This window comes from Pararge aegeria, chromosome 27 (genome assembly GCF_905163445.1).
Source record: "Pararge aegeria chromosome 27, ilParAegt1.1, whole genome shotgun sequence".
NCBI classification, from domain to species: Eukaryota; Metazoa; Arthropoda; class Insecta; order Lepidoptera; family Nymphalidae; genus Pararge; species Pararge aegeria.
This window is the reverse complement of record NC_053206.1, coordinates 6,028,487-6,131,249: the sequence shown is the minus strand read 5'-3', so window position 1 is coordinate 6,131,249 and position 102,763 is coordinate 6,028,487. Positions and strand designations below refer to the sequence as shown.

Here is a 102,763-nt window from a genome sequence, read left to right as displayed (position 1 = left end):
AGCGTTATGAGAACGGGCCGCAATCAAATAAATTCAAATTCAAAATTCATTTATTTCAAGTAGGCCTAATATAAGCACTTTGAAACGTCAAGTCTGTCTGTGTGTGACTCTACCACCGGTTCGGAAGACAGATTCTACCGAGAAGAAGCCGGCAAGAAACTCAGCAGTTGCTCTTTTCCAATATCAACAATTAACATTTTAAATTTTAAAATTCATTTTTCTATCTTGTGAGAGATGAAAGCGGAGCCGGATGCTTCCAAGCCTCGCTGTAATAAATGTGTTTTAACACATTCATTAAAACTTATGCATTGGTAGGTCCAAAATTACCTTAGGAATCATATTATAAAAGCATATACTCAATCCCACAAATGACTTCTGCACCTTTCGCAGACAATATGCAGATGTCACTAATTTATGACCATTTCTTGTAAGTCGACTGTTTATATACACTTTTTGTTTATAAAGACTAATATGTTGTCTTACAAATACTATATTGTTATAAATATATTGCGAGGCTACCGTAAGGCTACTTATTTCTTTAAATTTTTCACGGAGGGTTTTACGTGATTTAAGTTTATATATTCACCGTACAGCTCTTGTGAATAATTATAGCTCTCAAATATGAATTATAGTCTGAAATAGTTTTTTTTCCCGGGATTAAAAGTAGTCCATGTTACTCTCCGTCCTTTCAACTAACTCTATGCCAAAACTAAGGTCGATTGGTCACTTATGACGGCCGACTCGCGCAGTGGGCAGCGGCCCTGCTTTCTGAGTCTAAGACCGTGGGTTCGATTCCCACTACGGAAAATGTTTGTGTCATGAGCATGAATGTTTTTCAGTGTCTGGGTGTTTATATGTATGAATACTCTAAGTATTTGTGTATATATAATTCATAAAAATATTCATCAGTCATCTTAGTACTCATAACACAAACTACGCTTACTTTGGGGCTAGATTTCGATGTTTGTATATTTATTTATTTAAAAACGACAGGGTGCTATAAGTTTGATGTTTCTGTGAGTGTCTTGTCTGTTGCTACGTATTTCCCGAACGGATGAACCGATTTTGATTTGCATTTTTTGTTTGATAAACTTTCTTTGTCCAAGTAGCCTTCACCTATAGATCGATAATACTTCCCGTCTCTCTATCTGTGGAAAAATGAAAACATATAGGATAGAAAAGGCGTTACTTTGCGGAAATCCATGATATATTATGAAAATTAAGCTTAATTTGCTATAGTCCGCGAAGAGCAGGAGAATCTGTATGGTTTGTAACGACTTAACAATTATTCATTGTAAAGACAACATCTCCTGAGGATGCTCCGGTTTCGGAGCGAAGCGTGCGTAGAGGGTACATTGCCGAAGATATGTTTGGTGTGGAGTATAAGGATTGAAGAAATTATAAATTACACCACACAGATTTAAATTTTGGTTGATAAATTAAAATTTGAAGTGTTAATTATTATGATATTGGATATGACACAAGAGCAAGTAAATAAATAATAATAAATGTACTACGACAATACACACATCGCCATCTAGCCCCAAAGTAAGCGTAGCTTGTGTTATGGGTACTAAAATGACTGACGAATATTTTTATAAATAAATACTTAGAATCATCATCTCATCACACAAACATTTCCCAGTTGTGGGAATCGAACCCACGGCCTTGGGCTCAGAAAGCAGGGTGCCTGCAAACTGCGCCAATCGGCCGTCGTAGTAGGAAGTAGCATGCCGAATCGTATGTTTATACCTATGTATTATATCTGAGTACCAACATATAACAGTCTTAAAAAAAAGCGTAGGTAACCCTATGCATTTTTAATACTATGTAACGTTGCAGTAAAAGTTACGATAATAGATTATATCATAAAAGAAATAACTGTGTCAATATACTCGAGTCTTTAGTAGGCTAATAAAAAGATTGTTTTCTGACGTAAAATTATATTATTTTCTGCTTTCTTAGTCTAGTGGTTCGGTTTAGTCGATAAGGAATGATGAAGCTCCAGTTCCAGGTTCGATAGGCAACGAAGCTAGCATGAGTCAGTATATATAGTCAGTACATATAGTCAGTACATATAGTCAGTACATATAGTCAGTACATATAGTCAGTACATATATGAAAATTTAATTTATGTCCATAAAAATATATCAAAATTTAAAAAGAAAATGCACTGTAACAATATAAATATTGGAAGCAAAAATAAACTCGCCGTGCAGTTTACTAGGCTACACAAAATTGCAAATTCATTCTAGGGCAATTGTATATTATTTTATAACAAATTATCAAATGAAATCTTTGAGATGTCTCTCAATAAGTTCAAAGTTTATATAAAACGTAAGCTTACAGAAAAATCCTATTATAATATTAAGGATTATTTAAACGATAAAAAAGCTTGGGTGTGAATTGCTCTAGCTTCATAGCTTAGTATAAATTTACTGGAAGATGGTGATAACAAAAAAATAAATTTACCCGGCTAAGTTTGTTGTGGGCTCTTCTTAGACCAGGGCGCGTTTGGAACCCTCGTAGCTTTAGATTTAAGTTGGCGAACGAAGTTATCACCATCCCGTTACAATTATGTAAACAAATATGTATGAACGCTTCATAAGTGCCTGTGATAGGCCTACATGAATAAAGAAATTTTGAATTTTGAATTTTTGAGTAGACGTCAATATTGATATCTCCTGCCAAGGGATCAAATTTTTGTGTCCAGCGGTCAAAGCACGGGATAAATACCACTGATCGTTCTATTCTATTGAACATAAATCTCTAGATATACAAGATTGGCAAGTGATAAAGACACCGGTAGGTATCTTTAATAATTAAATAGTTCAAACAAACTAAAAAAAACACGCTTGGTATAAAAAACTAAACTAATTTCTTTCTTTTAGTTCATTCATAATAGCGATTTTTTTTAGTTTTTCTTGCTCTATTATTTTTATTAGAGCAAAATTAATCGGTAACCCATCCACCATTAAAGAGATAAAATATTTTTTTTTTATTCAGTGTGCCCGTCTCTGATATGCAAGTTCTAATTATTATTTAAAACAAGCCATTAAAAAGTAATAGCTAACGCCCTCTACCATCTAGTAGCTTAATGTTTTCTGTGGAATTTGTTAGGTACGCGAACGCCCTAGGTTTTTTACATTTGAGTCTAGATGGCGCTGTAGTAATTAGTAAAAAATCTTACTTTTTATAGTGAAAATTGGAATAATCTTTTCAGATTAGTGTATTGTCATCGGTCCTCGATATGTCTACAAAGTTTGAAAGAAATCTGACCGTTTAAAGTGGGTCAAAATCGCGCCCAAAGAAGTCGGTTACAAACAAACATACAAGTGAAGCTAATATAAAGCGTGTAAAAATTGTTTTCTGACGTAAACTTGTGTTATTTTCTGCTTTCTTGGTCTAGTGGTTCGGTTTAGTCGATAAGGAATGATGAAGCTCCAGTTCCAGGTTCGATAGGCAACAAAGCTAGCATGAGTAGGAGTCAATAATTAAATCCCCTGACAGCTTGGTCCAGCGGCCAACGCACGGGAACATGGAATAGGATATTTTTTTTAATATTTAACATCATCAGACGAGACGGACATTTTTCATGTCAAAATTGGGACGTTTAGAAAATTTATTATGACAAAATAAGTACTATAGCTTTAAAGTTTTTGTTTTTCATTTTTGTTTTAATTACATTATTATTATTTGTTTTCTTTTTTCGTATAATAATTTCTTGCTAGGTACTTATTCCTAAGCAATTGTGGTTAATGTTATCGTGTTATATGTATAACCAAGTTGTGGGAACTTCATTGGTCTATGTGATACAAAAATACGGCATTACTTTTATGTATAATAATACTGTTTGTTTCCCCTGAAAAGCTAATAAATAAATAAAAATCATCATCATCCTTCTCCTGGCGCTTTCCCTATTTGGGGTCGGCCCTCTAGATACTTGTCCGCCATTTATTACGGTCTTGTGTCATTTCTGGTGTTAGGCCCAGAGTTTTCATGTCATTGAAAACGGTTCTAGGCCAGGTGGTAAGTGGGCGACCTCTACCTCTTTTGCCTTCATCTATAGCCATTACTGGCTGTGTCATTTTTTTAATATTTAACAAAAGATTTAAAAATACATGTTAGATTAGTGCTTTTATTGTGTAAATGATCTTTTGCATCCTCATTAAAATCGGTTTCCCTGCTATACGCTGTCTTACTTATGTTTTTGAAATAAATAAAATTATTTAATTTAAAAAATGGATGCCTCCTAAATGGGTGTACATACGTTACATTATATAACTAGCGGACCCGCGCGATTTCGCCCGCGAATGAGTCAACTTCAAAAAGTAGTCTTATGTTGTCGCGGACTGTTTTATAGAACTTTAAAGAAACAATTCCGATATACTACGCATTGGAATCTGTCAAAAAGGATATTTTTTGCAGTTTCTGCAGCCTTAATTGATATAATATAATACATAACAATACCAATCCAAAAAAAAAAACAAAATCGAAACAGCATTTTCTGAGATGAGCGCGTTCAACCAAACAAGTCAAGTCAAGTCAAATATTTCTTTATTCAAATAGGCACATAGATGGCACTTTTGATGCGTTATTATATACAAAATGTGTACTGTGTAATAGCAGTGAGTAGTGATGGCGATAACTACAATCGTAAACTTAAAACTAAATCTACGAGGGTTCCAATCGCGCCCTGGTCTAAGAAGAAGCCCACAACAAACTTAGCCGGGTGTTCTTTTTGTTATCACCATCTCACATTGTCATTGTCATAAGAAGCAACCTGGTTAGAGCAATTGTTTACACCCAAGCTTTTTTATCGTTTACGTAATCCTTTATACTATAATAGGACCTAAGCTTTCGCTTAATACAAACTTTGAACTTCTTTAGTGACATCCCCAAGATATCAACCGGTAATTTGTTGTAAAATTGTATACAATTTCCTTTAAATGAATTGCTTATTTTGTGTAACTGCAAGTTTATTTTTACTTCTAACGTTCAAATTATTGCAGTCACAAATTCTAAAGCTTGATAGTATTTCAACTATGCCTATCTAAAATAAATACGTCAATCTAAAACGGCTTTTCCGGGATAAAAAGAAGCCTATGAGCTATTCCAGGATGGTACGCATGCATTCGATCGTTGTCCCATATGCCTTGCGACGTGCTGTTATCTGTGAAGTGTTATGTCCTTTATCTCCAAGAATATTTATCAGACCTTCATTAAAATTAGACAATACATGTTTGGTAGTACATATATACTTTCAAATAAAAAAAAAAATATTAAAATCGATTTAAATTTAATTAAACGATTTTAATTTTATTTAGGTATGAAGTAAAATTTATTAAAATTTTCATCACATTTCCCGGAGGAAACTTACTGTTTATCGGGACAAAAGTATCCTATATGTCGACCCGGAATATCAGCTACAACTGTGCCAAATTTTATTTAAATCCGTTCAGTAGTTTTCACGTGATGCCCGGACAGACAGCTAGACAAAAATTTAATAAAAATCTGTTTTTGATTACACTTCAAGAGTGCCTTTGACTCGCTAAATGAACTAAAAAGTAAACTATGATGCAGTCTAACAGGAAGCAGGTTAACCTATGGAGCATGGCAGTTATATTTAACCCATATCCTTTATCAGTTTCTACGCTGCATCGTACCAGAACGCTAAATCGCTTAGCGGCACATCTTTGTCGGTAACTAGCCTCGGAGCATCCCACCAGACCAGACCAGAGAAAATTCGGAAATAAAAAATCCCAAATAGGGGAGATTTCCCCCGGGAATCAAAACCGGGACCTCAAACTTAAAACTGCGCACAAATAAAAAAAAAAGTGGCCGCCATCTTGAAGTTTTTGGATATTGAGCCGATAGCTTTCAAAATCGATATCTAGGCATCCGTTTCGATACCAATAAAGAATCTATTTTCTAAATTCAAAAAGTTGACGTCATCTTGAAGTCTTTGGATATTGAGCTGATAGCTTTCAAAATTGAAATCGTTGGTGTCTAAGCGAACGCCCAGATATTGATTTTGCGATCGATTTCGAGCACATTGGACACCAAAGCACAAACACCCCTCATGAGCGGAAGATAAAAATTATATCCCCCGATTAAACCGCTTGACAAAGGATATAATTAACGTGTAACGGAACATGGAATAGGAAAATTTTTCCCCCGTTTATTAATACATATTATTATTTGGATAGTATTTCCACTTGTGCGCCAGTGCTCTGAGAGTTCATAAAGCTGTGAGAGAACGTAACTTTTTTATCCTTTCCCTGGGGAGATAATTGTCTCCTGCCCATGCTAGCAGTGCAGGAGACAAAAATTATATCCCTGAAAATTCCCTAACAAGACGCGTCCACCTCCCGAAGCACGTTTTATGATTACTCATCTTTCACTTGTATATTGCCACCTGTCAAAAATGCTCAGAGATTTGATAAGGATGTGGAAGAAGATAAAATGTTATCCTTTCCCCCGAGAAAACAATCCTTATTTTTAATAGTTAACCCCGAAGTTAATACAATAATATGTAAAATAATCGCTTCAACATAGCACTTTAAAAATCCTTATAGGCATAAAAATCACGTCTGTTGAACCAAAGTTAATCAAGACAGGACAGGACAGTGACAGAGAAAAGCTGGCAGTCAGTAACTACACAATTAATAGACCGTATAAAAATAAAGTTGAACTTTGCCCACTAAATATAAATTCTTCATATTTTTTTTAATGGCTGTACGCGCGATTACCCATGTCTGGAAAAGTAACCTAATCTTTAAAAATAATGTGAAAGTTTTGACATTGACACCTGCAAAATTTCCCGAAATCGTAAACACACGCGTAAAAATGAGTACCGAAACGCCTACAATTGAAAAAACTTCTTGCATATTCTGTAATATCGTCAACAAATTGGAAAATACAGAAATTCTTTACGAGGACGATGATATCTGTGTTTTCCGGGACATAAAACCTGCCAGTGATTATCACATATTGACAATACCAAAGCGGCATATAGATGATGCAAAATGCTTAATCTCGAGCGATAAAGCCTTAGGTATGGTATAGGCCTTTATACAAATATTCTTTACTAGGTCTGCATGTATTGTAATATCGACTTAGGCACCAGGAGATATATTTCCGCCGTCAGATTCTTTTTGAGTCTAAAGTGTATCTTTATTTTCGGAAGTTTGGTAGCTCATAGACTCCTGAATGGATCCAACAGCACCGGATGGAGGCGAGCGCGAAATCTAAAAGCTGTACACGTACTTTCTGAGGAAGCAAAGTATAATGTTGTTTAAGAAATGTTTCTTAACATTGGATAAAATTTATAACTTGTTATAACAGTGTGATAATAAGTTGATATTTAAACAGATGATGTATTTCTGTTGTTGTAACAAAATCCAAAAAAAACAGAATAAGATAAAATTCAAAAATTCAAAATTCATTTATTTCAAGTAGGCCTAATATAAGCACTTTTGAAACATCAAGTCTGTATGTGTGTGTAGCGACTCTACCACCGGTTCGGTAGGCAGATTCTACCGAGAAGAAGCTGGCAAGAAACTCAGCAGTTGCTCTTTTCCAATATCAACAATTTACATTTTACATTTTAAAATTCATTTTTCTATCTTGTGAGAGATGAAAGCGGAGCCGGATGCTTCCAAGCAACCTTGTCATTAAATATTTATTGGGCCTCCAGACAACAGACATGATTTTTTTTGCTGTGTTTATGGTACGGAAACCATTGTGCATGAGCCCAACTCGGATGTGGTCTAAATCATTCAAAATTATAAGCTTTTCCATATATTTTATTTTGATCTTTTCAGTTGAGAAAATGCTTGCTACTGCCAAAGAGCTGTTGACCAAAAACAATTTATCCATAGAGGATGCGAGATTTGGCTACCATTGGCCACCTTTCAGGAGTGTGAGGCACTTGCACCTTCACACAATAGCTCCAGAATCAAAAATGGGCACCATTGCAAAAATGATATTTATGAAAAACTCCTATTGGTTTGCTTCGGTAAGTAGTTTGGACATCTTTTCATACTATTTTATGCTTGCGAATATTATAAATGCAAAAATGTCACCATTGGTTTATCCTTCCTCGACACCCTAACTTAGCCACCAAGAAACTTGATTTTTGGCAGAGCTAGTTTGAAGGAAAGAGACATAGACAACATTTTTTTCGCAGGAAAACTTATTACATTTATAAAAGGGTATAAAGTATATCTATAATATTATACTGACTAATTATACAATTTATCTTGGCACCAGATAGTTCAAATCCTAGCACACGCGTAACTTTTCTAAGTTATGTCCATTTTAAGTAATTGAAATATCACTTCCATGGTTCGACGACCGATTGGCGCAGTGGGCAGCGACACTGATTTCTGACTTCAAGCCAGTGGGTTTGATTTCCACAACTGGAAAATGTTTGTGTGTCTGGATGTTTATCTGTATTTTATAAGTATTTATGTATATTATTCAAAAAATTATTCATCAGTCATCTTAGTACCCATAACACAAGCTACGCTTACTTTGAGGCTAGATGGCGGTGTGTGTATTGTCGAAGAATATTTATTTATTTAAATAATTATTCAAATCGATTATAATTTGTCGGAGTTATGGTGTAAAATCGTCAAACACTTTCATCCCCTCTTCAAAGGAACTGAGCTTAATGTTGGGATGAAGAGTATCCTGTATTACTTCTAACACTTTCAAGAATATGTGTACAAAGTTTCATGAGGATCGGTTTATTAGTTTTTTCGTGAAAGCGTAACAAACAAACTTACATTGACATTTATAATATTAGTAGGGTTGTACTTAATCGAAGTGCTGGCCGTTTGTATTTTCACGGCGCTATCAATGATATAGTCCATTCGCTCTGGCCTCTGCGTCGATTCCTGCACAATTGGAACCTCCCGGTTTGTTCAGGGATGATGGCAAGAGACCAGACGGTATGACTATAGAACCGTGGTGGATGGGGCGTGCGCTGGTGTGGGATGGGACCTGCGTTGATACGTTGGCAGCTTCTCACTTGCCGAGTACGTCCCAAAAAGCGGCAGCATCTGCCGAATCTGCTCAAATGCTTAAACGTCTTAATACTCCGTTATTTGTAATGACTACGTTATTGCGGCGCTTGAGTATGAGACTGGGCCCATGGTCTTCGGACACGAAAAATTTCATTAACATTGTGTCCCAAAAATTGGTCCTTACGTCTGGTGACCCAAGAGCTGGCGCTTATTTAGCCCAACGGCTAAGTCTAGCAATTCAAAGGGGCATTTTGGGTACTATGCCCATAAGTGAACAGTTAGACAGCTTCTATTTATTGTAAATATTAATTTTAGTTTGTAATTTTTTTTTTTTTTTTGATATACTACGACAATACACACATCGCCACCTAGCCCCAAAGTAAGCGTAGCTTGTGTTATGGGTACTAAGATAGCTGTTGAATATTTTTATGAATATAATACATAAATACTTATAATATACATATAAACACCCAGACACTGAAAAACATTCATGCTCATCACACGAACATTTTCCAGTTGTGGGAATCGAACCCACGGCCTTGGACTCAGAAAGCAGGGTCGCTGCAAACTGCGCCAATCGGCCGTCAATTATTATTTCCCTAGTAAATAAATAAATAAATACTCTTTAAAAAAAAAACTTACATTAAATATTAATATGCAATATGTATTACAACTAATCAAAATATTAATAAATTAACAGTTTTATTTTTTATTTCAGCCCGCGTATGTTGTGTCAAGACTGTAATCAAGATGTTAAAGAAATACAAACAAGAGCATCACATGGAATAGTTTAAAATTACACAAAGACTTAGATTAACCATTTCTTTATTACAATGGTAGGGTAGGTAAATAAAATGAGAACTTAAAGGAAATCAATATAGACCTTGTGTACAAATTTAGTAATTCATATAAAGGTTTACTTTATTTTTATGTACAAGACATTATAACCTAGTTACCCCTAAATATTGGATAGAAGCAGTTGTTACTTTGCGGATATTCATAATATATTATAAAAAATTAAGCTTTAAATTGCTATACTCCGAGAACAGCGGCAGAATCTGTATGGTATAATTTATAATTACTTCAATCTGCATACACCACACCAGAAAGATCCTCGGCAATGTGCAATAAGGCCACGTTTACATGCCTAAGTGAATAATTGTTAAGTCTTAACAATTATTTATTGTAAAGTCAACATCTCCTGAGGATGCTCCAGTTTCGGAGCGAACATTGCTGAGGATCTGTTTGGTGTGGAGTATACGGATTGAAGTAATTATAAATTACACCACACAGATTCTGCTGCTGTTCGCGGAGTATAGCAAATTAAGCTTTATTTTCATAATCTAGTTACCCCTAGAAAAAACTTTATTTATGCATGTAAAGGTGGCCTTATTGCATGCAAGGAATCTGTTACTGTGGATTGTAAAATGAAGCCCTTTTATCAGAGTTATATAATAAATAAATAATAAACTTTATTTAGGCCAAAAATATTTTGTACGCAGAGTTCTAGATTAAGTATATAAAAAAAAAAAACATTGCGTTTATGATTTATAAAGAAACAATTATATGTATTTTTTGGTGTTTATATGTATTTTCTAAGTATTTATGTATATATAATTCATAAAAATATTCATCAGTCATCTTAGTACCCATAACACAAGCTACGCTTACTTTGGGGCTAGGTGGCGATGTGTGTATTGTCGTAGTATATTTATTTATTTATTTATTTTACAATACTTCTTAAAACATAAGATTTGGTTGCTGGTGCCTTCATCAGATTTCACAGTTTTATAAGTACCAGCGACCTTTAAACCAAACATAATACCTGCTTACATAATAAATGAGGTTAGTAATTATAAATATATAGGAATGTACAAAATGTTTGTAAGACAGTTATATAACAAAGGCAAAGATAAATTTAACAAATCCTCTCCTAAGCTATGCTCAAAATAATTGTATCTTAGTAAAGATTTGCAACTTGTATATGGACTTTATTAAATTATTGGTCTTTTATAAATTTAAAATGCTTATAAAAATAGATGACGCTATAAGACTGATGTGAAAGGCATATACTAATTTCGGCATCGACGGTAGGAGAGCCGTAGCTTAATTGGAGAAAGCGCTCAGGCCGCGATTGCCAGAGAGCCGCAGGTTCAAATCCTGTCGGTTCCAAAAATTTTTATATGCATTTTAAATTTATAAAATTGATAATTCCTCCAAGTGTAGGTAAATACATTAAAAATTATAAAAAAAAACTATTTTTGTCTTTTTTTAAATCTATTTACTTATGGGATAGTTAAAGCTGTGTCACATTGTACTATGGTATTTTTATTAATATAATTACTTCCATTCCTATTATTGATGTAAATTTTTTTTTTTTTTTAGCTTATTTTCGCATTAATTGGGTTTTGGGATTTTATTGGTAGCTTCCTGGCCATCTTACATCGATGGCTAGACGTATTGCAAATAAGGCTTGTAATATTGTATTCAAAAATAGAGCTCAATTTTTTTCAACAGCAAACCGTCATATAAACTATATAATTTTTAATTTTGTTTTATAATATAAATGCAGTTAATTTATAAACTTTTACGATGTTATCGAGCGTTTACCTTCGTTTTCCGTAACCGACCAATAAAGTTGATACCAAAAGAAGGTGTATTTAAATATACAAATTAACCCTTTGTAAAATTTTTGCTTTGTCGGACACGCTAAATCGGCTGTAAAGATTAATTCATTTAATAATATGTTATAATAAATTGACGGCCGAGTGGCGTAGTGGTCAGCGACCCTGCTTTCTGAGTCCAAGGTCGGGGGTTCGATTCCCACAACTGGAAAATGATTGTGTGATGAACATGAATGTTTTGTGTCAGTGTCTGGGTGTTTATCTGTATATTATAAGTATTTATGTGTATTGTATTCATAAAAAAATATTCATCAGCTATCTTAGTACCCATAACACAAGCTACGCTTACTTTGCGGCAGAATGGCGATGTGTGTATTGTCGTAGTATATTTATTTATATTTAATAAATGATACAAACCACTATAATATTCGGCGGTATTAAAAAAATATTGTTTTGATTAAATTTTTATAATTGACTTTTATATCAAACAAATAAATCTCGCCAATATAATATATATATCGACACATCGATATTTTGTTCCGTAGGCGTAAAACATGCCGTGGATTGCAGTGGCTGGCAATTCTAATTTTAGTAACTAGACACTTTGCCTGTCATTGTTGCAGTACGAATGTCCCGTGGACAAGCCAAGCTTTATAGCCAAAGGTGGACAAAATAAATTATTATCAAGCCACAGCCACTAGACATTAGAGAAGAGTTGATGGATAAAATATTTTTTCCGTCCCCCTCTGATAAAAAATAACCGATTTCCCTGCTCTATTAATATTATTTCAACGTACAAGTGTTAATATTTACGTAAGAAATAAATTAATGTCTATTTAATTGTATTTTATTTGAATTTGGTCATTACAATTTGAATATTACGAAAATAATACAACTTAATATATAAGTCTGGCAATTCGAAGGGGGCAATCGCGCCAGCATTTTGGGTACCATGCCCATAAGTGAACAGTTAGACAGCTTATGCTTATTGTAAATATTAATTTTAGTTCGTAATTATTATTACTTATATCATGAAAGTAACGAAAAAGAATGTCATTATAATATAATTAACTAGCTGTTGCCCGTGGCTTCGTCTGCGTTTGATTTTTTTTTTTGATGTGACAGTCAAAATAACTTTATTTAACGCCTACTGTCAGTGCTTCTACACCTGCCAGCTCTGGACAAATTTTTTCAAAAAGTCATTTTCTGCCATAAGAGTGCTATACAACGATGCTTTCCGAATACTCATGGGCCTACCGCGGTATTGCAGCGCTTCAACAATGTTCGCCGAGTCGGGAGTGCCTGACTTTTATTGTATTGTTAGAGCTCGTGTAGCATCCTTTTGGGAAAGAATTAGGAACTCTAACAATGGAATACTTAGGGTCGTCTGTGAGGGGATGCCGAGTCCTATTTCAGACTATTGGCTGTCTGTTCATCGGGACTGGAACAAAAAGTAAAATAAGAAGCTATGACATCTGAAATAAGTTTATTTACTATTTCAGTTAGATGTAAGTTTTAATGTATACATTGAATTATAGATTTCTTTGTATATAAAAGCTGATATATGGGTTTATATGCCGTTAAATAAAAACTTTATTATTATTATTATTATTATTAAATTTCGTTGTAGTTCTAAAAAAAAATGAAGTATTCAGTATCGCTAACCCGTTTAAATAAGGGGTTTGCTGCAGTCCGCTGAGGAGTTCCGTCCTCTATCTCCAACTACAGTTTGGGCAAAATTTAACACATATACCTCTATAGTACAAAAATAATTATTTAAATCGGTTTTAATTGGTCGGAGTTATGGTGTAAAATCATCAAACACTCATCCCCTAAAAGTATCCTATATTACTTCTAACACTTCCAAGAATATGTATACAAAGTTTCATGATGATCGGTTAAGTAGTTTTTGCGTGAAAGCGTACCTAACAAACAAACTTACATTGACATTTATAATATTAGTAGTATGGAGGGTAGAGGTAAGGAGGATCATCTGTGTATATGAAAAAGTGTCCGTCAAAATGTATTAAATTAGGATGGCGCCACATTTGCATCAAGGTAACTCTTAAAAGAAGCGCCAAATATTGTTAGAGTAGGCTTGAAATATAAACAAGGAAGTAAGGTTATATTTACCACAATATTTTGTACAACGTAAGTTGTTGAAATTCTCAATAATTAACTACTTTAGTCGATAATGACATTAAATTTTTTAACTCGGCATACTTCAATTCATCTACGATTGCTACATTCATACCATACCCTGTGCATCCACCAGCGCCATTGTGGAGGATTTTTGAACTGTTATTTAGCGCATACAACTGGACACTTTTTCAACTTTTCTCCCATATAAGAGGACTCTCCTTACCTCTACCCTCCATAATTAGTAGGGATAAATTTAATCAACGGTATTTAATTAAATTAATATCGGAAAAGAAAATCGGTAAAAAAAACCTGAGGTGTATTGGTATTTTCGTGTTTTTGCATCTAGGTGAAAAGGTGAATCCTCGTAAAACACGGACCCCTTCTATTAAAGTGTGGTCAAGAATTAAGAACGTACAGAACCCTCATTCCTCTATTAATGTTTGCAGTGCATTGCTTCCAGAAACTGAAAACGCCTCGCGCACATAGCACTTCTAAACACTTTTTTTTAATTATGTATTTATAGTACAGTATTTATATGTTTGTATATATGTATGGAATATATATTATATTTTTGTACATATCTTTAATATGTACTATGTTTATTTTATGTTAATTTAGTTTAAAATCCTATTATTTCACTAATGTTTGTCGTACTACCTACTAATCTCGTATAAAGTCAAAGTCAAAATCAAAAATATCTTTATTCAAGTAGGCCCATAGGTGGCACTTTTGATGCGTACATAAGAATTACACGGTATTGAGATGATGGCGATAACCACATTCGTAAACATAAAACTAAAGCTACGATGGTTCCAACATTACATTCCAACATATAGCATTTTCTTGTATGCCTTTGGTTGCCTGGAAGAGATCGCTATTAAGCGATAATAGCGCGATAGCGCCGCCAAATTGTACGTTCTACATTATTGTGCTGTTGTATTTGTATCTCTGTAATTTTTCTCTGTGGTGTACAATTAAAGTGTATTCATTCATTCATTTACTTCACACCTGCTTAATGTTGCTAGCTCACAAACTTTCCCATTTTCCCTATTTATGGTAAACGTTTTGATCATTAGAGGTGAAATTGCTAAATCGAGTGAAGTGACTTACCGCCTGTTCGAGCAACGTTACTAAAGTAGTTGTTTTTGATGCTTCAATATTAGTCGTGTATACGGTTTCTGTGTTGTGGTCAATTGACTAAAGGAAAGTCTTCGAGTGATATTGCGATGACATTCCACCAGCTGATATTATAAATAGAAGCCTGAAGCCGTTTTAATCTTGTAGAATTAAATTGAATATCTAGCAGTTAAAATAATAGATGATAAAGGCACTACCGTTTAACATGTGATCTAGCGAAAAATAACATAATTCTATTCATTTTGGTTTATTAGCTATTTTTGAGGCATATTATAATTTTTAGCCACGCAATAAAGGTAGGTAGATTTTTAAATTTCTTTATTGAAATGGATTATGACACGCTCGGCACGTTTATGATATTTTAAAATAACTTCTAATCCTGTTTGGCTATTCAAAGGGGCAGTGCTGCAAAGGAAGGTTGCGTTTTTCGGTCACCTACAGAGAGGATCCCTGTTTCCAAGGTTGATCCTTAAAGGGAAAATTACCGGGAAAAGAGCACCGGACATACCTATTCAGTATTGAAGAAGATGGCACATCATCGTTCGATTTTCCACCGGCTGACCTCCGAACTCCAATATGAAGATGGCACCTAATGATGAAATGATCCTTTTACGATGTTTCTTGCAAATCAATTTTATACTTATTATAATTATAGAATATCTATCTCTGTTATATTAAAGTGATTCAAGACAAATCAATCCGGTTTATACAGGTATACATAACTTCCATGGTTTTTTTTCTCGTATCTATACCACAGAATAAGTAAAGACTCATCTTATTCTCATTGGTTTGAAGTCTAGAACCCGGTCCCGTACACCCGTTTAAAAAATGTCATGATGACAGTTGATAAGTTTTGAAGAAGGTTTGTTTAGTGTTGTTATCGTAAAACTTTCGAAATAAGATAAAAAAATAGATTAAAAGTCTAATTAGCACGCTTTAATCTTACGCATAACTCTAGCACAAGTTAGTCTTCAAGACAGAACATAGATTAAGTGTTAAAATATGGCAAAAATTGCCGAAATACGTATGTTGTTTGAAGCGAAAATAAAAGATAGTTTATCAGAAAAACCTGGGTGTTTCGATACACGGGATTTGGAAAGGGCTAAAAGTGATAAATATTTGTACAGAGTTCTAGAACACTGTCAGAATAACGTGCAACTTGCCGTCGATATGTTATACGATATAATGGTATGGAGGAAAGATATAGGGGCCAACGATATCTCACATGAAACCGTAAATATGGACTATTTGAAAGAAGGCGTCTTTTTCCCACACGGTAGAGACATCGACAGCTGCCTGTTGTTCATTATGAAAGCTAAGCTTTATGTTAAAAGTCAGAAAAACGTTGAAGAAGTAAAAAAAGTTATCATATACTGGCTGGAGAGAATCGAACGAGAGGAGGACGGTAAAAAGATCACTTTATTCTTCGACATGGAAAGCTGTGGCCTCAACAATATGGACATAGAGGTCATAATGTATATGGTAACGTTGCTAAAGAGTTATTATCCTAACATGATTAATTATGTGATTGTATATCAGTTACCGTGGATGTTGAGTGCAGGTTTTAAGATTGTGAAAGGTTTGTTACCAGCTGCAGCTGTTGAGAGACTACGCATGATTAGTAGAGACAAGCTAAAGGACTTGGTCGCTCCTGAACAGGCTTTAGTGTGCTGGGGGGGTAAAGATAGTTACGTTTTTCAGTTTTCACCAGAAAATAGGGTGAATATAGACAAAACTCCCAAGCATGTAAGCTTTGCTGAAGACTGCCAGTCAAGAGAAATGTTACTTTTATCCCCCAGCAAATCGTTAGTATTTAGGAACTTTAACGAAAGAATTGCCACACAATTATCTATCACTAACATGGAGGAAAGCTGTATTGCATTCAAAATAAGAACGACTGCACCCGAAAAGTATGTTGTGCGCCCAAGCACTGGTACATTAACCAGTAAAGCATCGCAAACTATAAATATCACAGTAAACTCAGGCTTCCCATTGACGTTTGTGGAGAAAGACAGATTTTTAGTTGTTTCTATTAAAATTCCAAGTACTAACATATCACAGAAAGATTTGGGTGACCTATGGAAGGCTACAAGCATGAAAGCAGATGAGTATAGGCTGAAATGCTCAACAGGTGATGTGGGAAAGAGTTCAACGAAATTTGAAAAAGTTAACGATACAAACTCTGTTGAGTTCAAACTCAGAGACATACAAGAGAGTCACAATAAATTGGTTAAAAATTTAGATACAGTCAAATTGTATCAAATTTTTACATTATTTCTGAGTTTTGTAGGTGTTATTTTTGGGTATTACGCTTATAAGAATATTAAAAATGGATATTGTCAACAATAGATCAATAAAGGAGACTAGGCAAAAGTCCCAACCCCGGCACAAAAATCACAAAAATTTGTACATTTGATGTGCATTAAATGTAACAAATAAAAAGGTTGCTGTGATAATTATTTCAGGCTTGAATACAGGGTGTATTATTTATCTATTTTACTTGTATGTGATATAAATACATTTATTTTTTATACACATAAAATGTATAAAAATCTGAGATAGGTTGGTTACTTTGGCTCAAGGCCTGAAATAATTTTTATTGTAATCTGCCCAGGCTCTTTTGAATATATTATATTTTTTAAACTATTGCATATTATACAGGAGCTTTTTACAGCACAGTGTAGGCATTAGGTAGGAATAAATTGTTGAATCTGTAAAACAAAAAAATTGATAACATCGACGAAACATACATAAACGCGTCATGAGTCATTATAACACGACCACTAACACATTATGCATGCAAACCAAGGTGGGAAAGCGTTGTTTTTTGATGGTATATTTATGCGTTATCTGTTATTTAGTCTAGACAGGTTATTGGAATTTATTGAGGTTTTGGTGTTTTCATATTTGTGGGAGTGAACAGCATTTATGACGTCACAAAATGCAATATTGCAAAATATCCACTATTATTTACACAACCCACAGTCCCAAAGTATTGGATAACTTACTCTATAGAGTTGGGATTGAGTTGGTTTGGGGTGGGTGACGTCGCGATAAGCCCTATGTTAAAATATATTGTTAAATAATAAAGAATCTAGCTTGCACAATAACTGGCATAATTTTGAATAGAACAACGATAATACAAGATTAAAGGTAAGTAGTTACTAAAGGGTCACTGGTGAAGACATTTTTATCGCTCTACTATTTTTACTTTAGTACAGTATGCACCTGCTGAGATGCTTTTTAACATTTAAGTTTAGTTTCAATATTTTTTTATATTTTGTTTTCTTTTAATGTTGTTAAACCTACTATACGTTTCATGCGCCGTAATGTTTTAAAAAATGGTTTAAAAATAATACTAACGAACGAATTGCATCAACGACTATCGCAATATGGAGCTACCGCTGACTTAGCGTAACTGACATAGCACATACCTCTTTTACGTTTCCAATTTTTTAATAAGTTCTCTCAGATAAACGAGCTATTGAATTGAAATTAAACGTATGTTAAATTTAAATTGAATTTTTTTGCATACTTTCATAAAAAATCTATTTAACTGCAAATTTATACGCATGAGCGAAACTAAGCCTAATTTTCAATATTTTTTTCCACCGCCATATTTTATCAACTAGTTCCAGGTTCTTGCTTAGTTGATGATGTTACAATGAGTGGTAACTTTTTGTATGCTTCAAACATGAATATCATGTTCAAGGAAAAGGTTTTCATATTCATATATTTTCCGTCACCTAACGATTGTTTTTTTTTATTTGTTCCACTGGAAAAAAAAGGTTACTTTTAAAAGGGTTTCGAACCCTGGTATATTGATTATGTTAAACTTCAATTTAATAATCAAATACTTAAATATAATAGCATATTTGTCTGCCAAACAGTTAAATTAAAGAAATTTAAAAACGATTTTAGTTGGTTAGGATAAGACGGCGGCAATGGCTCTATAAGATCAAAAACCTTTTGAATGCAAACCATTCATGCATTTGGATGTTAGCCGTAGAAGGAAAACATAAAGCACTAGTCCAGTAAGAATAACTTTGCGCACGCTAAACACACATGGAAAAGTCTACTTTATTAAAATATGTATTAAAACAACGATAAAATCCCGTATTTACGTACTTTTACTTAGTAGGCACAAGAAATAAGCTTAGACGCGAGAGAGGAGTCGTATTTCCGTCAATTTATTCGACCTTGGTATAAATGGTACTTATTTACCATTTTTTTACATGAGTTTGAAGAAATAACATGTAAGATAGTGTTCAACAGACAACGTGTGACTAATAATGCAAATCTTATTATTTTCTAATTGCGTAACTAGTAATCTTATTTCCTATTATTTATGGTAAATAATCAACATACACTTACCTATAATATAAACTAAAAGAGAAGTAAGTGGTTACCTACATCATGGAAGTATATTTTTGTTACTAATAAAAATCTTTTACTAAAAGCCTTTATTTTTTTGATCTACTGCACTTCATACATTTATTTATCTACTCAATATGAGTATATTTAAGTATTTATGGTAAAGGTATGTTTTAGTATATTTATTTTTTATATTTATCAATAGTATTTTTTTTTCGTGTAGTCTGGTTTATGTATTAGTATGTAGATATTCGTATGTATATACTAAATAGCCCACCTATTTGTTTTCTTTTTAGTTTTCCTAATCCTAAACCTGGCAGAGATCGCTACTTAGTAATAAAGGCCGCCTTTTGTATCCTGCTTCATTCTTCATGTGTTTGTTCTTTTTTTTGAGTGGTGTACAAATAAAGAGTATAAATAAATAAAATACAAGTATCGTTACATTTATTTCTCTCTTAAAGAGAAAATAACTTTCCATTTAGTATAACACGCCTTTAAAATGCTCGGCGAGACCCCTGTATTCAGTTGTTTATCTGATATTGGCTAACCAGTGAGCATATCCATATAAATAATTGTGATGAGTAACACAACTGGCGCTGCAACTTGCGTTAGGTATTATGAAGATCTCTGGGGTAAAGTTATTAAATACCTCAGAGTTAGGAGCTAATAAAGTAATATATGTGGCTTTTCGAACACCCTGTGCACGCGATTGGCACTGTGCAACATATTAAAACTAACAGTTTACTTATAATTTGGGATAATAAAAAAAGAATCACTACCTTGTTACACTAGAACAATTACTAGTACAATATAAACTAAAAGGTATGTATGAACACATTATCCACCTTTCCGTAGCACATATTATGCCACGTACCGTAATGCAAAGAGGATAGAAATATTGTAGGTTTCAATTAGTATAATTTACTCTTGATTTATGCAAACGTTTCTTGCACTGGATCAATGGCAATAATAATTAATAATACAGGACAGTGCACTGGACGGATTTTTCTGGTTTTATGGTAATGTTTGTGTACTCTCTGTGTGTTGTTATTGAACTGTCAATGTCACAAAAAAATTATCTGATAGTTTTTGTTGGTCTGATCTATCTACCCTAAAATATCTCTAAATTAATATTTCCGCTTTGCGCTTTGATTATTCATGTGAATTCAAAGGTCCACCGTTAATTCGTAGTGTGAATTGTGAGAGACATTACAAAGATGACTACGTCCGACCTACGTGCGTTGTTCCAGGCAAAACTGAAAGAAAACCCAAACAACGGTTTCCACACTTTGGACTTGGACCGGCTAAAAGATGAGAAATATTTACAACGAGTGATGAGACATTGCGATAATGATCCTAAACAGGGCGCGGAAATGCTGTGGGACATATTTAGTTGGCGGAAATCTGTTTCCGCGAACGATATTAACGAAAATAACTTAAGAATGGATTACGTGCATGAAGGGGGTCTCTTTCCTCACGGAAGAGATGTTGATGGGTGCTTACTCCTGATTGTAAAGTCGAAGAAGCACGTGAAAGGTGCAAAAGACTTTGAGGAGCTGAAAAAAGTAATCATATACTGGTTCGATCGGATAGAGCGCGAGGAAAATGGCGACAAAATAACGTTGTTTTTCGATTTAGACGGCTGCGGTCTTAATAATTTCGACATGGAACTAATTAAGTACGTGATATCGCTGTTCAAAAGTTACTATCCCAGTTTCTTGAACTACATTATCATTTATCAAATGCCTTGGGTACTATCTGCAGCTTTCAAAATTGTTAAGGGTTTATTGCCCGCACGGGCGATTGAGAAAATGAAATTCGTTACCAAGGAATCGTTAATCGATTTTGTTACACCGGACCAAGCACTGACATGTTGGGGTGGTAAGGATAACTATGAATTCGAATTTGTCTCCGAAGGCAAAGGTAATACGCCAAAAAAAGTTACCTTCGCAGAACAAGGCGATCATTCACCGGGTGAAATGTTGAGCTTGAACCCTAATAATTTAATAATTTTTAAGAATGAGAACGAAGAAGTGACTGGACAGTTTACTATTACGAATATGGATGACAGTGTTGTCTCGTTTAAGATCAGAACAACATCTCCAGAGAAATTCCGTGTACGACCAAGCTCTGGTGTACTAACTAAAGGTGCCAATCAGACAATACTTATCGTTGTCCAGCCAGGTTTTCAACTGCGCAATGTAATGAAAGACATGTTTTTGGTTATGTCTGTCCAAATACCTAAGACAGATTTAACACAAAAGGAGCTAGCCGATATATGGGCAAACTCATCGGGCAGCAAAGTTGATGAATACAGGCTAAAGTGCCAATTCCCAGTCAAAGATTTACCGAAAAATGGTAATTTGGAAAATAATAATCAAGAAAATACCGAATCTATCACAAATGCTCTTAATGACCTGCAGATGAACTATGAAATTTTAAACAGACGAGTTAAAAGGCTTAACATATTCCAATACATAACCTTGCTGGTAACTTTCATTATGGTGTTACTAGGATTTCTCCTTTACCAGAACACCATGGAAAACGATGAATACTGCCGACGTATCTAGCCTAAAAATCTAGTGGATTATTTATCCACACAGAATTTTATAAAATTATGTTCTAACTTATTTCCTATAAACAAACAGTATGTAGAATAAGTAGATACTGAAACCAGAAGCTCTGGGATACAGATGTATGTTTTCACTGCCAGAGGGAAAACACTGTAGTGTATCATCTGCCACTGCCCTGCACAAATGCTTCCATCTAGGAAAAAGAAACCCTGAAGAACGTATTTTAACAAAAACACGTTGTAGATTATAAAAAGTGGCTTTCAAAATTTTGCAGTAGTTGACGTGACTGTTACTTCTTGTCATAGTTGCAAGATGATGTTAGAATGAAAAATGTTGCAGATTGATGTTTTTATCGGAAAGATTCATTTGTCTTAGTAGTAAGAGGTTTAAGATTGACCACAAGTTTATGCATTCAACAAGTTAATGTTTTTTAATTGACTTCAAAGATGGGTGAGTATCTAAATTTAGACCTAAATAAAGTTTTTATTCATAGTTTAATATTGCCTATTGTTTAACGCTATTGCATTTTTTAAATGCACGATGAAATTAAGTATCAGCAATGAAGTATAAGAAGTTGAAAATCTCACATAGTTTTGTTTCCTAAACAACTTTCCAATACTTAGTGTCCAGAAATGGTGTTAAATTGATGGAATATCTTAAGTTGAGTAAGGACATAGCTGATTATAAGTTGTTAATAATCTTAAGCCATAAACTATCTTAATCATAGTTTTTATTCTGACTTTGCATCAGTTTGTTCTGCAACAAAGGCTTCCTACACTGACCTTGCTTTTGTGCTGTTCTGTGCAAATTTGGTCTTCTTCTTCCTTAACGTCATCTTCCGACCTTTTCCTTTATATTGCTTTCATTCATATCCTTGGATATCACTCTGTGACATCTCTTGTTCATTTTCCATTTCTGTCCCTCAAAATAACAATAGGACTAACAAATGTTTGTCTTTCCGACAAATTAACATCAGTAAAAAACAAAAACCAGATACCTACCTTCTTTCGCCCAGATTTTCTATTGGACTTTTTAGGCTATGGGTGAAACAGGATATTATTGACCAAAGAAAATAAATTAATTTCTGATTAAATTAAGGAGTATACAATTTCTGTTAATTCAACTACCGTTTTTGAAGTCAGTTAAAATATGTTGCTTGTGTCATGTTAAATAAACATGTTACCAATTTTAGGATTAATTGATTATTTATATTGTACAGAAGTTTGATTTCTCTTAGATTTTATTATCACCCTGTTATTTTCCAGTCTTTTTTTTATATAGTTTTCAGATTTTTTGTACCATTGCATGTGTCATAACATATTTAAAGTTTATTATTTATTGTGTGCTTAGATCAAAAAGTTTTTTCTTATATGCTCTCGACTACAAAAATATTTCTATAGTTGTGACAGTTGAATAGTTTTATTCCCAATTTGGCGATAATGCTAAAAACTGCTTAAGAAGCACGTAAGAAGTTTTTACTTCTTTTGGCGTCTTATGACAAATCAGATGAGACTGAATTTTAATGCAAGAAATGCAGGTAAATTTAACAATTATTTGCGCTTTAATCTAAACAATACATGACATAAACTTATCAAGTACTAAGAATAACAACTGGGACTGGGTTTTTTTCTACCTATTTATTTCATTGCGTGAAAATTAACTCTTTTGTTTACAAAGAGTGCCATCTAGTGACAGTCAACTCAAAGAGAAGTTAGCATTTGTGTAAATGAAATTATATAAAGAAATTAATCGAATAGATAGAATTTCTCACACTTTGCACTCAGATGAGCTACATTGTTTGCTATATTCAGATAAACAATCCCTCAAGAATCCACATTAATTTCCTATTCAAAAATACAAGCCATGTCAATCTCATTGAAGTATTCTATGGTAATAGTTAGAAGAACTAATGCAGTGGAGTTAAATGTAGTGTAGGTATACTCTCTGGACGCAATGCTCTCCTCATTAGAGACTAACAGCATCTAGTTTTACATATGGAAAAAATCAGTCTCATTTAATTTCTCAACGCAACTATAACATTAATATAGGTATTATAAAATTCATGCATTCCTACAAAGTACTTTGTTTGTTAGGGAGCTCCTTTTATATAATTTATTACTAATTATTCCGAGTTTTGCATTTTTTTATCTGCGTAACTACATTCTAACTAGAATTATTAATAAAAAGTTGTATTTGTGTAGTACTAAAAATATGAATCATAAAAAAGTATCAGAAATATGTTTCAATCAATCGATTTTTACTTCGAATTTATTTAAAAAACATTCTTTGTGCACAAACGTTAATTTACTTTTTATGTAATAGTATTGTAAAAAGTATCAAGCTTAAGTGCAGTTTTTAAATTTTTTGTTTGAAAATAGAAGATATTATTGACGGATTTTTATAAGACAACTGTTAAAACGCCTTTTAATGCTCTGAAAATAGCTCTCAATTTGGCCATTATAAAGATGGCATATGATCAGCCTTTACCAAGTTAATTTATATAATGGTTACTTGTTTTGTGGTTTTGGTTTGATTCTATTTGAAGAAGTATATTTAGTAATATATTTAGTAATAAAAAAAATAAAAAAAAGATTTCAAACGGGATTGAATATTTTAGTATTAGGTTTTGGTGACTTACCTTATGACTACTGTCTGCAATTTTTTTTCTAATGTAACTGCCACACATACAGCCTCTTTTGATTAACAGCTGTCATTACTGGTGGTCACTTGGTGATCGTATATTCAAAATACTAAAATTTAACGTACAAAATTAGCTATGAAATATTTTTAATAATTTCATATTAACAAGAACCTTCCGAACCGGTGGTAGAGTCACTACAACTAGACTGACTTGATGTTTCAAAAGTACTTTTAAACTGGGCCTACTCGAATTTTGAATTTTTGTTTTATTTTAGATATTATCTGTTAAAATCGAAATAGAATTTCAGGGTAGGTTTTTTCTAGAAAGCCTAAATCTTGACTTCAATAAACGAAAATCAATAGTTTATTCACAGTAGTCAGTGATGACATTTCAGTTTTTGAGTGAAGCACTGTTTTTTCTTCACTTATTCGGTGCCAACAAAAGGGAAGTGGGAAATATTGGGTCAGCCAAAATATTCAAAGCCCTTTGAAAATCAAACCGGCAGGGTATATTTATTTTAAAATTATTGTTTTCTTGTGATTTCGGATTTTCATTTCGTTATGAGGGTATTACTAAATTATTTATATAAATTATGTTTAACTGTATGTAAATGTAAGATCCCCCAGGATTATATGCTCGATAATATTGTAAGCTACAGTACGACAGCTGTAAGAATGCATTCCGGACGTGTCAGTTGTTTCAGTATCTATAGTATAAAAATTAATAGCTTAAATGTGTTGCGCAAATCTCGAGAATCGATTTTGCTCATTCTTTTTTTAGAATATTCCATGAAGATGGTCCCTAAGGAAAGAAAAATTTAAACAATTGCCTGAAAAATTCTGAAAACAACACTTCTTTAGTCTTTACTCCCATTCAAGCGATTTGTAATAATACTTTAAAACAAATTTAAACTTTAATACTAAGTTAAAAGAGCAACAATAAGTATCTTTGTAATTGACAGAAATTAATTGAATAAAAAAAGCGATTCCACACCTTTTTGTTTTCTCGTAAATCCTATAAATACTCAATAGTCGTATTGACAAGGGCTTGTCGAGTAAATATGAAACGAATACGCAATAATGCTATTGAGTTAGGAATAAATTTAATAATAGTAATATGACAATCAGAAATGTGGAGATTCGTAGAAGAACCAGAGTTACCGACATAGCTCAACGAGTCGCGTAGCTGAAGTGGCAATGGGCCGGGCACATGGAGAAAGGATGGACGTTGGGGTGCCAAGGTGCTGTAATTGCAGCCCCGAACTGGTAAGCGCAGCTTTGGTCGACCCCCAACGAGTTGGACAGACGACATTAGGCGCGTCGCAGGTAGCCGCTGGATCCAAGCGGCACAGAGCCGTGGAATTTAGAACTCCCCACAAAAGACCTATGTCCAGCTGTGGTTGATATGATGATCATTCGAAGGTTTTTAGTAAATAAACGAAAAAGAAACAGCCAATTTGACAACGCGGAACGCGTTCTTACAGCCGACCGTTACTTCAAGCTAATTAATTACAAAAGCACATATGCAGAGCTTGGAAATCGGTAAAAAATAATTAAACATATATCAGTCATCTATCTATGTATAGTATGGGCACCTAAATGGTTAAAGTTCATTTATAATGTTTAATTAACCTAATTTAACCGTTTGTTATATATTAATTAATTAAAATTAGTACGGCGTGTATTATAACAGACGTAACGTACATCATTAAAAAACTTAAATGGAAGTGGGTTGGTCATTTAATGAGAAGGAAAAAAGAAAATCGGGCTAAAGATATAACAGAGTGGTATCCTAGAGACGGTAAGAGAAGAAGGGGAAGACAATTCCGAAGGTGGGAAGATGACTTGAGAGCGACAGCAGGACCTCTGTGGACAAGAAAAACCCATGATCGCGAAGCATGGAAAAACCTGGGGGAGGCCTATGCAAAGCAAAACAATCAAGCGTAACCGGTGTCTCAATAAGTAAATAATCAGTAAGATAAGATTGTTAAAAATAAAAATAAAATAAAATTAGTACGGACAAATCCACTTACACGTATTGACAATTACATTGTTATTCTCATTATACTAATGAACTACCCGAACAATATGTATTTATTTAAAATTAGGGTACTAATAAAAATGGTAACAGCAATAAAATAAAACAAACAAAACATTATTAAAATTTTAATAATAAGTTTATGCTGCGGCTGTCGCTTTTTAAACGAAACCTGTAAATTAAGCTAAATAACCGGTAACCTTAAACCGTGTAACCGGTTTAGGGTTTATGTTAACCGATTTTAAACAAGTCGCAGTAGAAACCGGTTAAATCAGGTTAATTGAACGTAATCATAGGTAAAACAAAGAACATAATTTTACCGGTTCAGAGCTCTGCGTATAGGCTACTCATCGTTCATTCGGGAAAAGTTAGTTCTAGTCGTTAGAGTCTTGATGTAATAATAGAATTAATAATTTATTTACTCGTAAGTACTTGTGTTTATTTATTTCGTGACCTCATCTCCTGCCCTCTATAGCAATTTTTCTGATTACTTCTGACTTTTACCTATTCGAGAAGTTAACTACGGTTTGTATTGAATCGAGCGCCATCTAGTGAAAATACTGTTGTAACTACACTCCATTTTTTTTCTAACTTAATAAAAAATAAATACTAAGACAATACACACATCGCCATCTAGCCCCATAGTAAGCGGAGCTTGTGTTATGGGTACTAAGTTGGCTGATGAGTATTTTTATGAATATAATACATATAAATACTTATAATATACAGATAAACACCCAGGCAATGAAAAACATTCATGTTCATCACACAAACATCTCAAACACTTTCAATATTTTCATTAAGTAGGTACTGTATAGTGTAGTTTGTTACATTTCTAAAAAATGTGATAAAATAAAAAACTAATATAAAAACTAAAGATAAATAGGTTTTAATAATATGAGTATTTCATGATTTGAAAATAAACTACTAAACCGTAATAAATAATAGAGGTCAGTGGTATAATAAAAAAACATGGATTATCAACAAGAATATATTATCTATAACTTTTCAAATACCACAGACGAAACGACGCTGCCAACTTTCCCGCCGAATTTGAACTGCGGTGTTGGTATCACACATTTCAACTTCATTTTCTCCGAGAAATGCCTCAAAAGCTCATCGTCGGTCCAGTTGCACGATGTTATAACGAATAGACCTAAAAAAAACATAATTTTCTATATGCTAAAAAGAAATACGTGCTAACACAACAAGAAAATTATTTATAAACTTTACGCGTAGACGATATAATGGGTAGACATTATTTTGACGTGGTATGCTAGCCTAGGTGGTAACTTCGGTAAATTATGATGCCTTGGTATCTGTTTGGTATTGGATAGAAGCGGGCGTTACTTTGCGAAACTCTATAATATACTATGAAAATTAAGCTTAATTTGCTATACTCCGAGAACAGCAGGGGAATCTGTATGGTGTAATTTATAATTACTTCAATCCCTATACTCCACACCAAACAGCTCTTCGGCAATGTACCCTCTATGCACTTTTCGCTCCGGAACCGGAGCATCCTCAGAAGATGTTGACTTTACAATGAATTATTGTAAAGATCAACATCTTATCATAATAACGATGCAGTCTAAGATGGTTTTCAGACTGTTAGGGATATGGCAGTTATATTAAACCTATATCCCTAATCGCGGAGTCGTACCGGAACGCTAAGTCGCTTGGCAGAACGTCTTCGTCGGTTGTTGGAAAAGAGCAACTGCTGAGTTTCTTGCCGGCTTCTTCTCGGTAGAATCTGCCTTCCGAACCGGTGGTAGAACCACTACAAACAGACAGACTTGACGTTTCAAAAGTGCTTATATTAGGTCTACTTGAAATAAATGAATTTTGAATTGAATTTGAATTGAATTGTTGGGTGGTAAAGCTGTCCAGATTCACTAACTTTGGAAAGGTTACCAAGCTCATCTAAAATTAAAAATTACAAAAAAAAAAACCCTGACCCTTAATAGTTTTTATTGAACTAGTCATTAGTCAAGCCCTTGCATTATATAAAAAAATATATATATATATATATATATACTGCGACAATACCCACATCGCCATCTAGCCCCAAAGTAAGCGTAGCTTGTGTTATGGGTACTAAGATGACTGATGAATATTTTTATGAATAACATACATAAATAATTAAAATATGCATATGAACACTCTGACATTAAAAAAACATTCATGCTCATCACATAAACATTTTCCAGTTATGGGAATCGAACCCACGGCCTTGGACTCAGACAGCAGGGTCGCTGCCCACTGCGCCACTCGGCCGTCATGGGAATTAGGGAAGTACTAACGCCATTTTCATTTCTGCCACTAAATAGCACTGCTCTGATCCGTGGAGGGTTTGGTTGCCTGTGTAATTATATCAACACAAGGTCTAACACCTATGTCTGATGGACTAATCATCGACAATATTTCTAATATCACAAAAGAAGATATGCAGAAAATTATCAATAATATTGACTTAAGATTTTAAACTAAGATTTTCGTGGTCAATCAACATTTCTTAAATATAGTTAAACGAGTACATACCACGATAATATTTTGGATTTGTTGATATTTCGTCCGAGTCGTGACAACGATCCATGCAACTGGGTCGAAATATGGACATGATATACATATAAGATTGGTATGTGTGAACAGGACTTGCCTTTGTAGTGTTTTTTGTTTATGTTAATTATAAGAAAATTATATAATACAATGTATAATAATAATAGGAGAATGAATATTTTTATGAATAACATACATAAATAATTAAAATATGCATATGAACACTCTGACACTAAAAAAACATTCATGCTCATCACATAAACATTTTCCAGTTATGGGAATCGAACCCACGGCCTTGGACTCAGACAGCAGGGTCGCTGCCCACTGCGCTAATCAGCCGTCAATTATAATATTAGTAGGATTTAATGTTTTGTCTGTCCTTACTTTATGTCTTAACTAAGCAACCAATTCTCCTGATTTTTGGCATCAAGTTAATTGAAAGGACGGAGAGTAACATGGGCTACTTTTTATTCCACAAGAAAAAACCGTTCCTAAAGGATTTGTAAATCATTAATAAAAGACAAAACAACGAACAGCTTGTACTGAGTAATTTCTCTCACCATTGTCTGTTAACATGTCAACGATTTGATTGATATATATCTGTCTATTATCCTTGGAGTTTTCTGGGTTGAGGCTGACTGCATCATAGGTGCCTTTATCATGAGCGAGACCAAATTTGCCACCTAGCTCTTCAACATTGTCTTTGGTTATATCGAATACCTGCAACAATATGTACATATACTGCAATAATATGGAGCGAGCACAGAGGTCAGTAATCAAAGTTAGTTCTTTTCTACCTTATAGATTTCTCACTACTACCTTATTTAAAGAAAGTAAAGTTCTCACAGTAAGACAGTTATTTATACAAAAGGTTATTTTAAAGCAGCATAAGAAAATAGACCCTAATATTCTACGAAAATAAGATAAATTGTGCTACGCATAGGATTGTGATATTCCTATGCGTAGCACAAATTTTTTGTTTTCCGGGGTAGTTTTTTGTACAATAAATGCAATAAGGTTCTTTCCATTGGCTCACTATCTTCCCATATTATATAATTAGATTATGATAAGACTGAAAATTTACTTTTTATACAAAAATAAAATACCTACCGTACACATACACATACATACACACATTCACATACTCACAAAACTACTATTATTAGATAGTCTAGATATTAATTATTATGTACTTTGAAATTTTGTGATTATAGGCACAAAGTCTGTCTTATTGCAACTGTTAACTGGGGAGAGCACTGATAACTATCAAACGAGTTTATACTCAGTTTAGTTATCAGGGCCTCTAGCTTATTTTAAAGTTAAGCTTTGGTTAACTTTTTTTTTTACCTGTATACATTGTTATTTAGAAAAATAAATGATTATTATTATTATTATACATTGTATTATATAATTTTCTTATAATTAACATAAACAAAAAACTCTACAAAGGCAAGTCCTGTTCACACATACCAATCTTATATGTATATCATGTCCATATTTCGACCCAGTTGCATGGATCGTTGTCACGACTCGGTCGAAATATCAACAAATCCAAAATATTATCGTGGTATGTACTCGTTTAACTATATTTAAGAAATGTTGATTGACCACGAAAATCTTAGTTTAAAATCTTAAGTCAATATTATTGATAATTTTCTGCATATCTTCTTTTGTGATATTAGAAATATTGTCGATGATTAGTCCATCAGACATAGGTGTTAGACCTTGTGTTGATATAATTACACAGGCAACCAAACCCTCCACGGATCAGAGCAGTGCTATTTAGTGGCAGAAATGAAAATGGCGTTAGTACTTCCCTAATTCCCATGACGGCCGAGTGGCGCAGTGGGCAGCGACCCTGCTTTCTGAGTCCAAGGTCTTGGGTTCGATTCCCACAACTGGAAAATGTGTGATGAACATGAATGTTTTTCAGTGTCTGGGTGTTTATCTGTATATTATAAGTTTTTATCTGTATTATATTCATAAAAAATATTCATCAGCTATCTTAGTACCCATAACACAAGCTACGCTTACTTTGGGGCTAGGTGGCGATGTGTGTAATGTCGTAGGATATTTATTTATAATTCCCAGTTGTGCTCCATCTCAAAAAGCTGTAATACTCCAAAAACCTTTTTTTTTTTAGGATATTATTTATCCCAGGGAAACTAACAAAAGTTCGCCGGTGCACTTATTTAGAGCAAAAGTCGCATAAAGGTCTCTGACTACATGTCAGAGGATAACTGAGTGCAAAACAAAAAAAAACGGTTCGTCTGAGGTTTTGAAAGAACAAAAAAAATATATAGTTTTTATATCCAGTATGAAATTGTTACCTGATATTTCAACTCAGGGAATTCACGCTTGGTCACTTTTTCAGCTAAAGTTATAGCTTCTGTGCAGTAATCAACTCCGAGTAAATTTGTGAAGCCCTCCTTAGCCAGTTCTGATAAGGTATAACCATTGCCGCAACCTAGGAATAAAAAAAACATAGATATATAAACCTCATCTTAGTACCCTCACTGATTGCAGTAACATTTTAATATATTATTTAAAGCTGCAAAGCAGATTCTGGACCCGCTTCTAGTACCAATCTTAACCAGGGTTTACTTGTATAATAGTATACTATAATACTGGGTTTACACCTGTAAGTTTTACTTACGGAAGTCACTTACAATTAATTTACAAACGTAAACAACTTTGTAACCTAGTTATAGTGACTTGATTAACTGACGTTAGTAAAGCTTACAGGTGTAATCCCATGCTTATACTATATACTATAATTGAATCAATTGAATTTCTTAATGACTAGGAAGCAGTCAGCTCCACTCTCATCTCGCTCAAGATAGAATCTCATCTAGCTTAAGTTAAATGTTGGTGTTTGAAAAGACACTACCAAGATTCTTGCTGGCTTCTATTGGTGGAATCTAACTTCTGACATCAGTTTAGATTCACTACAAACAAACAAACTGGACATAACATAACTGCAAGCTCTAGGGTTCACTAGTAGATTTATTAGCCCTTTTTGACAATTCTTTAATTATTATTTCGATTAGCCTAGTTATTACCTGTCCTGTGCACCTAACAATCTATACTTTTAATAAAGCTGTAACAGTTAAAATTCTGTTAAAGTTCACCAAAAATTTACTGAATATACAACTTTCAAAAATGAATGTTCGGACCTCGGTCCCGAGCACGATCACCCGCTCGGCGGAAGATCTTCCTATTGTTACAGTCGAGCGTATCACCATAGCTCTTATAGGTTATAACCACCCTCAAAAGCTAACGGTTTAAATGTGTTTCAAGGTTTATATTTTGGTTTACTTTATATTATTTAATTTTAAGTTGACATTGTTATTTAATTTCACAGATTTGATACCTTTATTTTCTGACATTTTGTATAGAATGGAAAAATAATATTATAATTAAGGTGTTATTATAATTTGCATGCCATAGAATTGCAGACTTTAGCTCGGAACTTGTTATGTTTTATTATAAGATCAAATTTGCTAACCTACATCACGCAAATAAGATTTGAATTAAATACCTACTGAAGCCGAGACTCTCTCTATAACTTGGCCCAATCTACTACTCCACTTTAGTCGCATTTTCACTTTTCATTTGTAGTGTAACGACACCATTAGTATATTCCTACCTAAGTCAATGATTGCAGTGTTCTTATCAATGCCGCAGCCACATATCCAGTCGATGACTCGAATAGCGCTTTCTTCACCGAACCAGACATCACCTGGGTCACCATTGTGTTCAAAATTACTTATTTCTTTTGCATAAGCTTCCATCCAGTATTTATGGGTGCCTAATTCCGATGGGTCAAGCTCCGAATCTTCCATAATGAATCTGAAAAGATATTTATCTAACCTTTGATGATTTACATAGTGTGATAAAAGAATATCACTAATGCGCTTAAACAATTGTAAAGTTCATTAACAGTTCTGAAGATATAATCGACTTAATTGGGTGTACATAGAACCACTGTAAAATACACAAAATGCTTGAAGAAAAAGAATAAGAAGTAAAGTGTATTCTATTGTTTGAAAATAATAGCTACCACAGTCTTCAAAAATTACTACTAGTGATCACAGACTATTGATATACTACAAAGTACAAATTTGACGTCGAAGTCATTTAATTGCCAACCTTAAAAACTCATTTAAGCGTTCAATACACAGGATATCTCAGTTTTTTTTTTTAATAATGAGGTTTTTTTCTATATTCTGTGGTTTGGTTACTTTCAGTAATATTGTTTTATGGTAACACAGTTATTTACGGTATTCGCAAAATCGCATGTCAAAAAAATCGCAATAAAAATTAAAAATTCATTTTGTCACCGCATCGCATTAGCAAAGTGTGTACTTACTTTGCGTAAAAATATTGAGTCAATCAACTATTTAAATAAATTAAAATCATGTGATTGCCCTGTGTTTTAGCAGTAACATTGTTCAAAAATTTTATTAGCTGCATTATAAAGACTTTTAAATATTCATTATAAGTGAATTAATTATAAAAGAACTGGTAATCAATACGTATTGCTCAGAGTGATAAATTTGTGTTTTTATTTATATTATGGGCCAGTTTTAAGGCGTGTGGTGCAAACGGGTTAATTAATATTCAAACGGTGTTGTCTTTACGTAATTAACTTGTTTGCTGTATATTTTATGTGTTGAAAACGGTATCTGGGATTTTATAGGTGAGTTTACAGTATTAGGTATCCTAGTTTAGATTTTACTTTTATTATAATCTTGCTGGTAACCAAGACTTCGTTTGCGGTCACGGACGAAGTTGTTAGGACATAAACGGCTACCTCGGCAACTTGGTAATATTAAAAGTTTGTTTATACGCGATTGCATTGAGTATATTTGTATCCATGTCATACAGTCACTTAAAATAGGCTAACCCGGTTTTTATTAAATATAAAATAACTATCAAACTTATAAACTAATATAAGATGTTGGCCTTTTCACTACAATCACGTTTGATTTGTTGTGATTCCATATTGTCACATCAGTACTCTGAGAGGAAGCTAATAAGACCTGAAGCATCTACTTTTAATACTTAAATTAAAAATAAAATTATTATTCATAAACGTTAAACAGAAGAAAAAAAATTGCAGATTACTTGTACGCAGAAGTTTAACCAACAAAAAATCTAACAATTTCTTTAATGAGCATTTGTAACAATTTTTAATCAGGAGTGGTGAAGCCATTATATATGAGCATGTATCGTTTGGCACATAGATAGCTTTTATACTTGAGCCTTCTCTATAGGATATTTTTTATCAATTTGAGAAAACCCAAAGTAACATGTTCTATGATTTATCATACAACATGTTACTTTGAGTTTAATACCTGAAAAGAAATTATAAATTACACCATACAGATTCTCCTGCTTTTCGCGGACTATAGCAAATTAAGCTTAATTTTCATAATATACAGACAAACATGCCTGTCAGACTAGAAAAGCAGAAGCAATTTTCTTTTCCATTTTACGTGTAAGCAGCAGCAATGTAATGGTGGCAGAAATGAGCATGGCAATAGTACTTTCCCGGACAAGCTCGGTCACAAAAACCTCTACTACTAAACGATGATATAATTAACAATTCTTTAATATAGTTCAACGGATTGAACGGAACGGTTGCATCGATCGTGGCAACGATCCATGCAACTGGGTCGAAATATCGTAAAATCCGATAATATTATTGTGGTATGTTGTACCTACACGTTGAACCATATTTAAGAAATGTTGATTAACCATGAAAATCTTAGTTCAAAATCTTCGATGATATTTAATTGTTTTAAATGCACGTAACTCTTGAAAAGTCGGATATGCATATTGCGGATCATACGCAGTACCTTTTGAAAGGCTATTCAAGTCTTAACCATTTTTTTTTTAATATAACAATGCACACATCGCCATCTAGCCCCAAAGTAAGTGTAGCTTGTATTATTAGTTTTTATGATTAATATACATAAATATTTAGAAAACACCCAGACACTGAAAATCATTCATGACCCTTCACACAAACATTTTCCAGTAGTGGGATTCGAACCCACGGCCTTGTACTCCGAAATCAGGGTCACTGCAAACTCGCCAATCGGCCGTCAAGGCATTAGGCATTTAAACAGCGTAGCACTGCATATTGTACACTTGTTTATGAGTTATTTTATTACTTGTTAATCATAATTCTCACTTACCTACGTGTAGCCTGACAATAGATTAGATTACCTTATTACGTTTAAAAGCAATTGAGGAACCCTAAGTATAATCTCTTAAGTCTGTTTGTTTGTTTATTCTTAAGACAAGCGTGCGAAACGCACGTTCAACACTATCTCTGAACAAATGGATCTATTAAGTTCTTCACTGGGAGAGTTCATAAAGGCAACTATGTAGGTATTTATTAGTTTCCTGTGTTCTTTTAGCCTTGGTTTTTTTTTTATATCTAGGTTATTAGGTTCCTTCCTTTCGACATTGGGATCGAAGACATTTCTAGGTCGGTAAACAAATATGCTACATGAATGAATGAATGAATATACTTTTATGAATAATATACATAAATACTTATAATATACAGATACCACCCAGCCCACTGCGCGAGTGATAAGTGACCAATCGACCTTAGTTTTGGCATAGAGTTTGTTGGAAGGACGGAGAGTAGCATGGACTACTTTTTATCCCGGGACAACAAACTATTCAAGACTGCAATTTAAATTTGATTGCGGCCCGTTCTCATAATGCTACCTCGATAACATTACAACCGATTAAGCACACTTGTATCAAAATGTACTATAAGAAGTTTTAGGGAAAAAATAGTTTACGTTTCCTTTGAATCTATTGTAAAGCTGTTTCTGGAGTTAAATGACCGCTATCGTCGGCAGTCTGAATATCGAATGCGGTATTATAATTTTCATATATCTAATAATTAATATCAACAACACCGCAATACAACGTTCCGATGATAAGCTTTGGAGGGAATTTTCGATAATCAACGTACCTATATAAATAGTGATTATTAAGTATTCTTTGGTTGGCGCTTGTCGGGTTTTGGTGAGTGACAGAGACGCCATTAGACGTTGAAGCGAGATAGCAATACTGAGCCATACAAAACAGATATGCTAAAATACATAAATACTTATAATATATACAGATAAACTCCCAGCTAGTATTATTAATAGTAATTTATATATTTCAAGTAGGCCAAATATAAGCACTTTTGAAACGTCAAGTCTATCTGTTTGTAGTGACTCTACCACCGGTTCGGAAGGCAGATTCTACCGACAAGCCGGCAAGAAACTCAGCAGTTGCTCAATAAATGCATTTATGGTCATCACAGTAACATTTTCCAGTTGTGGGAGTTCGATTCCCACAGCCAGTAACTCAGAAAGCGGGGTCACTGCTCACTGCGCCATCGGCCGTCAACATTACACTCCTAGGGATGTAATATATATAATACTAGCTGTTGCCCGCGACTTCGTCTGCGTTTGTTTTTGTATTTTTAAAGCATTCAGTATCGCTAAGCCTTAAATTAGTATAGTAGTATTATATATATATATAACATCTGACTGTCAATTAATTATAGAAAAATAATTTGCAATAAAATAAAATTGCGACTATAATTAAAAATCTAAACTATCCTATCTCTTAAGTTGGAACAGACTGCTCACGGTGTGCCAATATAATTTAAAATCGGTTAAGTAGTTTAGGAGTCCATCGCGGACAAACATCGTGACAAGAGATTTATATATATTAAGATGATTTGAACGAGGGTGTGAATAAAGGGCAGCATTACAACCGCGTCAAGAATTTGCCGGGGCGAAATCCGTTATATGACTCCACTTATATTTACTCAGCTATGAAGTATGAACCCTTAGCACAACATTTGCGCGCTCGCAATCGAGGATTCCCTTTCGCATATCGATCTCCATACCGTGAAGTAAGATGTCTATCTCAACTCGACGTAATAAATACAAACCGGCATAATACTGAAAGTAGTGTACAATGACTGAAATAAATTAAAGTAATTAAGCACGCAATAACAAACAACAATAACAGTGATTTTAAAAGGAACTTCAACAATACGTCATCCGCAGACTACTGATGTCCTACCGCAGGGCAAAGGACTCTTCTCTTATAGAAGATACAGTTTCGGAGCACAGACCCACCACGCTGCTCCAATGCGTAAAATAACCAAGACCGAAGACTTAACGTGCTCCCCGAGGCACGCATGTTGACACCGCCGATTTCTTAACTCCTGGCTGGTACTGAAAATTCATAAAAAGAAAAACAGAATATGTGTCTAATCTATTTGCCCGACCCAAAACAATGCATATTTAAAATTATAAAAATAAAGCTTAGTTTGCTATAGTCCGCGAAAAGCAGGAGAATCTGTGTGTGTGTGTGTGTAATTTATAATTTCTTCTAACCTTATACTCCACACAATTATTCATTGTAAAGTCAACATCTCCTGAGGATGCTCCGGTTTCAGAGCGAAACGTGCGTATAGGGTACATTGCCGAAGATCTGTTTAGTGTGGAGTATAAGGATTGAAGAAATTATAAATTACACAATACAGATTCTCCTGCTTTTCGCGGAGCAAATTAAGATTAATTTTCATAATATATCAAGGATTTCCGCAAAGTTACGCCTGCTTCTATCCAATACGTATTTCAAAAATCCATTTTACTCAGTTCAGGAATTTCGATACTCGAAAACGACTCCGCGATCGTGAGCGGCAAAATCTTGTGCTTGGGATACCGTAACCGGAGAAAACTACGACTTTCCGTTATAAGTATTTCCTCTCATTCAAGGCACTTATTCCCTTTCATTTCACTAAACCTAGGAATAGCGATTTTGGTGATTCCTAGAGTAAAAGAATGTTTCACTAACTCTTATGTGATGATTAACGACGTTAGGCAATCTAAAGTTACGAAACCGATTCAGCGGATCGTAATGTTTGGGGGAATCGTAAACATATGATAAACGACTAAGACACCGGCAGGGTGATTACGTATCTCGCGACAGGCTTATGTTTATTTATTGTATGGAAAAGTGACGTTTGACAGCAGTGATTGCAAGATTTACGCCTGTCGCAAACCTGTCGCGAGATACGTAATCACCCTGCGGGAGGTATCTTTGCATCGTTCGAGTCCATGTAGGACTGCGGTGCATCGATAATGCAGTCGTATTTATATCAAAATACCCACCAACTCAATGTCATGAATGTAAATATCTGGCAAATGTAAAAAGAAATATTAAAATCGGTGAAAATTTAACGGATATATTAAGTAAAATTGATAAAAAGTTTTATCCCATTTTCCGAAGAAAACTTATTATTTATCGGGATAAAAAGTATTCTATATGTTGACCCGGGATACCAGCTACCACTATACCAAACTTTGTTTAAATCCGTTCAGTAGTTTTCACTTGATGCCCGGACAGACAGACAGACAGACGAAAATTAAATAAAAATCTGTTTTGGTCTCTGTATCGATTATAAAGCATCCCCCGGTCAAAATATTCAAAATATATTAAATGTACAGAAATCTTTCAGTTACAGTTTTATTATAAGTATAGATATTGATGTACGCAACACACCACGCTCTAACTCGTTTTAATAAATGTGTTTCAACACATTGTTTAATTGAAGATAGTATATGGAATATAGGGATATAAAGATAAAAGCAGATAGCGTGTTATTGGATTTTACGATCAAAAATCAATCATCACTTTAAAAAACGAATGCCCGTTTTCATTAAGGACGCACAAAGCAATGCCTTAGTAAGTACCGCCTACTCAAAGAAGATTCCTAGGCATACATTTACCTTTCACCACTCGACTTGTCTGTGGCTCTTGCCACTAGATGTGGAATTTTGTGTTTGAATATTTTTTTTTCTTAAATCATTATTTTTTTGGGGACTTTGGTGTGATATAGATATAGACGACTTTTTATCCAGATAAACAATAAGTTTCCTCCGGGAAACGGAATGAAATTTTTTATCAATTTTATAGAGTAAGATCCCAGGGCCACCAGACGTCACGTATTTTCTGACGCAGGAAATGTGGTCGCGCTCCTACCCACGGAGGCATTAAAATTGAGTTTAAGAGATGATTGGTCCCTTGGATCGGTCTGCATTTTTGTAAAAGTTTTTAAAATAGTTGTCTGATACACATATATAAAAATGGGAGCATCAGGACCATTTTTGAAATTCAAGGCAAAATTACGTGACTGGTTGGTTGATAAATGCTATTACTCGGTAAAGGAGTTCTTGGATAATAAAATATATTTATTGGTTTAGTTATTTTTTACTTGACATTCCATGTTTATTGTTCCATACAGTAAAATTAATGAAATTTTATTATATGCAGCCGATTATTTTGATTTTATTTATTTTGATGTTTTATTAATTATTACACAAATGAATTTGTTTAAATTAAGATTTGCATGTCATATATTATGACTAAACATGTATACCTACAATGTTTTATGCAAATAAAAGGATTTGATTTTGATTTGATTTGAATTTACGTGAAGTTACGTCATTATTTTGGTAGCTTTAAAGTGTCTGAAATGTATAGTACTCGTAACCAGTGGCGAGCATAGAGGGTATGCACAGGGTATGCAAATGATATAAATTGAAGAAAATCTCCAGTACGAGTTATACTTAAGGGTAGGTTTTTTATAACTCGTAATGGAGTTACTGCGAGTTATATGAAAATGTTAGGGTATGCTGCCCTTTTGTGCATGTATGTAGTGCGCGCCACTGATGATGATACCTAAATATCTATTAATTTATCTGTTAGATAGCTATAAATTAAACCTTTTATCTTAACATTGCGAAACCGGCGCTTTAAGTGGAATTAAGACGGGACCTTCGCAGTTTATAATACGATTATCAAAACCATATCTCAATATCCTGATTACGGAGTCAAAATGAGTGTATATGCTTTTATAATATGATTCCTAAGGTAATTTTGGACCTACCAATGCATAAGTTTAAAGAATATTTTAAAACACATTTATTACAGCGAGGTTACTGTACAATTGATGAATTTCTTAATGACAAGGTTGCTTGGAAGCATCCGGCTCCGCTTTCATCTCTCACAAGATAGAAAAATGAATGTTAAAATGTAAAATGTAAATTGTTGATGTTGGAAAAGAGCAACTGCTGAGTTTCTTGCCCGCTTTTTCTCGGTAGAATCTGCCTTCCGAACCGGTAGAGTTGACACACAGACAGACTTGACGTTTCAAAAGTGCTTATATTAGGCCTACATCAAATAAATGAATTTTGAATTTTTGAATTTAATATGATTCCCAGGGTAATTTAGGACCTGCCAATTTTTTTTTTTATTATTTAACTCTTTATTAGTATACCACTACACAGTTAGGAAAATAAAGGACGAATAGAAAACAAATGTGCTAAAACACATTTAATAAATCGTGGTTACTATACGATTTATATTGAATTTCTTAACGACAACGCTAGATAGAAAATTTATTATAGTAGTATATATATTTTTTCATTTTAAACTGTAAAATTATGTTGAAAAAGAGCAATCTGCTGAGTTTCTTTTCAAGAAGCCGGCTCTTGAAAATAAACTCGGTTCGTTGTAATTTGCCTTCCGAAGGCAATTGGTTTCTAATGTTTCGTATGAGAGTCAAAAATACACGCTGCCGGTTTTTTAGCTTGCCGACCTTTTCATAACTAAGATATAACTATAGTAATTTTTTAGGAGACTCGAATTCATTCAAAAATATTGATTAAAATAAAACTAAATAAAATCTAAAACGTCCTCGAAACCACCGCAGCAAGGCACAGTTCCTAAGAGGCTGACAGCATTGCCCCTTTGGATGGCCAAACTAATTCGTTGGCCAAGGTAACTGCCCGCTCTAGGATCGCCGGTAGACTCGATAACCCTATTCAATAATTCTTTGAAAAGGGCCTCTTGCCTCCGGACCCCACGGTCCCAAAGTCTCTACTCCAAAAGGCACAAAAATGAAGCTGCTATCCAGGTTTTCATATTTACGCCTCTTGGCCTGCTCGGCACTGGTAGCAGCCGCACCCACCATTGACGAGGTGGCCTGGATGTGTGATGCAGCTACGGTATCAACACAAGTTGCATCCCACAGAAGTGACCTTCCAAGCCTCCAAGGTATGAGCGTCATACCATAAGGTCTCTTGCCATCGCTCCGCGCCAAACCAATAGGTTCTAATACAGCTGGTACGTGAGCGGTAGCAAGAGATCGTCGGATGATGTCGTTGATGGTGCTTTGGCGAGAGAAGCGACCAGCGCTTCTTGAACAGGAGAGTCCATGGTGACCGTAGGTGTCAACGCTGTCACCGCAGTGGCATCGATGAGGCTGAATTATAGAGGCGCCAAGCCTAAGACCAATCACCACTGACAGAGTGGTGTGGTCTAACATAGTGCCCAGGTTAGCTGAAGAGAGAGCATGTAGCCAGTAGCCGGACTCCTTAGCAGAGAGAGCGAGAAGACGAGCACGGTGTCTTTTAGATGGCATTTGGTCTAAAAGTGTATCAAAGGTTTTTTTGCAAATAATATCGTCCCACTGTCTCTGTAAAAGAAACCGGCAAAATACTGGGACTAAGAGCAGACCAACTATTTCTCACCTCTGCCAAGTATGACACTTCTATGGAACCCAATGAATTGGATATAATTTTTTGAAAAAGTTGTCACTCGATTTTTATGATATAAACCGTTTCTTTTTAATGCTTCGTATGCGCCTCGATATAACACGCTGCCGGTTTTTTAAAAAGTCGTCAATATATCTTTTCATCACTAAGGTAAACGATAGTAATTTTGTAACATATATAATATACTTTATAAGATCTTACTCGTTGTAACTTCATTTTCATTACATAAACCGTTTCATTTTAACGTTTCGTATGCGCCTCAAAACGCTGCCGGTTTTTTAATAAATCGTCAAAGATCTTTTCATCTCTAAGGTAAACTATAGTAATTTTGTAAGATATTTTATAAGATCTTACTCGTTGTCACTTGATGTTTATTGCATAAACGTTTATTTTTAATGCCTCAAAATAACACGCTGCCGGTTTTTTTAACAAGTCTTCAAAGACCTCTTCATCATAGGTATAGTAATTTTGCCATACCTTACGACATCTCAAGTTGGGATGCCCGTAACTTTCACTTTTAAGGTTTTATCAAATAGTTACGTAAGAGTTACGGGGATCAGTTGCACCGTTGGTTTGTTTCCGATTGGCGCAGTGGGCAGCGACCCCGCTTTCCGAGTCCATGGCCTGTGGTTTCGATTCGCACAACTGATAAATGTTTGTGGGATAAACATGAATATAAATATACGACATTACACACATCGCCATCTAGCCCCAAAGAGAGCGTAGCTTGTGTTATGGTTACTAAGTTGGCTGATGAATATATTTATGAAAATTTATATAAATACTTATAAAACACAGATAAACACCCAGACACTTAAAAACATTCATGTTCATCACACAAACATTTTCCAGTTGTGGGAATCGAACCCACGGCGTTAGACTCAGAAAGCGGGGTCGCTGCCCACTGCGCTAATCGGCTGTCGAAATAATATTTCGCATGTTAATCAATGCGCATGCTGATTTAAAACCTAATCCTAAATATATTGTAGTAAATATAAATTTATATCGGTATTTTTGTAGTTATTATGTAAATGTAGAATGTATGTAGGTTTATTTAATTTTTTGTAACATACTTTATGCACCATCCTCTTTCCATCTTTTTATCGGCTTCGCACGCTCGGTTTGCCTTCAAAAGATCTTTCTCAGTGATAAGGCAGCATTTGCACCCTAGCACTAAGTACTATTACTGTTTCCTGGCTTGCTACCTTAACCTATGATTCAACAGAAAAACTTTTCTTGTGTCTAGCATAATATTATAGAAATTGCAACTTTATCAATAACTAGCGGACCCGCGCGACTTCGTCCGCGAATGAGCCGACTTAAGAAAATATTCGTATGTTGTCGCGGACTGTTTTATAGAACTTTAAAGAAACAACAATTCCGACAATTCCGATATACTTACGCATCGCACGCATCAGAATCTCTCAAAAAGGATATTTTTTGCAGTTTTTGCCCGAGATTACAATATAAATGAATCCTAGCTAGAACGATTTATCGCCCCCCTGTATACTGAATTTCATGAAAATCGTTGGAGCCGATTCCGAGATTCCAATCTTAATATATATAAATCTCCTGTCACGATGTTTGTCCGCGATGGACTCTTAAACTACTTAACCGATTTCAAATTAAATTGGTACACCGTGAGCAGTCTGGTCCAACTTAAGAGATAGGATAGCTTACCTTTAATTATAGTCGCAATTTTTTTTTATTGCTAATTATTTGTCTATAATTAGTTGAGTCACCTGTTATATATATATATACTAGCTGTTGCCCGCGACTTCGTCTGCGTTTGATTTTGTTTTTAAAGTATTCAGTATCGCTAAGCCTTAAATGAGTATAGTAGTATATATATATATATATATATATAACATGTGACTGTCAATTAATTAAAGACAAATAATTTGCAATAAAATAAAATTGCGACTATAATTAAAGATCTAAGCTATCCTATCTCTTAAGTTGGACCAGACTGCTCACGGTGTGCCAATTTAATTTAAAATCGGTTCAGTAGTTTAGGAGTCCATCGCGGACAAACATCGTGACAGGAGATTTATATATATTAAGATATACTACTATACTCATTGAAGGCTTAGCGATACAGAATACTTTAAAAACAAAATCAAACGCAGACGAAGTCGCGGGCAACAGCTAGTTATATTATCAAAATTAAGCTTAATTTGCTATACTCCGCGAAAAGCAGGAGAATCTGTGTGGTGTAATTTATAATTTCTTCAATCCTTATACCCCACACCACACCCCCACTTTACAATGAATAATTGTTAAGTAACTTAACAATTATTCATTGTAAAGTCAACATCTCCTGATGATGCTCCGGTTTCGGAGCGAAACGTGCGTAGAGGGTATATTGCCGAAGATCTGTTTGGTGTGGGGTATAAGGATTGAAGAAATTATAAATTACACCACACAGATTCTCCTGCTTTTCGCGGAGTATAGCAAATTAAGCTTAATTTTGATAATATATCATGGATTTCCGCAAAGTAACGCCTGCTTCTATCCAATAGCTAGTTATATATATACAAGAATTGCTCGTTTAAAGATATAATATTTGCGTGTATTGTACGAATTGTTTAATCGACTGTAATTCGAGTGACAACAGAAATTCAAGCTGATAAATTGTAAATAGGCACCCACGGAACAGGAATACCTGGTGGGTACCATCGGTAACATGGAATCTGTAAATGTTGTTTTTGATAGTAAATATATTTTCATTTTTTTTTTCGTTGTATTGTGTTGCAATAAAGTTTTTCTATTCCATTACATGTCTGCGCTGCCACTGAGTTCACGTTAGGTACAATTTGCGATAATTTTTAAATGGCATGTAAATTGGATTTCAATTTGATTTTAACCACCGATTACTCTACTCGGTACATGGCTAAGTTAATGATTGTTTCGAGGTTACATTCATGATTTACATTTTCCTGCCGATTTGTCGACTCTGATAATTCGAAAAAAAATGTGTGAGCCGTCTCGAGACGCATGGCAGATGTGAAACATTCAAAATTCATTTATTTCATGTAGGCGTAATATAAGTACTTTTGAAACGTCAAGTCTGTCTGTGTGTAGTGAAAGTACCACCGGTTCGGAAAGCAGATTCTACCGAGAAGAAGCCGGCAAGAAACTCAGCAGTTATCAACAATTTACATTTTACTTTTTAAAATTCATTTTTCTATCTTGTGAGAGATGAAAGCGGAGCCGGATGCTTCCAAGCAACCTTGTCATTAAGAAATTCATCAATTGTATAATAACCTTGCTGTAATAAATGTGTTTTAACACATTCTTTAAACTTATGCATTGGTAGGTCCAAAATTACCTTAGGAATCATATTATAAAAGCGTATACTCAATCCTACAAATGACTTCTGCATCTTTCGCAGACGATATGCAGATGTCACTAATTTATGACCATTTCTTGTAAGTCGACTGTTTATATCCACTTTTTGTTTATAAAGACTAATATGTTGTCTTACAAATACTATATTGTTATAAATATATTGTGAGGCTACCGTAAGTATACCTATTTCTTTAAATTTTTCACGGAGGGATTGAAAGTTATATGCGTAAAATAACAGATTACCACAGAAATACACTAGCCCGCTGCCAACTTAGACTGCATCATCACTTACCAGGTTAGATTGCGGTCAAAGGCTAACTTGTATAATATGTTATTAATATTTAATAAAAAAATAAAAATAAAAAGTTTCATAATTTACAACTTTCTGCCGATTTATCGACTATATTCTTCGATCGAGTCAAAGTCAACTCAAATATTTCTTTATTCAAATAGGCACATAGATGGCACTTTTGATGCGTTGATTATTATATACAAAATGTGTACATAGCAGTGAGTAGTGATGGCGTTAACTACAATCGTAAACTTAAAACTAAAGTTACGAGGGTTCCAAACGCGCCCTGCTCTAAGAAGAAGCCCACAACAAACTTAGACGGGTGTTCTTTTTGTTATCACCATCTCACATTGTCATTAGAAAATATCTCTTTTATAATAATACATTTTTAAGATCAAAAATAAACGACCTCCCTGGTGGTGCGGTGAGCGGTTTCAAAGAGTGACGTTACTTCGCGTAGTAGTAAAAAATAGAGTGTCCATGTAAAATATTGATTATTCAATATTTCACAAACTATAGAATTATAAAAAAAAGTTGAAGAACAAAAGTTGTTAGTTTCTATATAAACCGATTCAGGCCGAGAGCTTTCTGGCATTTTTGCTTCGACCCTGTATAATTTTTAGGTAAGACAGTGCTTTTGCGCTTTTACGACCTGTATTCAATGTCATAAGAAGAAAAGGCTATTCTTAAAGAAAACAAAGATAAGCTGAGGTCGTCCGAACAAAAAATAATGCTACATTGTATGTTGAACTGTAAAGAATCGATATAAAAAGTGACACGTGCCAAGAAAATGTCTCCATCATCTTATTTCGACGACCTCCGATTGGATGAGCTCTGTGGTTTTAAAGTGGGAGTTCCCCGGAAACGATCTCCGGCAGGGGTCGTCACATCATATCAACCCATTATTTATAATAATAAATTTTGTTACTTTGGGTTTCATTATTGCAATTCAAAGTCAAAGTCAAAGGTATCTTTATTCAAGTAGGCCAATATAACAATATATGTAGCGTGGCACTTTTGATGCGTACATTAGGTACATGAGAAGTACACGTCAGTGAGATGATGGCGATAACTATATTTATCATTTAAAACTAAAGCTACGTGGGTTCCTGGTCTAAGTAGTTTTTTTTTGTTATCACCATCTCACATTGTCATTTGAAATTACTAGAAAGGCATCCTGGTTACAGAAATAATTCACACCCAAGCTTTTTTATCGCTTACGTAGTCCTTTATACTATAATAGGACTTTTCTATAAGCTTAAGTTTAATGCAAACTTTGAACTTTTAAGAGACATCCCCAAGATGTCAATATGTAGTTTATTGTAGAATTGTATGCAATTTCCTTTAAAGGAATTATGAATTTTATGTTACCTAGTACAGTGCAACCTCGATATAACAAATCGGAGGGGAACAAGAAAATATTCGTACTGAGGTTTGTTGGGTATGTTGAGGTTAGATTGGTCTAAAATTCGTAAAATAATATAAAGAGGTAAAAGAATAAAAATTAATAAAAAGAATAATTCTGAGCCATTTTAACTTAAATCTTTAACAATAGTGACGAGCAGAGGTGTTTACATTACTCTCCATCAAAACAACAGTGATTACTGTACAAACAAAAGCGTGTCGAAACATGTCGAGACATGAACCACATTATAAGATTAAGAGTAATATTATTGGTGGAAACTTTATATAAAGGTTTTGGGTTGGCAAAATTCGTTAATTAGAGGTATGAATACTTTTTCTTGATAGTTGAAAATTCGTTATAAAGAGGTTGTACGCAAAGAATGTTCGCAATGTAAAGGTATATTTTATATTGACTCTTATGGACAATTCAAGGGGATTACGAAGAATTTGTGAAATCGAGTAAGTCGTTATATTGAGGTACGTTATATTAAGGTTGCACTGTATATTGCACTGTAAGTTTATTCTTACTTCTAATATTCAAATTATTTCAGTCACATTTTGACGTGACAACGTCTTATAAATTGGTTTGCCGGGTGACACTTCAAGAAACTGCGTTACGCTCCGCTCACGTTATGCGCTCACAATGAGAGCGAGTGAGAGGCACGCGCCCGCCTAAGAGCGAGAGAGACAGACATAAAAAGTGAAAGGCACGCGTCCCTTTGTAGTAAACGCTGTTTCATTGTACGCAAATGTATTGCAAGTTATTGTATGTATATTTGTATATAAATACGTATGTATGTGTAAAGGTAAAAATAAAATTTTGTTAATATGAAATTCAGTGCGAGATTCTTTGTATAAATTAATGTTTTAAATATAATTCTTTTTATAAATAAATGTTTTAAATTGTTACTATTATTTCATCCTTCTTCCTACTATACGAATGAATATTCACATTAAAATTATTTTACCACTCAAAGTCGTTGTCACGTAAAACTTTCGCCCGTATACCGACTTTACAGGCAACCAATTTTTTTTTTTTCGTAAAGGTGACTGCCGGAACACGGTTTCGTTTGGTCTCTTTTAAATTGGTATCAAAAGTTAAGTTTTTATTTTTAAAAAACAACCTCTAGAATCCCAATCCTCTTCGACGGTTAAAAAATCTCTCGGTGAACAGTACCATCAAAAGGTAGGTACACAATCGCATTTGTCAAAAATAACCTTAATTCACGAACTTCATTTGCATGTAACTTTGAAATCCGGCGAACTAGAGTTTTAATGTTTTTGGTAATGTATTGTAATTATTAAACCCTTCCAAATGAGATAAATTCCAAGAAGGCACCTTATAAGTACTATGTGAAACCAAATCCCATACTACATCAGCATTCTCCTTTAGAAATGTTTTTATGAACATACATTATTTTTAAATTTAAAAATAAAAACTTAAGGATCTCCTCAATTTTTTTGAAAATAAATTATAGCCTATATTAATTCGTGATTGTTTAGCTTTCTTTTGGCGAAGAAATGGTCTAAATCGGTCTAGAAAATTCGGCACCTATTCGGTACAAACAAACAAACACACACAAATTCTTTAGCCTTTATAATATTAAGTATAAACAAGCATATAAATTAAATGATGTGAAACTCGTTTCGCCGCAGCCTTTTGCATATAATCTTCAGTAATGTACACCTATATCTTTATGACGCAATTTGCCACGGTTTAGAAAACACGCAGTAATTTAAATATCAATCAATATAATATATACACTTAAATCACGCGTATCCGTGAAATCTTTTAAGAAATAGGTTTAATAATAATCGCTTCACAATACCTACACCTATTTATAACAATATAGTATTTGCAAGAAAAAAATTGCTCTTTATAAACGGTGACGGCCGATTGGCGCAGTGGGCAGCGACCCTGCTTTCTGAGTCCAAAGCCATGGATTCGATTCCCACAACTAGACAAGGTTTGTGTGATGGACATGTATGTTTTTCAGTGTCTGGGTGTTTATCTATATGCTAAAATTATTCATCAGTTATCTTAGTAACCACTACGCTTACTTTGGGACTAGTTGGCGATGTGTGTATTGTCGCAGTATATTTATTTTATTTCTTTATAAACGAAACTCATAATAAACAATCGACACACGAACTGGACATAAATTATTGATATCTGCAGATCGTATGCGTAAGGTACAGAAATAATTTGTGACATTGAGTATATGCTTTTATAATAGGATTTAAAAGCATATACTTTTATAGTTTAAAGAATATGTTTGAACACATTTTTTACAGCGAACTACTATTCATTTAAAGATTTTAAACTAAGATTTTCGTGGTTAATCAACATTTTTTAAGCATAGATCAACGGGTACATACCACGAGTCCCGTCTTGACCACGATCCATGCAACTGGGTCGAAATATCGACAAATTCAAAATATTATCGGAATATTAAATTACATAATATTTAATATTATATTATATAATATCTCTCATTTAAAATTGGAAGGTTTGAAATTAGCAACTGCTGAGTTTCTTGCCGGCTTCTTCTCTGTAGAAACAAACTTCGGTACCGATGGTAGTCACCACAAACAGACTGACGTGACCTTTCAAAAGTTCTTATACGAGTAAAGTAATCTTGAAATAAATTAATTTTGAACAGAGTGGTGACATAATGATGTCATGATTTTTTTAATTATATCGAGCCATTACAACCGACTTAGTTTAATCGCACAAATTCCATATGCTAAGTTAAGTTCAATATTTTCAACATAAATTAAGGCATATATTAAAGAACGGGGACTAAAAGTGGCCACATACTGTACGTTTGCTGTACTGTGATGGTACTACGACTAGGCTATTGAAATTCCATCGAATTGTTCGCTGATGTAACATGTATGTTTGTATGTCACTAAATACCATATGATAGCGGTTCCGAATGTCGTATCTACAGGGTGCCCTATCTGAGTTTTTCTACATACGAGTGCCTACGCGGTGATGCTAAGCACCTGAAATAAGAACGTCCGTAGTACTTCCCCGGATAATCTCTGGTACGAGAGGCTTCACTTTTTTCTATTCTACCCCAAGCGCCTTACGCAATGAGCTGCCAAATATATAATAAATTTGAAAAAAAAATGAAAAAAAAACTACCCTTGAAAACCTTTAAAAGGAAACTGTTTCTATGGTTGTGTGACAGATCATTTTATACCATCGCAGAATTCCTTAGCTGCTATGGGTATATATAATTGATAAAAAATAAGATTATTATTAATATAAATTAATGTTTAAATTTTGCATGTTGATGTATTAATTATTATTTTCATTTAATTTCATTTCAAGCAGTGGCGTGCATAGAGGGTATGCACAGGGTATGGAGATTATATAAAATGAAAAAAATCTCCAGTACGTGTTATAAATACTTGAGGGTAGGCTTTTTATAACTCTTTCAATTCCTATCCTTAAGTATTTATAACTCGTACTGGAGATTTTCTTAATTTTATATTAAAAAAAATTCAAAATTCAAAATTCATTTATTTCAAGTAGGCCTAATACAAGCACTTTTAAAACGTCAAGTCTGTCCGTGTGTAGTGACTCTACCACTGGTTCGGAAGGCAGATTCTACCGAGAAGAAGCCGGCAAGAAACTCAGCAGTTGCTCTTTTCCAACATCAAAAATTTACATTTTACATTTTAACATTCATTTTTCTATCTTGTGAGAGATGAAAGCGGAGGCGGATGCTTCCAAGCAACCTTGTCATTAAGAAACTCATCAATTGTATAATAACCTCGCTGTAATAAATGTGTTTTAACACATTCTTTAAACTTATGCATTGGTAGGTCCAAAATTTACTTAGGAATCATATTATAAAAGCGTATACTCAATCCCACAAATATATCATCTGCATACCCTGTGAAATCCATGAGATAGATAAAATAAAAGGCTATTAAAGGTTTATTACTGCGATAAAAGCTATACCATTATGAGTACCAATTAAAGCTGATATTTCAATTGTAAAAAAAAAAAAAAAAAATACCCTCTATGTACGCCACTGGCCACAAGTTAGCCCTTGATTGCAATCTCGCCTGGTGGCATTTGCGTGCACAGGAATTTGGACCAGGCTTAAAATAGCAAAATCCTCCTCCGTCGCCAGTTTTATGAAAATTTTACGGTATGCAGTGCTTTTGTGCATGTATGAAGTGCACGCAACTGCCTGGTGGTAAGTGATGATACAAAGTCTAAGATGGTAGCTTGTGTATGGCAGTAATGATTAGCCCCATACTGCTAATCGGTTTTTACGGTACGTCTTTATCAGTAGGGCGTAACTAGCCACTGCCGTAGTCTCCCTTCAGGCTAGTCCAGAGAAAATTTAAAAAATGTGTCCCAAATTGCGATGCGGTGATAGCACAGTGGATAGGACTTCACATTCGGGGGCCGAGTTCGAATCCCATCACGCAACTCTCCCTTTTTAAAGTTATAGAATAGAATAGAAAAACTTTATTGCAACACAATACAATCTATTGCTATTAAAAATATCACTAAAAGTGATATTTTTAAGGGCAACCTGAGCGTACGAGTTAAGTTCGCTTTGAGTAATTAAAAATTCATTGACTTGCTTCAACGATGAAGGAAACCTGCATTCATGCCATTCTGTTCTCGAAGTTGTGTGGAGTCCACGAATCCGCACTGGGCTAGCGTGGTGGACTGCGGCCTTAACATCCTCCTCGTTGTGTTCCTGAGGAAGATGAGCTATAGGCATATGGTTTATCCCTGGTCGGGTAAGTAAGGGTAATAAAGGAGCTAGATGCCATGACAAATCCTTCGCATTTATGAGTAAGACGCAAATTTTAGGGTAGGCAAAGCTTTTGAGCATGTATGATGTGCACGCCACTGGCTATAGGATAAATCTGAAGTCCTAACTAGTACTACCTACTAAATATATCAAATATTTAGTAGGTGGTAGGTACCTATAGTTGGTTTATTGGAAAGCGGCACACAAAACATTAACGAGATGTTAATATGATTGGCCTTGCCACATAAAAGCATGAAGGTTACACTATGGAAAATAATAAAACAGGGATGGCCAACCTTTCATCACCAAAGTGTCGTTTTGTTTTAAAAAAATACCTTTCAATTATTATTATTTTATTTTTCTTTAATAAAATAAAAATAAATTAAAGGTATTTTGTTCAAATAAACGACTCTTTGCTATTAAAAATTCATTTATTTCAAGTAGGCCACTTATAAGCACTTTTGAAACGTCAAGTCTGTCTGTGTGCTCTACCTCCGGTTCGGAAGGCAGATTCTACCGAGAAGAAGCCGGCAAGAAACTCAGCAGTTGCTCTTTTCCAATATCAACAATTTACATTTTACATTTTAAAATTTTTCTATGTTGTGAGAGATGAAAGCGGAGCCGGGTGCTACCAAGCAACTTTGTCATTAAGAAATTAAAATTGAAAAATTCCCCTCCAATACGTGTGATATGAAATAATTTGGGTATGCAGTGCTTTTGTGCATGTATGAAGTGCACGCCACTGAGGGTGGTTGACAACGGCGTTAACCTCGTGGGCCGGTAATAGGTTGATACTATGGTGACTACTATTAGATTCGATACTCTCTACATATATATATATATATATATATATATATATATATATATATATACTAGCTGTCCCGGCGAACTTCGTACCGCAGATCTTTTTTTGATGAATTTATTTTAATACTTTTTATCCTTTTCCGGTCTAAGAGGAATCAAAAAATCAAATATCATAAAAATTGGTCCAGCCGTTCTCGAATTATAAATTGTGTAACACAACTTTCTTTTATATATATATATAGATGTGTAATTATAAATGTAATACATATCTTTAAATTAAAATATTAAAAAAAAAAGTGTGTGTCAGCTCCGACGCACGACTGGAGTTTACTCCTTAAGTACGATTGTCGAAACATACACAAAAAGAGTTTATTTAACTGAATAAAGATTAATACCATATGAAAGGGTAAATTAAAAATCCTGTGCAATTTATTCACAAACGGCGGAAGTGTAACTTCTTAAAAGTAGCCTACGAGAGATAAGTTAATTAAACGAAAGCGACGTTGCATGTTTGCGCATCACGGTTGCCGGGCATGCAACGTCGCAAAGCGAAAACGTAACTAGGTCATTCATTAGTACAAATATTTTACTCCTCACATTTTTCTCATACCGGGCGCCTTATATATAAAAATCGATTCTTAAGGAGTAAACTCCAAAAGAAATATCTACACTCATAAAAGAATGGCAGTTTTGCAATATACACAATCACCCTGCTGGCCATAGGTCTTTTGTAGGGAGTTCCAAAACTCACGGTACCGGCCCGCTTGTGCAGCGGCTCCCAGCGACCCGCTTGATGTCGTCTGTCCACCTCATTAGGGGCCGACATACACTTAGTTTACCGTTGCGGGGTCGCAATTCCCGCACCTAAAGACCCCGTCGTCCATCTGTTCTTCGTGGAACACACATAAAAATCATTTATTTATACCATTAATTATGTTATGCAGTTTTATATTTTGTAAGCACTGTAATAACTCATTATCAAAATTAAGCTTAATTTGCTATACTCCGCGAAAAGCAGGAGAATCTCTGTGGTGTAATTTCTAATTTCTTCAATCCTTATACTATACAATATATACAATGAACATTGTAAAGTCAACATCTGAGGATGCTCCGGTTTCGGAGCGAAACGTGCGTAGAGGGTATATTGCCGAAGATCTGTTTGGTGTGGAGTATAAGGATTGAAGAAATTATAAATTACACCACACAGATTCTCCTGCTTTTCGCGGAGTATAGCAAATTAAGCTTAATTTTGATAATATATCATGGATTTCCGCAAAGTAACGCCTGCTTCTATCCAATATGTAATAACCCAATTAATATCGTGACAGGAATTTTCATTCGCGAGCCAAAGGTTGACTATCCCTGGAATTGAATATTTCACATCATAATACGCATGTTATGTTACCTATTTGCGCAGCTGCAGTGTCTAATATCAACAAGAATTGGAAGTATGTGAATAATTAAAACACGAGTGTGTCACTTTTTGTTTGAATTATTCAAACACTCCCTAACATAATAATACCTCTATGCATAAATGACTTAATTCCATTATTTGATGCTGAGATTGCAGTCAAGGGCTTACTTGTAGTGGAATAAATAAAAAAGGACAAAACAAAGCAACGAAAACACTTTCACGCACATTATGGCGAACTCTGTGGCATGCAGTTTTCCTCATTCCTCTACCCATTCCGCTAACACGCTCCGACATACTTTTTCGCACTATAGTCAAAGTCAAATATTTCTTTATTCAAATAGGCACATAGATGGCACTTTTGATGCTTTGATTATTATATGCAAAATGTGTACATAGCAGTGAGTAGTGATGGCGTTTACTTAATACCATTATTTGACGACCTCTTTGGCGCAGAGGTGGGCGTTGAGGTTTTAAACGAGAAGTCCCGGATCCCGGATTTATAATTTTTTTTAATTTCGCGGATACACGCTGGAAGAGGTGCTACAATTGACAACTGTATTAACCGTATTCTGATCTGCCATCACCACAATTACTAATAATTATTTTTTTTTTATTAACGACCGACAGACAGGCGGTCCGACGTCAGCCCCTTTGGGACCTTCTGTAGGTACCTTAATAATTAAATTAATGTCAGTTACCGAATTTTTCATTCGCGTGCCGAAGGTCGACTATCACCGGAATTGAATAATTAAAATCGTCCAACGTACGTAGTAGGTATTGGCACAGCTGCTTTGTTTAGTAAAAACAACAAGTGAAATATTTAGTTTTATTTAAAAAAAAAAAAATGTGAATAAGAAATATTTGGTAGCTGTTGGCCGCGTTCTTCGTCGGCGTTTATTACGGTTTTTCCTCTCCCATTTTCCTCATTCCTCTACCCAAGTTTCACGCTATAGTCAAAGTCAACTATTTCTTTATTCAAATAGGCATATAGATGGCACTTTTGATGCGTTGATTATTATATACAAAATGTGTACATAGCAGTGAGTAGTGATGGCGTTAACTACAATCGTAAACTTAAAACTAAAGCTACGAGGGTTCCAAACGCGCCCTGGTCTAAGAAGAAGCCCACAACACACTTAGCCGGGTGTTCTTTTTGTTATCACCATCGCACATTGTCATTAGTAAATATTTAAGAAGCAACCTGGTTGGAGCAATTGTTTACACCCAAGCTTTTTTATCGTTTACGTTATCCTTTTTACTATAATAGGACTTTTCTATAAGCTTTCGCTTAATACAAACTTTGAACTTTTTTACTGACATCCCCAAGATAACAACAGGTAATTTATTGTGGAATTGTATACAATTTCCTTTAAATGAATTGCTTATTTTGTGTAGTTTTTGTGTATATTAGTTTGATTTGACGACCTCCCGCAGCGCAACGGTGAGCGCTGTTTTAAGCTGAAGGTCCCGATTTGGTTCGCTGGCATGGGCACTTTGGGAATTTATAATTATTGCATTTTCCCTGGTCTAGTCTTGTAGGTGCCTTAGCACGCTAGCGAAAAAGATTTACTAAAGATTTAGCGTTCCGGTACGATGTCGCGTAGAGACCGATTAGGATTCATACAACTGTCATACACCTAACAGGCAAGCCCGTTGTCGTCTTAAACTGCATCATCAGTTACAAGGAGAGATTTTCGTCAAGGGCTAACTTGTAAAAAAACGAATTAAAAAACCTTTGCTATGAAAGGCAAAGATAGTCCCTAGTCTCGCAACCGCGGTGTTCTTTTCGAGTATAAAAACACCTGCAAACCGATGAAATGAACTTAGTTGGAAACTTGAGTTCCAGAAAGCAAAATATACATAATATATTCACTCATTTAAGAATTTGAACATCAGAATGATGAAAAACATACTTTGTTTCAGAATTCGCAATAAAGAAGAGAAAGAAAAAAAGAAAATGGAACAGCGCCATCTGCCGTCAAGAATAGCCAACACCTAGCGCCATCTAGCGGCGGTGGTTAAAATGCTTCCGATCCAACCCTTATAGACGCAATGCCCCGGCTAAAATATGCATCCCTACTCCGTGTATTGGTTATACTGGGGCTGTTCTGTCTGTGGGTGCAGATAATGTTGTCGGCGACTAACGGAGCCATGGAGAAGGATAATGGTGAGTTACTTGGTGTGTAAGCGAGACAGACTTTGCCTATTCACTGAAGGTGTGAGAGAGACAGGCAGTCTTTCTCTCTTTCTGTCACTGCTATAGAGTGAAATGTACTTCGTGTATTGGTTATACTGGAGCTGCGGGTTCATCTAATGATGTTGGCGACTAACGGAGCCATGAAGAAGGATAGTTGTGAGTTACTGTGTGTGTGTGAACGAGACAGACTGTCTCTCTCTCCCTCTCTCTCTGTCACTCGTATTTAGTGAAATGTACTTCGCGTATTGGTTATACTTGGGCTTTAGGATTATACATATACACATAAATACATTTAACCGAATTAATATTTTTTTATCCAATCAAAAAAAGGTAACAATAACAGTACATAGATTGTACAACTAGTGCATAAAACAAGCTATTTTATTCGAGACGTTTATCTTCCAAACCTGATGTAGATGGTAGATATTTATGTCAGGATTGCGAGAAAATTAAAGAATGATATGATTTGGTTAATAATGATTCAAAGTCTAATGATTCATCATTAGTCTAATGATTCATCATTAGTCTAATGATTCATCATTAGACTTTGTTCGGAGACACTAGACACTACACACAACACGGAGTAATTGATATGTACCAGTTTTTATTTGATTAAAAGTACAATTTTTTCTTCTCCAATAACCCTGGACCCCTAAACTAGGATATCCCGTGTCTTAGGGGTCAATTGAATTTTACATGGAAAAGAAAATGTTACTTGCAGTGAACCCTTGAATAAACCATTAAGCACAAGAGCACAAAAAGCATTTTATGGTCCCATAACACCTAACGTAAACAATTACTTTATTAGCATGCCTTTGAAATATTTCTTTATTATTTTTCAGATAAATTACAGAATTCCATAACTTTGGTTTCTCACCTTAATCACAATAATAACGTACTACCGGTCTCAGGTTTTCTCATTTCTTTCCTTTGTTATTTTCTCTGTTGTCTTACCTATTTATTTGTTGTTATCTTACCTATCTAATATACAAGAAGCGTTTCAAGTAACTAACCGCTTAATATAATGTTTAAGCTGGATTCTTCATGAAATAGGTCGGTTCCTTACGTCTTTGTATTTGTCAAGTAAATTTCTCCCATACAAACTATTCCATCCACCGATTAGCATCGCCACCCGTTGCTGGACTCCCTAAAGATCGTTGCGTTATATTAATATAACATCGTACCTTAAGAGTTGAACCATCGAACGCTATCGGGTTTCGACTGCTGAAGTTTCAGATATCAACGAGTAAAAAAAAAAGAAAAAAAAACATAGTCTTCAGATTCATTGTTAGTATCTTCTATATATTAGACCAAAATAAAATAGTTGGAAAATCCAAAAGTGCACGCCTCATAATTTCATTCATTACAATAAAATTGAGATTATTTGTAAATAATAATTAAACTACATCTGATTATACCGTGAAAAGTAATAGGCTTCTATTCCTCAAAATACTGAAGCCTAAAAAAAAAACCAACTCGATAGGTGAAATATTACGCTCGTTATCGTGACCACAAGATACGGGATCCGCACATACAGACACAAAGACGTCCAAGACAGAACTGTTTTAAACAATTTTTCAATTAGTTTAAATAATAAAAAGAGATTAAAAAAAAACATGAGTGTTAAAAATTGTGTTTTTCTCAACATTTGTCTATTTATATTCACTTATAAAAGCGTTCTCGTCAGTAAGCCGACTTTGCAGACAACCAATTTTTTTTTATTATAATAAATAATAAAAAAAAATTGGTGATGAAATTTTATTATTTTTTATTATAATAAATAATAAAAATTACTGACGATAGTTGAACGTGACAACGTCGTAAGAAAATACTGATGGAATGGTTGCATTTTTCAAAACAAAATTTAAATTTTTTTTGTTTGATAGATATTATCGTTGCTATAAACAATTGACACCACATTCACTTTTCACTGCACTTCATCCTTGCCGAAAACATGTAAATATATTATTGTACAGAAGCTGTCCACGCGGACGCATCGCTCACTCAAGTAGGAGAGAGACAGATGTCGTACGCGGAGGCCGACTGTGCCTCTTTGTCGTTCGTTCCGCGCTCTCGCTTGCATTTCAAGCCTTGAATGGAACGCCTCAGAGCGAGGTAACGCCGCATACGTCATGTTTTTTCGTGCGTGCAGCCGGCTCCATCGAATTATAAGACGTTGTCACGTCAAAAGTGACATTTTAAGTTGGAAAATCACTCGGTGTGCGTAAACTGACAGCAATACCCACCTCGACGCTTCCCTTATGAGGCGTGCAATAAAACATGTACTGTATAATCAATCATAGGTGCATAAATTTAAGAAAATGTATGTAGATATTACATTTAAATTTTTATTTTTCTCTAGCAGTGTGATTCTGGTTTACTGAAACAAACACTTTGGTGCACAAGGTCATAATAAGCACCCTACTTGACAAAGTACGTTTAACCTCACTTCAGAGAAACAACCGGCAAACAAAAAATAAGAAATAAGAAAATTGGTTTTCTTATTTTTTAACCTCTTTGTTTTTTACTTTCGTTTTTTTTCTATTAACTAGATCGACATTAGATTAAAAGTCAAAAGAAACCATTCAAATTGTTTTTATAAACGGTTACCCATATTTTTATTATTAAACTTATTCTTATTTTTATTCGCTCTTTACTTTTTCTCTTCCATTTTTGTTCCTTTGGTTTTTTTTTTTACTTTATTTTAAATATATTTTGACGTTTGTGTGCAATAAAGTATTTCTACTTCTTCTCTTTCTTACCTTACAAGAAAAAGTGAAGCTATTAAAAGCGTGCTATTAATAATTTAACCTTTTTCTCTAATTTTTTTCAGATACTAACTCAATAGCAGTCATTTCTAACCCTAACACTAAAACATTGGCGAGAACAGGTTTTCTTTTAATTTCATTTATGTTTGTCTGTGTCGTCTATGTTTTTAACTGAAATGAACATTGTTTCTGTTTATTTGTGGTTTCTTTACATTTTTTTCACTAATCATCACTTTGCGTGAATAGCACAATTTATATATATACTAAATAATTTTAAAATTTTTGTTCGTCTAAAAATCACATTTTTTTTACTTATTATTATCTGTTTTCATGGTACTTGAATTTTATTAAAAAAAAAAATTTAAAACCCTTGACTTTCAACATATTGTACATACTAAACGACGTTTCATTTTTTACTCGTACTGAGAGGGAGTTGTGGAAAATAAAGTAATTCGCCATTTTGTTGTGGCGGCCATCTTGGATTTGAATATTTCCAAAGTGTATAGTAACCTCTAGTCAAGCGCTTTTATTTGATACCCATATTGGTGAAGTTGTGAAAAATTATGGCGCCATTTTTTGGCGGCGGACAGGGGTTAAAAACTATGATTTTTGAACAACGAACATTTAAACTTCATTTGCTACGATCCGCGAGAACTAGGAAAATCTGTACAGTGTTATAAATTTCTTCTTTATTTTTGGACGGCCGACTGGCGCAGAGTTTCTTCCCGGCTCTTCTGGGTCGAATCTGCGTTCCGGACCGGCGCGGCGCGGCGGTATAGTCACAAACTCGACGTTTCAAAAGTGCTCATAAACTAAGCCTACTTGAAATAAATAAATAAATAATAAATAAATATACTACGACAATACACACATCGCCATCTAGCCCCATAGTAAGCGTAGCTTGTGTTATGGGTACTAAGATGACTGATGAATATTTTTATGAATTATATACATTAATACTTATAAAATACAGATAAACACCCAGGCACTGAAGAACATTCTTGTTCATCGCACAAACATTTTCCAGTTGTGGGAATCGAACCCACAGTCTTGGACTCAGAAAGCAGGGTCGCTGCCCACTACGCCAGTCAACCGTTAAAGAAACTGATTAGGTATACGGATTTAATATAACAGCCATGCCCCTAACCAGTGGCGTGCACAGGGTTTTTCACAAGGTATGCATAAAGAAGGAAAATGGCATAAAATCCTGCTCCTTTATGAGTTATACAAAAATTTTAGGGTATGCAGTGCTTTTGTGCATTTATGAAGTGCACGCCACTGCCCCTAACGGGTTAGCCCGCTACCTAGACTGCATCATCACTTTGAGATTGCAGTCAAGGGTTAACTTTTAGTGGAATAAAAAAATATGGTAAGAAGAAATACGGTGTGGTAAAAACGTGTAACCGAAATACTGTTGAAGGGTGCATAAGTATATTTGCTAAGGAATAATCCTGTAGAAAAATTAAATCAAAAGAAGCATTTTAATTTTTCCATACAAACTAATTCAAAACATTCTAAGTGTTTGCTTATGACAACCCTATTGAAGTTAAAAGACCAACACGCGCATAGTATCTACGCTACGAGACGTGTACCTAATAAAGTGACAGTGTGATGCTAGGGCTGTATCTGATTTCTTTCAGTAAAATCTATGGCAGTGGTTTACTCATGAACTAGCTTTTCGTTCTCACAGTTAATTCTCAGAGACAGTAAACAATCTGTCTCCAAAGCTACCTCGGCAAATAACTTTTTATCGCGTGCGTTCAATGCTTTCAACAGCATATATTGTGAGGCGGACATTTTTATCGTTTATGTATAACTAAGTCGTGGAAACTCCATTGGTTTATGTGATATAAAAATACGGCGTTACTCTTATGTGTAATAGTACCGTTTGTGTCACTTGAAATGCTTATAAATAAATAAATAAAAGCCTGTACACGATGTATATCATAACAGCTTCATGGACGTGTTGTTTTGTATAAATAATTGAATTCTACCTACTTTTGTTCTTTCACTAATCTCACGTTCTCTGATAACTGTTTGACAAGACCTTGTCTTGTATGGCACGTGCAAAAAATGCTCGGTGAAACCTTTTTTTTTTTTTTTTAATATTATATTTTATTACATTTATTATTTTATTTCATTTTTTATGTATATAATATGTATATATTTTTTAAATATATAATTGCGATCTCCCGTCTCTCATTGCCTTATTCCAATAGTTAAGGTAGCCTGGAAGAGATCACTGTTAGTGATAAGGCCGCCTTTTGCATATAATTTATGTTAATGTAAGTTTTCCTGTGTGTGTTTCCTTTATTATGCAATAAAGTTGTTTAAATAAATAAAAAAACAACGGAGTATGAGATTTTCAATTTTTTGTGCTGTATATTTTTTATCATAATTGTTAACTGTATAATTATTGTAATTTCTAAGATTGTTACTAAAGGCTATTATTATGGGTATTAAAAAAGAAAGTAAATTGTGCTGTGTGATGACAGGGTATCAGAATACAGTTGTCACCACCCCACCTCTTCCCGCGGGTCGAGGCGACTAAGGGAATATCAATCGTGCATCTACTAGCATCTACAGCGGTCACCACCAACCCAAACCCCCCCCCCCCCTCCCCCCCCGTCAAGGAACCCAGTGGTTATCACCACTTGGATTTAGTTACTTATATACTTCTAATTTGGATGGCCGATTGGCGCAGTGGACAGCGAAGCTGCTGGTCGAAGCCACATCCACTAAGCTAAATAACTTAAGCTGGACATAATGTGATTAAACTCTTTATTTCAGAAGAGCTGATGAACGCGAACGACACGTCGGAACAGGTTCTGGCGTTAGTGCCACCAGAGCTTCATAAGTACTTGACGGTACACCCTAGAAATGCTACAGGTAAGTCTGAAACAACAGTTGTTTGATATACAGACATCAGTATTTTTATATATTTATATATATATATTTCTTGTGTGCGTGTGTATGTCACTGAACTCCTCCTAGACGGCTGGACCGATTTGAATGAATTTTTTGGTATACGATTGATTGGCCCCCTGGATGGTTTAGATTCACAAACAAGCCCGACAGATGGCGCTGGGGTACGCTAGTAGTATATATATATTTATTTAAGGAATAAAATATTTTTCTTCTGGGTATATGTATATATGCACCACCTATCTATTTTCTGTATTTGTTTTCTTCGCCATTGGTTGCCTGGAAGAAATAGCTATGAAGCCATAAAGCCGCCAAATTGTATACCTTGTATAGTTGTACTTTTCTTTTATTATGTACCTTTTGTGGTGTTCAATAAAAGTATTTTCATTCATATAATTTTTCTTTAATCCCTACTTCCCTACTAATATTATAAATGTCAATATAAGTTTGTTTGTTACGCTTTCACGCAAAAACTACTTAACCGATCCTCATGAAACTTTGTACACATATCCTTGGAAGTGTTAGAAGTAATATAGGATACTTTATATCCCGAAATTAAGCTCGGTTCCTTTGGGAGTTGGGATGAAAGTTTTTGACGATTTTACACTATAACTCCGACGAATTATAACCGATTTAATTAATCATTTTTGTACTATAGAGGTTATACTATGTGTTTAATTTTGCCCATACTGTGTTTGATGATACAGGATAGAACTCCTCAGCGGACAGCAGCAAACCCCACATTTAAGGTTTAGCGATACCGAATACTTTATTTTTTTTTAGAACTACAACTAAATTAATGCCACATCAAAAACAAAATCAGACGCAGACGAAGTCGCGGGCAACAGCGCGTAGTTTAATAATTAAGGTTAATTACCATATATGTATATTTTTATGACACAACATAGTAATAGAATCATGATAATCATCATCATATCAACCACCACCACAACAGGACACGGGCCGTAGTCCACCACGCCGGCCAATTACGGGTTGGTGGACTCCGCACATCTTTGAGAACATTATGAAGAATAAGAAAAAAAAACACTTGATTGCACGTATAACATACAGGAAAAGAAACAGTAAAGAGTATACAGTACACAATGTAGACATGCAAAGGCGGCCTTATTGCTGCAAGCAATCTCTTACAGGCAACCTTTGTAGATAGGACTTACAGCAAGAGAACGTGCCAAGAGTGTTGATACATAAATACCAAAATGTAAAGATACAAATACCATGTTTGATTTTAATAATTATAGGTAACTAGCGTACCCAGCACGCTTCGCCGGGCTAGATTTTGCTTTATTTTATTTAAACAATATACCTTACATCATTAAAATTTTAATTTAAGTCTCTTAATATATTAAATCATCTATTTCTCTCCGTATTCATTATCTTCTATTCTCTTTTCGAGAAAGGGTGAAGATCATTATCTACACCCATGTACACCCAACAATAGAATATCATCATAGTAAATAAAAGCTGTATTTGACAGTTTGACAGTTCAAAAATAGGGGTGCTCCGATCGTCACCAAACTTTACAGCATTACTCGCCAGGTCAATCCGGAGATTCCTTGAAAGTTTCATTGAAATCGGTCCAGTCGTTTCGGAGCCTATACGGAACATACCCACACACTTTCTCTTTTATATATATAGATATATAAATATATAACACACTTATATATAGAAGTAGATTTTAACACACAATATAAATGAAAGAATATAAATAATTGAGAACATTATGTAGAACTCATGCAGGATGCATTAAGTCACGATGTTTTCTTTCACCGTCGAAGCAAGTGATATTTTAACTGCTATAAACGCACGTCACTTTGAAAAGTTAGAGGTGTGTGCTGGGACTCGCACGCCGCCCCCGATAGTGAAGTCGAGCTCCCACCCACTGCGCTATCACCGCTTCAAGAACTAGGTAAAGGTCCTTAGATATATTTTTGTACATGAAAGGGTGTTAACGTAACATTGCATCGTTACTTTAGTTTAGTTATTTTTACATTAGTTACTCGCCTGTAACGTACAAAATGTTATTTTTAAATCATCCCTATCCCTACTAGTATTATAAATGTGAATGTAAGTTTGTTTGTTACGCTTTCACTCAAAAACACACACACACACACACACACATATTCTTGGAAGTGTTAGAAGTAATATAGGATACTTTTTATCCTGACATTAAGCTCGGTTCCTTTGGGAGAGGGCATGAGTATTTGACGATTTTACACCATCACTCCGACAAATTATAGCCGATTTGAATAATTATATTTGTACTAAAGAGGTTATAATATGTGTTAATTTTGCCCATACTGTGGTTGGAGATAGAGGACAGAACTCCTCAGCGGACAGCAGCAAACCCCTCATTTTTTTTAGATCTACAACTAAATTTAATGCAACATCCAAACACAAAATCAAACGCAGACGAAATCGCGGGCAACAGCTAGTTATATATAATTAATGTGTGTATACAAGGCGGAGCACAGCCCAGTGGGTACGAGCTCCACTTCACTTTTGGGGAGGCGAGTTCCAATCCCAGCTCGAACCTCACCTTTTCTAAGTTATGTGCGTTTTAGGTAATTAAAATATCACCTGCTTCAACGGTGAAGGAAAACATCGTGAGAAAACCTGCATGACTGAGAGGCTATGAAAGGTGTGTGGAGTCCACTAATCCAAAATACATATTCAAAAATGCTGTTAAAGCCCATTATCTTGAGCAATAAAGACGACAGTGATTCACTCTTACTCATATTTAAGTATGTTTTAGTATACATTAGTTTATTATTTCTTATATTTATTATTATTAGTATTTTATGTGTGTAATCTTGATAAGTGTTAGTGTGTAATTGTTCGTAAGTATGTATATAATAATAATACACCCCACCAATCGGTTTCCCTTGGCTTTCCTAATCCTAAGGTTTCCTGGAAGAGATCGCTACTAAGCGATAAGGCCGCCCTTCGTATCCTACTTTTGAAGTTTATTTTTGTTGTGTCCATTGTTTTTTTTCCCTATTTGTGGTGTACAAATAAAGTGTATAAATAAAAAAAAAAAAAAAAACCGCACTGGGCCAGCGTGGTGGACTGCGGCCTTAACCCCTTCTCATTGTGGGAGGAAACCCGTACTCTGTAGTCGACCGGTAATGGGTTAGTGTGATGACGATGATGACGATATGTTTCAGGTAACTCAACCGAGCGGTACGCGGCTAAGAACGTGTCGGATATCCTCAGAGCCATATACAGAATCAACGAGGCTCAGACCATATACAACGAAGACATTTTCGGCCCTGTGCAGAACGACACCATCATTATAGCAATACAAGTAAGTTTTCGAAGCTGTACTTCTTTTGGCGCGTTAGGGAAAAATTATCTGCACCGATTTAAACAATTTTTCCTGATGTCATCTGTCCACCTCGTTTGGGGCCGACCAACGCTGCGTTTACCGGTGCACCTTAAGACCCCAACGTCCACCGGTACTCCGATCTATGTGTTCGGTAGTATTGTAAAGCGGGAAGATATTTTTCGTTCGTTCGTTTGTTTGTAACGAATAGGCTACTTAAGTACTGGACCGATTTAAACCATTTTTCGCCAAAAGAAAGCTAAACTGTCACAAAGTAACAGGATATATATATATTTAATTGGGTATCCTTAAGAAAATTATAATAATGGAACCCAAAGTAGCAAAAAGTTGCCTAGCAAATTCATTACTAGGCGTGCGCTGATTAAACTATTGTTTATACGTAAAAATTATGTACTACATGATTGAAGTACTCATTATTACCCACAAAAAAGGTCTACGAGGAAGTATATCTAACTTTTTTTTATTGAAGTGATACTTCTTTTGGCGCGTTAGGGAAAAATGATCAGAGTAAATTCTTACGATGCGCGCGCACACCGTCACAAAAAACCGACACCCTGAAGTTAGCTCTAGTCAAGATATTAGTTTACAAAAAAAAAGTTTTGACAACCTTCACTTTCAATTGTCAAAGTATGCGGGCTCATTCCAAAATCTCAAATTTGAATGCGAGTTAAACTTGGTTGTACGATAATAAGATAACTAGATGATGCGTTATAATAAAACTTTCAATGTATTAAATACTAAATCTATTGTTAGTGTGGTTTTTTCAACAAACGTTAGAATAAGGCGAAAGATAACATTTTATCTTGTTACTCCAAAGAAGTATAACTTTTAACGCGTGACATAAGTACACACTCGTTTTTTTTCTATTATTAGTGTACTTAGTTTTTTCTACTCACATACCGTTATTAGCATGTTAGATTATAGGTATTTTTGTTTTCTCTGTTAAAATAGATAAATTGTATGTGGAGGAGAGCGGGGACTCAGAGACACGGGTTTTATTTTAAAAATTACATCCGGATTTCCAATACTATTGTAAACTGAATTTTTTTTTTTAATTCTTAATTTCAATAAATTTCAATTACATTTTCAAATTCAACGTTTAGTTTTTAGAATGTTTTATCGATAAAAACTTTGGTGTTGCCATCTTTCTTTTCGCCAGTAAAAATTCCTTGCCAGTGAGACCTGTCAGGCTTATCATCTTTGGCATCAGTCTCGTGTCCTGGGGCACTGTTAGTGGTCGCTTCTTCCTCTCCCATTTCTTCTCCCTCTCCTTTTGTTTCTCTATTTCTTCTCTCTCCAACTCTACCGGTTTCGACATCCAAATGTACTGTTGTGTTTCGGGTATGTTGCTTTGGAGTTTGAATTTTCTGGGCGTCTGGAAGATTGGGTTTATTTTAACCAATACTATAATATTATAAAGCGGATAGATACTTTATGTCGATATAATTAATACATAGATACATTTTTTTTTATTTTATTTGATATATATATTTTTTCTTTGATTTAGTTTCGTTTTCAATTATTATGTTATGTTATAGTGTAGTGTGTAGTGATGGCTCATAGATACCAATTAAATAAAAAATGTAAAAAAGATGATGCATCATAAAAGCAACAGAATGGCAGTTGCCGTGGGGTATGAACAGCTAGTCCCACACACTCTTTCGAAAGTGGCGTAAGTTTTTCTCTGCTTCCGAAAGAGTACTTGCGTAAACGCCGGAATATAAAAAAAAAACCGCGGAATGTTGCTAGCTCACTAACTTTTTCATTTTCCCCATTTCATGGTAAACGATATAAATAATAAATTAATAACGTTGTAGCCTTTTTGAGTTTAAATATTACTCTTTATAAACAAAAAGTGATATCTGCATATCGTCTGCGAAAGGTGCAGAACTCCTTTGTGGGGTTGTGTATACGCTTTTACAACATGATTCCTAAGGAAATTCTAGACCTACTGTTGCATGTATTTAAAAAATGTGTAAAAACACATCTAATACAGCGAGGTTACTATACATTTGATGAATTCCTTAAAGACAAGGTATATTGGAAGCAGCCAGCCAAACTCTCATCTACCGCAAGATTTCTATCTAAATGATTGTAAATGTTGATGTTGGAAAAGAGCAACTACTGAGTTTCTTGCCGGCTCTTCTCGGTAGAATCTGCTTTCCGAACCGGTGGTAGAGTCACTACAAACATACATACTTGACGTTTCAAAAGTGCTTATAAAGTAAGGCCTACTTGAAATAAATGAATTTAGAATTTTTTTTTGGTTGGAACATTAGAGTTAAAACAATTACTGTCAATTGCTAAATGCTATGAAGTGGCTAAACTGCCTGTTGGAGAAACACTACACTACTAAAGTGGAGTGGTTTTTGATGCTTCAATATTAGTCGTGTACACGGTTTCTGTGTGGGCGTTTTAGGTCAGATCGCCTGCGGCTGTTTTTTCATGCACACTACACGAAACTCCATCTACATGAAACATATATGTACTGTAGTGTGAAGCCATAATCCATACAGCTATATAGGTAGTCTGTACTTATAATAAAACTGTAACTAACTGACTAACTAACTGTCGAATTATTTACATTGAAAATTTCTAAAGGTTTTTTGAGAGTGCATCTATAATTGATACTGAAGCCAAAACTGTATTTTATTTTTTATTTTGGTCTGTCTAATAAATAAATAAATATACATCGCCATCTAGCCCCAAAGTAAGCGTAGCTTGTGTTATGGGTACTAAGATGACTTTTTAATATTTTTAATGAATAATGTTAATAAATACTTATAATATACAGATAAACGCCCAGACACTGAAGAACATTAGTGTTCTTCACACAAACATTTTCCAGTTGTGGGAATCGAACCCACGGCCTTGGGCTCAGAAAGCAGGCCGTTATATTTTATTTGTAGCATTAATAAATCTTTTTTTTTTTAAAAGACCTCAGACCTTAAATTACGCAGTAACCGAAAATTTATTGGTGATTCTAGTATAATTTATTGGGTGAATTGAAAATCGTTTTTACCAATTTATCATAGTTACATTTACGCACGCGCACGCACACACACACACACACACACACACACACACACACACAAACACACAAACGCGCGCGCGCGCACGTACACATACACACACACACACACAAACACACAAACGCGCGCGCGCGCGCACGTACACATACACACACAAATACACACACTCACACACACACGCACTGACACACACAAAATTCTGACATGGACACTTATGGCACGTACAAACACAACCACGAGTACTTGGGCAAACAAGTGATCTTAATTTCTAGTATTAAGCTATGTCATCGAGCGGGTTAGCCCTGTTTTCCGAGACACAGTCTCAACTAGTTCGGAGAACAGGTACACTTTTTATCTGTGTAAAATAAAACAAAATTTGTATATATGTTATGTGTTATGTTTAAGTACTTTTGATTCTGTTTTGTTATTCTTTATGACAATAAAGCATTTTTTCATTTTTTCATTTTCAGCTACGCATCGTATAACAAACAGGTCGAAATATCGACATATCGAATAATATTATCGTGGTACCCGTTGAACTATTGCCAGTTACAGTTTTATTATTAGTACAGACTACGTATAAAGCTGTATAACTTGTGGCTGTTTGTCCTACACACTACACTACATATATCTAATCTTTCATAAAGCTCCGAAAATACTTAGCTCTGGATCAAACTCGGTCTCCCGAGAGTGAGGCTTCCTAACCACTAGGTCATCACCGCTACAGTCCTCTGTGCTACCTCCATCTACTGTGAATCACCCTCCCAACCCATCTGTACATTTTCCTTCGTACACTTCATGTATCTTATGTTCACAATCACAATTTATGGTACATAAATAATAAATAAATAAATAAATACATTCCCTTACCATGTACTCTCGACACGTTTCAACTGGTTCCGGCGGCCGGTAGTGAGGCGTGCATGTGTCGTGTACCGCACGCTGCTGTATGCGCGCAATTTTCACTTTAGGAAAATCCGGTTTCTCGTACCAGACAAGATCCCAATGGTCCATTCTGATTGGCTCCGGCATGATCACCTCCATCCACCGTAGTATGTCGCATCTGAAAAAGAAAAAACAGTTTTTTTTTTTAACTGACAAACCTAATATTTTTTTTTCGAATGAGTTTTGAATCTTATTCCGTAGAATACTAAGCGCTTTTTCTTTAACCACCCGCAAATTTTTACTTTTAAATAATATGGTACATTTGTAAATCACTTTGTGGTTTTGTATCTACTCATTTTAAAATATGATTGTATGTATATTGTAGGAAAATGGCATAAAATCCTGCCCCTTTATGTGTTATACAAAAATTTTAGGGTATGCAGTGCTTTTGTGCATGTATGAAGTGCACGCCACTGGATTGTATTCTCGATGTAAGTGAACTATTGTGTTCTATTTGAGAAATAAATGTCTTTAAGCCGAGAATCAGAAAAGATTTGCACACTGTCGTTGACAGTAGATTGTGTAGAAATTATTGTAAAACAACTTATTCGAGATTCAAAATTCATTTATTTCAAGTAGGCCTTAATTAATAAGCAGTTTTGAAACGTCAAGTCAGTCTGTTTGTAGTGACTCTACCACCGGTTCGGAAGGCAGATTCCACTGAGAAGAGCCGGCAAGAAACTCAGCAGAAGGCTCTTTTCCAACATCTTTTTATAGTTAAACAATCTTAAAAATTTTCTGTTTTGTGAGAGATGAGAGCTGAGTGGCCTGCTTCCAAGCAGCCTTGTCGTTAAGGAATTCATCAATCGTGTAGTAACCACGATTTGTTAAATAAAAGAGTACACATGGGTTATCATCGTATAAGCATTTACATTGTGCAGATGTAATGTAAATTGTACCTATGTTTTATTGAACAATAAACAAAATATTATATATTATTATTAAAAATAATATTATTACATTTACTATCACCAAACTTTACATTAGAACAATACCGTTACATTCATTGGAAAATATATCTCATCTCCCTAGCCTGGCCAATAATTCTCCCCGTTTTTTTTTTTTTCGCCTGACAAGCATATTTCTTGCCTGCCAGACGTCCGTTCCGCAAAAAGTATTTAACCTCACGACCCTCCGATCTCCAATCCTTGTTTTTCATGATGGCGCTTCGGTGGTATTCGTAAAACTTCGTTATAGTTGTCACGTGGCGCCGCCGTTTCCGTTCGGAACAGCGGCAACCAGAAGTGCGACCACATAAATGTGTTTTAAAATATTGCTTAAATGTAGGTAAAGGCAGGTCTAATATTACCTACCTACCATATACTCATCCCCAGAAAGGATTTCAGTACTTTTCTCAGACGATATGCAGATATCACTAATTTATGTTCGTTTCTAGTAAGTCGACTGTTTATATGGACTGTTTGTTTATAATTACTTATGTTTTGTTTAATTAAGATTATATTATTATAAATATATTGCGAGGCTCCTTTAAGTATACCTATTTCTTTAAATTTGACACGAAGGGAAGGGATATTGCTACCCACAATTCTAGCAAATAAATGATTATTACTATCAACGGCGGATGCAGGGGGGGGTCATAGGGGTGTCATGACCCCCCTGAGCTTGTTGAACCCTTCACTCTTGCGGAGTTTTGCGTCATACCCCTCGACATACCTCTAACAGTTATGGCAAATCATTCACCACGGTTATGGAATATAAATAGGCTGCCTCATTCCGTGAGTGATAATTCTTCTCTGGATGTCTTCAAGAGAAGTTGGCATTATGTACGTGTATATGTACAAGTTATTTAGGTTAAGTTTTGCAAGTGTAAAATAAAGAATAAAAAATTTTAAGTACAGTACTTAGGTGCATTAATAAAATACCTACTTTTTATTTCTATCTATTGGCATCAAAATTAAATTATAAGTTCTCGACTTGACCACGACTATGTGACCCCCTCCTGGCGGCAAAGCTGGATCCGCCCTTGATTACTATCGAGATTGCCTCCCACGCCCGTGTACAAAATAAATATATATAGTGAGCCAAAACAACATCAAATACTTAGATACATAGAGAATAATACACTGAAATATATACATTACATAAATATATATTTGCACCGGGCAGAGGATTACACCCCGGTAGGGGTTTATTATTATTATAGTGGTAGACATTTGCCCGCATCTGGAACGACCTCTTAACCTCATAAGGGGGTGTTCATAAAATACGTGAGATGTTTAAGGGGGGGAGGGGGTCGAGTCAAACTCATCTAATCTTACGTTGGATAGAGGGGGGGTCTCGGCAAATAGCAAGCAATTTTTTTTCCTGATTGAAACAAAAAAATACCATACAACGCGTTAACGTAAAAAACCAAAATTTTGAAAATCTCTCGTGAGATTGGGGGATGGGTGGGGTTAAATAAAATCTCACGACATCTCACCAGGGGGGAGGGAGGTACAGACATTTTAAAAAAAACACCTCACGTAATTTATGGACGCCCCCTAAGTAGAAATAAGTTGAGAGAAAAAAAAAAAAACAAAAAAAAAACGATAGGAAAAAATTGTATACAACATGAAACGGCATTACGAAACACTGTTACAAAGGAGCATAAGTTTTTTTTTTAATTTTTTTTATTCCACTACAAGTTAGCCCTTGTCTGCAATCTCACCTGGTGATGCAGTCTAAGATGTTAGCGGGCCAACCTGTTGGAGTGTGATAGTGAAGTGGGAATATGTAAGTCATACACCCAAGCCCCAATCGGTTTTTTTATTTTTATTTTTTATTTTATTTATTTATTTATTACACAAACTACTAAAATTATTAATCTACGCATCCTGAAACTCACATGAGTTTATTTGGACGCTGCACATTCCTCTAAAATGTCATAAGTTTATAAGTTTATCATATATTAACAGTTAAATAGCAATACAGTATACAGCAGGTAGTACACTAATAAATCCAGTGTAGGTAATTCTGTACTGCGAGCCATCGCGTCGCTCAGTAGAAACGATTTCTACGCGACATCGCACCGGAACATTAAATCGCTTAGCGGCACGTCTTTGTTATGGTGGTAACCAGCCGCGGCCAAAGCCGGGGAGGCTTCAGACCAGACCAGAAAATTCAGATTTTACAGATTATAAATACTCAAATTCCCCCTTTAGCACTCACTGCACTCCTCTCAAATCTAGAATTGTCTTAGAAGTGACTGCGATTCACCTGGTCCAATTCTGCCTGACTCCCCAGCTCGGTCCAGTCCTAGACTTGAACCAGGTGCAATGCGTCAACGGCTTACGCGGTGGCAGGCCGATACTGCGGGCGAAACGTACAAACTCCACGTTGAATAGGCGACGCAATTTCGATGTTATCGTCTGAAAGATAGTGTCTATAATAATATAGAACTTCGACTGCACCGAATTACTTTACACCGGTTATTACCGGAAAACACGAATAAAATGACATTTTCTAAAAATAATCCTAGCTAGATCGATTTATCGATTGGCGCAGTGGGCAGCGACCCTGCTTTCTGATTCCAAGGCCGTGGGTTCGATTCCCACAACTGGAAAATGTTAGTGTGATGAACATAATTTTTTTCAGTGTCCGGGTGTTTACTATATATTATAAGTATTTATCTATTCACAAAAAAAATAAATTTAGTTTTCTTAGTATCCATAACACAAGCTACGCTTACTTTGGAACTAGATGGTGATGTGTGTATTGTCGGAGTATATTTATTTATTTATTATTTTTTATCGCCCCCGAAACTACAACTACTAATTTTTTTGAAAATCGTTGTAGCCGATTCCGAGATTCCAATTATATACAGTCAAACCTGGGTAAGTGAGAACTGGATAAGTGAGAAAACTCTATAAGTGAGAGCAATAGCCAGGACCCGTCATTTTAAGCTCCCAAAACCTCTATTAGCGAGAAACAGAAACCTTTGTAAGAGAGAGTCGTTTTTCCCTCACGGACCTCCGTAAGTGAGACTGCTACTTATCTATAACTCTATAAGCGACAGTCGAGCAAGCAATATTCGACAAAATTTATGAGTTAGAGAAAAACATTCAAAATACAAAAACAGAAACCCAAACGAAATTCACGAAAATAAAATTACATAGTGCATGAATATGTCTTGTTATTGCTGCTACCTCTATAAGAGAGAAACGCTACCCATGTACCTGCATTAGCGAGAAACTGGGGTTAGTGAGAAACCTCTATAAGGGAGAATGAGATTGTGCTCCCTTGAACTCTCGCTTATCCAGGTTTGACTGTATATATTATTATATATATACAAGAATTGCTCGTTTAAAGATATAAGATAAATAAATAAATCTGCCACCACCACGCGGCCTACCTGTATATGTCCAAAATCTCTGATGTTCAACTCGGCCAATTTAGACGGATCCTCGAGCGTTATCAACCGCTTGCCGTTTATGTGATTGCGTAGAATGCACGCCTGAAACAAAATAACTACGTATAGTCCATTTTATAGAATAGACTAGCATACCCAGTCCGCTTCGCCGGGCTAGATTTTGCTTTATTTTATTTAAACAATAAACTTACATGATTCAATTTTTAATTTAAGTCTAATATATTAAATCATTTATTTATCTCCGTATTCATTATCTTCTATTCTCTTTTCGAGCGGGTGAAGATCATTATTTACACCCATATACACCCAACAATAGAATATCATCATAGTAAATAAAAGCTGTATTTGACAGTTTGACAGTTCAAAAATAGGAGTGCTCCGATCGTGACCAAACTTTACAGGATCACTCGCCAGGTCAATCCGAAGATTCCCTGAAAGTTTCATTGAAATCGGTCCAGCCGTTTCGGAGCCTATACGGAACATACCTACACACTTTCTCTTTTATATATATAGATTACCCACCAACTCAATGTCATGAACATTTGTTATCTATCAAATACAATTTTAATTGTTTCTTGAAAACTATTTATGAATAAAATAAGAATAATTAGCGTATTTGTTAAAAATCCTAATCAATTTAAATAAATAAATAAATAAATATACTACGACAATATACACATCGCCACCTAGCCCCAAAGTAAGCATAGCCTGTGTTATGGGTACTAAGATGACTTATGAATAATTATATGAATAATATACATAAATACTTATAATATATAGATAAACACACCCAGACACTGAAAAAACATTCATGTTCATCACATAAACATTGTCCAGTTGTGGGAATCGAACCCACGGCCTTGGCTCAGAAAGCAGGGTTGCTGCCCACTGCGCCAATCGGCCGTCAAAATTTAATTAAATATCTGGCTGATATGAATTAATAGTTACCAAAAGTTTAATTATTTACCCACTTTATAAAATTACTGTAACTTTAGGAATTACTATCACCAAAGGTTTATCTGGCAGAGATCGCTTCAGCGATAAGACCGCGTTTGCACACCACACATTGAAATTTCTCCGTTGTGTACGCAGCGGCGTGCAAAGAGGGTATGCACAGGGGATGCAGATGATATAATATGAAGAAAGTCTCCAGTACGAGTTATAAAAAACTTAGGGATGGGCGTTGTGAGAGTTATAAAATGCCTACCTTTATGTATTTACTAGCGCAACTTCGTCTGCATCTAGAAAAAAAATCTAATTGCGGCGCTACCTACATGTTTTATTTTCAAACTATGTTATTCGCGCCCGTACGTGTTATTCTATATATAGGTAATTTTGGACCTACCAATCCATAAGTTTAAAGAATGTGCTAAAACACATTTATTACAGCGAGGTTATTATACAATTGATGAGTTTCTTAATGACAAGGTTGCTTGGAAGCATCCGGCTCCGCTTTCATCTCTCACAAGATAGAAAAATGAATGTTAAAATATAAAATGTAAATTTTTGATGTTGGAAAAGAGCAACTGCTGAGTTTCTTGCCGGCTTCTTCTCGGTAGAATCTGCTTTCCGAATCGGTGGTAGAGTCACTACACACGGACAGACTTGACGTTTCAAAAGTGCTTGTATTAGGCCTACTTGAAATAAATGAATTTTGAATTTTGAATTTGAATTTCTTGAATTTTTTTGAATTTTATACCCGTCGCAAGCGATAGGTTTAATTTGAATATTTTAAAACTGAATTTGCAGGTATATAATCAAACTTAACATTTATATTACTTTATTTCTTTCGCATTTATAATATTAGTATTTAGTAGGATGATACGCATGCATTCGATCGTTGTCCCATATGCCTCGCGACTTTCTGTTATCTGTAAAGAGTTATGTCCTTTATCTCCGATAATATCTATCAGATCTTCATTAAAATTAGACAGAACATGCTTGATAGTATACACTTTGAAATAAAAAAAGAATTATAAAAATTGGTCGAAATTTAACGGAGCTATAAAGTAAAATTGATAAAAAGTTTCATCCCATTTCCCGGAGGAAACTTATTGTTTATCGGGATAAAAAGTATCCTATATGTTGACCCGGTATATCAGCTACCACTATACCAAATTTTATATAAATCCGTTCAGTAGTTTTCACGTGATGCCCGGACAGACAGATAGACAAAAATTAAATAAAAATCTGTTTTGGACTCAGTGTCGATTATAAAGTCCCCCCCCCATCCCCCGGTCAAAATTTTCAAAATATATTAAATGTACAGAAATGTTCCAGTTACAGTTTTATTATAAGTATAGATAACTCGTACTGGAGGCAATAAAGAATTCGAACAACGAAACAAACCTTATACTGCGGGAACCCAACATCGTCTTCCATCCACCTCGCTACATCGTCTTCCGTCCAGTCGAAAGCTGCCGGTAAATCCAGTTTGTCCACCACTGCCGACGCCATTTCGTACAGGCTCACTGGTGATTTCTGACACGGATTTAGTTTTCTGTAACGGTTTGAAAATATTCGTGTTATTCGCGCTTCAAAATTCGCGTTTCGCAATTGTCCGTTTTTTTCTGAAAACCCCGTGTTTACAAACATTATACTTAGATAAGATGGACGCAGACGTCTGATCTGTATACATATCAACATCATCATATCAACCCATTACCGTGGGTCGGTGGTATTACCGGCCCATTACAGGGCAAGGGTCTCCTCCCACAATGAGAAGGGGTTAAGGCCGCAGTCCACCACGGCCTTGGCTCAGAAAGCAGGGTTGCTGCCCACTGCGCCAATCGGCCGTCAAAATTTAATAAAATATCTGGCTGATATGAATTAATAGTTACCAAAAGTTTAATTATTTACCCACTTTATAAAATTACTGTAACTTTAGGAATTACTATCACCAAAGGTTTATCTGGCAGAGATCGCTTCAGCGATAAGACCGCGTTTGCACACCACACATTGAAATTTCTTTGACATTGAAATTGAACATTATACTTAGATAAGATGGACGCAGACGTCTGATCTGTATACATATCAACATCATCATATCAACCCATTACCGTGGGTCGGTGGTATTACCGGCCCATTACAGGGCAAGGGTCTCCTCCCACAATGAGAAGGGGTTAAGGCCGCAGTCCACCACGCTGGCCTAGTGCGCATTGGTGGACTCCACACGCCTTAGAGAACAATACGAAAAACTCTCAGGCATGCAGGTTTCCTCACGATGTTTTCCTTCACCGATGGAGCAAGTGATATTTTATTTACTTAAATACAGATTGGCCCGCTTTTCGCGGACTATAGAAAATTAAAGTTATTTTCATAATAAATATACAGACCTACCTACTTGTTTTTATCATACGGATCCTCCTTCGGGAAGCAGGGGCATTCCAAGCAGGTCGTTTTGTCTGGGGTTATGAAAACCGGCAGCTTCTTTGGTGCGACGATAGATGGCGCCCGTTTTGGTATCACTAGCTTTTTTGGACGGCGACGTGGTTGCGACGTTTCCGGTTTCTTTACCTAGAAAGAATTCGAAAACGTGAAATAAATTACGTAGACCATTCTGGGACTTTAAGACTCCTCTCAAAAGTTGCATGCTTGCAAAGAAATATTAAATAAACTTCTATTAACTTAAAAAAAATAATTAAGTGGAATCGTTATTGAAACGCATTATTTAATATTAAGTAATATAGAGATTAATGACCCAGGCGGGCACTCACTCACCAAACAAAAACACACACACACACACGCACGCACGCACGCACGCACGCACGCACGCACGCACGCACGCACGCACGCACGCACGCACGCACGCACGCACGCACGCACGCACGCACGCACACGCCAACCACTATGCGCTTTAAATAAATTGTAATGTACTTTTTTAATTTTAATTTTTTTAGCTAACTTATCTTCTTCTATGTACGAGACACGTCTATTATTTCTAATGTCATCGCAAATTATTCTTTGTTTTTTATACCTACCCACGTTTTTATGTTTATTTCATGTTATTTAAGAGCGGTGTCTTCTGACACAGGGGTAGTAGTACTACCCTTAAAAGAAGGCTCCAGCCATGAGCGTGTACAGTAATTTTATTTATCCAAATAAACTATTTTTTTTTAAATTTTCTAATTTTAGTGTCGAGTTAGTCTTTCGTTTATGCATATCACATGCATAAATAAAAGAGCTATTTCAATACAAATCGATACGTAATTTAACGATCTCCCTGGCGCATCGGGGAGCGCTGTGTTTTTAAGTGGGAGATCCCAGGCTCTCCGATTTCTCTTGACCGGTCTTGTGGGCTTCGGCCGTGGCTAGTTACCACCCTACCGACAAAGACTGGGTTTTATATAATGGCGATACCTCTAGCAGGTTATCCCGTTGACATCTTAGACTGCATCATCTTTTCCAAGCAGCAGGGCTAGCATGGGCGGGGGACACTTCTCCACGGGGAAAGGATATAACGTTTATCCCCTCACGCATTTATATCCACCCCCCGAGCATGGGCACACGGGTGGACAATATATCCACGGTGGATATAATAGGGGAAAGACGAACCCCCGGTAAATGTCACAAATTAATTATTCTAATCTGTGCTCATGATTTTGACAAATAAATTTTTCGTTTTCTGTTTTGTTTTAGTTGTCTAAGTTTTTTATTGTTTTTTTTATCTATAAATGTTCCTCGTCTGCGGCTGTTTGTTTATATTATTTATTCTGGATTTTTCAAAGTGGTATAAAACCTACCTTTCGAGAAAATAAAATGAGTGCTAAAAAGTAAGTCTTCTATTATAAAGTGTTTGAAAAAGTGACTACCTATTGATTTAGAAGCGTACCTAATGAATTAATGTTTTACAGTGAAAGTAAACAGAGACGTTAATCATCAAGATCCAATCCTGTTTACATATCAAATTATTGATCTTGTACTATTTTATTTAAAGTTGTGCTTGCCTTTTTCTATGGCCCATTAGTTGACAAATTTGTGTTTATTCAGATCAAGAAGTAATAAAATACAATTGCAAATGTTGGTAGATTTCATGCCAACCCACAACCACCTTACCACTGGGGAATTCACAGGAACTCTTAGGAGCCAAAAGGGCAGACTCCCAGTGACAAATCTTGAATTAGTCATTACTGAAGGAGCATGGGCCAGACGGGACGGTCAATCAGTGGAAACAGTTAAGTCAATTTTGCGGTAAACTAAGCAAGTGCAAAAAATTTTAATTATTTATTAGTGTTGTTGGCATCAAACAAGTCTTGCATAATTTTTCTTTTATTTGCAGACGTGGCAGGACATTAAAAAAGCTGCAACAGCTCGGGGACGCAGCACCACGGGCAACATATACGTAGTATACATGTTGCTGTAAAGTCAACCAAGTGAAAAATTTATTTATTTTCCAGAGTATAGATGGAAGAATGCAGAATGCTCATTCATCACACAAAAATAAATTAAAAAGGATGAAAAGGTTAATTTAGAAATTTTATTAATTAAAATATGTATTTATAAATCTCTCTTTTTTGTCGAGCAACTGTTAACAATCTTGTTTGATCCATATTTGATGTCTGATGTCGTTCTTCGCTCGTATTTACAAAATTTACTGTCATTTGCTCCATTAGAGTTCTGAAATAAACAAATTATATTATTATATTATGCTCAATACTGTTGACCCCAATTAGTAGGGCAAATTGTATGTGAAAATGCAGGATCAATGATTTATAAGGAACCATTATTATAAGATATAATTTTATAATATTACCAAACATTAATGTGCCCAATAATAATAAGTTATGGGAACTTAAATATTATTTAAAGTATATATTTACAATACACGCCTATAATGATGCATAATATTATAAAGTGTTATGCAGGCATATATAAGTGGAGATGCTTTTTCGGGACTGTAATGAAGCACCCAGTCAATCCCCAAGCTGCGAAATGTGTCTTTGAGGTACCTATTGGCCCTTTCCACACAGTTTCTTACTTGGCAGTGCCAGTTTGTGTACTTCTCTGCAGAACTTTTTGGTGCAGCTTCTAAATCCGGAGTCATCATCCAAGGCTCTAGAGCATAGCCTGAGTCCCCAATAAAATTCTACTTTGTTATTTAAACATGTAAATTAATTCCTACTTGTTTTTCTTTTTCAGATTTTCTCCAAGATTTTAATAAAATGTTGAATAGAAATATATGCACAATCCTACATTGTAATTTGGACGTGATGATTAACCCATGCCCATGTTAAATAATTTATCAGACATTTATTTTTTTATTTTCTTATATTTCATTACTAAATACAGTATCTACTGCCAAGTTTTTGTACTAATTCCTCAAATAAACAATTTTATTATAATGAGACATTGTTTTTTGTATATTCATATAAATAATTTACCAGACTAGTCGTATACAACATATGCAGCAGAATCCTAGGCATGTAATTTCTAGGTAATTATGAGGAGTATAATATAATGATATAGGTAGGTGTGTAACTTTTTTGATTTGCATTGTTTCCCTTTTATACTAGTAAATGGCAACAATAAGTAAAGTTTTGAAAGTTTGCACATTTTATTTAAAACATACATAAGATGTAGTACTGTCCGATTCTACTTTCATACAGCTGTATCTTTTCATATTTTACTTTACAGTTAATAAATATGAATTGGTCATGGACACACACCACAATCTGTAAAACACATTTTAAAATTATTAACTTACTTGATTGTTTAAGTTTTTGATAAACTCTAGATCTAAATAATTTGTCTTTACCAGTTGAACATCTATCGTGGATCTCCAGAGTCTGTTCCCGGGAATAATATCTACTTTGGCATTAGTCTAAAATGAAATGAAAAATAATTAAAGTACCTAGCATTGAATATCTTTGCTATGTACTTATACTGAAGTACTAAGTACTGACTAATAATTTTATTATTAAAGTAAGTATATCTATATTTGATGAGGGGATGTCTGCCATTGCCAGACGGGTGATCAGTCCTATGTAAGGACCATTCCACCCTATTCCCCATGTTTGAGACACAGGTTTTACTGGTGTCCCGGCAGGGTCCCCCCTGAAACCTACCAGTCTCTGTGGTGAACCTAACAATATCCCCTAAGGTGAGGTTTGCTAGGTCTTCTTCACTTATTCTATCCTTACCTTGTAGTTCCCATCTTACCAACACGTACAAGGGGCACTCAGCTATAAAGTGAAAACTAGTTATCACATCACTGCACTTTGAACAGGATGGGATTTATATTTACTAATGAGAATTATTAGGAAGTAAGTACCTATATATACTCACATACTGACAATAGCTCCAGTAATTTGGGTCAGTTATTTGCTGACTGTTGTTTGAGCAACAGCCATGGTCTTGACCTGTCCCCGCTGATAACTACCGTCCGCTAATAGCCTTAAAGATGTGAGAACCTAGACAAAAAGTGATTAGCCATGCTTTTTTTTAAACCTACGTTCATATATAGATGATGTCTTTGCACAAGGTGATTTTAGGTACTTAATAACAACTTACTTTTATGTGCACTGGTAGTCCATCGACAGCATTTAGTGGTTAGTGCCTCTTTAAGGTCCTCGCACGAGTACAGCACACAATTTTTACCCATCCGAAACAAGTGTTGGAACTCTGCATCGGGAAATTCGAACGGATTACTGGCGTCACGTATAGATCGCCGGTGTAATTTTCGTTCAGATTTCTCCATTTCACTTGAATAATAAGAGCCCCAGAAACCACGAGACATGTTTTTTTCGACTTTAATTCTTTAACAGAATTTTAAACCCACGTCTAAGGACGGGGATAAAATTGTCTCTTTCAAATGTCAAAAAAGGATAGTCTTTCCCCTTTCATTTCTTCCCATGCTATGGGCGGGGGATATATATCCACGAGAAATGTCAAACGGGGATAAATTTATCCTCTCCCCTGTTGCCGTGCTCTGGCAAGGGGAAAAGATAATTATATCCCTTGATAGAGGATATAATCGGGGGATATAATTTATATCTCCTGCCCGTGCTAGCCCTGCAGGTGATATTGCAGCCAAGGGCTAACTTGTAGTGGAATAAAAAAAAACATAATGTTGTCACCAAAAGAACAGACATTTAAATCAATTAAATAAAAAAAACGGTTGTCTGTAAAGTCGGTTTACTGACGATAGTTGAACGTGACAACGTCATGTAAGGCTACTTGAATTTTCGTCAAAGATAAATGCCATTCTAAGCTAGATTACCAATACGAGATGATATGCAAATCTAGAAATTATAAAAGACCTTAGTCAACAATCCTTTTGATAAAAACAGTCATGGATTTGGAGTATTGATATTTGATAAGACGGCGCTGCCACGAAAGTTGAAAGGACTGGCGACTAAAGCGACGCGGGGAAAAAAAAAGAAAGAAGAGGGGAGAAAAAAAGATGGCGCGGGAAGCGACATCGGGCGTTTGAGATTATTTGGCGAGGTTTTAAAAGAGAAAAGGAAAAAGGCGTAATCGACAAAATTCGTAAAAAGGTGTATAATTCTGTAACTGGTGTTTTATTTGGACTGGAGTAATTTTTACAGTTGTAACCAAAAAAACAGACATTTAAATAAATTAATTAAAAACCTCACCGTTTTAATATCCTCTGCCGACATTGTAAAAAAAATAATATAATCTAAAACTTCAGAAGGCACATGGAGTAAAATTAAAAATACAATCCCACATTATTACTTTGTAAAGTGACATTTCGTTGACTCAAAAACATTTTGATAAAAAAGCCAGTGAAAAAGTATAGATTACCTAAAACCTTCTTTGTCTATATAAAATAAATAATATTCGCTATCTAGCCCCAAAGTAAGCGTAGCTTGTGTTATGGATACTAAAATGTGTAATGAATGACTCTTGTCCACAAGTACTTCTAAGTTTGATATAGAATATATAATAAAGAGTAGAACTAGAAATAGAAAATCTTTATTAGTAAACCTCAGTACAATAACTCTTTGGAATGCTAATATCTAAACTAAGGAATTTAGTGCTAAAAGTGAGTGTATTGATTTATTAAACGATACACTAGGAAAATTTTAAACTAAAATTATTAAAACGTTTGGCACTTCGCTAGAAGGTGACTCGTAATTTGATGATTAGGTACTCCAACTTTCTTCTTTCGTTTTCTCAGTTCCTTAAATATTAACATTGGTTATGTAAGTTTCTTTTTCTGTTTAAATTTTATTATTATACTAGCGTACCCAGTCCGCTTCGCCGGGCTAGATTTTGCTTTATTTTATTTAAACAATAAACTTACATCATTCAATTTTTAATTTAAGTCTCATAATATATTAAAACATTTATTTCTCTCCGTATTCATTCTCTTCTATTCTCTTCTCGAGCGGGTGAAGATCATTATCTAAACCCATGTACACACAACAATAGAATATCATCATAGTAAATAAAAGCTGTATTTGCTATATACCAGTTTGACAGTTCAAAAATTGGTGCTCCGATCGTCACCAAACTTTACAGGATTACTCCGGAGATTCCCTGAAAGTTTCATTGAAATCAGTCAAGCGGTTTCGGAGCCTATACGGAACATACCCACACACTTTCTCTTTTTTATATATATATATATATATATATATATATATATATATAGAAGAAGATTATATATATACATAACTTTTAATAATTCTTGTATTTAATAGAGTTATCGTACATTTAGTATGTACGATAACTCTATTTAATACCAGTGCATGATGTGTCTACCTATAACGCACGCACAGTTGAACTTCGAACACTTAGCTGTAATAAAGGTTATTGCCCACAGGTGCACACGCGCCTCACCTACCTCAGACACCTGATAGTGTCGCTAGCACAAGCGCGTGACATCGATAAAACCCTACTAATATTCTCGCACGACTACTACGATGAACAAATCAACAGTCTCGTTAGAAGCATCGATTTCACTAAGGTAAGACTTTTTTTTTTTTGACGTGACAACGTCTTTTAACTCGTTGGAGCCGGCTGCACGCACGAAAAAACATGACTCATGCGGCGTTACCTCGCTCTGAAGCGTTCCATTTAAGGCTTGAAGTGCGAGCGAGAGAAGCACAATCGGCCTTCGCGTTTGGCAGCGTTCGACATCTGTCTCACTCTTACTTGAGTGAGCGATGCGTCCGCGTGGACTACTGATATACAATAATATATGTACATGTTTTTATCAAGTATGAAGTGCATTGAAAAGTGAATGTAGTGTCAATTGTTTATAGCAACGACAATATCTTGACTGCCGATTGGCGCAGTGGGCAGCGTTACTGCTTTCTGACTCCATGGCCGTGGGTTCGATTCCCACAACTGGAAAATGTTTCTGCGATGAACATTAATGTTTTTCAGTGTCTGGATGTTTATCTGTATTTTATAAGTATTTATGTATATTATTCATCAGTCATCATAGTACCAATAAAACAAGCTACGCTTACTTTGGGGCGAGATGGCGATGTGTGTATTGTCGTAGATTTTTTTTTTTTCTTTTTTTTTGTATATAGAATAACAGATAAAATTAAATTTCTTCTACAGAGAGTGCTTTACGATCGAAAAATTTTTTTTCGCCTCATTTCGGCGGCTATTTTTATTATTATAGCCTTGTTAGTTCACGGAAACAAGATATTTTGCATACTATTGTCGAGATAATTTAATGGAGATTAATTCCATACTTTTAAAAAATTGATTTACTGCAATAGAATTGGAAAAAAACACCAAAATAGGTCAAAAAATTTTCCTGTCCGTCATGTGTGAAACCCGAAAACACTCTAAGTTGTGAAAAAATCCATTATTATTTGAGTTAAATAAAAAAAAAAAAATCTAATCGACGATTGTAGGTCACTGAATGCGAATGATTCATTAATTCAGTGTAGTTTAATTGCAATTAATAAAAAACGAAAACTGCAAGACTGTATATCTATATTTATCCATGTAAAATTAACATGGATGGTGATATATCTATCTATATCTATAGATATTATGTACATTTTATTCCACCAGGGGCGCCTGTGCATCACTTTCCTAGTACAGCTGTTTGAATTTTTTTTTTTATTTTTTTTTCCTCAATATTTGATAATTAAATGAGCATTATGAGTGGTGCACTTTTGGATTTTCCAAATTTTTTTCTTTATGTGGTGTACAAATAAAGTATACAACGTGTAGATGAAAACCGAAATAAAAATTCACAGGCTGCAGAGGAACATTATGTACTGTATCTGAGACTTATCTGTCAAACCGAAAACCTAATAGTTTTTGAGTAAACCACTGCCACAGTTTTTGCTGAAGGAAATCTATATGCAGCCCTAACATCACATGCGCGTGTCGGTCTTTTACCTTCAATAGGGCTGTCATAAATAAACACTAAGAGTGTTTTGAATTCGTTTGTATGGAAAAATAATATTTAATATTTTTACAGGGTGATTCCTTATGAAATATACTTACGCATCCTTCAATATTTCTTCGTTATTCTGTTACACGTTGTATGAAAAAAATAATATAAATTTACTTTACAGGTGATGCAAATTTTCTTCCCGTATTCAGTGCAAACTCATCCCGCGGAATTCCCCGGCATGGATCCCAACGATTGTCCGCGGGACGCCAAGTTGGAGCAGTAAGTATTATAATTTTATAATAATAATAAAAAATAATAAGGAGTATAGCGCGTATTGTGAGGAGGTTCCTCACTCTGGAGCCCTGACCACCGGTTGCTTGGGTATTCAAAAGCCCCGCAAGCGGAGGGTGGAAGTTTTTTTTTATAAATTTTTAATAGTGTCTTTTAATTTATTTTTAAGCATTGTTAATAATTAAAAAAAAAAAGAAAAATAATAAATGATAAAATCCTTTATTTCCATATACTATTGTTAATACAAGATTTTTAACTAAATGTTTATCAATTAATATTAACAATAATATAAACCTCCTGTCACGATGTTTGTCCGCGATGGACTCCTAAACTACTTAACCGATTTTAAATTAAATTGGCACACCGTGAGCAGTCTGCTCCAACTTAAGAGATAGGATAGCTTAGATCTTTAATTATAGTCGCAATTTTATTTTATTGCAAATTATTTGTCTATAATTAATTGACAGTCACATGTTATATATATATATATATATATATATATATATATACTAGTATACTCATTTAAGGCTTAGCAATACTGAATACTTTAAAAACAAAATCTAACGCAGACAAAGTCGCGGGCAACAGCTAGTTAACAATATGGCAAATGGCCGCAAAGTCAGCCTTATTGCTCTGCATTAGCAACAATGCTCAGCGCTGATTTTCAGTCTGCTCCAGTATCAGACTGAGCAAACGACCGCGTCGTATTATATATATATATAACTTAAAATCACGGGACGCCTGGCATATGTGAAACATCGAAATTGTTTTCTGTAAGTTATTGCAGATATTGCATACTGAAAAGATAAAGCATTAAAATTTTTTTTCACAAATAACAAAAAATACAACCAATTGGAGAACCACTCCTTTTTGTAAGTCGGTTAATAATGACTTTTTTATTACAAAATTAATATTCACTATAATTTTCTATCATTTATTGATTTTAATTTTTTTTTTTTTTTAATTCTCAACATTGCTTACAATACTTAACAAAAAACACTATTAAAAATTAATAAGAAAAAAACATCCACCCTCCGCTTGCGGGGCTTTTGAATGACCAAGCAACCGGCGGTCAGGGCTCCAGAGTGAGGAACCTCCTCACAATACGCGCCGTTTCAAGGACTACTGCGTTCTGTATCCGACCCTTGATCCAACAGCCAAGCGAAAGCTTCTTAAGATGTTGGTCGAAGCTTTTCGCGAGAAGACCATCGACTGAAACATTCATTTTTATTGTTACATACGAAATACAAATATTCAATCATTGCGTCGCCACGCCAACAATCAGGTTTACCCTCCTATAGATGTTTCACATCAAAAAAGACAGTTTCAACGTTTCACACATCCCAGGCATCAGAGAGTGCTTTACGATCGAAAAAATTTTTTCGCCTCATTTCGGCGGCTATTTTTATTATTATAGCCTTGTTAGTTCACGGAATCAAGATATTTTGCATACTATTGTCGAGATAATTTAATGGAGATTAATTCCATACTTTTAAAAAATTGATTTACTGCAATAGAATTGGAAAAAACACCAAAATAGGTCAAAAAAAATTCCTGTCCGTCATGTGTGAAACCCGAAAACACTCTAACTTGTGAAAAAAACCATTATTTGAGTTAAATTAAAAAAAAAAAATTCTAATCGACGATTGTAGGTCACTGAATGCGAATGATTAATTAATTCAGTGTAGTTTAATTGCAATTAATAAAAAACGAAAACTGCAAGACTGTATAGCTATATATATCCATGTAAAATTAACATGGATGGTGATATATCTATATCTATAGATATTATGTACATTTTATTCCACCAGGGGCGCCTGTGCATCACTTTTCTAGTACAGCTGTTTTAATTTTTTTTTTTTTTTCAATATTTGATAATTTAATGAGCATTGTGAGTCGTGCACTTTTGGATTTTTTTTTGTTCTCTCAATTAGAGCTTTCTCTAACCCCTTTCCAGAGCGATAAAGCTGAAGTGCAACAACGCTCTGCACCCGGATCTGCACGGCCACTACCGGGAGGCGAAGTACACGCAGACCAAGCACCACTGGTGGTGGAAGGCCAACAGGATATTCAACCAGCTGCAGTGCACGGCCGGCCACACAGGTGAGACAACTGCCCGCGCCACGTCCTCTAGCAAAACGTTAAAATGACATTTTGCCACGCCACGTCCTTTATCGTCACGTCTATTTAATTTAATTTATATTTTACGATAACGCACACATCGCCATCTAGCCCCAAAGTAAGATTTTTTAAATTTTTTTTTAAAAAAATAAATATTAAATATACTAAGACAATACACACATCACCATCTAGCCCCAAAGTAAGCGTAGCTTGTGTTATGGGTACTAAGATAGCTGTTAAATATTTTTATGAATATAATACATATAATTACTTATAATATACAGATAAATACCCGGACACTGAAAAACAATCGTGTTCATCACACAAACATTTTCCAGTTGTGGGAATCGAACCCACGGCGTAGGACTCAGAAAGCAGGGTCGCTGTCCACTGCGCCAGTCGGCCGTCTAAGTGTAGCTTCATAATCACAATATTTTCAATTTTAATGTCATTATTACCAAATTATACGTCATTATTAGGTTTTAATTAAAAAAAATCTTTTATGTCATAAAAATTGTACACATTAAGCCATTTAAATAATTTAGTTCATAAATTTGAAAAGTTAGAGGTGCGTGCTGGGATTCGAACTCACCCCCCCTTGCTACCATCGCTTCAAAGCAATGTTTGATAAAAAAATCTGTGAAAAAATGGCGGATTACATTTTATTTTTACAATTCCCTCAATACGGGTATCATATGATACTTATTGAGTCCAAGATGGCCGCCATCACAAAATGGCGGACTACATTTTTTGTTGGGGTTTTTTTTTAATGTCAAATAACAATCTTGTTAAAACTGTAAACTGTTAACTTTTTTTCTGATTTTAACAATATTAATTATTTAACAATTCTCATATGCCGCACTAATTCCAGGAATGGTAGTATTCCTCGAGGAAGACCACTACGTGGCGGAGGACTTCCTCCACATGTTGAACCTCCTCCGAGTGACCGCAGACAAGACTTGTTCACATTGCGAGATATTGTGTCTCGGCACATACTTGAAGACATACCAATATCACAGCAATAGTGACAAGGTATTTACTGACCACTTTTCATTCGATATTGCTTACAACACGCGACATACTGTATTTTATGACGTAGATTTTGACGTAAACTTTATGACGTAAATTTTGACCTAAATAACTGTCACGATTTACGTCATTTATGTCATACATTGCGAGACATATAGTTAATTTATTAATGTCAAAGGTGACAGTGCATTTTTACAATGGCCAACAACTCTTGTAAAGTTACAAAAAGCTGTCCCTATGTTTTGGCAACAAATTTAGATATAACGACAAGTTTGATGACAATTATAGCATAGATGCATTATCGTCGATATTGCAATCGTGAATACACGCGAAATACAGTATTTTATGACGTACATTTTGACGTAATTTTCTGCTTAAGTAACTGTCACGATTAACTTCATTTGTGTCATACATTACAAGATATTGTGTCTTCGCACTTACCTGCCCTGCAGACATACCAATATCACAGCTATATATACGAGGTATTTAACGACATCGTTTTTTTTTATTTTTAAGATATTGCGACGTATTTTTTAAAAACACGCGAAATACTGTATTTTAGTAGATTTAAATGTCGTAAATTTTGGCTTAAATAACAGTCTTGATTAACGCCATTTATGTCACACATTGCGTGACTAATACTTAATTTATCAAAGGTGACAGTGCATTTTTACACTGGCCAACGACTCTTGTAAAGTTACAAAAAGCTGTGCCTATGTTTTGGCAACAAATTTAGATATAACGGCTAGTTTGTTGACAATTATAGCATAGGGACATTATCATCGATATTGCAATAGTGAATACACGTGAAAATTATTTTATGACGTAAATTTTGACGTTAATTTAGATGTAAATTTTGGCTCAAATGACTGTACACGATTACGTCACGATTTTGTACACGCGTTAGAAGTTATACTTCTTTGGCGTAACAAGATAAAAATCGTTTCAAAAATTCTATCTTACGCGTTATTCTACGTTTGCAGAGAAAACTACACTAACAATAGAAATAAGGTATTTAACACATTGAAAGTTTTAATATAACGCATTATCTAGTTATCTCTTTATCGGACCACCAAGTTTCACTTAACATTCAATTTTGAGATGTTTGTACAATTGAATCAGTTAAATCACCGGAATGAGCCCGCAGACTTTGACAATTGAAAGTGTACACTGTTAAACCTTAAAGCTAACTTCTGGGTGCCGGTTTTTAGTGACGGTGTGCGCGCGCATCGTTAAAAGTGAGCTGGCGGACGATGTATTCCCCTCTCACTCGGTTTCGCAACTACCTTCATCCTGTTAAAATTGTGTACCCATGTTCGCGCGCATTTCGTTACATCGTATAATTTCACTCTCATGATTTTATCCTAACGCCTCTAAAGAAGTATAACTTCAATAAATTACTAAACGTGCTATTTAAATGAAATTGTATTTCATTCGATTTGGTTTTACACTAGCACGTCTTCAAAGTATACTCTTTGGCCTATATCTATAGGCCAAAGAGTATACTTTGAAGAATAAAGAAAATTAATTATATGTTGCTATACTCACACAAACTGCCATACGCTGTTTAATCTTTATGTTTCCTTCTAATATTTTTTGTGCGTATTTTTCCATTAGAATTATTTCACGGAATACCCATCACGAATCTTTATCCGCTTTATGAATCAATGTTAATGTATATATTTTTATTATACATAAAATAAAATATACATTTGTGTTGTTAACATCTATAAGATATATATATATTTTTTCATATAACATACGCATACGCTTATTCGTGTTTTTTTTTTTTTTAATTAATTTTAAATACACATTTAAATTATTATTGCAAGTATAAGTTAAAATATTAAGTTTCTTTTAAGTAACTTCTACCTATCTATATTTTAAGCATTATTGCTTAAAGTAGGTTTTTGGAAGTATATAAAGGCTCGCGTACATTCGTTTGTACCAACTAGATCGCTTTTAATACCAATAATATTATGGTACTCCCAAATTTACGCGAGCCTTTACGTAACAGATAATAAATAAAAAAAATAAACTTTTTCTTTTAAAAAGCAGAATTTTATAACCTCTTACCAAACATTGTCGGTGAGAGCTAATAATACCAGCTTTGCTTGGTCTATATCAAATATAGTATTATATGATATAAAATTAATGAATCGATTTAATTTAAATAACAGATTATCTATATTGTCACCATAAGAATAACTAAGTATGGAATTGAATCTCGTTTGTGAGTGCCCTAGACGCTGCGTCATATATATCCACTTCCCCGCTGCCCGCGAACACCCCGCTCTCGCCCTCGATTTCGCCAGGGTTGTCACTAATTTAATATTTTTTTAAATGACCTCCCGAGCGCAACGGTGAACGCCGTGAATTAAAGTAGGAGTTCCCGGGTTCGATTCCCGGCAGGGGAATTATCTGAATTTTCACTGGTCTGGTCTGGTGGCTTTGGCCGTGGCTAGTTAGCACCCTTCTGACAAAGACGTGCCGCTTAGCGATCTAGTGTTCGGGTGCGATGTCGCGTAGAAACCGATTAGGGGTATGACTACCATACTCCCTGACACGTTAGCCCGCTACAATCTTAGACTGCATCATCACTTAGTGGAATAAAAAAAAAAAAACTTTTCGCCGCATTGAAGCAATTTGTGAGCAACTCTTAGCCTATGACAGAGGCTGTCATTACAATTTTCAATAGTTGCTAATTTTGGGTTTCACATTATCTCAAAGATCTCGCATTGTTCCGTTTTAAAAGCTACTGCCCGAATAATTATTCTATTACCCTTATAAAACCTTCATAAAAAGAAAGGGCTAGTAAAATTGCGATGGGTTTAATATAACTGTCGAACCCTTAACAGGTTAGCCCGTTACCATCTTAGACTGCATCATTTACCAGGTTAGATTGCAGTCAGGGTTTGACTCATAGTGAAAAAAAAAACGCATGTCGGGTTTCGTTAAAAAAAATATGTCCAATGTATAGAAGCCTCCCTTAAATATTTATTTTATTCTTTTATTTAGTATAATTTCAACTGTCTAACTGTCTCGATTCATGAGATACAGCTCCGCGATAGACGGACAGACAGGCAGACGGACAGACTAGTTTTATTACAGAGACAGAGCATTAGTTATTCTTATGGTGGTACCCAGATATTTGAGTGAGTAAAAAGCACGCGAAACTGAACCTTACCACCTACGTAACAGAGAAAGAAGCACCTAACCTTGAGCTACATACAACAAGTGCGAGCGGTCAACGAAGAGAGAAGAAAGAGACAGCACGATGGCCAAACGTGGAATTACCAAGTCTACCCCAATTTCTATGCTAGCACTCAAAAGGTTTTATAAACTGTGAAGTTTTTTTTTTTTCTATAATAGATTATTTTTTCCTGAATGCTACGCTCTCCCCTCTTGCTATTTAATGGTGAATGTGACACTTATTAATAAATATTAACTATTTAAATTAATAATTTTCATCAGCAAATTTTTCTTACTTGCCATAATATGCTTGGCGATTTGTGCATTATTTTGACTACCATCTTCAAGATAAATCGATATTGCTGTACTGGTCAAATGCACACGAGCAGCGGCCGGCAAAAGTTAAATGAAAATAGCGGCCAAATGGTAAACTCATATCTGTCGTGTATTTTAAAAATGGAACGAATTTTTACTCCTAAACATTGCAACCAAGAAGGTAACTTAAAAATGGTTTTATTTCAATTCAAAACTTGGTTGCAACAAGAAAGCGTTTTTTTTAAAAAAAGAATAAATGAACACACGCGGGAAAACTTATTGCTGTTCGGTTGTTCTATAAATTTTTTTTTTTTTTGCATCGATGAAATTACGTATTAAAACATTCGTCCATCAATGTCTTGAAGCTGGCCGCTGCAGTAATATACAATTTTATTACGTTTTGGTTATTGGTGTAAATAATGTTTTAAATATGTATAAACAAATAAAGCAACAAAATAACCTCTTGTTGCATAATCGATGGCCGATTGGCGCAGTGGGCAGTCATGACTTCTGAGTCCAAGACTTGTGTATTCGATTCCATTAGATAACTGGAAAAATGTTTGTGCGTTGAACATGAATATTTTTCAGTATCTGGGTGTTTATCTATATATTATATTTGTTTTTATGTTTATTATTCATGCAAAATATACACGTTTAATTTATGGCCAGATGATGTGTGTATTGTCATAGTATATTTTTTTTTATATATTTCATACTTTACATTAAAATGTTATGAAAAGATTGTTAACATATTAAGACAAGTAAGAAAGAAAAAGGTACAAGTAGCTACGAAGTTTTCGTCGGTCATTTATTGAGATCATTAAGAAGTCTAATTTAAGTGATTAGATGCAGAATACCTGCAAAGAAAAGAAAGAAAGAAAAAAAAAATAGACAAGGTTATTTACTAGGCCAATACGTATGCTTATTTTTATATAAAAATTAGGACATCGACGCTGACCAAGCGTGCGTTCCGGTACGATGTCTCGTAAAAACCTATTAGGTATATAGGTTTATTATAACTGCCATACCCAGTGGCGGGCACTTCATACATGCGCAAAAGCATTGCCTACCCTAGGGTATGAAGCATGTAATTAGCATGTATGAACATAACTCGTATAGTATTAGGATTTTTCCTTTTTATGCCATTTTACTGCTTTACGCATACCCTGGCTAAAAGCTGTATGCACGCCACTGGTCATATCCCTAAAAGGTTAGCCCGTTAGCATATAAGACTGCATCATCACAAAGGTGAGATTGCAGTCATGGGATAACTTGTAGTGGAATAGAAAAAAAAAGTTTAAAACTTGCTAAATATGTAGTGACACATACTACCTTTTTTATAAGTTACAACGATGTGTCATATCTATGAAAATGACATACACCGGTTGACATCTTGACATCATCTCAAGAAGTTCAAAGTCCTATTATAGTATACTAGATGTGCCCTGCGGCTTCGCACGCGTAATTTTGGGAGGCAGCGTACTGCTACATAGTCACACCTATGGTCATATATGAGATTTTGAGATTTTTTCATAAATATTTTTTTTATCTTACGAATTTTTTTTTTCATTGATAAGTTACATATGTTATTTCTAATACCTCCAATAATATGTTTAAAGAGTTTCATGAAGATCGGTTCAGTAGTTTTCGCGTGAAAGCGTAACAATAAGCAAGTAACAAACAAGCTTACAGTCACATTTATAATATTAGTAGGTATAGACTTCCAGAAACGGACATAAATTAGTGACATCTGCATATCGTCTGCAAAAGGTGCAGAACTCCTTTGTGGGGTTGTGTATACTCTTTTACAACATGATTCCTAAGCTAATTCTGGATCTACCGCTGCATAGATTTAAAAAATGTGTAAAAACACATTTAATACAGCGAGGTTACTATACATTTGATAAATTTCTTAATGACAAGGTAGAAGCAGCCAGCTTCGCTCTCATCTTACGCAAGATAGAAAAATGATTGTAAATGTTGGCAAAGAGCAACTACTGAGTTTCTTGTCGGCTCTTCTCGGCAGAATCTGCTTTCCGAACCGGTGGTTTTTTTTGTACGACAACTCGATGGTTTACTACTTTTTACTACTCTGTAATGTAACACCGGCGAAAGCGTGCGAATCACGACTCTGAGACAGTTAACTATGGTAACACAGTGTAATGACACTATACAGAAATAAATAGATTTATAATAATTTTTTATATGTCGTAGAAAAAAAAGTTGTTAGTTTTAATGATAGCAGCTACAAGGCAGAGAGTTTTTTTTTTTAAACTCTGTATAGACACGATGTAAGCCGTCATAAAGGGTCCGTAAAATTAAGATGTTGGATTCTAGTTTCGTTACTTTTCCTTTGAGCAGTATTAGGAAAATTCTTAAATTTTTTTTTTTTTGTTTTTTTATACGAGAGTGCACATAGTTCTTACATTATCGATCCAAGATTCTAAGCTATATGGCCTACTTATTGCATGATCTAATTATTGCAAGCTTACCAAAACTTAGCACTAGTAATGTGTAACTAACTTTTTAATTAAAAAAAAAATACTAAGCAAGTGTCCACTTAACGACTAAAACCAATTTTGAACTTAATAAAATCTAAAGTCAAATTAGGCGCTCTACAATTATTCGATATTTATTTACAGGAAAAAACCTTAATTCTAATTGTTTGTCTTGGATTTTAGCAAAGCACCTGTTTCTATGTATGATTTTTGTATTATTGAACGTGTTGTAGTATTAAAAAGCTCGCCTAGGGCTCGATAAAATAATTGTTGAGACAGTGGTAACTATATTACGTTTTAGTTTTTTACTTTTGTACATATTTCAAATTGGAATGTTATATTATAATAATGCTTTGTAACTGCATGACTTTAGATAAGATAAAAACACTCACACTATTAAAAAGCTCGCCTACGGCTTGGCTTAATAACATCTATGATTTACTCAGTTTTATTAACTGTTATTTACTTTTTGTACATATTTAAATCTGGAATGTTATAATCGTTGATAGTCCCACAAAACGTCACTAACATTCTTTACTCGATAAAGATAGATATATTAAGCGATAAGGCCGCCTTTTGTATTACTACTACTTTCGATATGTTTCTGTTTTTGTTATATTTTATATATTTTATGTTGTAGTATACAAATAAAGAGTTTAATAATAATAATAATAATAATATATTTATCAATCCAGCAACCAGTTTGTGAACCCACCAGATATCAACTTTCGAATGATTTTGTTAACTAACTACCGGTAACTTTAATTTAAAATTATTTTCAAAAGAAACTAGGAACAAATTACCGGACACGTACTTTATAATGATTTTTAAAGGAAATTTAAAAAGTAACTTTAAATCTGTTTCAAAATAAACTAGGAACAAGTTACTGGGAACTTAACTTAAAAATGATTTTAAGAACAAACTTTCGATAATTTAATTTTAGAATGTTTTTGTGAACAAATTTGCGGGAAATTAACTTTGAAATAAGTGCAGCAGTTCAAAGGGAAACATAATATACTTAATCAATATTAAGTAGTGTAGTTTTTTTTAAGTAAATTATTTTTATAGTCCTCATTCTTCTTCTTCTTCTGGGCAGTTTCCGCACGTAAGCGCTTCGCTTGTTGTACGTGAAATTTCCCATTGTTGCTCGCTACTCCAGCCATCCAAGCTCGTTCCAGAATCCTAGCATGCCGCCCAGGTTGCTGAGGATTTCTGGGATAGTGGCTGGTGATCCCGGGTAGATCTCGCGTTGATCTGTCACGCCCGTGCACTCCAGCATCACGTGCGTAGGTGTTTCATTCTTCTACATGCATGCTCTGCAAAGAGGGCTGTCGGTGACACCTATAATGGAAAGATGTCTGTTTAAGGAGCTATGTCCTGTTATGAGTCCCACCACCTTCCTAAGTTTTCTTCTATCCAGGCGGAGTAGTTTGTTAGTTAGATGTTGGTTTAGGTTAGGGAAAGCTATTTTGGTTTGTTTACAATCTTTTGCATTGGCCCAAAGTTGGGAATGCTCCCTTTGTGTTTGTTCATGTAGCCATGTTTTGTACTCACTGAACGGAATCGGTACGATCGGTTCTGGCCCTACTACCTTCAGTCCTCATGTTAAACTACTAAAATTGTACTCACGCGGTACTTTCAACTGTTAGTTACACGGTTGCGACTATCAACGAATATTTTATGCTTTATAATATAAATTAGAAAACTGCTTTGTAAATACACTCTGTGATTTAATTTTTAATTTTCAATTGTATACATTTTTTTTATTTTATTATTTATAGAAATTAAGGTTAAATGCAAATAGGAGAATTATCAATTTGGCGCTATTTTAGTATAAAAAAACGTACACAGTGACTTCTTTATGTCGCACTTGAATTCGTCCAAAGTCTAAGATTCGTTGGTAAAAAATATTGAATAAATAAATAAACAAATTAATAGTTTGGTTAAGAAGTAAAAAAGTGTTGATTTTTTTTTTTTTATCTTAATGCACGCAACAATGCTTAGGATTTAAAAGTGTGTATTAGTAGTCGCTTGTTTGCACGTTAATTAAAGGTATAACAAAATAAAAGCCGACCTTAGACAAATTTTACTACCTACCCGTTTTTTTTAAACTTGAGGATGTACAAAAAAAAACCCCGAACGTAGACCTAGACAATTTCTCTTGTTCTCATTTTTGGACTTAGAGGATATCAAACTGAAAAGAAACTCCGACCGTAGACCCTTTTTTCGCTCTTAATCTTTTTTTAAACCTGGAGGATATGTAACTAAAAAGGAACCCCGAACCTAGACATTTTTTTCCTCTTCATTTTTTTAAGCTTAAAGGATATATAAAATTGGTTACCGACCCGACCATAGACAATTGGTTTTCTCCTGTTCTTTTTTTAAACTAACAAAATACCAACCAGACACTCAATGATTTTACTTTTTGTTTTTAAACTTTAGGTAGAAATAACCCCCTGGCATTCCAGCATGCATAACATGGGCATGGCGTTCAATAGGAGCGTGTGGGAGAACATTCTGGAACTGCAGGATCAGTTCTGCGCTTACGACGATTATAATTGGGACTACTCGCTGCTTCATTTATCACAAAACAGACCTGGAAAAGAAAAGTTCAAGGTCATCCTGTGTAAAGGACCACGGGTCTTCCATATTGGCGAGTGGTAAGTGGAAACGGTAGTGCGGAATACAGTTGTCACCAACCTTCATATATATTTACTAGCTGAACCCAGCGCCATCTGTCGGGCTGATTTGTGAATCTAAACCATCCAGGGTGCCACCCAAACGCATAACGACAAATTCATTCAAACCGGTCCAGCCGTCTAGGAGGAGTTCAGTGACATACACACGCACACAATAAATAAATTATATACTAGCTGTTGACCGCGACTTCGTCTGCGTTTGATTTGTTTTTTGATGTGGCATTCAATTTAGTTGTAGTTCTAATAAAAATTAAAGGATTCAGTATTGCTAAGCCTTGAATGAGGGGTTTGCTGCTGTCCACTGAGGAGTTCTGTCCTCTATCTCCAACCACATTCATCAGATCTACACAAAGTTTGGGCAAAATGAAACACATATTATAACCTCTATAGTACAAAAATAATTATTTAAATCGGTTATAATTTGTCGGAGTTATGGTGTAAAATCGTCAAAACACTTTCATCCCCTCTCCCAAAGGAACCGAGCTTATTGTCGAGATAAAAAGTATCCTATATTACTTTTAACTCTTCCAAGAATATGTGTACAAAGTTTCATGAGGATCGGTTAAGAAGTTTTTGCGTGAAAGCGTAACAAACAAACTTAGATTGACATTTATAATATTAGTAGGGATAGGGATTAGTAGGGATTTATTTATTTATTAGCTTTTCAGGGGAAACAAACAGTACTATTACACATAAAAGTAATGCCGTATTTTTGTATCACATAAACCAATGAAGTTTCCACAACTTAGTTATACATATAATACGATAACATTAACCGCAATTGCTTAGGAATAAGTACCTACCAATGTGAAAATTATACAACAAAATTAAATTTAAAAAAACAAAAAACTTTTAAGCTTATAATACTTTCGACGGCCCATTGGCGCAGTTTGCAGCGACCCTGCTTTCTGAGTCAAAAGCCGTGGGTTCGATTCCCACTACTGGAAAATGTTTGTGTGATGAACATGAATGTTTTTCAGTGTCTGGGTGTTTATCTGTATATTATAAGTATTTTATGTATATTATTCATAAAAATATTCAACCGTCATCGTAGTACCCATAACACAAGCTACCCTTACTTTGGGGCTTCATGGCGATGTGCATTGTTGTCGTAGCATTTTTATTTATTTACTTATTTTGCCATAATAAATTTCCTAAAAGTGCCGATTTCGACGTGAAAAATGTCCGTCTCACAATATTTGCTATTGTGAGTATTGCACGCACGAGATAAAAAGTTATTTGCCGAATACCTTGTCTTCCATCTAGCTCACGCAAAGGGAGGTTTACGCCTTGCATTTAATCATCATGCATGCAATACTACTTCCAAACGTGTTCAAGAATAGCCTACACCAAACATATAGTTTTTTTTTGTTATCACCATCTCACAGTCGAGTTAATGTTTAGCTATGAATTAACTTGAAACTTAGCTAGGAGGGTTCCGAACGCGGCCGTGTCTAAGAAGAGCCTACTAAAAACTTAGAGTTTTTTGTTATCACCATCTCACAGTCGAGTTAATGTTAAGCTATGAAGTTCCAAATAAGACAAGGTGAACAAACGCCATTGGTTTTCAGCGGATTACACCATTTTTTTTTTTGTTATCACCATCTCACAGTCGAGTTAATGTTAAGCTACGAAGTTCCAAATAAGACAAGGTGAACAAACGCCATTGGTTTTCAGCGGATTCCACCATTTTTCTTTTGTTATCACCATCTCACAGTCGAGTTAATGTTAAGCTATGAAGTTCCAAATAAGACAAGGTGAACAAACGCCATTGGTTTTCAGCGGATTCCACCATTTTTTTTTTGTTATCACCATCTCACAGTCGAGTTAATGTTAAGCTATGAAGTTCCAAATAAGACAAGGTGAACCAACGCCATTGGTTTTCAGCGGATTCCACCATTTTTTTTTTGTTATCACCATCTCACAGTCGAGTTAATGTTAAGCTATGAAGTTCCAAATAAGACAAGGTGAACCAACGCCATTGGTTTTCAGCGGATTCCACCACAAGAAGTCGAACTGCAATGCGTCCACTGTCATAAGCAAGGTCCAGAAGTTGCTTCAAGACGCGAAAACTTACTTCTATCCGTCCAGGGTGACTGCTACCATCAGTGCTGGTGGCGCCAAGCATAACAAGAAGCTCACGAAGGGGAATGGGGGGTGGGGGGATTTGAGGTCAGTTTGTAGCCAGCTTAAATAAAAAAAAAAAAAAAAAAAAATTATTTCAAGTAGGCCTACTTTATAAGCACTTTTGAAACGTAAAGTATGTATGTTTGTAGTGACTACCATTTACCAATTACATACAAATACACACACACACACACATAAACAGTCGACTTACAAGAAATGGTCATAAATTAGTGACATCTGCATATCGTCTGCGAAAGGTACAGAAGTCATTTGTGGGATTGAGTATACGCTTTTATAATATGATTCCGGTGATTTTGGACCTACCAATGCATAAATTTAAAGCATATGTTAAAACACATTTATTACAGCGAGGTTACTATACAATTGATGAATTTCTTAATGACAAGGTTGCTTGGAAGCATCCGGCTCCGCTTTCATCTCTCACAAGATAGAAAAATGAATGTTAAAATGTAAAATGTAAAATTGTGATGTTGGAAAAGAGCAACTGCTGAGTTTCTTGCCGGCTTCTTCTCGGTAGAATCTGCCTTCCGAACCGGTGGTAGAGTCACTACAAACAGACAGACTTGACGTTTCAAAAGTGCTTATATTAGGCCTACTTGAAATAAATGAATTTTGAATTTTGAATGATATGTCATTCTCATCATCATATCGACCCATTACCGACAGGGCACGGGTCTCCTCCCACATTGAGAAAGGGGTTAAGGCCGTAGTAACATTATGTAGAATCTCTGAAGTACTTAGTAGTAGTAAAATCTGTCAATTTTCTTTGTGTAAGCATAAAGAAGTAAAATGGCATAAAATGTCAAAATCCTCCACCTTTGCCAGTTATATGAAAATTTTGGGGTATGCAGTGCTTTTGTGCAGGTATGAAGTGCACGTCACCCGGCATCCGATTTAGGCTATTCCACACAATTACGAAAGTTCAGAAACCGCGTCATCATCATCATAATTTCAACCGATCGACGTCCACTGCTGGATATAGGGCTTTTGTAGGGAGTTTCACAATACACGGTCCTGGGCCGCTTGCCTCCAGCGGCTCCCAGCGACTCGCCTGACGTCATCTGTCCACCTCGTGTGGGGCCGACCTACGCTGCGTTTACCGGTGCGGGGTCGCCATTCCAGCACCTTAACACCCCAACGTCCATCGGTTCTCCGAGCCATGTGCCCCGCCCATTGCCACCTCAGCTTCGCGACTCGCTGAGCTATGTCGGTAACTCTAGTTCTCCTACGGATCGCCTCATTTCTTTGATCACGTAGAGATACTCCTCCGTCGCCCGCTGAGTGACTCTGAGCCTTCTTATGGGCCCATAGACGAAAGCCGAGCCTGAATGCCAGAAACCGTGTACACAATCAATATTGAAGTATCAAAAACCACTATGTTTCTTAAACAGATGGTTAGTCACATCATTCATTATTTCTGGAGCTAAAAGTTTTTCATTTTTATTAATACTAGATTATCTCATCAGCTTTCTTCCGAGTAACATGTCTTTTTTATTTTGCAGAGATCAAGAACTGTGCACGAATATGACCCAAGTGGGTAGACAGATGAGAAAATACATCTATTACGCGTAAACCTTTGAAGACATTGCGTTTGTTACGCGTTACCGAAGTTACATCTGTGCAACGACCTTTGTTACGCGTAACGAAAATAACACTTGTGAAACGCCCTATGTTACGCGTAACGAAAACAACACTTGTGAAATGATCTATGTTACGCGTAACGAAAATAACACTGGTGAAACGACCAATGTTACGCGTAATGCCTATTTCTTTCGAAGAAATAACGTAACGAAAGTAACTGTTGAACTAACTATGTGTGTTACGCGTAACGCACGTTACGGTTAAGAATCCACGTATGTTACGTGTAACCAAGTTACATTTGAAGAAAAATATTCTTAATTGAAGAAATTCAGCGTGTTACACGCAAATTATGTCACAGTTGTCCAAAAAACGTGGCGTAGCCCACGTTACGCCAGTCATGTTTAAAAACCGGCCTGTGTTACACGTAACCAAAGTTAAATTTTGCAAATTGCGCGTGTTTCTGGGAACGTATCATTACCCTTGCAAAAAAAACCCCGAGTTACGTTTGAAGAAATAACTTGTGTTATTCGTAACGTATTATGTCGACGTTGTAAAAAAAATGTGTTACGCGTAACACATGTCATACTTAAGAAACTACCTAGCTCGTTATTACTCGTGCCTAATATTTACATTTGAAGAAACTACGCTTGGTACTCGCAACGTATTATGTCACAGTTGTCAAAGGCCAAGTCATACTTAAAAAACGGCCTATTTAAGAGGCGGTGTATGTTAGGCGTAACACACGAGTCACTCTTGAAGATATATCGTATTTCACACAGTGGTAATAGTAATAAAAGATGCACGACAAGAAATGACGTATAATAAGTGCATATAGTTATATGTTAACGTAACGCCAGTCGTACTTAAGAAACGACCTATGTTACACGTGACTCTAGCTATTGAAGGAATAGCGTGTTACGCGTAACACACGCTATTTCGTTACACTGGTGATAGTATTTTAAGACGCACGCGAAGAAATGACGTAAAATAAGCGTATACGGGGTTAATATAAAATAGCAGAATTCGACCTTGTAGTTGATACAAATGAAACTAACAACTTTTGTTTAAAGACTTTTCAGAATTCAGTATTAATTTATTTGACGGCCGACTGGCGCAGTGGGCAGCGACCCTGCTTTCTGAGTCTAAAGCCGTGGGTTCGATTCCCACAACTGGAAAATGTTTGTGTGATGAGCATTAAGTGTTTTTCAGTGTCTGGGTGTTTATATGTATTTTCTAAGTATTTATGTATATATAATTCATAAAAATATTCATCAGTCATCCTAGTACCCATAACACAAGCTACGCTTACTTTGGGGCTAGGTGGCGATGTGTGTATTGTCGTAGTATATTTATTTATTTATTTTATTTCATACAACGACGACATTCCGACGCAACGGTGTGCGCTGTGAATTTAAGTAAAAGTATGGGAACTTATAACAACATATAAAAATTTGGCAATTTTTTTTTCTTTATTTTTCTAGTCTGGTATGTATGGTCTAGCTTTGGCCGTGGCTAGTTACCACCCTACCGACAAAGACGTGCCGCTAAGCGAATGTTCCGGTGCGATGTCGCGTAGAATCCGATTAGGGGTATGACTACAATACTCCCTAACAGGTTAGCCCGCTACCATCTGAGATTGCAGTCAAGGGCTATCTTACTATGCTAAAAATGTGTACCACCAGCAGTGTATTCTCTTCTTTTTTTTCTAATTCAAAGGTTTCTGTTTTTATTATAATTTGTATATGTTAATGTTTTGGTATACAAAGTATTTAATAATAATAATAATAATATTAATAACTTGTAGTGGAATAAAAAAAATCGTGTTATTTCTGTAAAGTGACATTACTCTGTGAAACCAAATACATGTGATTGGACAACGTCGCGCAGTCGGGTCAGTGACCGCGTGATAGAGTTGAGGTTCGCGCGCGATTGCCAATGTGACATTACAGAGTAGTAACAAGTAGAGTATCTATGTATATATAAGATACTCTACTTGTTACTACTCTGTACTCGATAGTATGTAAAATATTGAATACTGAATATTCTACAAATTATCGAGTAACAGAAAAAAAACTTAGAACAAAAGTTGTTAGTTTTAATGTAAACAAATGCAGCCCGAGAGCTTTC

At 35.0% G+C, this 102,763-nt stretch overlaps 5 protein-coding genes across 7 annotated transcripts; 4 read left to right on the top strand and 1 right to left on the bottom strand.

Moving 5' to 3' along the window:
* Positions 1-6,766: 6,766 nt before the first annotated feature.
* Positions 6,767-9,899, top strand: LOC120635837 (histidine triad nucleotide-binding protein 3-like). Its single transcript, XM_039907016.1, has 3 exons — positions 6,767-7,057; positions 7,827-8,020; positions 9,751-9,899. Exons 1-3 carry the CDS (start codon positions 6,850-6,852, stop codon positions 9,775-9,777), a joined length of 429 nt encoding a protein of 142 aa, XP_039762950.1. The 5' UTR covers positions 6,767-6,849; the 3' UTR covers positions 9,778-9,899.
* Positions 9,900-15,782: 5,883 nt separating this feature from the next.
* On the top strand, positions 15,783-18,337 carry LOC120635770 (motile sperm domain-containing protein 2-like). The gene has a single exon (XM_039906923.1). The coding sequence runs from the start codon at positions 15,938-15,940 to the stop codon at positions 17,282-17,284; it is 1,347 nt and encodes a 448-aa protein (XP_039762857.1). The 5' UTR covers positions 15,783-15,937; the 3' UTR covers positions 17,285-18,337.
* Positions 18,338-20,257: 1,920 nt separating this feature from the next.
* LOC120635669 (motile sperm domain-containing protein 2-like) lies at positions 20,258-24,463 on the top strand. The gene has a single exon (XM_039906756.1). The coding sequence runs from the start codon at positions 20,527-20,529 to the stop codon at positions 21,877-21,879; it is 1,353 nt and encodes a 450-aa protein (XP_039762690.1). The 5' UTR covers positions 20,258-20,526; the 3' UTR covers positions 21,880-24,463.
* A 3,072-nt stretch (positions 24,464-27,535) lies between these two features.
* LOC120635672 (EEF1A lysine methyltransferase 2) lies at positions 27,536-33,216 on the bottom strand. Its single transcript, XM_039906759.1, has 5 exons — positions 33,183-33,216; positions 32,769-32,971; positions 31,450-31,586; positions 29,680-29,839; positions 27,536-27,716 (listed from the first exon to the last, which is right to left on the bottom strand). The coding sequence occupies exons 2-5, from the start codon at positions 32,962-32,964 to the stop codon at positions 27,559-27,561; spliced, it is 651 nt and encodes a 216-aa protein (XP_039762693.1). The 5' UTR covers positions 32,965-32,971; positions 33,183-33,216; the 3' UTR covers positions 27,536-27,558.
* A 197-nt stretch (positions 33,217-33,413) lies between these two features.
* LOC120635695 (alpha-1,6-mannosyl-glycoprotein 2-beta-N-acetylglucosaminyltransferase) lies at positions 33,414-101,743 on the top strand. 3 transcript variants are annotated; one of them, XM_039906805.1, is made up of 12 exons: positions 33,414-33,821; positions 55,757-56,000; positions 61,589-61,687; positions 64,909-65,048; positions 83,218-83,361; positions 84,944-85,041; positions 87,011-87,156; positions 88,046-88,206; positions 91,405-91,536; positions 96,651-96,868; positions 98,900-99,079; positions 100,558-101,743. In XM_039906805.1, the coding sequence occupies exons 2-12, from the start codon at positions 55,886-55,888 to the stop codon at positions 100,625-100,627; spliced, it is 1,503 nt and encodes a 500-aa protein (XP_039762739.1). In that variant the 5' UTR covers positions 33,414-33,821; positions 55,757-55,885; the 3' UTR covers positions 100,628-101,743. The 3 variants fall into 3 exon arrangements, with proteins under 3 accessions (XP_039762739.1, XP_039762741.1, XP_039762740.1); XM_039906807.1 differs by lacking the exon at positions 91,405-91,536; XM_039906806.1 differs by lacking the exons at positions 33,414-33,821; positions 55,757-56,000 and adding an exon at positions 60,783-60,878.
* The last annotated feature ends 1,020 nt before the right edge of the window (positions 101,744-102,763 follow it).

Excerpts from the sequence above, each read along its gene's own strand:
- LOC120635672 (XM_039906759.1), bottom strand. The coding sequence starts at position 32,964 with ATGGAAGATTCGGAGCTTGACCCATCGGAATTAGGCACCCATAAATAC. Across the intron at positions 31,587-32,768 it reads CACTGCAATCATTGACTTAG|GTTGCGGCAATGGTTATACC; the intron begins GTAGGAATATAC and ends TTTTATTCCTAG. Across the intron at positions 29,840-31,449 it reads TCCCTGAGTTGAAATATCAG|GTATTCGATATAACCAAAGA; the intron begins GTAACAATTTCA and ends ATATTGTTGCAG.
- LOC120635695 (XM_039906805.1), top strand. The coding sequence starts at position 55,886 with ATGCCCCGGCTAAAATATGCATCCCTACTCCGTGTATTGGTTATACTG. Across the intron at positions 85,042-87,010 it reads CGGGACGCCAAGTTGGAGCA|AGCGATAAAGCTGAAGTGCA; the intron begins GTAAGTATTATA and ends ACCCCTTTCCAG. Across the intron at positions 87,157-88,045 it reads GTGCACGGCCGGCCACACAG|GAATGGTAGTATTCCTCGAG; the intron begins GTGAGACAACTG and ends CACTAATTCCAG.
- LOC120635669 (XM_039906756.1), top strand. The coding sequence starts at position 20,527 with ATGACTACGTCCGACCTACGTGCGTTGTTCCAGGCAAAACTGAAAGAA.
- LOC120635770 (XM_039906923.1), top strand. The coding sequence starts at position 15,938 with ATGGCAAAAATTGCCGAAATACGTATGTTGTTTGAAGCGAAAATAAAA.
- LOC120635837 (XM_039907016.1), top strand. The coding sequence starts at position 6,850 with ATGAGTACCGAAACGCCTACAATTGAAAAAACTTCTTGCATATTCTGT. Across the intron at positions 7,058-7,826 it reads CTCGAGCGATAAAGCCTTAG|TTGAGAAAATGCTTGCTACT; the intron begins GTATGGTATAGG and ends TGATCTTTTCAG. Across the intron at positions 8,021-9,750 it reads ACTCCTATTGGTTTGCTTCG|CCCGCGTATGTTGTGTCAAG; the intron begins GTAAGTAGTTTG and ends TTTTTATTTCAG.